The sequence below is a fragment of the Neolamprologus multifasciatus genome, chromosome 7 (assembly GCF_963576455.1).
Source record: "Neolamprologus multifasciatus chromosome 7, fNeoMul1.2, whole genome shotgun sequence".
NCBI lineage: Eukaryota > Metazoa > Chordata > Actinopteri > Cichliformes > Cichlidae > Neolamprologus > Neolamprologus multifasciatus.
The window spans coordinates 1,949,537-2,073,866 of NC_140445.1; the positions used below are offsets into that span (position 1 = coordinate 1,949,537).

General features: G+C 42.6%; 5 protein-coding genes and 4 long non-coding RNA genes across 19 annotated transcripts; 7 read left to right on the top strand and 2 right to left on the bottom strand.

Moving 5' to 3' along the window:
- The first annotated feature begins 768 nt into the window (after positions 1-768).
- On the top strand, positions 769-31,351 carry tdrd12 (tudor domain containing 12). 7 transcript variants are annotated; one of them, XM_085165397.1, is made up of 37 exons: positions 769-896; positions 1,007-1,152; positions 1,865-2,026; positions 2,109-2,245; positions 5,925-6,044; positions 6,122-6,177; positions 6,273-6,358; positions 6,445-6,607; positions 6,919-6,986; positions 7,072-7,181; positions 7,258-7,323; positions 7,406-7,457; positions 7,916-7,941; positions 8,034-8,102; positions 9,208-9,279; positions 10,759-10,819; positions 10,998-11,105; positions 13,130-13,312; positions 13,380-13,533; positions 13,637-13,764; positions 15,192-15,380; positions 18,164-18,292; positions 18,946-19,063; positions 19,180-19,319; positions 19,813-20,030; positions 20,291-20,372; positions 20,526-20,707; positions 20,804-21,011; positions 21,708-21,800; positions 21,974-22,140; positions 22,237-22,479; positions 23,016-23,080; positions 23,633-23,705; positions 23,800-23,913; positions 26,376-26,529; positions 26,641-26,704; positions 29,416-31,351. In XM_085165397.1, exons 2-37 carry the CDS (start codon positions 1,129-1,131, stop codon positions 29,496-29,498), a joined length of 4,167 nt encoding a protein of 1,388 aa, XP_085021523.1. In that variant the 5' UTR covers positions 769-896; positions 1,007-1,128; the 3' UTR covers positions 29,499-31,351. The 7 variants fall into 7 exon arrangements, with proteins under 7 accessions (XP_085021523.1, XP_085021529.1, XP_085021526.1 ...); XM_085165403.1 differs by having other exon boundaries at positions 13,136-13,312; XM_085165400.1 differs by having other exon boundaries at positions 9,211-9,279.
- A 116-nt stretch (positions 31,352-31,467) lies between these two features.
- On the top strand, positions 31,468-56,120 carry ankrd27 (ankyrin repeat domain 27 (VPS9 domain)). Of its 3 annotated transcripts, none has more exons than XM_085165406.1 (28): positions 31,468-32,947; positions 36,090-36,212; positions 38,465-38,575; positions 38,702-39,010; positions 39,620-39,679; positions 42,048-42,101; positions 42,246-42,311; positions 42,585-42,661; positions 43,170-43,291; positions 43,998-44,076; positions 45,187-45,313; positions 45,410-45,502; positions 47,003-47,124; positions 47,852-47,934; positions 48,064-48,179; positions 48,433-48,525; positions 48,659-48,856; positions 49,175-49,285; positions 49,576-49,692; positions 49,859-49,903; positions 49,981-50,097; positions 50,168-50,362; positions 51,278-51,397; positions 51,549-51,722; positions 52,245-52,338; positions 52,459-52,537; positions 53,074-53,137; positions 53,233-56,120. In XM_085165406.1, exons 2-28 carry the CDS (start codon positions 36,111-36,113, stop codon positions 53,761-53,763), a joined length of 3,459 nt encoding a protein of 1,152 aa, XP_085021532.1. In that variant the 5' UTR covers positions 31,468-32,947; positions 36,090-36,110; the 3' UTR covers positions 53,764-56,120. The 3 variants fall into 3 exon arrangements, with proteins under 3 accessions (XP_085021532.1, XP_085021531.1, XP_085021533.1); XM_085165405.1 differs by lacking the exon at positions 31,468-32,947 and adding an exon at positions 32,954-34,224; XM_085165407.1 differs by lacking the exon at positions 31,468-32,947 and adding an exon at positions 32,954-34,224 and having other exon boundaries at positions 49,175-49,234.
- Positions 53,698-62,728, bottom strand: LOC146513424 (mixed lineage kinase domain-like protein). Its single transcript, XM_085165429.1, has 12 exons — positions 62,651-62,728; positions 61,214-61,369; positions 60,612-60,897; positions 60,364-60,441; positions 60,058-60,235; positions 59,795-59,892; positions 59,183-59,318; positions 58,225-58,309; positions 58,003-58,145; positions 57,715-57,764; positions 57,478-57,618; positions 53,698-57,377 (listed from the first exon to the last, which is right to left on the bottom strand). The coding sequence occupies exons 2-12, from the start codon at positions 61,361-61,363 to the stop codon at positions 57,322-57,324; spliced, it is 1,401 nt and encodes a 466-aa protein (XP_085021555.1). The 5' UTR covers positions 61,364-61,369; positions 62,651-62,728; the 3' UTR covers positions 53,698-57,321.
- LOC146513425 (mixed lineage kinase domain-like protein) lies at positions 61,395-82,618 on the top strand. Of its 3 annotated transcripts, none has more exons than XM_085165419.1 (11): positions 61,395-62,177; positions 71,151-71,586; positions 71,757-71,834; positions 71,963-72,140; positions 72,306-72,403; positions 72,880-73,015; positions 73,889-73,973; positions 74,053-74,195; positions 77,954-78,003; positions 78,100-78,240; positions 78,341-82,618. In XM_085165419.1, exons 2-11 carry the CDS (start codon positions 71,157-71,159, stop codon positions 78,394-78,396), a joined length of 1,395 nt encoding a protein of 464 aa, XP_085021545.1. In that variant the 5' UTR covers positions 61,395-62,177; positions 71,151-71,156; the 3' UTR covers positions 78,397-82,618. The 3 variants fall into 3 exon arrangements, with proteins under 3 accessions (XP_085021545.1, XP_085021544.1, XP_085021543.1); XM_085165418.1 differs by lacking the exon at positions 61,395-62,177 and adding an exon at positions 66,281-67,499; XM_085165417.1 differs by lacking the exon at positions 61,395-62,177 and having other exon boundaries at positions 71,094-71,586.
- Positions 68,462-78,104, bottom strand: LOC146513426 (uncharacterized). Its single transcript, XR_014874933.1, has 3 exons — positions 77,751-78,104; positions 69,381-74,240; positions 68,462-68,496 (listed from the first exon to the last, which is right to left on the bottom strand). It is a non-coding gene; the product is annotated as an uncharacterized LOC146513426 (long non-coding RNA).
- Positions 82,619-86,831: 4,213 nt separating the features above from the next.
- LOC146513427 (uncharacterized) lies at positions 86,832-91,059 on the top strand. The gene is made up of 4 exons (XR_014874935.1): positions 86,832-88,107; positions 88,287-88,423; positions 88,510-88,732; positions 88,817-91,059. It is a non-coding gene; the product is annotated as an uncharacterized LOC146513427 (long non-coding RNA).
- Positions 91,060-92,205: 1,146 nt separating this feature from the next.
- LOC146513428 (uncharacterized) lies at positions 92,206-97,502 on the top strand. The gene is made up of 3 exons (XR_014874936.1): positions 92,206-94,932; positions 96,329-96,405; positions 96,820-97,502. It is a non-coding gene; the product is annotated as an uncharacterized LOC146513428 (long non-coding RNA).
- Positions 97,503-109,017: 11,515 nt separating this feature from the next.
- On the top strand, positions 109,018-109,922 carry LOC146513429 (uncharacterized). The gene is made up of 2 exons (XR_014874937.1): positions 109,018-109,137; positions 109,550-109,922. It is a non-coding gene; the product is annotated as an uncharacterized LOC146513429 (long non-coding RNA).
- Positions 109,923-114,479: 4,557 nt separating this feature from the next.
- Positions 114,480-118,062, top strand: tmed6 (transmembrane p24 trafficking protein 6). Its single transcript, XM_085165431.1, has 4 exons — positions 114,480-115,617; positions 115,838-115,964; positions 116,391-116,560; positions 117,814-118,062. Exons 1-4 carry the CDS (start codon positions 115,192-115,194, stop codon positions 118,045-118,047), a joined length of 957 nt encoding a protein of 318 aa, XP_085021557.1. The 5' UTR covers positions 114,480-115,191; the 3' UTR covers positions 118,048-118,062.
- The last annotated feature ends 6,268 nt before the right edge of the window (positions 118,063-124,330 follow it).

The window sequence follows — 124,330 nt, forward strand, 5'->3', positions numbered from 1 at the left end:
GTTTAACAATGTGAAATCTGCTACTGCATCAGGGAGCATCCATGGTGGTATTGTAGGCAACAGTGCTGTTTGACTTATGTTGATCTTGTCCAGATTAAGTTCAGCTGCTTTCTGTCCCACTGTCCACCCAAAGCTCTTCAATTCACCTTTCTCTTTATCCCAGCATGGTTGGAAAACAGTTTTTGTCGGATGATCTTGACCATGTCCTTGTAAACTTGCCCAGTAATTCAATGTCAGTTGCTCTCTTCTTATTTGTAATGGCATTTCCCCCATTTCTCTTCCTCCTTTCATGCCGTTGTTTAGATGACGGACATACACCTCCACGTCGCCCCCTGGAGGACAGGAGGAAGAGCGCACCTGCACGGCCTAAGATAAGATAATATAAGATAAGATAAGAACTTTATTTATCCCGAGGGAAGTTCTTTTTGTCATCGGACAGTGTAAAAATGACAAAATGCGTGCTAAAAATATTTGTGTTTTTTTTCTCTCCTAGATCCCTTCCGCCTCCCCCCTTTTTTAACGATTTTTTTCTAACATTTTTTGTGGGTTTTTCCTTTTTGTCGGGTTTTCTGGCGTTTTTTTCTTTTAAATGAAAATTATTTTATAGGAATTTCTTAATCTTTTTTTTTAAATTCATATTTATTAATTTTATTTTTTCTTGTAAATTATTAAGCTTTTTTCTTGGAATTTATTTAGTAAATTTACCAGCCTTTTCTTCAATCATATTTTATACACGAACATATTTTAATGGATAAAATTAATACAAAATAAAAAAATGTTTACAATAAGGAAAAGGCTGGCACCGTAGCGCTCTCTACCGGTCAGACTCGGAACTGACCCCGTCCGTCTGCTTTTCTTCGCGCCTTACACTCGCTGCTACTTTCTCCCACAAACAGGTAAGTTCGACTTGCGAATTCGACGCTAAACAGAAACAAGTTACAGGAAAAAAGTTTTAACCGAAGACTGAAAAAATGTTTGTTCTTCTTTTTATCATTTGAAATTTCAGTAAAACGGAGCGTAGCTGGCGAGCTAACGTTAGCTAACGGTTGACGTTCGAGAAACGGTAAATCTGTTGAATCCGACCGTTTTCTTCCAGTGTCGCTGCTGTGGGACTGACGAAATAAAGAAATGGTGAAAATATCTGTTCTGAAGGTACGTGAGCCTTTAATGGCTGTGTTACTGCTTTAATTAGCTAAACGTGGCTCACGGGTTCAGTTTTTATGCCCAGCAGATGTAGTTGGTGTATTTAACCCCTTCACGCATAGTGGTCACTACAGTGGACAGCTATTCAAAGGCTGTTTTCTTGTATTTGTGTCAGTGTTGATGGTATATTTGCACATAAAACATTACATTGGACACATATGTGTCCCTTCATACTCTGCCACCCACTGGTCAGCCCGTGGAGTGATAGCCACCCAAGTGGACATGTAAAAAAAAAAAAAAATCTTAGAAAAGTAAGTATGTTTAAAAAATAAATAAATTCAAAAACCGTCTTTTCATGCCTAAAGATGAATAAAAAAAATCCTGATTGTAGTTGTCATGATTCATGTGCTAAAGGGTTAAAATCCTTTAAAATATCACTTACCACGAAGGTGTTTCAGGTGTGATTACTTGTCACCTCCATAAGAGAAGATAGCCTTTATTAGTTCCCCACGTGGGAAATTTGTCACATGTCACTGGGAGAGGGTGAAACAAAATAAGTGTAATAATGAAATGCAAAGACTGAAGACTTTATTTTCCTTTAATTTGTCAAAATGTAAGTTAGGTATTTAAGTGAAGTTCAAGCTGAGCATCAAGAGGTGCAAAACATACCTTTCTATGCAGCACAGTGATGATGATGTGTACTTCAAACTGAACTCTGCAGGTGGAGAACCCATCGTGTCTCTGGGGTGCCATTGGGGGTCTCAGCGGCGATGTGGAGACTTCAGAACTTTACAAAAAGCTACATTTTCAGATGAACCTCTTCTACCGCGACACCACGCAGGACGTGTGCACGCTAAAGCCTACGTCGTTGGAGGAAGGACGGGTATCAAGACGTCAGAAACATTGTCGCTCCTGTGTTGGGCGAGGTGATAGAGTAAGGAGATTTGTGTGTGCTTTCCCGTCAGGTGTATGTGGTGTACTGGGCGGTAAAGAAGTCGTGGTTTCGGGCCGTGGTGGAGTCGATCTTCGTGGACTCTGTTTCCTGTCAAGCTTGTTGCTTTCTGGTCGACCACGGAGAGCGAGTCGTCGTCACCTCAGAGCAGTAAGACCAGAGCAGCTTCCACCTCATATCACACACACCACAGTCGGGTCAGAATAGTGTACACAATATATCTTTAGGCTTCATGCAAGAGCATTTTCAGCCTGTAATCTTAAACCTGTTGGGCCTTCAGTTAGACTTTGCAGCGCCTTTAAAGCTGGTTAGATTTAAGTGCTTCAGAATAAAATATAAGGTTTCAGGTTAAATCTAACTGATAATCCTCATATTTAACACATTTAACATAACTGATACTGCTAAAACATGGCTTCCCACACACAGACCTCAGAATCAGAGAGACTTTATTTATCCCCAAGGGGCAATTAAGATACAACAGAGCAGCATGACATTGAAGATAAGGACAGGCAAAAAGAGTGAGATAATAAATACACAGTATATACAGTTTTAAAATTACACAATTTCAAAATTAAAGAGACTGAAAGGTGAATAAATAACTGTAAGTGACTAAAATGGTGTAAAGTGTCGGCAGTATAAAAAGAGTGTAGAGTAGTTTATGTTTCTGGTGTTAAAAAGCAGAGGGGCTTTGGGGACAAAGGTGGCGCTCCTCCTCTCAGTCCTGCAGGAAATGCAGCGGAGGCGCCGCCCAGAGGGGATCATTGAAATTACAGGGTTCGTACGGGTGCTTGAAATCCTTGAAAATCCTTGAATTTTAATGTTGTCTTTTCAAGGTTTGAAAAGTGCCTGAATTTCAGATGTGGTGCTTAAAAGTGCTTGAAAGTGTAACTGGATTTCATTCACCACAAATAACTCTCTGATTGAATAGTTTTCTTGTCAGATAGAGAAATAAAATGAGTCGCAAAATGTAGGCAAATTTTCCCCGCCTGGCTGCCTTGTGTCTGTTTCAATATGTGACCCCGCCCCTCCCTCGGACAGTCGGGGATGAGTGCGCTAACATACCTGTAGGTCGCTGTTTTAATCAGTGTTTGATGGAACTAATGGCGGAGTTTGCGCTCTCCAGTCGCATGATAGGTGAGTGCTAGTAAATAATTTTCCAGTACGTGTACGTTACACACGCTATTTTTTAAAATTATGATTATTATTTTGTTATCAAACTCGCTGGAGAAATGATTGAAATGCACTGAGTGTGATGCAGTATGGCAGCGCTATTATGGGATATGCTGTGAACTTAGCTAACATTACTTAGCAGTGATATGAGTTAATTTACTCAAGTGAAAGCTTTAAATATTAGCCTGATACATAACTAGCCAACTTAGGCTTTCTGATTAACCCTCTGGGGTCGACGGGCTCAGAGTCTCCATTTCAACTTGGGTTGAACGTGCGGACTTCAAACTGTATAGCAGTGTTTAAATTGTGTTGATAGGCCACGTAAAACCGATGTTTTTTGTTTTTAATAAAACAGTGGCGTTCACTCCGGGAAGAAACTGTAAAAACTGCGTTTTCTAAGGAGAGCGCTAGCAAACACGCTTTGCTTGTGAGTGAAAAACAACAGTCATCGGTGAAAAAAGAAAAAACACTCCTTCCCTATTGGTGGAAAAATGTACCATGTCGACCAATCACAAAAATGATATGGCAACATGTGGCATCTGGTTGTTTGGGAAGAGAGGGAAGTTTTAGGAGTGAGCGAAAGAGAGAGAGAGACAGTTTTGATACGTGAGAAATTTGTGACGTTTACCGTGTTTGGTAAATATACCGTTTACTATGTGTGTATATATATTTATATTAGGGGTGCAACGATACTCGTATCGATATTGAACGTTCGATACAGTGCTTTCGGTTCGGTACGCATATGTATCAAACAATACAAAATTTTTAATTTATTTTGTCAACTTTCCTTCTGACGATGCTGTCTGTGTTGAGCGCTCAGTGGATCTGCGCTCGACAGTGCAGCCTAGGCGGAGTAGTCGAACGCAGATTCACTGAGCGCAGCGCAAGCTAGCAAGACAGAAGTTAAGCTCTCGTTGCAACATGGCAAATTGAACCTCCCCCACCCTCATTCAGATCTGGCGTTTGGAACTATTTTGGTTTTCATGTGACGTATGACCCTGAAGGTAAGCGAGTCATGGACCAAAGTAAAACAGTATGTCGGATGTGCCAGCAATGCTCAATTACATTGGTGGGAACTAGTGCGTTAGCGCAGTTAGCTCGTTAACGTGTTGGCCGTCTAGCCCCACGCACGTGGCGATCCGCGGTAGCTCGTTAACTGAGATTTGCCGTGTTGTGGCGTTAACGTCATTTCAGATTAACGCTGACAGCACTAGTGGGAACACAACGAATATGACTGCACATTTACGCCGACATCATCCTAGTGCAAAGACAAGTGGAAGCAGACAAAAACAACAAGCACGCATGCTACAAACTTTACCCGAGTCATTTAGACAGCCGTTAGCACATGATTCTCCTTATGGGGACCTGATATGTTTAATATGCTGCTGAGAATATAGCCCAGAAGAAGCGTATAGTAGAGCTTTTATTTTGGAAAGAGACATTTCTCCATAATAAACTCTCTTTTCCAAAGATGAGTGATTTCTCAATCAGATACAGGGCTCGCAAAATCGCTAGCCCGACGTCCCGGGGCTAGCGATTTTTCCAGTCGGGCTACCAAAATCTCTCTGCCCTGCCCATCAGCCTATCGTAGGAAGGAAAAATATATGTCAATGCTTTTGCATTCTTTCGGAAATGTAGCTGGGTAATTATGTCATTGGCATCGGTGAGCCACTGTCAATATGTGACATATTGAAATCGCGTTTGAATTTGCGCTTGTTTTTTTGCTTTCACTTTGCAATCGCGCGAACTGTGTATAGAGAGCGACAGCACTGATTGGTGAGTGATGATAATTTGCGCACCAATTCCTCTGACATCGTCTTATCAATCGTTAGCTTACTATGCAAACATGACAAGTGAAATCTCCCGCAGCTTAAACATGTGAGAGGTTGATCGTGCAGAGAATCGCTGAGCGTTACATGAGTGCGTGTGTAAAAGCAGCAGGATATATATTTTAGTTCTGCTGAGCCAAATAAGACAGGTCAGCGTGAAGAAGTGACAGCCAAAGAAAAGCTTACCACAAAACGGAAAAGTTATGACAAATCAGACTATAAGGCAAAAAGAAAGAGCAGCTTTATGGTTTCATGGACAAAAGAATTTCTGTGGCTCAATATGACGAGCTAAATAACCAGGGCTGCACATAAGTGGTCCGCAGGTGCGTATTCGCTGTCAAAATAAAAAACGCGCACAAGATACGAAGTTGCAACGTGTGGTTGCGTACATAAGATTTTCTGGAGGAGGACAGACATTTGTTTAGAACTCTTAAAGATGTCAAGAAGCTCCTTTAAGCAATTACTGTGATGTTCCTCCACCTCCAAAGAAATGTCAGGAGTCCGAACCACAAAAGAAGCGCGTATTCTCGGAAAAGTGGTTGCAGGAGGTGAGCTGGCTTCAAACAAATGATGAACGCACAGAGATGTGGTGCAGAGTATGCTGTGAAAATTTAATAAATGACAAATTAAAAAGGCATGAACATTTTTTTTTGTATCGAAAAAATATCGAACCGTGACACCAAAGTATCGAACCGAACCGTGAATTTTGTGTATCGTTGCACCCCTAAAATATATATATATATATATATATATATATATATATATATATATATATATATTTTTTTTTTGGCTTGCATGTGTTTGGTTTTTAACTCTATCCCCTCTGAAAGGATCCGGGTGGCGATGGAGAACTTCCTTCAGCTGCCTTTCGGGGTGCAAAGGTTCCACCTGGCGGGAATCAAACCAACAACCCTGCGAGTGTCTCTGCTTGAGGAGAAGGCAGAGCTGAAGTAAGGCGAGCTCATCTCACGTAGTTTACAGGCTGCAGCGGAGCACATTTGCAGATCTTTCTTGTGTTCTTCTGCAGACCGTCGGCTCGGTGGGACAGCTCTGCCACGCTCTTCCTGCACAAGCTGCTGCAAGGTGAGTGCTATCGCTGCTGCTCGAACGCCATTAACATTAGTTTTTATGTTTCGGTGCGACGCATCTCTGAGCTCGACTCGTCTTTCATCTCACAGCATCGACCCTAAAGGAGGCCGTGCTGCTTGAACCTGAGTCAGACTCTACCCCTATCAAGCTTTACGTGACTGTTGGTGACATCAAGGTGAAGTTTGACTAAAAAGCTTTTATTTTGCACGCAGACTTGTTTGGAGACATGTGATCACGTTTGTATTAACCTTTCTTAAACAGATCTGTGTGAATGACGACTTGGTGGCGAAGAGGTTTGCCTACTACAGCACAAAATCAGGTGACGGCCTGGAGGAGGGAGACCGACTTCCTGTGATGCTGTCCTACAGCATCTTAACCCAGAGCGTCTCCAACAAGCCGACAGCACAAACCCAACCTCCTCCCGGTAAACAGATACATGAACTCTGGCTCACCGCTCTCAGCACATGTTGGTTTGATCCATCTGCTGCGGGGGCCCCTCAGGAAACAAAGGAAATAAAATACCTGGTGGTTTGCATTCATGCTTAACACCTCCTGCTCTTAACAATTGGCTACTTCTCTACCATCATTTCTGCTCTTATGATGACGCTGCAGTGCCACGATTTGTTCTTTTTCAGTCATCCTGTTGCTGCCGAGCTTTATCTGTCGGGCTGATGGCCTGAAACATGAAGGAGAGTGCACCTTCTTATTCATGACTGTATTCGTTTCTGTGTCCAGATCAGCAGAGTCTGGTTGAAGCTGGGGGGGCAGCTGATTGGCTTACAGCTCCTTCCCTGCCTCCTCAGGTATGCAGCCCTGCTCGCTCACTCACTTTTATCTGTGTTCTAATGAAACAACCACATGTGCTGAACTCTCATGTCTCTGCTTTAGCTTGTACAACACAAGCTGGTGAAGGCTGGAGGTGAACATCGGTCAGCGGTCACAAAACAACAGCTGTCTCCAAACAGCCAGTCAGGGAGCGGCTCAGACGCAGCTGAGAGGTGAGCGCTCGTTCAGTTGTTCGGTTCAGCAGAGTTCCGATTAAAAGCAACCAAGTGGCCTCTGTTCACTTTTCAGCAGCTCGTCAGACGACGCAGACTCGTCTCTGGCTGCAGCCCTCGCTAAAAACCATCAGCTGTTCAGGTGAGTCGGCCACAGTCTCAGATCGCAGGCACCTGATGTTCTATATCATCGTGTGTGATGGGCTGTCGCCCCCTCCTCACAGGTTTCTACAGTTTATGAAGCCTGGCAGCAGTTCCGAGCTGGCAGCTCCCCAGGTGAGTGCATTTTCCAACATTGCAGGTGCAGGTTGGACCAACTAGGTCCTAACAGCTGAGCCCGCCGTCTACTCCAGCGGTGTCAGCAGGGGGCGCTCATTAATGTACACATGTCGTGCAGGCATGAATCCTCCTGAAGGTTTGAGTTGATACTTCGTGCAGGAGGAAGCATCTCAGTCAGCAGCTGGTTGTTGTAAACGTCCAGTCGGCTTGACGTGCTGCAGGTTTGCTGCACTCGTACAGAAAAAAGAGCAGCTTTTAGATGATGCGCCCACTCCTGACTGAGATTTGGATTTCCACCCGCTCATAGTAAGAACATTTGAGCCTGTGTGGTACGGCTGCTTTGAGGTCAGACTCAGGACAGACTTGGTGCTGTTAGTGACTAAACTCTGATGTTTCTGAACCTCCTAACGGTGAAACTAAAATCCAGAATCTTGTTTGGTTTGTTTTCCCTGCAGGAAGCTGAGGTGTTGCCTCTGATGAGGTAAAAGACAAAAATGAGCCCAGATAGTAGTCTTTATCTGAGCTGATTGCTTCATTTGTTGGGTTCCCCTCACTGACTGCAGTCTGTCCCAGCAGTGAGAAACCAGGAGCTGAGAATCTTCAGAGCTGTCAGGCTGAATCTTTGGTGGATGAAGAGGCGAGGTAGAGTACTCTGCATGAGGAAAAGCCAAACCAAATGGTCATACTAAATACTCTTAGGGGTACTTTGGAGTGCAACAACAGGACCTGCATTTTACATATATATTAGGGGTGCAACGATACTCGTATCGATATTGAACCGTTCGATACAGTGCTTTCGGTTCGGTACGCATATGTATGAACAATACAAAATTTTTAATTTATTTTATCAACTTTTCTTCTGACGATGCTGTCTGTGTTCAGAGCTCAGTAGATCTGTGCTCGACTACTCCGCCTAGGCTGCACTGTCGACGTGTTGACGCCGTCCAGCCCCACGCACGGGGCGATCCGCGGTAGCTCGTTAACGGAGATTTGCCGTGTTGTGGCGTTAACGTCATTTCAGATTAACGCTGACAGCACTAGTGGGAACACAACGAATATGACTGCACATTTACTCCGACATCATCCTCGTGCAAAGACAAGTGGAAGCAGACAAAAACAACAAGCACGCATGCTACAAACTTTACCCGAGTCATTTAGACAGCCGTTAGCACATGATTCTCCTTATGGGGACCTGATATGTTTAATATGCTGCTGAGAATATAGCCCAGAAGAAGCGTATAGTAGAGCTTTTATTTTGGAAAGAGACATTTCTCTGTAATAAACTCTCTTTTCCAAAGATGAGGGATTTCTCCATCAGATTTTTTTTTTTATTACTTTGTTGTTTCAGCAACATTCAATTTAAAAACTGTACTTTTATAACTTTAATAAATGACAAATTAAAAAGGCATGAACATTTTTTTTGTATCAAAATAAATATCGAACCGTGACACCAAAGTATTGAACCGAACCGTGAATTTTTGCACCCGTAATATATTCTTAGATTCTACCAGAGTTAAAAAATAGCATTTCTGTGATGCTCGGCATTTGTGCAGCTCCTTCTCTGTGTAGTTCTTCCATCTTTATCCTTCTATACCTAAACAGAATTCCATTAGACTGTTCCACATTCCCGGGAAAATCTGATGAGATTAATTAATATTAATAATAATGTGTGCTTTCTCCACATTCAGCATCTTTGTCTTCACTTTAATCGTGTTTCTGATTTTCTCCACTCTCTTCTTTTAATCAGCAGCTCCAGCACATCTGTCGCCTCGGCTCCAGCAGAGGAGACCCAGAGCAGTGAGGACTGGGCCTGTGCGCGGTGAGCTGCAGCTTTTCTCTCTCAGGAAGCAACGACACAGGTCAACCTGATAGAAACACGTAACAGGATAGAAGCTCCTGCACACTGTGTTTTAACCATACTGCTCCTGTCTTTGAGCTTTCCTCGATCCCCATAAGACATAAACACTGAGTAAAGACATGGAATGTTTTTCATTTAATTCAATTTTATTTATTTTTTAAATTGTGTTAACTGCACCTGATGAAAATACAATTACTGGCTTGGATAACAGGTGTGTTAATCATTTCTTTGAGTTTGCTTGTAAAATCCACTCACCGGCCACTGTATTAGACACACCTGTATCTAACTGCTAACAAATATCAGGCCCCGTGTGATTGGCTGATTAGTGAGCAGCAGTTCTCTGGGGAGAAAATGCCTCGTTTAAGGTCAGAGAAGGGCCAGACAGCTTCGAGTTGATAGGAAGGCCAATAGCAAGTCAACCAAGGTGTGCAGAAGAGCATCTGTGTCTTGAAGCAGAAGTGCTACACAGCAGAAAAAGGAGCTTGCAAAGAAAAGCGTCTGGACTTCTTTAAGTTACTTGAAGACGTTTCACCTTCATCCGAGAAGCTTCTTCAGTTCTAAGGTCAAATGGTGGAGAGTCCCAGATTTAAACCTGGTGGGAGTTTCCCTCCACAGAGGGACAAAAGGACCCCCTGATGATCCTCTAATCGCCTGAGCCAAGGTGTGGAACTGGGTGTGGGTCACAATCAGCCAGAGTTTCGGGTGAGAGGGGAGGGTGGAGGGACACTCCCACTAGGTTTAAATCTGGGACTCTCCACCATTTGACCTTAGAACTGAAGAAGCTTCTCGGATGAAGGTGAAACGTCTTCAAGTAACTTAAAGAAGTCCAGACGCTTTTCTTTGCAAGCTCCTTTGACTACGATGACCTGGATGACTGAGAACCTTCACAGACATATACAGCAGAAACTGAGGCTTCTGTTTACACAGACTCACCAAAACTGGACAATAAAAGATAGAAAAACACTGTACGACCTGATGAATCTTTATATCTGCTGCAATGGTTCAGGGTCAAAGTTTGGCATGAACAGCATAACAGCATGGATCCATCCTGCCTGTAACTCCACAGCCTACCTGAGTGTTGTTGCTGACCGTGTCCACCCCTTTATGACCACAGCGTAGCATCCTCTCAGCATCCTCTCAGCGGCCTCCACATTCACCAAATCTCACTCCAAAAGAGCATCTTTGACACGTGGTGAAGCGCAACAGCTGTGTGATGATGTCATGTTAACATGGACCAAAATCTCTGAGGAGTGTTTGCAGAAGCTTGTTGAATCTGAGCCATGTAAATGAAATCAGCTCTAAAGACAAAAGCAGCTCCAACCTGGCACTACCAAGGTGTACCTAATGAAGTGGCTGTGTAGTGTAGCACTATGTCAGGCAGTAATTTGTGTCCAGACTGTTCGACTGAAGTAGTTTCTTCATGTTCTGTCTGTGATGCAGCCTGCTGGAGATGTTGAATCCACAGGCTCTGAACCCCGATCTCGACGCCCAAGACGCTGTGGTACGTTTACGCAGACAACTCTGATTTAGTTATAGAGTGCAAATAAAATTTAAAAAAATATTTTACCTCTTAGAAAATATGAAAATGAAAGCCTGTAGATTTATTGGTTGTTACTCATGCAAACACTGCTCATGATGTTATTTAAAGCCTCCTTTGTCCTTTCACCTGGATGTCTCAGGTTTCTCCCCTCGACCCCTGCAGGAGTGGGATTCTGGTGCACGCTACCTTCCCAGCAGAGCCGTGGATCAGTGTGAATGACACCGCCATCGCAGACGCCCTCTGCTGGGTAAACAAGAATACGCCCTGAGTTTGTCATCAGGATCTTTAACGTGCTAGGAAACGAGTTTTAGTGACCTGAACATTCAGGTATAATTGTAAATGTTGTGAAAGTGGTTTCGTTATTAATAACACAGCATCAGATTCAATTTGAAATGTTCTCAGAAACGGTTCAGAAATACAAATAAAGTTGTTGTTGTTAATTTACTGATTATTTCCTTCATCTAGAGTATTTAAAAGATGGACAAACTGATGGCCGCACATTTTTTATTATTGGTTTTTTTTTTCAATGAAAGCGTTGAGCATGGGGTTGATTTGAAGTTGAATCTGAGGACGAGTGTGTGCTGACACTTGACTCTGATTGACATAAAGGACATTTTAAATTCAGTAAGATTTTAAACGATCATGTGAGACCATAAGATCACGAGTGCAGGTTTAAGGCACGTGAGCATCAGCTTCCCTTATAGGACACGGGAGTGCTGCTGTCGCCATAATTTTTAAAACTCCACGAGGTGCTGTCGCTGTCCATGAGGACCGAGCGATCAGACGGTGAGCGTAGCGATGCTGAGACTCGAGGCATCAGAGCCTGGCCGAAAAAAATCAGCACCTGGATTTAACTAAGCAAACAGGTAAGAGTGATTCGTAGGTTTCAACTGGCAACAGGTTATTTAACCCTGAAGCAGTAAGTAGCTTCTCATTTCTTAACCTACCGTGTTTGAAGACATGGTCCTGGAGAAGAGAAGGTTTTACTCGAATTGGGATCAAATTCTTGTCCTTCATCAAGCAAAGAAATAACGTGGGAGAAACTGAAAGTGCAAGTACAAAAACAGTCCAGCATATTAAAACCTAGGAGGACAGAGGTGAACCATCATCTTTGACGAAGAAACGTGGTCATCATCGTGATCTGACATAACAAATGTTGGTGAAATGTGTACAACGCGAAGAGGACTCAGAGGACTGAGACTAAACTGCTGTGTCATAGTAAGAAAAGCACGTGGTGGTTGGATGGTCTCATGAGTCCAGGTTTAACTGGGGTGGTGCTTCCAGCATTCGTACACACTGTGGAAGATGGTTCTGGAAGTCCAAAAAATGCATCCAACACCACAGAGGTCAGGAAGCCCCGGGAACGTGCCGAAGAAGACTTTACACAGGTCGACTCTTGAATCAAGTTCTTGGTGAAAAATTACTGCAACTCTGGACGGAAGTATATGTTTATGTGTATGTCAGCTTACCTAAAGGTTATTAGAGTGACAGGAATCTGCACTCATGCCTTTTGTCTCAACAGACTGTAATCCTTCAGTGTCTGGAGCTGAAATAGTAAAATTATAGCCATAAAAAAGAGCAGCTAGGAAGTAACTACTCTGCTCATTACTCATCCTCTGCTGAAGGCCCGGCAGAGGATGTACTTCCTGAGGCAGCTGAAGAAACTCAACCTGCCAACACAGACGATGATGCAATTCTACACTGTAATCATCGAGTCCATCTTCACCTCCTCCATCACCGTGTGGTACGTTGGAGCCACTATCAGGGACAAACAGACTGAGAAGATTGACTGCAGGACCTGTACACCTCCAGGACACTGGGGCGTGCAGCTCGCATCACAGCTGACGCTTCTGACCCTGGACACAGTCTGTTTAATCTGCTCCCCTCAGGCAGGAGGCTATATATATATATATATATATATATATATATATATGCTTAGCACTTTTAATTTAAGTGTGTCTTACAGTATGTTTTCCTAATGTTGTAAACCTGCGCAACATTTGGCAATAAAGCCGTTTCTGTATGATTGATCTTATTTGATAACTATCCCTTTCATCCACGCTCTCATGTGACTGCTCAGTCTTCTCTTGTCCCTCGCCGCTCTTTAACCTCCATCTGAGTTTCAAACAGTGAGTAGAAAAGGTGGACGTAGACACCACGGCTCAAAGCATCTGTGTTTTTTGAGTCGTAGTACTGAGACAGCATCTAGTGGGCATTAGAGGAACTGCGGTTTTTTGGTGGTTTCCTCTCACGGTGACGGTTTGTCTCCAGGTGCAGCGGGGGCAGTACAGCACCTTGTCTCCAGCTGACTGTTACAGCTGGCCAGCTGTGGCTCGAGGATGCCATACCCTTGTTATCTCCAGCAGCGCAGACCAGCCGCTCAGCTACCTTACCCCACTCCTTACCCACATCATCCTCAACTCCATCTTCACTTCCCACACCTCCAGCTCAGGGGTGAGTACAGGAGGCAGGAAGCATGGATGACTTCTGCTTTTGTCACTATCAATTCGTATGTTTGTAGCCCATAGCTGTGCTGCTGTGTCCCGGTTGGGAGAAGGTCCAAGCTGTTTATGACCTCCTGGGGGGGAGTAAGGTCTCCCAAAAGCTCTACCCCACAACTGTGCTGCTGGGCATCAGCAAGGACGAGGCTAAGAGTGTCAAGATCCCCAAAAACTGTGAGTTAAGCATAACCAGCATCATCGCAGTCTGCTAGGTGGTCGATAAATGATTGATTTACGTCAGTAACTATTCAGAATCTTCTAATCTGATTAACTCCAGGCCTGCTGTTGGTGACCACTCCTTTCAGTTTGGTCCGTCTGCTGTCCTGCCACTGCTTCCTCTTCCTGCGGCTGTGCCACCTGGTGCTGGACGAAGCTGACCAGCTCTTCAGTCTGGCTCCAGATGAGGTGATGACTTATGATGCACAACTGTAAATGTGCACACGTCGCGTCAGTTTTTAGTTCTGTTTTCGTTGACGGGCATCAGATAGGATCAATTCAAATAGTAACCTGTAATAAAAGTTCTTAGAGGGGTTAGAGAGAATTATTTCCAGAAAATGCAAAGCTTACAAACCTGAATCCAAAAGATACGCAGAGTACAATGTGCAGGGGTACAGAGGACGTGCAGACTGAGTGTGGGGGCAGAAGCCTCGGCAGAGAAGTCCAGGTCTCCAGCCTCCAGCTCGCTCAGTGTTCCCAGGACATCCTGGAGAGGCTCTCTAGCCCCCTCAGCTGGCTCCTTTCGATGTGGAATCATTGAACTCTTCATCCTGCCACTCTTAAAAGGAGCTCATTTCCACTGCTTGTATCCACCGTCTCCGAGAGCTTGTGACCATAAGCGAGGGTTGGAAAAAAACCAATGATTACATCACTAATGATTCTTCTGCTCCACTCTTGCCTCACTCCTGAACAAAACCCCAAGAGACTTAAACCATATGATTAGTCTGTGACCCGGAGGCCATGGTCCTGCTCCGGCCTCAGACTTTGAGGTGCTAATTCACACGCAGCTGTGAACTGCTCCAGTGTGAGCCTGAGGCTACCTGCTGATGAAGCCAACAGAACCATGTTATCTGTAAAACCCAGAAGCAGAAGCTTTCCACCCCCTGGATGTTCTATCCATGACAGCTATGAACAGAATCTCTGTCAAAGATCCAGGTTTGTGTGTCCTTCGAACAGAGAGTGTTTCAGAACAAGAGTCTTTTATTTTGAAAATAGGCTAGATTCTCCAGGCCCTTCCTGCCCAGCTCACCTGCTCTGTGCAGGTTGATGCAGTTTCTGTAAAATACTACATGTAGTGCTATTTTACGTGACAGTTAGCAGAGAAACTCTTCTGCGATCCTTCTGGTGAAATTAATATTGAAACTAGAATGTGCTGCAGTTACATCAATGTTATTGTCTGATAGCTGTGTTTGTTTCAAGGAAAAATATGATCTGCTGTTTTATTTGTGAAGTAGTATTTTGTAGTGACGGGAAGTGGTCAGTATTGATGGGAATGAGCAGAACGGACAGGATTAGAAGTCAGAGGGGCAGCTCAGCTTGAGCTGAGGTTAACAAGAGCAGGTGCAACCAGTCTGCACGGCCAGTCACACAGGTGGCAAAACAAATGTAGAAAGTACAACACAGCATGACACAAAAGTGGCTTTTGAAACTGGAAACGACAGATTTTCAGGCCTGATATTATTTAGCTACATTAAACCCCAAAAAAAGTATTTTTACCATTGATAATATTTTTAAGAGAGTAAACTGCTATTTTGTAGTTAGACGGTGTTTTTAGTTACAAAGAGTTTGATGATTGGATTTTACCAAACCTGAAATATTTCTGTTTCTTCTGTCAGATGACGACCATCTTGCAGCACTTCCAGGTCACCTCTGACAAGGAAAGTGATTCCTGTCCTCCACAGCTGATTGTTGTAGCCAAACGATGGACAAATCACATGGAGGGTTTGTTATCCACTTACATGCCGTGCCCCAGCATCGTCATAAGCGTTCCTGAGGAAGCCGCTCTCTATGGTAACGTTCAGCAGGTCAGTAAAAACCTTCCTGTTCAAATTAGGGTTAAACAGTCGTCTCAGTTACCTTTTTTTAAGTATCTGCATAAAATAGAGTGAAGGGGAAGGAGCTGGGTGCAGTGTAAAGCTGGGCACACACTGATTTTTGGCCCAGTTTAAGATGATTTTTCAGTTGTGTGACCGTTTTAGGGATCGGCCTGAGTTTCGCCTTAATCACGTGTCGTGCATCGTGTAGTATAGACGAGGTAATGAGAAGCAATTAACACCTCACGACCAGCTCCTGATAAGCAATAGTGTGGTTACAAGAAAATCAAACCTGTTTGAAATCCTGGTCGCCCCTCGTGAGGCTATCACACAGTCTGCCCCAGGGCAGCTGTGGCTACAACTGTAGCTGCCTCCACCAGTGTGTGAATGTGTGTGTGAATGGGTGGATGACTGGGTGTGTAAAGCGCTTTGGGGTCCCTAGGGGGGACTAGTAAAAGTGCTATACAAATACAGGCCATTTACCATTTTTAGCAGCGCCACGAGCCGATTTAGTGCAACCTCTCACACTGTGGATGCGCAAACACAGAAATGTCAGTGAAAAAGACGGAGCGACGCGGCAGTGCAGCGTGTGATCTGGACACAAGCGATGGAGCCACAACTTGTAGAACTTTGGCAAGCTCGTCCGACCTTTTCGATGTGGCCTCACAAAATTATCACGACCACAATAACCGTGAAAAGAGTTGGATCGTGTGTGGGTGTGGTGGTGTGTGTTGTATTGTTGATTTTGTGTTGTATATTAGCCATATAATATAAGCTTTGGTAACACTTCATGTTACCAAGCTAAAAGCTGGACACAGTGTGAGCACTCTGGTCACATCGAGCCGTATAGTGCGAGAACATGCATCGTGACCTACGAGCTTCTAACCCCTGCGAGTAGAGCAGGGCGATATGGCCAAAAATATTTATCACGATATATATTTGAAAATTTGCGATAACGATATAACTGATGTGAGACAAAATACAACTCCACAACTTTACTAGCGCAAAAAAAACCCCATCCATTTATTTTCACTTAAACAAGCAGCTGTTTTTTTTATGTGCATTAAAGCTATATAAACATTTAACAGTGCAAATGCAAATTCCTTGCTGACAGTTTAACCAAAAGGCATCTCCAGTAGAAATGTGCTGACATATCCTGAGCATAACCATGTATAATATCCACTGAAGTTAAAAAGAGGAGCTTTGCAACATTAAACTGCCATGTGCCAAATAAAAAAGTCAAATACGTATTTTTCGGACTGTAAGGTGCACGGGATTATAAGACACATTAAGCGAAACAAAGCAGTCAGATAAATCAAACTTTATTCAACTCATTCTTCTTGCTTCCTCCACTTCTGCACCATCGATTCATTAATGCTGTATTCTATCACAGCTGCTCTATTCCCATGTTATTGCAGTATATTAATGACTAACCTCGTATTGTGGATGGATTATCTCAGTTGTTCTCCTGACTGAAGTTTGGTCCTTTTACAGCATCCTGCCATGCGACTGTATTTGTCTCTAACCATCAGGAACCTTCATGTTAACTTTTATTGAGTGGAAAAAAGTTTCACTGTTTATGTTATGCTAGCATAGCTGTGTCGCTAGCGATCACATAGCACATCAATATATACCAGCTAGCCAAACTTCTGTAACCCTACAAACGTCGCTGCTGTTTAGTTTTCCGTCTTCATTTATGTTGGAAGTGATAGAAGAGCTGTACGTTTGAATGTTTTCAGAAATCTCTCAGTCAGAACATGCTATATCATGTTTAGCTAACTAGCGAGCTAACTTCCTGCTAACTTCTAACTCCGTTAAATGTAATAAATTATGTTTCCATGGATGCCTGGATGTTAAACTTCATAGTTACACCTGGTAAAGCAGCAACGCTGATCATTTTATTAAAGATGAAAGAATTTGGACAGTTTTTAACTCTCAGTGATGCCGCAGTGATTGTTTAACTTAGGGACCTTAAAGGACGGAGTTTAGGACCCAGATTACTCCCAGATTTACGAGCACCTTAGTCCGACAGATACGGCAATAACGTCGGCCCGCTTGCATGTTCTACAAAAAAAAGTGCTTTGGTGTGTATCTGACGGACAAACACCAAACCAGTTCCACATCACTGAAGTTGCAGCATTTTTACAAACCAATTCTGGTTCATCTGTTTCACTCAACAATCTGCCTTTCTCATTCTCCGTTACCGCCATGCTTTTTCTGCCATGTGCATATGAAAACAAAGGCACTGCGCATGTGCGTTTTACCCATATTCTATCACGAGATTTCATTTTCTTATCGTTGTCTAATAATAATAATAATAATAATAATGGATTGGATTTATATAGCGCTTTTCAAGGCACCCAAAGCGCTTTACAATGCCATTATTCATTCACTCTCACATTCACACACTGGTGGAGGCAAGCTACGGTTGTAGCCACAGCTGCCCTGGGGCAGACTGACAGAAGCGAGGCTGCCATATCGCGCCATCGGCCCCTCTGGCCAACACCAGTAGGCGGTAGGTGAAGTGTCTTGCCCAAGGACACAACGACCAGGACAGAGAGCCCGGGGATCGAACCGCCGACCTTCCGGTTACAGATACGCTTCCCAACCCCCTGAGCCACGGTCGCCCCACGTGTCTAGTATTACCGTGAACAGTATGATATGGCCTAGCCCTACCTACGATTCAGTCACACAGTTTGATCAGGAGCTGAATAACGCAACTGAAATAATTGTCTCTAAAGTCTCTACTGGCTTGTGTTTTGTTCCCCCTGCAGGTCATCCTCATGACTCTGGAGATCAGTAAGATCTCAGTCCTGTTGGGAACTCTTGGCTTCAGCCCCGACGTCGGCCAGAAGACGCTGATCGTAGCAAACTCCTTTCAGGAGGTCGAAGATGTGTTCAAGGTGACACACGGGCTGCTTTTTACATCCAAGTATATATTTTGTCATAAAGTCAGGACAGGAAGATATCGACTTCATCCTGTCTCTCAAACGACCAAACACAAACAATGATCTCATATAAATGTATGCAGTGAAACACAGATATGCAGTGCCGTAAAATAACAAGTCAATCCTCACTGCTTCAGTAATAATAATAATGGATTTATAAAGCGCTTTTCTAGGCCCTCAAAGCGCTTTACAATTCCACTATTCATTCACTCTCACATTCACACACTGGTGGAGGCAGCTACAGTTGTAGCCACCGCTGCCATATCGCGCCATCGGCCCCTCTGGCCAACACCAGTAGGCGGTAGGTGAAGTGTCTTGAAGGACACAACGACCAGGACAGAGATAGGGGATCGAACCGGCGACCTTCCGGTTACAGATGAGCTTCCCAACCCCCTGAACCACGGTCGCCCTGTAGTAATACAGTAATATACTCTACAAACAAAACGCTAGACACGTAAACCTGCTTCACTCACACAAACTGATGTTTTATAATCTTCACCTTTTAAAAACAGCTCCAGTTCTCTGTGGTTCTCAACTGTGTGCAATTGACTAAACTAAAAGTAATAATTGTAATTTAAATCTGCCCTCCTGACCTTTTCTTCCGTCAGGCTGTGAGCACCAGGTCAGTTTTCTGCCTCAAGATCCACGAAGGGTTAACTCATGACATGGACTTTGTGCTCGAGCAGTGGAAGAAGGACATCGGCCCCGGCACTCACGTTATTCTCGGTAACTGAAAATAGTTCTCAATTTGTTTTGACGGTGACCGTTAACCTGATTACATGAACCTGAACGTGAGCCGTGCAGTTGTCATTTCTTTTTCTTGTTTGACCTTTGACCTCTAGTAACCACCGACGATTGTCTCAAGGGTCTGGATCTCAGAGATGCGACCTGCGTCGTCCATTACAGTTTCCCCTCCTCTCCTAAGCTCTTTGGCAGCCGACTCTTCTGCATGGCTGAAAACTTCAGGAACTTCTCAAAACGAGTAAGAACGAGTGGCGGATGCACTTTATTAGGAACACCTGCTTATTCAGGTAACACCGGGTGTGAAGTCCTGCAGCGACAGAACAAGTGTATGCTCACACAAACATCCAAACAGAAAAACTGTGGTTGTCTATATTTCCTCTGCCGCTGTGCTCTGATCTGACGCAGAATTAAAAGTTTAGTGATCATCTCGTCTCTGCAAAAACTCAAGAGGAGCTTGACAATGAGCCCAGCCGTCAGCAAGGCCTCCAACATACTCATATTCCAAAGTGATCAGACTGTAAATGAAACAAACAGGAGATTAAGACCCTGAACACCACCCTACCATTCTCTGGGGCTGACAGTGGAGCTGTGTGGAAAATATGGCTTTCAGAGCAAAGGGAGGCCATATGTATCTTGGTGTTCTTAATAAAGTGCTCAGTATTAAGAAACGTAAGCAGACGTTAACCGTCAATGTTTGAGGTCCTGGATGACTTTTTAATTTTTCCCCTCAGGATCAAATGAGGAGCAGCTCAGCCGTCACCAGGTCGGTGCTGCTGATCTCAGAAAGGAACGCCCGCCACGTCATTGGGGTTCTGCGCTACCTGGAAAGGGCAAATGCCCTGCTGCCCCCCGAGCTGCTGACCTTCGCACAGGGGGTACAAATGGCACGCGAGGACCAGAAAACAGACCGCCCCCTCTGCAGCTACCTGAAGAGTTTTGGCGTGTGCAGGTCTCCAGATTATACACGACTCTGTGGTTTCAGTCTTGTTCACTGGTTCGAGCCTCATTCTTTAGTCTGCAGATAAGTTTGTCACGTGGATGACTTACTGGCAGCCATCTTTGTCATGCTGGGTTCTTTTGCCAATCAGATTTTTACCTACCCTTTTTTTTAAATTAGCCATATTGTTGCTTGCGTTGTCAATAACATCACGAGTTTCAGACAGTAAAGAGAAAATGACTTGTATGTTTTCTGTGTGCTTTCCCCTGCAGAAACAATGGCGTTTGTCCTGAACGCCACCGCTTCGTCTCACAGCTGGATCAGTCCGAACTGCCAACATCTGGAGTCGTAGAAGTGAGGATGATGCTTCTTTTGTAATTCATGGTGCAGCTGTGAGGATATTACATTGGTTCAGTAGTGGAGCTCTTGGATGAAACCCTGATATTTAACGATCACTGATTGTACTTAAAACAACACAAACAGTGGATGTGACTCTGTGTATCCGAGGTTGTACCGCTCCACATAAAGACGGCGTCAGTCTTCTACGGCCGTATCGTCGAGGAGGAGGACGGGGGCTTTGAGAAAATGGCCTCTGAGATGGCTTCGTACTACGCAGAGAAGAAGCTTGGAGCCAAGAAGCTGCTGGAAGGAGGACTGTACGCTGTGCAGGAGGACGATGTCTTCCACAGGTCTGACGAATCAAATCTAAACACCACCGTTGGGTGGCGATGATTTCAGCCTCGCACTCTGGGACTGTGAGTCGACTCCTGTCTGTTTTCTATCAGGGTGAAGCTCCTCTCTGTGCCCGACAGAGGCGGCCGGCTGTTTTTCAGCGTAGTCGCTTGCTTCATTGACATGGGAAAGGAGGAGGAGGTGAAATCCCATCAGATCCTCGAGCTGCCGGAGCAGTTTCACTCTCTGCCTGGACAGGCCGTAGAGATCGTTGTCTGCCGGGTCAAACCGATTGATTCTGAGACCAGCTGGCACCCCAAGGTTTCCCTTTCTCTCTTTGAAGTCATGTACACTCACAGCTACAGCCGCATTGTTATTTAACACAATCATTCATGAAGTTAGGATTAAAAGGATTACATCAGAGACAAAGTACGGGGCTGAGCAAGCTATCGAAAAGTGTCAACTATAATTAAGCTCCGATTTAAATTCCAATTAATTCCTCTGCTGCTTCCACCACTTCTCTCTCTCTCTCCTCTGATTTCTTCTTAGAGCTGATTGGTTGCAGAGTAGGCAGTCATTCATCAGCACTGGCATTATCTTTCTGTTGCTGTTGCATTTCTGTTTATTCATTATAAGTTGATCTGGGAGCTACTGACAGCCGTGAATCTTGCTTTGGGTACAAGAGGTTCATATCCTGGATGAGCCCCCAAACGTTTTACAGTCTCTATGTGCATGACGTAAGATGCCACCATGCTGTTTTAGGTCAACCAGATTTTTAATAATGAAAATATTGTTTTTTACAAAGAACAAACAGAAATAAGGGAGATGGCAGCCTTGACCAAAACAAACAGCTAAACTGCTAAATGTTCCTCTGAGATCTGGAGGCAATAACTCGTGCATTCTCTGACTTTTACTTCTGGTAGATAGATATTCTTCACCAGAGGTTCTCTTTCCATCTTAAGAACGGGACAAGGGAAAAAGAGTGTGTTTAATTTTCCATTTTTTTTGCGCCTGCAGGTTACCAGAGCCATCAGCCAGAAGATCCGCGGTCTTCAGCATCGAGCTCGAGTAGTTCTCAGCCTGGGAAACACAGTTTTTGTTGATCCAATGGTGATGTTTTACATTTTAAAACATCTCTACGTACAGCCATCTATACAAAGCTGTTAATATTTACGGTTTACAAAGCTTAAAAAGTCTGTTTTTAAGTGTGTCCTACCTGAGCTGGACTGGTTTTTAGCACCACCGGTTGTGTCGGGATTCCCTTTTTGTTTTCTTCCTTGAAGGTTCGGGTCACCCAGATTCCAGGAATGAAAACTGTCATCAATGAATACAACGTCCAGGCGGAGATCCTGAAGACCGGGATGGGAATCAGGAACCCGGAGCACGTGGACCTGCTGAGGGCGCTGTGTGAGGAGAACAGCAGCAGCGTGGATGAAGGTCACGTGTCCAGGTGAAGGGACAACCGACCAAAGTATTCACTCGAGGTTTGATCAGCCAATTCTCTTGAAAGAAGACTAAAGCAGCAGGTGTTTGTGGATTTTTTAAGGCTTGGAGATAATATTACATCTCTGAAGGATGTCAGGATCACAGCTGAGGAGGAAGTTCTGGCCAACAACTTCAAGGCTCCAGACCTTTCTCCACTAGAGCCAATGAGGTCAGGAAACCAGTCCCTGGTCCCAGCACCTACAGACCACCTGGTCCCAGTGTGTGATCAGAACTCCCAGTCAGAGAGTGAGGCTGGTTTTGGACAAAGAAACACTGATAAGAAGTCAGCTGAGCAGATGGAGAGGTTTGTATTCTTAAAGGACGAAAAAACAGATATTTTCCACCAAGCATCTGTCAGGTTTTAGACGACACAGCACAGGAAATGTTCTCGTATATACACAACCAAAAAAGACGTTTCTGTAGAGCTGCAGCTGTGTTTTTAACACTAAGCTGTGGAAACGGCGGTAGGTGCTGGACTGAATGTGAAACACTTGAAATAAAGACCTAATGAACGCAGGTAGTTTATTTGCAGTAGGATATACTTGTTGTCTCGGTTAAAAAAACATTTAGATAAGTAAGAAAAGAACTACAATCCAAGCTCTGTGCAAAGAAAGCTGTCATCACCTGAGAGCAGCTTACATGTGTAGATGAAAACGCATTAAACTCTCACAAAACAACAGAAATAGTCTCGGAGCACAAACCTCACTGTAAAGAGGGAAATTTCCTCTTAAATTCCATCCATGGACGAGGTCTTCCAGTTTTCTTTATTACTCTGGCTCGATGCTTATTATCCTTCAGGTGTTGTGTCTGACTTAATCTTTGTCATTCTCCTACACGCAGCACCAGAGATGGAGACGTTTTCCCATCAACCAGCTACACTGCTGCTCTGAACCTGCATGAAGAAGGTAAAAATATTACTTATTCAGTCCAAACTTCAGTAACAACAAAGACATCAAAGCTTTTCCAGGTTTTAGATGGGTGTGGCTGTTACCTTTGCCCATAAGAGACCGAAAATAATATATGAAATCCATCCTAAATTTTAAATACAGGTGTGTTAGTACAGTAACCTCACAGCAGCCATATTATTGGTCAGATAATCGCATTACAAAACTCCAACAGCATAAACACGGTGCAGAGGTCCAGTTCAGGTGAAGCCAAGCAGCAAGCTAGCTAGCAGCAAGCTAGCTAGCAGCAAGCTAGCTAGCAGCAAGCTAGCTAGCAGCAAGCTAGCTAGCAGCAAGCTAGCTAGCAGCAAGCTAGCTAGCAGCAAGCTAGCTAGCAGCAAGCTAGCTAGCAGCAAGCTAGCTAGCAGCAAGAGCCGCTCATGTTTCCATCCACCTGTCACTCAGGTCACGCCCCATAACAAATTACGTAAATGCAAAAAGGTTTTTTTTAATAATCTTTTGGCTACTCAGCATGTAGTTAAGTGTGTGTGTGGGGGGGGCACGTGTATACAGGTGTGCAGGAAGGTGCTGGTCAAAGCAGTAGGCAGCAGGTCATCAGCACAGGCTCTGATGACGCATCACGAAGGTAAAAGCTGGAAGAAGTCCCCACAGCAGCATCAGTACCTAAAGGTGTCGAGTGTCCAGAGCTTTGATTTTCGTGCATCTCCTGGTTGTTTCAGCTTCCACCCTCTGATTCGCTGGTTCCAGACGCCCGACTCTGCGATTGTCACCGTGAAGCTGGCAAACCCGGAGAACCAGCGCTGCGACTTCTGCTCGGACCGAGTCATTTATAGGTCTGTGAGATTCAGACCTTCAGTGAGCGCTTACCTATTTGGCATCACATCCAACATTCGGTGGAGCTTGTTATCTAGAGCACTTTACACGGGTGGGAGTGGGTACATGTTCACCATAACCAGCCTGCATGTGAATTACACTCGAGTTTAATCGTGAGCTGTGAAAACACTCAGTTCTGTTTGGTATCTGACGCAAAGTTAATCCGTTCTTTGGGTTAATGAAGTTATTTTGTAATCTATTCTGAATCATTCTCAGCCATTTAATTAAAAATCCATCATCTAGAGCAGATGTGCAAAATGTTTAGGCAGATACATTTGAAACGTTGGTACAAGGAAAAGTCCATCTCAGAGTTTATGTCCCATAATTGAGCAAATAGTTTCTGCTCCTGTTGTTTTGCACAGATTTAATTATTCCATCCTCCCAATAAAATGTTGTAATATCAGCGTTTAGTGTCACATTATTACAATTATAATTCTACAGTTAGCTTCCACGGTGCTACTTTTAAAAGGCATTCAAAGCTCATTCGTGACACTAGCAGGTCAAATATTCGTCTGCACTGCCTTCACTGTGTCATGGGGGATTTAGTCTAATCAGTCAAGTCCAGCCTGTCATCTTCATGGCCACAGATATCGCTCCAGCATGTCCTGGCTCTGCCCTGGGGGCTCCTTTCAGTTGAGCATTCCCAAAACACCTCACCTGGCAGGTGTACCGCTCCGATACTGAACCACCTCAGCTGTTTGTTTCGATGCAGCTCTACTCTAAATCCTCCAGAATGATTTCCATTCTCTGACCTTTCTGCAGCCTGTAGCCGAGATCTCATCTTTTCACTAACTTACCACAGCTCAACAAGTCCTGTTGTGGCTCCTTGAGCTTGTGCCTTTTGGCACAACCAGGTGAGCTTCTTGATCTTTATGGACCGGTTGCCACTTCCCCAGTGTTTCTGCGTCTGTGATGGTTTAAAGTCTACTCATTGTTTGTGGCCACAGGCGAGAGTAGGAATCTAAATTGTCCACTAAATGGACAACGTCACCGTCCACATCACTGCAGACACTGCACCAGTGTGTCATTTCTGCACTCATAAGACATAAACCTCTAAAAGTGCTGTGAACACTTCTGACTCCGTCTTCAGTTTGAAACCTTTCAGATTGTATTTTAGTCCATAAATGATGACACAGCCATCCTTTCTGGCTTTCTGATTGGGTATTTTCACATGACCTTTTTTTAAAAAAAAAGAAAACCAGCACATGAACCATAATGAATATTTAAAATTAAAAGTAAAAAGAAATAAATAGAAGATCGGCAGCCTTTGCAGATCTTACTCTGATTTTAAAAGTCAAGGTGCCAGACTGCTCTGTCATGTATAAAAGTCCTGTCACTCTCATCCCATCAGAAGTCAGCTGAGCAGATGGAGAGGTTTGTTTTCTTATGATTCAAAGGACGAAAAAAGAGACATTTTCCACCAAACATCTGTCAGGTTTTAGACGACAGCACAGGAAATGTTCTCGTATATACACAACCAAAAAAGACATTTCTGTAGAGCTGCAGCAGTGTTTTTAACACTAAGCTGTGGAAACAGCGGTAGGTGCTGGACTGAATGTGAAACACTTGAAATAAAGACCTAATGAACGCAGGTAGTTTATTTGCAGTAGGATATACTTGTTGTCTCGGTTAAAAAACATTTAGATAAGTAAGAAAAGAACTACAATCCAAGCTCTGTGCAAAGAAAGCTGTCATCAGGCTCTATGTTACAAAAAGCGCCTGAGAGCAGCTTACATGTGTAGATGAAAATGCATTAAACTCACAAAACAACAGAAAGTCCTGCCCACTCTCATCCCATCATCTCGAAGTTACTGAGCCGCTCCACCTTCCTCTGGATCACAGGCTGACCGCCTCGGTCAGGTCTTGCCCAGCCTGTGTCATCATGTTTCCATCATCAGTAAATGGCACTTCTCAAACAGCTGGACATGGCCCTCATAAATACAACAAATGACCTCACTGCTGCAGATCAGCATCCTCCTCCTCTGGGACCTTTCAGGAGTTTTTCAGTCTCCTTAGTCCGTCTTTAACTGCTTGTGTAACTGCTCTGGCCTCCCTGGTTGTGACTCCCAAGTCATTGACCCCAAAACATTAATGCGGATAGATGCTGTCTTCAGAGGTCCACAACATGGACTTCATCCACAACTCCACCCTCTCAGTCATCACACATTAAATCCTCTCTAAAACAGACTCCAGCCACTGAAGTTCAGTCCTGGACTGCTGTTTGCTCAGCCTGGACACGCTGCACCTCCTCTGGCTCCCAGTCAAGTCCTGCGTCTTCTGTAAAATCCTTCTCACTTTCATGGCCACGCCCCGTTTATCACCACCTCCCTATAAAATCAGACGTACTCTGTCTTACTGTATGTACTACAATAGATGACCACACAGAAGAACTGATTGCTCTCTCTTTGCTGATTGTGTTCAGTGGCAGCGTGAACGGTCGGCTCTACAGAGCTGACCTGGAGCTTCACTACGAAATCGCAGCTGACGTTTGCTGCTGGGAAATGAAATCCAATGAACCAGTTCTCAAACTGGTCAAGCAGCAGCCGGGAATCTGGGACAAACTCCTGAGAAACAAGGTACTGATTTAGTTTTCTTTGATTTACAGAAGAAATATAGGATCATCTTCACGTTAACTGTAAGCAAATATAGTAAAAGCAGCAATACTAATAGGATATTTCTTGTCCCAGAATATATTTGTGAGTTATGACATGGAGCACTTTGAGGGTGAGGAAGAGGACGGAGTGCCAAATGGTAAGATCCTGAAAGCCCAACGAAGTCTAAATGTGACTGTTATTGATGGAATCTGAGAACGTGAAACGCTGATGTTGGGGATTCTGGATAATGTGCACAAAAACAATGATTTGTAATCACGTAAGCCCAATATTTAAAACATTTCTTCTTTTTTTTCATATTTTTATTGAGAGACAAGTGTACATTAGTTTACAATGACAATACAAGTTTCAAGTTTTATTTGTCATATGCAAGTTAGCACAGGGTCAACATTGCAATGAAATGTGTTTGACGAGCAGCAGTCACTCAGCAGCATGATACAGTAGGAGAAAATATAATAAAATAAAATAAAATAAAATATAAAAATAGTAAGGAGCTAAATATTAGAGAGACATGGTAAAAGAGAAAAGATGACTAAATATATATGTATCTATAAATATAAATATATGTACACTAGTGATTAAATAAGAAAATCTTGAAAAGAAATATGACGGAAGGGCAGACGGGATATTGCACAGGAATGAGCAGCAGAAAATTACAGTATTGCACTTTAAATATAAATATCAATAACAATAAAGTGAAGTGACCAGTGCAGATTAAACAGAGTACTTGTGAAGCTGCAGCTTCTGAGTGCTGTGTTGTGTGTGTTTAAGTGTTGTGGTTGAGGTGTCGTATGGCTTGGTGGTAGAAACTGTTTTTAAGTCTTGTAGTCCGAGCAGACAGACTCCTGTAACGTCTGCCAGATGGTAACAAGAACAGCTGATGTGCTGCTGTGGTCCTTGATGATGCTGTGAGCTTTACGGAGGCATCGCTGGAGGTAAATGTCCTGAATGGCAGGAAGCCTCGTGCCAGTGATGTGCTCTGCTGCCTTCACCACCCTCTGTAGTGCTTTACGGCTGCTGGCAGAGCAGCTTCGTACCAAACTGTGATGCAGCTCGTCAGCAAGCTCTCGACTGCACACCTGTAAAAATTTGAGGTGATGTTGGCGTTCATGCTAAACTTCCTCAGCCTCCTCAGGAAGTAAAGCCGCTGGCGAGCTTTCCTGATAGCAGTGTCTGTGTGAAGGGTCCAGGAGAAGTCCTCGGTGATGTTGACTCCAAGGAACTTGAAGCTGCTGACCCTTTCGACCTTGACACCGCTGATGTGGATGGGCTGGTGTTCTCTGATTGGTCGTTTCCGGTAGTCCACTATCATCTCTCTAGTTTTGCTGATGTTGAGAGTCAGGTTATTTTCCAGGCACCACTCGTACAGCGCCATCACCTCCTCTCTATAGGCCGTCTCATCATTGCCTGTGATGAGGCCTATGATGGTTGTGTCATCAGCAAACTTGATGATGGTGTTGGACTCGTGTTTAGCAACACAGTCGTGTGTGAACAGGGAATATAGGAGGGGGCTAAGCACACAACCCTGTGGCGTACCTGTGTTTAGGATGAGTGATGAGGAGGTGTGCTTACCAACTCTCACCACCTGGGGCCTGTTTGTGAGGAAGTTTAGAATCCATCTGCAGATTGGTGTTCCCAGCCCGAGGTCGACGAGCTTCGTGGCAAGTTTTGAGGGGATGATGGTGTTAAATCTGTTCCCCTCACATATTTTGTAGTTTTTCTTACATGAACAGATACGATAATACACACACACAGGCTTAAATAAAATTGAAAAAACAAACAAACAAAACAAAACCTAAGAAGAAACCCAAAACAAACACAAACAACAAACCCCAAAACATACACACAAGAAAAAAAAAAAAGGGGGGGGGGGGGGAGAGATATATTAATCAGCTGATAGAGCGTTTAATGACTTGCAATAGTTTACGAAGGGGCCCCAGATACGATAAAATTCTCTGTATTTGCCCTTCGCCACAAGGCCTATCTTTTGCAATGTAAGAAATGACATCACATCTCTAAACCAAAAAGAAACTGAAGGTGGCTTTGAAGATTTCCAAAGGAGTAAGATGCAACGTCTAGCCAAAAGTGATGTAAAGGCTAATATTTTGAAGTGTGTAGGGTCGGTTAGACCAGTGTTGACTGGAAGCAAAGGGTCCATGCAGATTTGGGTCCCAAGAGCCTTGGAAAGAATAACTGAATACTGACTCCAGAAGCCGTGGAGTCTTGGGCAATTTAAAACATTTCTAAATAGTTTGGATGAGGACATCAGAGGTCTGGAGAAACGCAATGTTCAAAGCAGAAGCAGTGATGGTGGTAAAGTTGGTGGATTGGAAATGGAAAGCTTTGCCTTTGACCTCGGTGCTGCGCCCCCGCACTGCCACGACTCCCGGCTGTTTCGCCCTCGCAGACGAGAAGTCGAACAGTTTATGGAAACGTTGTCGGTGTCAAAATGCAAAAGATTATTGGTTTTTACAATAAAATGAAAATATTGATATAATGCAGAGAAACGTGTGCACAGGCCAGGCTGCAGACCTTAAATGTTCAGGAACGTTTCAGCTGCATGTTCAGACTGAGTGAAGCAAAGTCCATCGATCTTCCTTCACTGGTCCCAGTCAGGGTGACGGGTGTCTCGCTGTGTGCGGTGCTACTGTGATGCAACATTTAAAACAAACAGATATTTTCATATCATCCAGAGAATTTCTGCGTTTGTGATGTTTGATGTTGTCTTTGTACTGGTGTTGTTTTTTAACTGATTTTTGAATCATTGAATTGTGTTTTTATTTATTTCCCTTCAGTGTTGCAGCTCTTCAGCTTTAATGTTTTTACCCTGTTTTGTTTGTTGGTTGTCAGGTCAGTGGTTTGTGGAGAACACGGGTGAAGACGACTGGTATGGGAACTCGGAGAGCAGCAGTGAGAGCGACGACTTTATATAACATCCTCCAACCATCGTCATCCTCGGGGTCGTGGTGTCTGTTCTGTGACCTTTGACCTCAGTAATGTTTGAGGCTTCTGCCGTTTCAATGGGAGCAAATTAACTTGAGCACAGAGTCGGGGTTCCAGATTTACTGACACCAGAGTCCAGCTGCAGCGTTCCTCGCCGTCATGTCAGTGACAGGAAAAAAATTCTGTTTTCACTTTGATTTTTTTGCCCGTTGTTCTGAAACAGTCATGGTGTTCCCCCTCCGACGAGGTTTGTGTTCTCGAGCTGCTGTCACACTTCCTCTAAAGAAATGACACCCGTGCATCCTCCATTAGAGCTCCTGATGTTTTTGGTCATATTGTGAGGAAATACAGACGATCTGAAACCTTCATCCTTCAGCAAACAGAAAAAACATGGAACCAAAAGATTAACAAAACAGGAAGGGGTCGTGCTTTCAGGCTGTTGCTGCTGGTGTGACTCAGCGCAGCTTCTTGTACCAACAGACCGTGAAATGATTGGTTAGGATCGCTATCAAATGTCTGATTTAAGAAAGCTTGAAACACTTTTGCTTTAGTTTTTATGAGCAGTTTAAAAGGTCTTTTCTGTAAATTCATGTTTTTTATCGAGATAATTTCTGACTAAATGTTTGTGCTGACGAAACGTAACAGTAGAACGATTTGCAGGGATAACCAGCACCATGTGCAGAGATCTGTGGATCAACTGTCCCTTTAAATTGGTGAACGAACACTGGGGCTCCAAAGTACTTCCTGATGTCAGTCACATGACGGTGAGATGCTGATAACAGACTCTGGTGTGTGTGTGTGTCACAGGGAATATTGTAAGGTAAATGTAATATATGTAATGTATGTAATTAGATTTTTCTTTATTTCAAATTCTCGTCTGTAATTGGTCGCTTCGCCTCCATCGGAGCTTTTTATTGTGCAACAACAGCAAAGTCTTAAATATAAAGTTTACAATAAGAAGTGTACATGTATAAACTGACGGTGAGAATTTAAACTAGTCTAAGTTTTAGAGATTTGAGAGGGAGTTGTTTTACGTTTGAAATGAAAATGTTCCTTTTTAAGCTTAATTTTACAGATGATTAAAAATATTCAGTGAGCTGACAGTGCCGGCTGAGATTCGTCCCCCGTACGAGCGGCGCTTGTTCCATTTCAGATTCAGGTCGTGAGATTCTTATTTGTCGTGTTAAAGGGAGTCTTTACTGTTATTTAGTGCAGGTTGGTTTCATAGTGTTCACCCTGGGCTGAGGAGAAGATCACAGACGAGCAGCTGGAAGATGAAACTTTAACTTTTCCCATCGATTTTAATCAAACACTGGATGTGACTGAAGGGCCAACTTTGAGCTGATTCAGGTTTTCACACCAGTTCTGTGTTAACTGTTTATGAATTACACCCATTTTCTCCACAGTGGCCCACTCTGTAGATGATGATGATGATTCATCTGTAAACTGTTTCCATTTGTGAAGGCGTCGCGTGATCGTTGACCTTCACAGTTATACCTCTGCCTCCTCGTCGTGGAAATACCTCTGTGATCATCCACTGTGTTTGTCTCGCAGACACTCTGGTGCTGCTGACCTGCTCAGCGCTTTCCTTCTTTTTAAAGAAAGATCCAGATTGTTGATTTGATCCTAAAGGTTTATTTTTATTTATTTATTTTAGCCTCGCTCGCTTCCTTGATGGAGTAGTTCTGTGTATTTCATCTGCTCATGTTGTCATGGAAGGAGCCGTCTCATGGTGGTTGACTGTATGTAAATGGCTGTAATTCCTAAACAGTTGATGCAATACTTGAATCACTGAAAAGGAGGAGCTGGGACGGAGGCGGGTTGCAAAGTGGCCGTCAGTTAATTTTTTTCTGTTTCCTGTAAAAGTACTCAGCATTTAAGAATAGCTTTGTTAATTTTGGAAAGTTTCAAACTAAGACATTTGTAAAAACGACTCAACCCAGAAGATCTGCACTCAGCTTGTTTTACTTTCAGCGAATAAAAACATGTGAGACTGAACTGAGGTGACATGAGAGGAAACTAGGAGGAGAGGTTTAGGAAGGATTCTCGTGTATGAGGCACCAAACAGTAGCTGAAGCACCTGGAAAGCGGCTCCTCTCACTCAGCAAATCCCAGAATGAAATGATCAAAAGGGGGGAAGAGAAAATGCAGAGGAATGAATCACCACCACCTTCTTTTGCCCACCACAGCGACTCATCGGCCTCCATCTCCTCCTATCCCAGCGTCGCCCTCTGCATGTCCTCCTTCACTACATCCATGAATCTTCTCTGAGGTCTTCCTCTTTTCCTGCTGCCTGGCAGCTTCATCTTCATCATCCTTTGTCCAATAAGCGAGTCAATGAATGGATGATGATGATGCTGAACTTGCTCTCAAACTGTTCTCATTTCTTTCTTCAAGTTTCAGCTACATTAAACTTCCTGGGTAAATCTGCCTCCTGCTGGTGAAAGGTGTTTGCAGCAGGTCATTTGTTTCCAATTCTCTCTGTTGGTTTTACAAAGTGCTGCGTGAAACTTGTTCTTCAGTCTCCTGTACCTCCACCTGCACTAAAAACAGCAAAGTCAAAGAATCGCATGTAATCAAGCATAGGTGAAGTTTCTCAGGCTGGCGTTTGTTCCCAGTGGCTCCCGTGCACGCATAAATAAAATTCATTTTGCAATGTTTGAAGCTGTAACTGGGCTCGCTGTTTCTTTAAAGGTTCTGTAAAGATTTGATTCTCATCACTTTGAGTTAAAAAAAAAATGATTTGTTCACTGAAACTAACCGGCTCGTCTGTACATCCTGAGGGGTGACCATAAACTGCTTCTGTCACTACTATTTAAAATGTATATACATCCTGCAAACTTGGTATAGCATCTTACATGCAGGTTAGTGCATGGAAATAATGGAAATCATTAAATATGGAGATAGCGCTGGGGAAGTAAATAAAATTGAGAACAAGCACAAAATGGATAAAATAAAGTAGTGACATAAAAAATAATGCTTGATGAAATGTGTGGTCTTGAGCTCCGATCCTATCAGAGACCTGGAAGTGTGGCTGTAATGATGGTGACGGAGAGCTACAGAAGTTGAAAATGGTGCAGTACACCGCGCTGGCCTGTAGGAGTCGGTGTGAGCCAGTGTGTTTGTGTAGTACACGCACTGGCCAGTAGAGGGCAGTGTGACCCGGTGCGCTTCTCCCCTTTAATTTGTCCACATCAGATCCCATAAATGAAACGTTCGTGTACATGAACGCGTTTCTTCTTCTGTAAAAGTTTTACTTGGACAGAATCGGACTCTGGACGCTATAATCGGCGAATCGGCTCGTTTTAGCAGCTTATTTGTCGCAATTCGTCTCGCAGGGTTGATAAGCTCGTACGGCTCCTGGCAGGCTGCTGCTGCTGAGGCTGTTTGGCTTTGACATGCTAAACCCTGGATGACCGAAGGGACTCGTTAATAGCAGGTAAAATCAGTCTTCTTCCAAATCATCACATCTGTTGGCTCAATCCCGTGTTTGGAAACGCTAACGTGTCACTACGCTAAGGCAACAGTAAATCCCCAGGAACGCTAATGCTACAGGCTGTGTTTTTGGTTTTAGCTAGGAGGCTAATTTAAAAACTTAAAGTCCCCGTTTACTGACAGGCGCACAAAACCGAACAAACACATGTTAGATAACTATGGTTAACTTCAGATATTAATTTATCAGAGAGCAGCATAAAACTCCTCCTTGCACCTGTCATGTGAACGGTACCGTGACACAGTTTATTAGCTGCTTCCAGCGCCACGCCAGACTCCATTCAGAAAATGTCAAATTTAAGAGGTACGACTTTAGTTTCATTTTAAGTTACCTTCTTGTTTTATGGATATCTATACCACAAAACAGGAAAATACACATTAAATTGTATTTGTTTATCGAAGAAGAACATCTAGGTGTTTACTCGAAACAGATGGGTTGATAACCCAATATAACACAGTAAAAAAAAATCATAATAGAAAAGGAGAGTATGAGTGAACATATGAGATAATAGGACTTAAAAGAGTGGAAGAAAGCCCTCAGGCCACCTCTGTGAAGTGCAAGTGTGCCAGTTTAAAGCTGCATTTCGGAGAAACCTGGAATATAAAATCCTATATAAAGTCCTTAGAGATGCGAATCAGTTAAAAAGATAAAACACTCCCGATTTGTCTCCTTGTTTTGTGTTGAAATGATCCTACTTCCCCTTATATTCCTTCATGTCTCCTATTCCAGTGCTGAATATTCATACTAAACATGACAATAGTTTCACTAAGACCAGTGTGTGCGTAAACAATCCTACAGCTTGTGAGGGGCAGCCAACCAGAAGGTGGTTGACTTAGAGGGGGCGGAGCTAATACCGCTCATAGACGAAACAACTAAGCATCCACTCAGGAAAGTGAGTCTGTGAGTCATTGTGTCTTCAGATCAGAGGACTTTGGTGTGACTGGGGTTTATTATCCTGAGTTTGGACGGTGATCTCGGTATTTTGTGATTGTTGGTGATGCTGTTGTTCCCTTCAACCTGAGGCTGAGACATCAGCTGTGAATGTGGCTCAAGCCCTACATTCCTCTGTCTGCTGTTTTGCTTCCAGCCTGGGAGGTCACGAGGGTCACGTGATGTTTTTTCCCAGCATGGAGCTGCTGGGTGGGGGTTTACTGTTTATGATGTGCTGAACTGGTTTCCAGTGCGTGTGTGGGAGCTCAGGGAGGATGAAGCTGACCTCTGAGGTGAGTGGATCACCTGCGAGGTGTGAGCGGTCAGTGTAGAGATTTGTAAGAGATCAGAAAATGTTTAAAAACTGTGTTTTAATAGAAAAACCCTCGGACTCAGCAGCCAAACTTCTTAAAAGAACCAAGAAACGTGAGCACATTACAGCCCTTCTAACGGTTCTGCTGATTGGATTGATTTTTACAATTTTATTGTTATATTCTGAAGCCCTGCACGGCCCCTGTAAAGGTACTCGACCTGCTGTTCTTGTTCCAACTGGTGTGCGACTTCTGATGTTGGCGAGAAGACTTCGAGCTGTTAGGGCTTCTGGATTGTGGAACAACCTGCCTGAGGAAATCTGTCTTCTTTACAATCACTGCTAAAGACTCGGTTACGTCTTAAGACTTCATCTCTGACTGTACAGTTATCATTTTTAATGTTAAAGTTTACGGCAAATACAAACAGAGTGAGCAAGTATGGCTGTTTGGAAGGTCTGCAGGAGGAAGCCTCTTCTCTCTGAAATACAAACACAGCAGCACAGCGTAGCTCCACACTCCTGGAACAGACGAGACCACAGTGGAGATGTTCGTCCATCACGCACAGCAGCACGTCTGGAGGAAACAAACACCTCATCCAGCCGTCAGCACGGTGGAGGAGGGACGATGATCTGAGTGGACCATGAGCTCCTCTGTAGAGTCAGTGTGAGGCCGTGTGTCCCACAGCTGAAGCTCGGACCAAACCAGGTCATCAACAGGAGCTCAGAGAGCTGTGCATGAGTCTGAGACCCTTTTGCTTTTCTCTGGTGACGATCTGTGTGTACAGAAACTGTTCGATATCTGTATTCCATCCTAGCCAGGTCCCCAAACCAGCTCAGCGGACTCCTTTCAAGGTGGAGGAGTAGTGGCTCTGCTCCGAGCTCCTACTGAGTAACTGAACTTCTCGCCCAGGCTCTAAGGAAGAGGCCTCAGAGACTGGGTCAGAAGTGGATAACCTTTAAACTCTTTGAAGCTGGAAGACCGCTCCAGCTTTACAGAAGCTTAAAAGAAGTTAGCTTTGATAGCATGTTTTTTTTTTTCAAAATAAAAGCGCTGTCAAAAAAATCACACCCGGACTCAAAACGATGCGTCTTCTGTTGAAGGCATCTACAGTCCTGTAACACCTTCAGAGGACTCGCGGTTTACAGCTGCAGGTAAATGGAGTCAAAAGTTCAAACCACCTAACGGCTCACCTCTTTGGGCTCGGTGAATTGTAATTAGACATTAAAGCTCTTATTAGTATTAGTAGCTACACACTCTGGGAGATTTTTCCGAGGCCTCACATCCAGCCTGGCCAGGTTGGAGCCGGTGAAGCTTTGTCTGGATGGAGGATTATTAGATCAATCGTGCTGAAATAAACCAGTTCAATAAGAATTGGATCAGCTGAGAGAAGCAGCCCTGGTTTCCTCAGATCCATACGTGACCGTGAGCGACTTCTGGGGGGCCTGAACACTGCAGATTGACAGAACGAGATGGGAACATAAGCCACCCCCCCCCACCCACATTAGGCTGGAAACTTCTTGTCCGGTGGCCTCAAAGACCATAAATGAGCTTGTTTTCGGGTCTTGTCCTAAGATTCAAATTTGGAGGCATTAAGGAATCATGAGATCTTTTGTCGTTGTTGTTGTTGTTGCTAGGCTTTTCTCAAACATCAATGAGCAGTATTGGCACATGATTATTAACAGGAAACCAGCAGCTGCTCTCAGAGAGGCTGATGTGGACGATTTATTCTCTACAATTATTTATAATCCCCAGAAGACGAGTCCTGACAGGGCTGCACCCCCACAGTCCTCTCCCCTTGACACGTACTTGGTTGATAATTAATGTCTTTCCTCCCGTCCCGTCTGCAGGATCCAGACCTCCAGCTCCTTATGGCTGTATATGATGAGAACATCCTGAAGAATCCTTTCTACCTGGCCTTGGAGAAGCAGAGACCCGACCTTTGCAGCCAAGTGGCAGAGCTCCACGGCATCGTGAGTTTGACCTGTCATCTCATTTATGTCACCAGACGAGCCCACCAGCATGTATGTGAGGATCAGGTACCCGACCACGATATCAGACGGCGATTAATCAGAGAGCGCTCTGTCTGGGTGTCACGTAGCTGTGAATCTGTGGCGTCTATGTTCACTTAGATGATCAATGTTTTTTAAAAATGGGTAGAAATTAAATGTAATAGTAGGTAGGGCTGTTCGATATAACGATATGTATCGGATGACGATATAAAAACGTCTATCGTTTCATTTTACGCTATCGTTTGTTTCGTGGTGTCGCAAAATAAAATGTTTACGACAATATTTTCATGTTTTGATGTCACTGTAGTGGCTTAAAGTTCTCTCGTTCTCTTATATTTAATATAACCACACTACGGACGGACAAGCGACTGTTTTTATGCGTTGTCGTTAGCAACAACGACGGTAACAGCATCGTGTGTCCGCTTGTTTATGTTCCACATAAACCTTTCACAATAAAGCTCAAGATCCTGTTGAGACTTTTCAAAATAAACTGAATCACGTGAAAGATGCAGATTATTTACAGATGAGAAGTAAAAAAAGACGTCAGGTGCTAAAAATAAACCTTAGACTCAAACGTTAGAACAGGCTTTTCCCCGCAGCACGCCGTGTAAGAAATACTCACAAAGAAAACGGCGCCGTAACAACTTATGTCTAAAAATGTATCGTTTCATGCATCGGTTAAAACACTCGACTCCAGCTACACGACGCGCAGCTGGAAACACTTCACACAAGTCGAGCTGCCCGAGATTCACAGAATTTACAGAAAATGTTACATTTTTGTGATTTATATCGTTATCGGACGATAGATGTTTTATATCGGGAGATTTTGGTCATATCGCACAGCCCTAATAGTAGGAATTGTGAATGGAGGGAACAAGCAGAAGAGTTGAGCTTCGGTGACAGGGTGAGGAGCTCAGGTCCATGTGACCCGGCTGCCTCACGGAGGAAGGATGTCAGGCGTGAGGCAGATCCAGCACACGCCAGAGAGACGGCGCTGCTCGTCTGTGTTAGGAACACATCGGTGTGCAGCTGGAGACACTCAGATTGCATCGTCTGTAGGTGGCTGTGGGTCTGAGCGTCTCTGTCTGCTCAGGAAGGTTTGCATTAATAGAAAACAGGGGGGAGGTGAAAATGAGGAAAACGGCACAGAGCTCAAAATAACTGCAGCCTGAATAAGTCCAGGTGTGAGCCGCTGCAGAGCTGCAGTGTTGAAGGCTGCGCCTACAAACAGCTGAGAATCACACCAGCTCCTTCAAGCAGGTTAAAGGTCAGAGTCGGGGACATTATCCCTGTTAAAATGTTTAAATGAGGACGTAAAAGAAACACCTTTACACCACTTCCTGCCTCACGGTGGTCAGCGTGGGGGTTTCTGGGGGTTTCAGCGCGCTCTGCTGCCATCCCTTCACTCTCACTGAGTTAGAGCAGCGTTGTTTTGGGGTTGATTTCATTTGGATCTCAGTGAAGCGCAGAGATATCAGATGAGCTGACGACCTGCAAAGCGGCGCTCTAAACCGCGTTCGAGCTTGTTAAAGATGACGATCGGACGCCTGGAGCGGCAGATGAGAATCAGATGTCTGAACGCCGGCCAGTCGGGTCATCTGCACGCCGTCAAAACATCAGTGGGGGGAAAAAATGCAAGTAACTGCATTAAAGCTGTGGTTCGCAGCAGAGCCGGAGAAATCAGTTATTCATGGTGCAGCGTGCACATGCTGTGCATACGTCAGCTTCAGCAGCTGCTCCGGCTCGTGACTGCGTCTTCAGATCCTTAATCAGATGCTGCCGATCAGGTCATGTGCATTTATTGACTTCATGTGAACATCTTAAAAACAAATGACGCCTGTTTAATGTCAGTGTTTCTGCGCTATTTTCAGACCATCGGATACTCGAATGTGCAGAGAAACACTGTGGAGCCTCGGCTCTGTAATCTGTATTTTAATATTCCCAGCACACCGACGTGCAGAATACTTCACGATAAACATCTCCTATTATAAAAGCATAAGTGAGTTAGAGGCCAGGAGCCATTTCAGTGCTGTTCATCATCTAACCGCAGTTAATGCAGTGAAGACTCCACTCTTTGTACCATTTGATCCTATTTTCTGCTCCCTAACACAGATCAGACCTTATCTGATTGTCGTTAGCGTGGAAAGGTCGCTCTAAATCTGTGCTGAGTGGTTAATAAATTCAATACCCTGCGTGTTGCCTTGAACCTGCAGGTTCTGGTGCCGTGCTGTGGAAGTTTGACCCTCAGCAGCTACTCGGACTCTCACTTCGACAGCTATGTGCTGCAGCCCGCGGAGGACGGTTATAAGACTGCGGACGGGAAGGTTTGTCTTCAACACAAGCCAGTCTGTGCTGCTCATTGTTGCAGAGGCTGAGTTTAACTCACCGCTGTCCTACTTTTACAGTCCTAAAAATACAAAAAGAGGCTGTTTTTCCTCCGTGTGTTACAGGAGGTCCGGATCCAGGACAGGCAGGTCCTGCTGGGATCCGGGTTCCCGGCTCCAGTGTCGATCCCCATCCTGTTCGAGGAGACCTTCTACAACGACCGGGAGCAAAGCTACAGCATCCTGTGCGTCTCCAGGCCCATGGAGGTGGACCCGAGCCTGTCCGAGGTCAGCACGCCGTCTTCTTACAGCCTGAGGAGCCTGGAGGACGTCAGGGAGTTCCTGGGCCGCCACGCCCAGAAGATGGACAAGCACATCCAGAGCTTCTGTCAGGCCTTCAGGGAGCAGGAGAGGAAGGGACTCCGGCACCACATAGTAGGGACGACAGACACAAAACACAACCTGGTGATAAACGGACTAGAGTGACAAACGGGGCTGAAGGAAACAGCTCTGGGCGCGTCTGACCTAAAATAGCATAATCTGCACATAAAACGGCCTTACAGGTTTCGTCTTTTACCACAGACAGGTTTGCGCTCCCGTGACTCAGATAAGGCAGAAATACTGATGCAATCACAAGGTTTCCCAACCGGTTGGGTGTCTGGTGGTTACCAGGGTCACGACTGATTTGAGCGATGGTTTCCCAGCAGCTACCATCGGTCTCCAGCGTCACTCGCAGCTGGTTGCAGACTCGTCTCGAGGCCTGTTATTGGCAGACAAGTTGATGTCACATGTCTACAGAACTTGTCATTGTACAGCTGCAGCTATCGCCCCCCAGTGGGCATCAAAAAGAGTGCAGGTTTAAGGCTCCTCCACGCTAGCTTCACTTTTTTACTTTGAAAAGTGATTTAATTCATGACGACAATGATGAAAAGAGTGTTCATCTTTTTAGCGTTAATGTCTTTGAATGTTTTCGAGTCTTTAGAAGATTTTTACGTTCGATTTGTTTTTTCCTGCGGAGCTAACAGCTGTTCTGTTTCCTGTCAGGACTCGGTGAACGGTCTTTACACTAAATGTCTTCAGTGTCTGCTGAGAGACTCTCACCTGGTGAGTAGAAACAATCTTTATTTGTCACGTTAAAACTGGCTGAATGAAAATCCGCCTTTCTCTCCTTGATTTGGTGAATATTTATTTCTGGCTTCTTCACCTCAATATTCACTCTTGTATGTCTTTATTATTCGTGTGCTTCTCTGGTGTGCATGGTGGCTCGGTGCGTTCATAGTTATTCGTGTGATTGTCTGACTTTGTTTCATTTGTCCCTCGGCTGCACGATGACATCAAAGCCGCGAGAAACGTGGTCGAGCAACACGGCCGTGCTTTTTGAGCATGTGACTGTTGAAGTTCTCCGTTTCTTTTTAATCAAACTGTGAGCTTGTGTTTGAGCCGATTCTGCCTGAGGGACGAGCAGCTGATGGAAAGTGCTGATTACTCACAGAGAGGCTGCTGTTTTAGTTTAGCCTGAGCTGGATAAGAGATTGGATCTTTGCACCATACAAAGGACGAGCAGTCAGGATGTTGAATCTGTGGCACCAACTACAGAGGTTTTAGCAAAATCACCTGTATTAAAAGGATTCTTATTCAAATCTCTAAAATAACATAAAAAATGGGAGAAAATGCAGATTTCTGTCACTCATTGTTTCTGCTGTGTGCAAACTTCCCTCACAACGTCCTGTCTTAAGTAGGGATGGGTATCGTTTAGGTTTTTTCCGATACCGGTGCCAAACCGGTACTTTTGAAACGGTGCCGGTGCTTAAAGAATGGAAAACACAAAATTGGTCCAAAAACCTCTCATGTTCAGCTGTTTTTTTGTAAAAAGATAACAATGTTAGCCTTTTCTGCAGCTATGGAGCATATATGGTATCACTCTTGGCTGGAAGCAGCTTAAACAATGGAAAAAACACAAACTTTGTCCAAAAACCTCTCATGTTTAACTGTTTTCCACTTTTTCTTTGGTCATTTTAGCCTTTTTGTCCAGGGTGAAGGGAGTATCTGCCATCAAACAAGAAGACAGCCGCATGTAGCTATGATGATGTTTGCTAGTTCACCTTACATGCATTAATGTAATAACGTGGTTAGCCTACTCAACGTCAATTACACACGAACAACATTAAGCTACTCACGCAGAGAAGAACGGCTGCTGCTGCATCATCATCCTCATCATTTCTGCTACACTGGCAGGGCTAGGGGCCAGGACTCTCCTCTTCGGGTTTTGGGGGCTGTTGCTAACTCCGGGTCGATAACAGGCACCACACCCGCAGTAGATGTGCTCGGTGTGAGGTCTCGCAGCAAGCTATCAAATTCGGCGCATTTCTCGGCTTTTAAAAAAACGCTATACGTCTCCAGGTGTTTCATCAGATTTGAGGTGTTACCTCCTTTGACAGTATCACAGTATCACCTTAAAGCACTTGTTGCAGCTGCTGAGTTTGCATCTTTTGCTGTGAAGTACAGCCAGACTTTTGACTGCTTCGCCTTGGGCATTTTTAATCTGTAGCTCTGCTCTAAAAGAACGTACGTACCTGGACCCGCCTACTATCCTCGGGAACGTAAAATGATTGGCTAGAATCTAAAGTGTGTGACATCTCAGGGGAAATAAAGCACCGAAATGTGCGCTGCTTTTCGGTCTGGTTACTACCGATTATGTCAGAACCGTTGCCATGATGGCACCGGATACCGGTACCCATCCCTAGTCTTAAGGCAGGAAAACTTTGCTGGCGCTGTCGGAATAATCCCCCAGAACTGAACTTCCCATGACCTCAGACAAACAGCAGGTCTGAGGGTGCCTCCTGCACCACCTGGCACAGATGCTCAGCAGTGTGCTGTGAACAATCATCATGACAGTCTAACATCCTTTTTACTGCAGAAGAAGCTCGTGTGAGTGTTGCATATAAGCGGGGCCGTACTGAGTCGGCAGCTGTAGTTCAGAAAAGTCCTGCTTTTGTTAATTCAAGCATTTGTGACCTCGATGCAGTCTGCGCTTCCCTCTTTGTGGGAAATGAAACGAAACTGCACGTAAACAGAGGAAGCATTCTGGTGCAACATCATCGTTGGTTGTTAATGCTTCGTTAGATCAACCTCATTGTAAGATGTTGGGTTAATGCGGCCACGTTACGATCATCTGTTGGCTTTGCACACGTGAGCGTTACGCTGCTGTCATGTGGGGAGGAATCATTTCCTCCAGTTCAGAAAGGATCGAACCCCAAACAGTGTCATGTGACCGCCGTAACTAATGCTTCAAATCAGCTTCCTTTAATCAGCGTGACCTCTGACCTGACGCACAAGCAGGATGTGCTGTGAGTTCCTCTGGACTGGATGATTCGATGATATGTGGCCGCGGCGTCTGCGACTCAGCAGTTTTGGGCCTGGTCACATCCTCTAACGCCTTCCTCTTCCCGTGCATGCTTTGTGTTTTCTGCAGAAACTTCTGGCCAAGCAGGAGCTTCAGATGACGCTCCTCAAACAGGCTGTGGAGGTAACGTCTCTCTGGGTTCACACGTAGACGTTTAAGTTTGCAAAAAGTCAGATTTCATCAAACACATGCAGGAGCTCACACAGCTGTCACACATAACTTCCTGCTTTATGTATTAAAATATTGGTTTTCCTCTTCTTTTCCCAGATGTACGTTCATCATGGTATCCATGAATTAATCTTTAACTTTGTGGGAACGCTTGAGGCCAGCCAGGTAGGTCTGAGCTCAGATTTACTCATTAGACGTAACGAGGGAGCGAATAATCCGTCTGTTCGTCCGCTTTCTTCCACCAGATCCTGAGTGATCTGCTCACGTGCCTCCTGCATAAACACACACATCACTCTGGTGTTTTTGCTGCGTGCTGCTGCAGATATAACGTCAAACACACAGTCTGCAGGGATCTTAATATTTCTCCTTCATGCTCTTTATTGCTGTGATGACCCCAAAAAGAGGCTTTGACAGTTTCAAAAGTTCCTCTCCCGACAGGACGCTGCCTTCAACAAAACCACCAGGAGTCTGCAGGAGCTGCAGCAGAAAGAGCTGGGAGTCAAACCCGAGTTCAGGTCAGTTCCACACCGGAGCGGATTTGAGACCCAGACCTCTGTGCAGCGTCAAATCTGGTTCTGCTGACAGGTTTAAGCAGCGCTTGCTGTTCTGAACACGTTATAGACGATGTTTAAATGTGCAAACTGCCTTCAACGTTTACCCAGTTAAGGCGACCTGATCGTGTCAGCTTCCCAACAGCTTACATAGACAAAGACGATACGTGTTCGTGGTTTATGAAGTCAAATTTTATTTCAGACTTGTTTTTAAATACGTCCTGGTCAGTCTGACAGCTCAGGGTCCCAACAGTGGAGACCATCCAAGGGTTACTGGTGAAATAGAGCGATCATGAAGACTTCCGTCATGTTTCATTGCACCGTGTGATTGGTTCTGTCTCTGTTTTGTAAATTGAATCTGTTGTTTAGCTGTGTGCCTCCTTCCTTTAGCCCGAGCCTCTGAAGCTTTGTGAACGTGTCCGTTCGATGTCTCTGACCCATCGTCTGTCCCCCTGTTCTTCTGTCTCTGCAGCATAAACTTGTCTCGGGCTAAAAGAGAGCTGAGCCAGCTCAACCAGCAGACGTCCCCCCTCCTCAAACTGCTCTGCCTGCGTAGAGTCGCGCTGACCGCCACCCAGACCCCGAGACGCACCGGTACTTACTCTGTTGGTTTGTGTGTGCGGAGCTAAAATGAGTGTGTGAGCTCATCGTGTTCGATCAGACCTCTTTTGTAGGAGAAGCAGTTTAAATGTGTGTGTTGAGCTTCAGCGCTCGCTTTAATGGAAGTATGTCACAGCTCGCCGTGGGCGGGTCCCTTGCAGCCTTCGGTGACACCAGGGGCGACCCAGTGTTAGCCAGCTGATTTGAATGCGGTGCAGATCTAATCGAATTTAACGTCACATTAAACTTCAATTCATGTCGTTTGGACACGTTTGTAGAAAAAGTCCCAAACAGGACCAAAAAAACTGTAAATATCTAATAGTCTTCAATTGGATCACTCTGAGAAAAATCACATTAGATCCAGGAGTCTGACAAATGAGACGATTCCTTTATTTTCTCGTGGTGACATAAGAGAAACCACCTTATTAAACGTGTAATGTGGGGAAATGCGGGACTCATCAGAGAGCGGCTGTGCGACTCTTGTGTTTCCCTAAAGAAAAGGACAGTACCGACTCTGTGAGCTTCCATTTGTGCAGTTTGCTTTGGTAATCCAAGCTTATTGGATCACGGCAACAACCCCGCTGTCAGCCTGGAGCGCCGAGCTGACGAGAGGCCAGTTTACTCATTAGTGCTGAGCTGAGGGAGAGATGAAGAATGACTCTTCAGTTTCCACTCACTGACTGTGTGTCTCCCTCCACAGTGAGCATAGAAGCCGTGAGCGCCGACGACCTGCTGTCTGTCGTCCTCTATCTGCTGGTGAAGACGGAAATCCCCAACTGGTGAGCGAAAGGGGAACTGGCTGCGACCTTTGACCTTCTGTCGTGAATAAAATGCAGAGAAATGAGGAAAAAATGAGGCGGTTTTGGGTCACCTTGCTAACAGCAGCAAAAACACAACAGCTAACAGCAGCAAAAACACAACAGCTAACAGCAGCAAAAACACAACAGCTAACAGCAGCAAAAACACAACAGCTAACAGCAGCAAAAACACAACAGCTAACAGGGGCTAACAGCAGCAAAAACACAACAGCTAACAGGGGCTAACAAAGGGATGGTATCGCAGCCCTGCTCGGTGTGAAGATACACACAACCATCTAATCGATCTTAGGTGCTGTAATCATTTACAGAAAATAAATTGCCTTCTTGATCCCTGAAACCTGCGCCAAACTGTCACATTCTCCAGGTCTCACATGTGGGCGTGGCTAAACTATAACACTGGCTTCACCCACATTTGTGAAATTTGGAACCATTGGACCAAAAATTCAGTTTTTTAAATTTAACATCTCATTTTGGCAGCGTCTGTGTCTGTTTCATTTATTTTTTTAGGTTTTGTGGGTCACACTTTCCTCTTGGAGGTTAAATCAGATGCTTTCGATAACGGGCATGTCCACGATGCCACGGTACAGAAAGTTGCTATAATTGGAATTTATATTTTCTAATGTGCCGCAAACTTCACAACCTGGAGACATTTTAATATTAAAAACATCTCGAGCGGTTCCTGTGTTTGTTCTGCAGCAGAACCTGCTCAGTCTGAACTCTGCAGCGCCCCCTATGAGGCAGGAGGTGAAGTTTTTGCGTTTACTGCTCTGTGCAGCTGAGGACACGGACCGCTGGCCTCCAATAGTGACTTTAACAATCATTGTTAATGTTTTATGATCAAATGCATCATTTTTTATTGCAATATTTGATTACTTTATTGAATTTATAATGTTTGTTGACAGTAAACTGTCCACAGCGCGTGATTTTTTTTTTTCCCTCTATAAATAAGCACAATTAATCTTACAATGAAAGGAAGCCTAACTGGAGGCTGCTGAGGATGATCTATAGTTATGAAACATCATTTGGGTTAATACAGATGTAGCTGGGTGATCTAATTTGTCTTATCTTCAGGATGGCCAACCTGAGCTACATCAGGAACTTCTGCTTCAGCCACTCGAGTAAAGATGAGCTCAGCTACTGTCTGAGCACCTTCGAGGCGGCGGTGGAGTACATCAACCTGGGGAAGCTGCAGAACTCTGTGAGACACAAACACACCGCTGTCGTATCTCAGCAGCTGCTTCACTGTGCTGGAGATCATCCATGTGTTTTCTCCTGTTTTTGTCTCCTTCCTCAGGGCTCTGGTGAGCTCAGCGACAAGGCGCTGTTCAAGGAGAGGATGAGTCTGCTGACTCAGGGTGTAGCCACGCCCATTAATTGTCTGTTTGAGGTGAGCTGCAGCCCGAGACGTTAGCAGATGTCCCATAAAAGATCAGCATGATGTATAAAACTCCTCCCACACGATGTGTATTTGTTTTTTTTGTACAGTAGGATGTAAAAGCTTCTCCTGATGCTGTGAATGTTTTTACAGATCCTTCGAGGTCCAATTCAGTTTGAAGGAGAAGGAATTTAAGAGAGTGAAATAAAAACTGTTATTTGGCACTTACAATCTTCAGCTCTGTTCCCTCTGTTGGCATTTCTTGTGTTTATGTTCATTATGTTTCCTGGTGTTTTCCAGACCATGAAAGTGATTTAAATGTGTAGTAACTATTTTTGGGGGTTATTTTTATATTGTACATAGATCAGAGTAATTGCGTCTTCCAAGAAGCTGATACATTCAGATAAACTTAGAATTAATCTGTTAAAAATACATAGGAGTGGGTTTGTGGAAGCCGTCATATCCCCTCACCATATTTGAGTACAGTGGCCAGGAAGGACAACCCCCCCCTTCTAACACCTGAATACAAGCTAACGTATCAGATTGTTAGCTTGAGGGTCCTAAGAAAAACCCACTTTCCCTCAGATAAACAGTGTGATTACATTCTCACATGATATGAAAGTTTATTCACTAAGTGTCAGTTACATCCACTTTATAGAAACTTTCACTGACAGCAGCAAAAACACAACAGCTAACAGGGGCTAACAGTAGCAAAAATACAATAGCTAACAGCAGCGAAAACACAGCAGCTAACAGGCTGACAGCCGCTAACGGAGGCTAACAGCAGAAAACCGTAGCAGCTAACGGAGGCTAACAGCAGCAAAAACACAGCAGCTAACAGCAGCAAAAACACAGCAGCTAACAGCAGCAAAAACACAGCAGCTAACAGCAGCAAAAACACAGCAGCTAATGGAGGCTAACAGCAGCAAAAACACAATAGCTAACAGTAGCAAAAACACAGCAGCTAACAGAGGCTAACAGCAGCAAAAACACAATAGCTAATAGCAGCAAAAACACAATAGCTAACAGCAGAAAAACGTAGCAGCTAACGGAGGCTAACAGCAGAAAAACGTAGCAGCTAACGGAGGCTAACAGCAGAAAAAACGTAGCAGCTAACGGAGGCTAACAGCAGCTTACCAACAGAAAGGTTTACCTCAGTAACACTGTCAGCGGTCAAACGTGACTCCTGACTCCTCCAGAGTAAATAAAGGTGGACACTTCTCACCCAGCATTGACAGCTGAGGTAAACACCAGACAGATGTGGAAAACCCCTGGGTTGCATCTGGATGGATCCGCTCCCCAAACAGTGATAGCAACACGCTCGCTGGCTGCGGCTGTTATGGGGTGCGCTCTGAAAGTCTGAATTTAATGTTTTTGATCTCTCTTGGCTAACATGTTTATCCTATACCCTCCGCTATACCAAAGAACGCTCATTTGACTGCAATCTGCAGTCTTCTGACAGCTAGTGGCGAGATTTTGCTAATGCTCAGTTTGCTCCTGTGTGTTTTGTAGCACATAGCAAATGGAAATGAAGAGGAGGTTGAACGCCTGCTGAGTGATGGAGAGGCCGATGAAGATGTGAAGATGTGTCATCCTCTCTGCTCCTGTGACCTCTGTGACCTCCAGCTGTCCGGGTCAGTGTCCAAACTCACACAGACAAACACGCAGAGGTACAGAGAGTACGTCAAAGCATTCACATGAAAATAACGAAGAATAAAGAAGAGTAAAGGCTCCACGGTACAGATTTGATATGACCTGCCTGGAGTTTATGACACACTGATTATTGACTGTGAAGCTGGAAATTCACTCTAAGGCTGACTTTGCCTTTGCACATATGCAGAGAAAAGCTGATGTTATGTTTGATATTATTCTGTTTCTCACTGGAAAACTTCGACTTCTATTTTGATTGTTCTGATCATCACTTCCCCTTTTTTCCATTTTTTTTGTGCATCAGAGCTTCAAATCAGGAATAAAAACCATTTGTATTTTCACTTCCCACTGAAACCCCCAGACACACACACACACACACACACACACACACACACACACACTCTAAAAGTGCATTTCAGACCGTTATGCAATGGCCCATTAAAAACGAAAATACTCAAAAATGTAGCTGCACCACAAACGCTGTGCAGTCCTGTTAGCTAAAGTGAGGCCTAGCAGAAAGCGCCACCTGTCGGCCACGCCCACCTGTCGCAGCTGAAGCTCTGAAGTAAGAATCAGACCGCAGAGTCTGATTGAGCCTCACTGGTTACTTCCTGAAAGCTCCCTCTAACCTTTGACCAATAAGCTCCTTGTTTAATGCGTTCAGCCATTATTGACCGTAGACTGACTCTGAGTGTCGGCGCCATGTTTCAGGCGGCTCAACGACCCGTCCATCGTCACGCCGTTCTCCAGAGATGACCGGGGTTACACTCCTCTGCATGTCGCTGCTCACTGCGGTGAGTGGCTGCTAACGCGCAGTGACCCAACATGAGTTTGTTTAATACTGCGAGGCATAATTTATATATAAAAAGTATTAACTAACCTGTGTGTGTGTGTGTGTGTGTGTGTGTGTGTGTGTGTGGCAGGTCAGTCCCAGCTGATCGACATACTGGTGCATAAAGGAGCTCAGGTCAACGCCACAGACTACCACGCCCTCACACCGCTGCACCTGGCGTGTCAGCGCGGATACCAGGGAGTAACGGTGAGCACGCGCAGAAAACTAAAATCTGCACATTTAAATAAAAAAACTGAACTTAGACGGTCTGTTAGTGCAGTGACCTCACAGCAGCCTTATTATTGGTCAGATAAAAATGTCATTAAAATGCTCCATAAGGCTCCAGCAGCACAAACACGGCGCAGAGGTCCAGCTCAGGGACTCCAGGTAAAGGTAATAAACACTCCAGAGGAGGAGAACATTACAACAAATGATGTCCTTCTTTGTTTCTGTTGTCCAGCTGCTGCTGCTGCACTACAAGGCCAACACGGAGGCTCAGGACAACAACGGCAACACGCCGCTGCACCTCGCCTGCATGTACGGACACGAGGACGTACGTCGCCGCTCTCTTTGTTATGTCCTCACATTTCATCCTCCTAAATGCTCCAGTTGGTTTGAACCCACCGGGTTCGTCTGTTCCAGTAAATAACTCAGCATGTTCGTAAATAACAAATGCTGTGTGTCAGTGTGTGAAGGCCTTGGTGTACTATGATGTCCAAACGTGCCGTCTGGACCTGTTGAACGACAAAGGCGACACGGCGCTGCACATGGCGTCGCGCTGGGGCTACGAGGGCATCATCCAGGTGCTCCTGGAGAACGGAGCGAGCACCCACATCCTCAACAAGAGCAAGGAGTCGCCGCTGCAGTGCGCCCTGAACTCCAAGGTCAGCGACACTTGATTGTGCCAGAACATGCAGAGGACGCGTCCACACTGTGTGGGTGCTGGTTTGAGTCCCTTACCCCACAGCTGTGTTAGCATGATGAGGATAGCAGCTCCTGATGCAGGCACAGGTCTGCATCAGGCCCCAGGCTCTGGATTTTAGCCCTGCAGAGTCTCAGTCATGTTCACTCAGCCTTTCTTGCATGATAAAGGTTTTTCAAATGATGTAAACAGATGCTTCAGGCGCTCCCTGAAAAAGAAACATATTGGTTTCACGGTGCACATACTGTAAAATTAACGTGTTGTTCATGTCTTCCTGCAGATCCTCATGCAGCTGCAGTCCACTCAGAATGGCCGGAAGCGCTGCGGCAGCGGCGTCGACGTGAGTCTCATCTGCACTCGCGCTCGCATCGGACAGATCTCCAACATCACAGTGAATATTGTCAAAATCCACGTGACAAAAGTGTAAATAAATACAAAAAGGTTTCCTCGCGAGACAGAGCGGCTGCATGTTTAAGTAGTTCTAGTGAAACCTGGAACTACTTTTCACTGAGCGAATGTTCGCGGTCCTGCCTCTGCGTCCTCTCTGGTTTCACCGCGCATGTTTGAAACGTTCACCCTGGTGGTCACATTTGACCTGCATCCACACACTAAAGCTAAACTGTGTTAGCATTGGGAGTATTTGGAGGCTGGTTGTGTTTTCAGCTCTTTTCTGTCTCTCAGTCTCCCAGCCGCTCGCCTCTGGCCTCAGACTGCAGCAGCCGCCGCTCCTCCGTCTCCAGCACCTCCTCCCTGGGCTCGGAGGTCAAACCAGAGGGAGAACGGGTCCGACACAGAGAGGTGGGCGCTGATCTCGCCGCACAGGAAACACAACAACATTGCTCAGAACTTAGCTAGCACCAATCAAACTTTATTTCTGAGAAAGCGTTCATGTAGGTCGGTGCAGCTCCGAGTACCAAAGAAGAAGAAAACGTTGGTGTCTGACGCCTCTGTGTTTGACTGACAGGTGGAGAAGCTGCTGCGAGCCGTGGCAGACGCTGACGTGGAGATGGTGAGTCTTCTGCGTTTGTGCTGATCGCTGATCGCGTTCCCTCGATGGGAAACGTGACGACTCATCCTGTTTCTCAGGTGCGTTACCTGCTGGAGTGGATGGATGAGGAAGAGGAGGATGAGGGAGAAGTACGGCCGGAGGCTCCGCTTTGCCACCCTCTGTGTCAGTGCCCAAACTGCGCTCCCGCTCAGAAGGTACGCCGGCGGCCCGGGCAGCAGCGTGGATGCGACGCCATTTCCATTAAACTCTCTGATCTTCCCGCAGCTATCGGTGCAGCAGGCGGGAACTCTCGGCGTAAACAGCTGCAACGTCGACGGCTTCACGCCTCTCCACGTCGCCGCCCTCCACGGACACTTGCCGCTGGCCACCCTGCTGATCCGCCACGGGGCCAACGTGAACGCCCGCACCAACCAGAGCGCCACGCCGCTTCACCTGGCTTGCCAGAACAGCCACATCCCGGTATGCGATAAGGGAAAAGTGAAGGTGTGAGCTTTCCGTGCACAGGATGTAAACATGGAAAAATTGGCCACATTTTCAGGAAGTTTTGGCTGATGTTAGTTAGTTTTAAAAAAGTTACTCAAATTTTGATGAAAACGTCACATAAGGAGCAGAAAATCAGGATCTACAGCAGCAGATTTCCAGGTTACGCTGCTGTTAGGTAAAAACATGCTTCGATTAGCCTGATGTGCTGCAGATCTTCACTGTTTTCCAGAAACAAACTGGTGCCCGTCCTATAACTATCTTATAGCCAATATTAAAGAAAGACAGGCAACATCATCACTGAGGCTCTGAGGCAGTGACGTCAGAGACTTCAGGACACCAACAGCTGGCAGATGTTGCCTCAGATTCAGTAAACTGCAGGACACGTGTCCACCAGCAGAGCTTTAGTTCACAGCATGCTCATTGTTGGATGTTCTGGATATCACCCAGAGGAAATAGAAGTTATGCAATGGGCACAAAGACGGACTCAAACGTGAACAATCAGGAAGTCAGACTGCAGAGCAAAAAGCTTGAAGTTCATTTGTTGCACTCGGTCCTTCGCTCGTGTCGCCGAGCAGAGAAACGGCTCAGAAAGAGGAGTCTGACCGCAAGCGTCAGTTTCAGGTGCCGCTCAGAGGTTTTCTCCTCACTGAGGGGAAACGTGAGCTGTTTATTCTGCACGGTCACTTTCTCTAATTTCACCTTGCAGCCTGTTTCTGCAGGGGTTGTACTTTCTTAGACGCCAGTGTAGAGCTGAGCGGTGAAAACACAGTCGGTCTGTCTGCGACTGGGACCCGGCTAATTGCTGGTGACCACTGCAGTGGTGTGTGTGTGTGATTTTATTGTCGTCGTTGTGAAGGATGAAGTCATTCTGAGTGTCATGGTGATGTTTAGGTGGTGAGGTTCCTGCTGGAGTGCAACGCCAAGCTGAATAAAAAGGATCACTATGGCAACACGCCGCTGATCCACGCCTGCCTGCGTGGAAATCTGGACACAGCCACCGTCCTGTTACAGGTAAACACACACACACACACACACTCCTGGTGCCTATGGTACGACAACTTTTCTCCGTGCCCCTGGTACACTGCGCAGAAACACCTTGCCCTACACACACACACACACACACACACACTGACATTAACCCTGAAAGTGTGCGTGTTCACAGAGTAATGCGTTGGTGAACGTGGCGAACCTTCAGGGGAACACGGCGCTCCATGAGGCAGTGCGGGGCGGGCATCTGGCGCTGGTGGAGCTGTTGCTGAGGGGCGGAACCTCTCCTGGCATCAGGAACAAGAGGCAGAGGACGCCGCTGGACTGCGCCTACGAGCTGGGCGGAAAGGTCGTGGAGCGCCTCGCGCTGAATCCGAGGACCCACAGGGTCCTGATGTCAGCGTCGTGGCGTCGCGCCGACTCCACGGTGCTGACATCAGGGCTCCTTGCAGGTCCCACCTGCATGAATTTGAAACCACGCCGATGCTGATGTCTGATACATGATGTTAAAATCATAAATATGTGATGAGCATGAAACTGCACAGCTAGCTGCAGCTCCCAAAGGCTTCAGAGTTCATAAAAAGCATGAAAGTAAACCCGCTCGACTCCAAATGTATATCTGTGGACTGTGCTAGGGTAGCTTTGTATGATTCACAGCTCAAAATAATGCAAATGTGTGTAACTGGAGCTCAGTGCCAACACAGAGCTTAAACGCCTTGTTGACCTTGCAGTGGTGCACAATTCATGATCTGCTGAATATGAGAAGTATAAACTTTTACTTTGGAGTCGTTCCTGGGGGGTTCTCCTGGAGCTGTTCGCTCTTCATCGCTGCACCGTCGTGCAAGACTTATATTCCTGTTGTCTCGTGCAGAACACTGAAATCCTGCGAGCTCTGCAGAAAGCATCCGGACTCTCTCCTGATGATGAACCGATCAAACTCCTCTCCGTCCCCAAAGGAGCTCTGGGTAACTAACACCAGCAATAAGTCCTACAGAGCAGGCTTTACTTAAGTGTCATTCATTAGAGTGGGGACTGTGATCCACAGCCGTGTAATCAGGATCCTTTCTGTGCTTTTGCTCTTTCAGCTCATTCCTTCGTGCAGCGTCTGAGGCTGCAGGATAACTCCAACAACAGGAAGCAGAAGCTGGCTCAGTCCATCAGCAGGTACGCCGCGAACAAGCCACGAATCCTTTTTCACGATGTAGTCACAAGAAACCATCGCACTCATCGATGATTCACGATGCAAAATTCTTAGAAAGTATTTGAGAGTTTGTTTTTTTCCTCGTTTTAATCTCAGAGGATATTCAGGCTTATTTCTCAGGAATATTCTGAGATTAGAACAGAAGAACAAACTGAAGATGCTCAGGTCTTCGTTGGGAGGGAGGAGGATGGATCAGAGTCGGAGAGGCTGAGATGGTTTGAGCGTGTGCAGAGGAGGGAGGGTGGAGATGGAGCTCAGAGGGGCTTCATGGATGTAGTGAAGGAGGCAGATGATGCGCTGTGGCGCCCCCTGGAGGAAGCAGCTGCAGGATTAGATTAAAAGAAAGTTGTGATTTATTCCACTTTATTTCTGAGTGTATTTCACAGACGTTTGCAGCTTTAGTCTGAGAGAATTTATTTCTCATGAATTTATGACTTTAACCTTCCACCATCGACCCTCGGCCACATGTTTCTTTCCTTTTCCCCACCTGCACCTTCAGGATGCAGCAGATGAGGAAGGGTTCTTCAGGTTCTCCACCCAGGTGTTCTCCAAACCTCAGCCAGGTACTCGCGTCTTACTCTCTCATGTATTTTGGTTTTTCTCGGTGTTTCCGGTCTGGAGCAGGACGGACTTTAGTTCTGCTGCCGTTTCTTTGCAGGTGAATCCGGACAGGTGGAGGCTGAGGCGAGGAGAGACGGTGGCGGTCAGCAACCCCACGGGAAGCCTCAAAGAGCGGCGCCTGGCTCGCTCTCACACCCTGGACACCGGAGCGCACACGCCGGAGCGAACGCACGCGCTGACTGTGGCTGACCCGACAGACGTCGCGTGCGCTCCTGAACTACCCGACGGCGCCGAATCGCTCTCCACCGACGCCTCCAGCTGCAGCACGGGCAGCGAGACCTCGCCGTCCACGCCGTCAACTACATCATCGCAGGTCGACGGCTCGGCCGACGTCCCGCTCGCAAACATCCTGTCTGCTCAGTCGGACCCCGAAAGCCAGACCGACCGAGATTTACACGCAGACTCTTCTGACGGCCGCCGTCGGCCTGGCGAGGAAGCTGAAGGCTTACCGTCAGAGCACGGGGATGAAGACTCCACCCCTTCTCCCCTTAACCTGCCCTCCCCGACCCAGAGCGAAAGAGTCGAAGAGAGCAACGCCAATCAGCAGCCAGAAGCCAGCGCGCAGTGATGCAGGGAGCGTGACGTGCAGACGAGCAGCAAGAAGACCGAAAGAAAAGCACACGAGACTCGAATCCTCACCAACCAAACGTCCTCTCGCTGCAGCGCGTCGGGTTTTATTTGTCCCGCTCCGAGGTTTCTGCGTCCTCAGGCGAACTGAAAGGGCGTCGGGCGCCATCCATGTTTTGTTAGAGACGGCCCTGACTCAGAAACCTGGATCAGGTTTAACCCGCACAGGCTCGGCGGCGCTCGTCTCCCTTTTCACTCGTTAACATTAACTAGAAGCTGCGTTTTTTCCACCGACAGGTTTCCGAACTTTGTTTTTCAGATGTTTGAAAACTGCTCGGCCCTTTTGTGTGGAGGCGAGCGAGATCCGAACCATCCTCGCACAGGGAACTCTTTACATCATCAACACAAACGTCTCAGCTGAGTTTAAAGCACTTTCTACTTCCAGCCTTCAGAGAAAAAGGGATGCAAGCTGCTTTCATGCTGTTTGAATGTCCTCACTTTACTTTGTGCTGCTGCTCTGTGGCTCTGACTTTTTTACTTTGGTTTAATCAGGATGATCTTATTTTATTTCCTTGTCCGCTGCTGAACCTCGCTGCGAGCTTTTATCCAGCTTTTATCCAGCTTTTATCCGCCGGCTGTTTTCCAAATCGAGGTGTTTGAAGGATTTCCGTCTTTTTACCGGCGCTGATGATTTTTGAGCACCAACATTAAAACTGACCCCTCGAGTGGAGAGTGAGCCACGTTTATAGTTTGTATGGAGTGAATTCGTATGACACTGTAAGGCTTAACGCGATGGGCGTGGCTTCTTTTGCAGAGAAGGTCCCTGAACTGGACCTGTGGACTGTTTGTGCTCATCACAAACTCTCGTGTGACCATAAACTCATCAGGAAGTGTTACTGACTCTGTTTCCTGTACAGGAAGTCTTTTTGCGTCGCCCCCTGCTGGTCGTTAGAACGAATGCACCTTAACGCACTTCAGCGTTGACTTTCCTACGGCCATGTTTTTTTATGCTATGACGTCCGTGGTGATAATTTAGCGTTTCAGCCTCTCGGCCAAATCCGTGCACAAGGAAAACGTGACAGCGGCCACAAACGTGGCGTGCGAGCGTTTCTAAACGGTCTTTGGTCAGAAGTCAGAGCTCCATCAGCTCAGGTGGTTTATTAACCTTCAGTAAGGACGTCGAGAACCGAACCAAACTGTCGGAGCTTCCTCTTGATGCAAATGAAATCATGACATCATCAAACACAAACTGACTCAGACTGTTCGGCCTGATGAACGAAAACTACAACAAATCAGTCTGATTTTTATCCCTCTGTCAGATTAATTTACTTCATGAAACGGGTGTAGTTACCTGATGAAACGAGCGCGTCTGTCCTGCTGTTTAATGTTTCATATTTGTGGTTTTGACGGTTTTACTCGAGAGTCGATTTGATGGTCATGAGCAGAGTGCTCATCACTGACACTGTTTCCTGTCTCCCTCACACAGGAACCACCTTTATGTTTGAACTTCGTCTGAGCGGATGTCAAAGCCGAGTCTTAATGATGATGTGAATGTGCCTTATTTAATTTAAACCCAAATAAACAAGAATAAACCTGCGATTTAGACAAATGACAGCTGGTGTTGTTTTTGTTTCTCAGTGTTGAAGCCGGTCTGTGCTGCTTTTCTGTCACGTTCTCATTAAGATTAGCCGATAATCAAACCAGACGGGACTTCCTGGTCTGAGGGCCCCGGGGTCCAGTGTAATTATTAATAATAAAGAATATTATTTTGAATCATTCAGAGCTGCTTGAGCAGGTTTGGATGGTTGGCCTCAAATATTTAAGGTGGAAATGAGCAGAATAGATTTAATCTGCAGAGAAAGAGTTGCAGATGATTAATGTGAGACTGATGAATTGTTTGGTTAATGAATTTTAAAAAGCAGAGATGTTTTAAATGAAAGGTGGCAGCTGCACCTGTGTTTTTCATTTAGCAAATGGAACAAAGTTCAGCTTTTGGCGCTTTGCACCAAATCATTTTCCTGCAAATTGTTTCAACAGGTGTCGTTACAGCGGTGAAGGGAACAGCTTTGAGCGGGGAGGTCCTTCTTTGGTTTCACGTGAAATCTGAGCTGCGGTGTTCAGGACAGCTGTGAGAAGAGCTGGTGACGTTTAAGTCTGACTTCACACCTCCACAGGAGGTTGGACCGACTTGTTTCATGTGTTGTAACGCAGCATTGTGGGATCTTTGAGGTGTTTGTGAGATTCTGCCAGAAAAAGGTGGTTTGAGTGTTTTAACAAAGAACAAAATGCTTCCAAGACTGTAAAGCGTCCAGACTTCCACTCATTTATCTTTGAAACAGTGTTGGTCAAGTTACTTGAGTAATCAGTAACTAATTACTGATTACTTCCCCAAAAAAGTAATCCTGTTACTTGTTACTTATTTTCAAAAGTAATTAATTACTTAGTTACTTAGTTACTTTTTAAAAACACGATTTACAACCTGAATAGGTGATAAAGTGATAGATCTTTCAGCCCAATTCTACTTTTTCTACATAATCATCATACAAAATGTAATCAAATGGAAAAGTCTCTTTTTAAAACTTGTTTTATTAGTTTTAATCTTTTAACTTTATGCATCAAGCAAAAAATTAATTATCTGCAACATTCTCTGACTGGAAGAAATTAGTTTAACATTTAAACCTATTTTCTGCACATTCCAGCACATAAAATAAAATATTTTGTGTGTTTACACTCAGTCTTTCAAATAGATGCAAGTAAAACACAGCAGAAAATAAATAAAGTCAAAGACTAGCGGTCCTGTTGCTCTATTTTCACCTGTAAAGCAGGAGTGGGGTAGGCGGAGGTTTACCCTGGTGCAGGTGTGCCGCGGTCAGTGGAAGAATCCGCGAGTTTCTCTGTGAGTTTCCCATTACGTCGTAGCTACTCGGTGCTTGTTTGGAAGTTTAGGGGTTTTTTCGCTGTAAAAAGAAGTTTTCTTCCCACGCACAACGGACACTAATGTTTTTGTCACTTTTTATGGAATCAAACTCAAAGTAAGGTCAGTACTTCCACGCTTTAAACGCTGCACGCTCATACTCTCTCTGCACTCGATATATGATCCATTGTTGATCTGCACACAGCTGTTGTCACGAACGTCGCACTCGCTTACGTCACTGTCATGAGACATTCTCGCAAAAAAATCACGGTTTTAGTAACGCAGTAACGCAGCGTTCCTACGGGAAAGTAACAGTAATCTAATTACCGTTTTTGCAATAGTAATCCCTTACTTTACTCATTACTTGAAAAAAGTAATCGGATTACAGTAACGCGTTACTGCCCATCTCTGCTTTGAAACAGTTGAAATTCAGAGACACCTGCAGAACAAACGAAGCTAAATCTTCCAGCTGTTTGGGTTGATCACACACAGCACAGAGCGAAGGATGAGCCTTCGAGGCAGCGCTCTTTCATACAGGAAGTGCGGATTTTGTTAACTTCCTCTGATCCCTGAATTTGGTATTGATTAATGTTTGTTTAACAAAAGTTAAAATCAACATGTGTTTCCTCTTCAGGATGATTCTAATCAGTCTTGTTGTTCCTCCAGTTGTGTCACCACACTGCGCAGTTTATCCAGCAGCACTGCACAGGAGAAAATATCAAGACTGTAATAATGAACAGAAACTTCAGTCTCACCGTGACAGTAAACACATGTACTCAGTCACACAGTAACTGAACTCACCTCCAGCTGATGGCCTCTGGAAGCCGCTGTAGGCCCGGCACTCGTTGATCAGCTGTCCCAGTTCTTTAGGACAGTCATCAGGAAGCAGCTCTTGATACTTCTCTTCACACACCTTCTGATAAATGTCTTCATCTGAAAAACCTACGAGACATTTGAAGACACGTCAGGAGGAGAAGTCGATGGAGAGGGCTCCAAATCTTAGTTTAAATCTTCAGTGAGTGTCGTTTAGATACAAACCTTCAAAAGGATTCTTACAGGTTACAATTTCCCACAGGATGATTCCAAAACTGAAACAAGTTCAAAAGGAAATTTGATCATTTTACAAACCACAGCAGGTCTGAAATCAGTAAAGTGTTCTGAGGTCAGCCAGGAGCTGTTTTCACAAAACCCCCAACCAGAGGAGTCTCGCTCCGATGTAAGTCACTTCTACATCAGCTTCACTTTTCAGACCCACAAGCTAAGTTCATCTTTTAGAAAGTTTATGAATGAGCACACCTCTGTGGACCGACAGCCGTGGGGTCTCACCTGTACATCTCCCACTCTTTGCAGTAGATGAAGCTGATGTCACGGAGCTTCTCGGGACAGTGGTAGCACAGCGACCTCATGGCTCTGTCCTCCGTCTGCCTTTTCAGAGACGTCTCTGTTTTCGACAGCCTGAAACCTCCCAGCTGGAAACAACAACCAAACCGTCATATGAAGCAAATATGTTCAGCTGCAAGGAATCCCAGCATGCATTGCCTTCAGTACCTTGACGGTGTAGTCTTTAGTCACCAGGAGCTTGCTGCTGTCGATGGACCCGTGAACCCTCGATTTCTCCTCTGTGTTGTGCAGTCTAAGATACGACAGGTAAACTCATCATCACCAACATGAATCTATGAACGACACGGTCACTGTGAAGCTGCCCAACTCTAAAGAAGATGCAATGATTTGCAGACCTCATAAACTCAGACTTTACTCACAGAAACATATCAAAGGTTTCAGCGGAGAAACTTTACAATGCAAAGAAAAAGTATTGGCTCATTTTGAACTTGAGGGCAGGAACATATCTCCTAAAAGTCGGCCCATGTTTCCCGCTGTGTAGAGTTCCTCTTCTTTTAACAACAGCCTGTAACTTTGTGTGAACTGAGGACAGAAGCTGCCGTACTTCTGGGAGAGGAACACTCCCGGGTCTCCTTCGTTCTGTGTTTGGTTTCACGACGCTCCAGATGTTCTCAGCTGGTAGGCCGCTTCGCCACCTGCACTCGTCTACTGAGAAGCCGTGCTGTTGGAGCGGATGCAGTCTGTGGTTCAGCATCATCCTGCAGGAACAGAAAGGCCTTCCCTGGACGGAGCATTTGTTGCTCTAAAGCCTGTATATACCTTTCAGCATTGATGGAGCCTCTCCAGATGTGCCAGCTGCCAGTTTCGTTGATACGATCCCCAACCCATCAGAGACGCAGGCTTTGAACGAAGCACTGATAACGAGCGGGATGGTCCCTCGCCTCTTCATTAACCCGATTAGGTGCAAAATGTTCCTCCATCTTTTCCTCGTAGCACCACTTCCTGTTCCAGCCTCCAACTTTTTCTGTGTGCTATTGCAGATCAAATATCTCCGACCCTGATGAGATCTGCAGATCGTTGCCTTCTGTCTTCATTTACATTTTACACAACGTCCCAACTTGTTTGGAGTTTAGCTTAGAATCTGTAATAAAGCAGACACACTGACCGATAGAGTCCTCGTGCTGCATCCAAACACATGTGAGCTTTCCTGATCCAGGTCAGAGTGAGGTCAGAGTCCAGGACCTGGCGAAGACTTCCTTTCTCACAGTACTCCATGATGATGAAGAACTGAGGCTTGGGTCCTACAGGCAGACACGAGGACAACTTATTACAGGTTTGTCACTGAGTGTATTTATCTGTGATGTTTCCACGTATTTATATGTGGGGATAGCGTGTAACAGACACTCTGGTCCACCGTGAGGACCCCCCTGACGTGGACACGCATGCTTCAGTTGCAGTACCAGCAGGGGAGATAATATAGTTCAAGCCAAGAAATCACTGGTGACCAAGCAAGCGATGAAGTCCTTCTGTGCCATGTACGACTAAGCTGATGAAATGTGTCAGTATTGTCTGTCAGCTCCTGTTTTCATTTTAGGGTTTCTGTTTCCATCTGTCCTTCTTTCTTTTTTGAACTCTCCTTATCTACGTGTAAAGTGATGAACTGCATTTCCTGTGTTGGCTGACGCTCTCGTTTTCATGCGCTGCAGTTAACTTTTCAGGTTTGGCTCAAATACAAGCGCTCGTTCAAACAAATGCACCTCTGTGTTGACACGCTCACCGTTCTCATCCTGGATGCAGATCCCAAACATTCGCAGGATGTTGGGCGACTCAAACTGCTTCATGGTGTCGACTTCCTTGTTGAAAATAGACTTCACTCTGGATGTGGAGAAAATGTTTGATGGCAGTGAAAACAGCAGCACACAGAGAGCACTGGGAGCCTGAGCTGGAACAGCATATAAGTGAATGTGGGTGTTATTTTCTAATGGGAAGGACTATTTTCCTGTGTTTCTTCCCAGTATGGGGCTGAACTGTGGCACAGACCCTGCACTGGTGTTCATGGGGTCGATGTATCTCTTGATGGCCACTGGGAATCCCTGATATTCTCCTTTGTAGAGCTCGCAGCTCGCTGTTGTCTTGAAGGGCTTTTTGGGATGTTGATACTTCAGTTCATCTGGTTTAATCTGTCGCACAGCCACGCTGCTGAAACTGGGCTTATTCACTGAGAACAAAGAAGAGAAAGACTCCAATTATAAATCCCACTTTCTCAACACAAGATGTTTGTCAGTAAGTCACAGACTTGTTTACGACACAACTCTCCGCAGGGCCGCTCGGCGATGTCGTACTCACACATCTGCACCACTTTGTCCAGCTGTGTCAGTATGGTGTTGGTTTTCTCCTGCTGCTCTTTCATGTAGTCCATCAGCACTGAAGAACAGAGAGAAACACAAACTCTGAGTCTGGTCCAAACGCTTTAACAGGATTTCTTCTAAGTGTGGAAACACTGAGAGGAACAGAATCAGCTTTGGTGAACAAGGATCAAAACACTAAAGAGCTCTGCTTGAACGTCTCTAAAGACAAATTCAGTTTCTCCTCACATTTGGTCATCTCCGTGTCGTCCTCCTTCCCGTCCATTTCGTCTTCTCTCTCTCTCTGTCTAAACACCTCGTGCAGCATCTTGCTTTGCTCTGATTGCAGAGCTACACACAGGACCTGGTAAGCATCGTTGAGCCGCTCGCTCACCGTATCAAACTCTTCTCCGTGGCTGCCCGATTTCAGGATGCGCTCCACCAAGTTGGCTACAGTGTATTTTTCAATTAGCTTCTGTGTTGACTCCAGAGTTAGGTTCAGCTCCTCGAGGGCTTTCTTTACCTCTGGAGAGAACTCTGTGATGGTAAATGGTAAATGGTAAATGGACTGGTTCTTATATAGCGCTTTTCTACTCTTTCTGAGCACTCAAAGCGCTGTACACAACTTGTACATTCACCCATTCACACCCATTCACACAAGCACATTTTTCCTAAGTGCTTTCTAAGTAACATTCACACACACATTCATACTCCGATGGATGCATCGGAGAGCAATTTGGGGTTAGTATCTTGCCCAAGGATATTTGGCATGCAGACTGGGGAAGCCAGGGATCGAACCACCAACCTTCCGATCAGTAGATGACCTGCTCTACCACCTGAGCTACAGCCACCCCGCATGTGGTGATGGACTTCACCACATGCTCGAGGGCTTTGACTCGGACCGAAATCCGCCGGCAGCGCTTTTTGTTGGCCTTCACCTTTTTAGCCAGCTTGTAGATGTTTGTGGCAGCAGAAAAGATGGGCTTTATTACTGTTTCCATGATGAGCTGAAGAGACAGAGGACAGTTTATAACAGGAAATGCAACACATCCCTCCCTCACCTAGGAAGTCATCACTTGAATGTTTGGTTAAATCGTAAAAAGCAGCGGCAGAATTCAGGGTGATGTTCATCAAGGAAAGAGAGTTTTTTGTCCTGTTTCTCCCCCAACCAATCACAGCAGATGGCCCCGCCCCTCCCTCAGCCTGGTTCTGCTGGAGGTTTCTTCCTGTTAAAAGGGAGTTTTTCCTTCCTGCTGTTGCTAAATGGTCAAACAGCTGTGCAGATGTAAGAAAACCACTCATCAGTGAGACTAAAGATGAAAAATACGTCTTCTGTTTGACTCTGTGTGTGCATAGAAAATACTAGTAGCAAAAACCTTTTTTGTTCAGCACTAACAGCTTTTAATCAGTCAGTGTTTAACTGGTGATTCTCCACATTTAGTTTTAACTCTTGACGAACACTCGTGGCTCTCTTCTCATTCGCTGCGACACGGCTTCAGCGTCAGAGCCAGAGTTTCTCAACAGGAAGACAGTCTGCAAGCTAAACTACGAAACAGGATGTGAAGGAAACACAATTACCAACACGCACAATACAAGGAAACACAAAGAGAGGAGGACATCAGCCTCAAAAAGACCCACCGAGAAATGACACAAACCAGAAGAATCAAAGTCCACAGGAGCTCAAAACCAGGGACAAGGTTCACATGACGTAGACATCAGTAGTTTATACTTCCTGCCATGCTCTGTTTATCGGTTCTTTCTTTATGTTTGCCCGGCCTCCCCGTGCCCTGACAACGCTCCATCGGTTTTATTTTGGTAAGTGTTCAGTTTTACTTGTTCCCTGATGTTCCCTTTCTCCCCTGTTTGCTTGTTTGTGTTAATAGCTCGTTTCTCGTAGCTACCCTGTTACCAGCGTTGTCCCAGCCTTTGTTGTGTGTCTGCCTCAGCTTCAGTGATTCAGTGCCTAGAATAAAAAGCCATTTTCAGCTGATGCCTGCTCGCCCAGCAGTCTGCATTTGGGCTCCTCATCCACCATCTAACCTGACACCTTTCCTCTCAAAGTCTGAAATTAAAGTCTCAGCATCATAACCGCTCATGGATGTATCCTCTGCAGCTACCTGTCAAACACTCAGAAAACCTCCACAGGTGATCCACACACAAAAAAACCACCAAGCTCAAGAAATCAGGAAACTTTTTAGGTGAATTTTCAAACGAGTGTTTTAACTGAGTCATCAAATGAAAAAGAGCAGCCGTGAGCAAAGAGGAGAAACAGGAGAAAGACGCTTTACCTGTCAGGTAAAGTCTGCTCTTCTTCACACGGCAGTCTGCTGAGCCTGCTGCTCTTTGCTTCCTGTTCCTGTCAATCAGTTAAAGGCCACGCCCCCAACAGTTTTATCCAGGAAGCAGAAACTGTGCATAGCTGCACTTTATCCACACACTTCCTCAGTTTTCCATCATGGAAGTGTGTGCGTGACACAGGAGGAACATTTTTGACTCATTTATCAGACCTTCAGTGTGGCTGAATTCAAACAAAAGCTTCTTCCCCATCTGTCAGTGTGAACGAGTAGATCCACTTTCACTGAAACATTTCTGAACCAAATCTGAATCTGCAACAATGCAGGAGTGCTCTACACGTCCACGTGCATTCATAAATACATGTGTAGAGTATCTATGTGTAGTATTTTGCAAGGAAACAGTATTTTACTTCTAAAAAAACTCACTGCAAGTATAGACTGTATATAAAAGAAGTGAGGCAGATGCAGAAAGGCCTTAACACTCCTCCTGATTTCCATACAGCTGTGGTCCTCAGGGGTCAGAAATGTCCCCGCTTCATTTGAATGTTTTTTAAAGTATAAATTGTCAATCAATTCAGTGTTACATCTTAGTTTTAGGTCAAAGGTCACTCTTTGAGGATGCCAATGTTCACATTTTGGACAGAGAGGACAGATGGTTTGAAAGAGGAGTGAAAGAAGCATCTATGTCCACTGTGAGCGACCATCTTTGAACAGAGGCGGGGTTTACGACACCAACTCTCTGCCATCTATAATCCAGTTTTGAGTTCCCTCCCCAGACGCCTTAACGCCCACTCACATCCTGGATCATCTGACCTCAGGAAATCACATGATAAGGTGGGGCCAGGTTTCACAATGAGCTCACCTGAAACTCTGGCTGATTGGGACCCACACCCAGTTTCACACCTTGGCTCAGGCGATTAGAGGATCATCAGGGGGTCCTTTTGTTCCTCTGTGGGGGGAAACTCCCACTAGGTTTATATCTGGGACTCTCCACCATTTGACCTTAGAACTGAAGAAGCTTCTCGGATGAAGGTGAAACGTCTTCAAGCAACTTAAAGAAGCTTTTCTTTGCAAGCTCCTTTGACTACGATGACCTGGATGACTGAGAACCTTCACAGACATCTTAGTTTTACTTACGACCAACACACTAACACAAAATTTACCCAACATTATACATTTTAGGGCCACCAGACCTTGTTTGCATAAATAAAACGAGACAAAAAAATATTTAATTGTTTAGATAATTTTGACTATCTGACTAACTACAGAGTGCTGTATGTTGAACTTTAGTAAGAAAGGTTTTTTCAAGCGTTTATAAATTTTAAATGGCAGCACATAATCACAGCTGTGGTCCTCAGGGGTCAGAAGTGTCCCCATCTGGTTTGATTGATACTTAATTAATATGAAGTGGATTTTTCCTGCACTTTTAATTAAAACTTAATTCAAACATTTTGACACATTTTTTTTATTCCATTTCAAATGTAAGTCTGATAAAAACCTCATAAAAATGAATTTTTTCTTTTTTTTCGGGTTAAAAAATTAGTTATTGTGATTATCGTTTCACAGCCAGAGTCGGTCGCTTTAACAGATGATCACAGACGGGTTTATGTCAAAGTTAATTTAGGAAGCTGTTTTTAAACTACTTCAAGTTTTTTACTGGCAGCAAATAATCACATCTGTTGTCCTCTGGGCTCAAAAATGACCCCGTTTGTTTTGACTGTTTATAAAGCAACAAATATAAAATATCATCCATCTCTGTGTTTCAAGGTTTTATTCAACTTTATTCCAACTCGTAACCTGACAGTTTTCTATATTTTGGCATGACAGGACACCAGGGCATGAGTCTGAGTGAAGGCAAACTTTCATGAGGACAAAGATGTGTCCATATTTGACCCAAGTGCAGGAGGAAGCTCAGGTTTATTCCTCTGCACTGGTCCCATCAGGAGGAAGCTCAGGTTTATTCCCCTGCACTGGTCCTATCAGGAGGAAGCTCAGGTTTATTCCTCTGCACTGGTCCCATCAGGAGGAAGCTCAGGTTTATTCCCCTGCACTGGTCCCATCAGGAGGAAGCTCAGGTTTATTCCTCTGCACTGGTCCCATCAGGAGGAAGCTCAGGTTTATTCCTCTGCACTGGTCCCATCAGGAGGAAGCTCAGGTTCATTCCTCTGCACTGGTCCCATCATGGACAGCTTTCTTTCTGCAGTTGCAGGCCAAGAGTCATATACAGTAAACAAGTTGTTACAGGTGATTGTTTTCTTTTGGAAACCTTCTGCAATGTTAGGGACAACTCGCGTGTCCTGACTGCAGGAGACGGTTTGCCATCGTACACTAGCATGTGCCATGTACAGCTGGACCTGCATCACATGCTGCCCATGTTTTTATCTCATCCCTGGTTTACTTGGATGTTCTGTTGGTCCTCTGAAGGGGACTTGGTGCTCATACAGTCACATCAGTACCAGGATCTGACATCACAGCAGGAGACACGCCCACTTGTTCCATACACCTCAAATGGGAGCACGTTTGTGTCATGAACGATGATCATCTATTGTGTCTTTATCAAGAAATTATATCCTTTTTGTGCTTCTATGATTAATCTTGTGTCACCTTTAAAACTTCTCTACCAGACTCAGGATGTCATGAACTGGCCGTAGCGACTCTACTGGATGCTCGGCAGTAAGAATCAACACACCCACATACGCCTACAGCTGCATTCGGTCCATTTGTCTTCCTCTCTCGTTGTCCCTCCTTGTTCGTCATTGAGTTGGTTGCAGAGCAGCTCATCTGCTGATTGGATGGTTATTGGTTCAATCTCTGTGTGATCTAGTCTGGAGTTCTTACCAAGGTGTCCTTGGGCAAGTTACTGAACCCCAACTTGGTCTCTGATGCATCCATTGGCATGTGAATGTTAAAAAGCAGAATACAAGCAGAATACACTGTGTGTAATGCTTCAGTACTCGAGTAGAAAAGCCACTGAAGGAGTATGGGACCTGGCACATGTGCTTGGACTGTGGTAGATCGTCTTTCTCTGAGGCACATGAGAGAGTCATGCATCGTCTGACACTGGGAAGGATAGAAGACCAGATCAATGTTTCCTCACATTACTGCAAATATTCCTCTGTCTCAGCTGACTCCTCTTCCCTGCTTGATTCTTTGTCTTCATCATAATTGAAATAGAAGATGTGCAGTCCTCTGACACATCTTCTATTTCAGTTCAACAAACTTCAAGAAGCCCAGTCACTTTCTTTTCTCCTCAGACTACCATGTCCTGGAGGCCTGAGAACCTACTTGAACATAGTTCAGATTCTTCATCACTTTTCTTCACTTCATCGCCTTCTTCCACTTCTGCAGGTGGGTGATGTGCTTTTTCAGAGAAAGGGTAACATGTGCTCTAAATATTTGTAATATTTTCTATATCTTCTAACCCTGGATCTTCCTGAACATTGATTCTCCCTCCTCATTATACTAGAGGACAATATGTGCTTTGTCCTGCTGGTCATTGCTTTGCACAACATGGTAAAAAAAAGTATGCTCATCATATGCAAATCTCCAGTGCAATGGAGGCTTGTGAGCTACTTTCTGTGTATGTATTATTGTAGGGTCGACCTTACAATACGAAGCACCACAATCATGCATAGCATAGTGATGAATAACTTCTGTTATTTTCAGACCATTTGATGAATAAAAAACACATTTTTGATAGCAAAAGATTTCTTCAGAGGACAAAAATGACCCATTCAGAGTCAGGACGCCGTTTTCCAGCAGGACAGCCATAAGCTGTGTGCATATGACAGACTTATTGTTTAGTTGTTTATTTTTGCATAACTTGCTGCAGCGATCAGCTGATTTCATCATCATCATCATCAACTTTATTTATAAAGCACTTTAAAACAACCACAGCTGACACAAAGTGCTGTACATTGGAACTGTAAAATAAAATTACATAAGATATAAGTAAAAACCAAATAAAAGAAGAGTGAAATCATTAAATAACTACTTCAATTAAAAGAGAAACTAAGTCTCGCTGAGGTTAAAAGCCAAGGAATAAAAGTGGGTTTTAAGACGTGATTTAAAAGATTTCCCAAAATGAAAAACCATTTTCGGTCACACAGTGTTTGCACAGAGACGGACTGTAGACACAGTCCAGAGAATCCCGGTGCAGCCCACACTGATTGGTGAACATTTGCAAATCATTGCCATGTAATTTATAAATGCAGACAAACACGCTGCAATAAATGTGAGTGAGTCTGCTCCGACGAGCGCAGCTCATCAATACTCTGGTTAAAATCCCTCATAAAACCAATATTGCTGTGCTGTGCATCTTTTAGCAGCTGTACTGCAGCAACTACGTCACTATTTGTGAAGGAAGTAACAGACATTCCTCCTGACTGGACTGAGGACATGGTGATTTATCACACTTATTACCGTATTATCACAAAGAATTTCCAACTTGCCCCGATCCAGGATTCTTCTACTTATTACAGATGTTATTCAACCTTCCAGGTTTGTTCTGGGAGGCTCAGGAAAGCCAGCAGGCTGCCCTGAGTATCCTCTACTTAACTCAAGTGACTCCTGGAGGCAGGCTAGAAGTTTGCATGACATAAAAAGCTCATTTTGTTTAATAGTAACGATAGAAATCCCTCTGGTGTCTTTTCATGAAGACTTTTAAGTGCCGGGCTTGGGTGTGGCTGTGCAGTGTGCTGCTTCTGGGACGTAGTGACTCATGCAGGCGTGTTAAACACGGTCGCTTAGCTGGGAGACATAAACAGGAAGCAGGAGTTACTTTCGTTTTCTTGTGGTGCTCTGACAGCAAACTTCTGTGAAGAAGAGCAACTTTATCTCAGAGGTAAACGGTTTTTCTGCATTTTCTGCTCTTTGCTCACAGCTGGTCTGTTTTTGGACAGATTATGGCGGAGTTACTCTTTTGCTGTTTGTTTGTTTCAGCTTCTCTCAGTTAAACAGAGGAAAGATTTAGCACGAAGCCAGAAAGCACGTGTTTGGTGAAAAAGCGTTTGTCCGTATTTAAACCGCAGAAATGGCTTGTTGGCCTTTAATATGCGATGTATTCCGAGCTGAACTGGGACAAAATGTTTTTGCTCCAGGTGGCACACGGTGACGTAACAAACCAGCAGCTGGATCCTGACGTCTTAACGCTGCTCGCCTGTGGAGCTGAAAGTTGAGGGTTCGATTCCTGACTGTTTTACACACTTCATTCTGTTTGCTCACCACGTTACTTTCACCTTCCTCACTTCTCCACAGCTGGAGCAGCTTCAGCCTGCTGTGACTGGGAGGCCCGGTTACTGGTTGTTACCAGCTGTTACTGGTTGTTGCTTTTACTGCTGATAGCGGTGCAGCAGCTAACGGGCGCTAACCTGTCGTTCATTCCACACATTCTCAGCATCTATTTTGAGTTTCTATTGTTTTCTCTCAGATTATCAGCTCATGAATCTGAGCTCCAAACTAGTGATGAGATTTCTGGCTCTTTTTAGAGAACCGGCTCTTTCAGCTCCGAACCGGCTCTTCAGGTTGTTTTGTTGCTTTAATTAATTAATTATTAACAATAATATAAAATTATGCACAAAAGGAATTACTAATGTAAAAAAAAGTGGTTTTATTTATATATGTTTATATATAAATATATGCGGTGGCCCCTAGAGACAAAACACGTACAAACTCCAAAACACATTTCTAGCATGAACTGAACTTCCAAAACAGAGCTACCTAGATCACTTAAATTACACAATTGAAAGCATATGTGTATTGTTTGTGTATTTATACACGAGCATTCATATATAGTCAAATAATTAAAAACAAAAGTTCATTTACCTGTTACTACCACACACCTAATCCGGTCGTTGGTACTTGCTGGCTGGTGTAGCCACTAGGTAACAGTGGTTTATTTACAGGTAAATAAGTTTATTTACCTGTTACTACTGTCACTACCCGATCCGTACCCCGCATGCGCAAATCTTACGTCACTTCCTGTCTTTGCCAACATTGCGACATTCAATATATTTGAATGATACGGTTAGCGCCCAGTTAGCTCCTAGCATTTCTCAACAGCTCTGCCTCATTTTCGACTCCCGGGACATTTAAACAATGGATAATCCGTATACAAACAAATTCATGCTTTTCTCCTCAACAGAGAGCGTTCCCCGATTGAACAACAGCGCCGTAAAATAAGAAAAATGGCGCCTAATTACAGAGTTAATAATAGAGTGAAGATTCATCAGCCAGATGAAGTGTTTACTGACAACTGACAGTGATAGCGGACATCATCATCACTATTCCAACAATCCTCTCCACACAGACAAGCATAAACACACTCGACTATCACTAAATCAAATTTAACACACGTTTGTAATGACGCTAATTCAGTTTACAATAGGGTTCATTTGCTCGGTCAGCAGGTGGCAGTATCCTCGAACACTGGGGTGTAAACTGCCATTAAACGAACAGAAGAAGAAGAAAACCCCTGCACATGCGCGGTACGGATCGGGAGTTCTGATCTGTCACTATCTTTTTACTTTTTTGTTTTTGTCTACATTATATTAAATGTTTTATTATTGGAAACATTTTAAGATATACTTGTTATTCTTAACATCTTAACAGATACTCTGACCTGTAACTATCGTAAAATGCTTCGACCGGAAGTAGACACCTTTCGCGCATGCGGGGTAGCGATCGGGTTTCCGGTACGGATCGGGTAGTGACAACTACCACACACCAAATCCGGTCGTTGGTACTTGCTGGCTTGTGTAGCCACTAGGTAACAAAAGCTCAACACTGCCCCCTAGCATCCTGGAGCACTTCTGTTGTCTTTTGTACATGTTTTGAGTTTTTATGTGCTTCTGAGCTTTTACGTGTTTTGGAGTTTGTACGTGTTTTTACGTGTTTTGGAGTTTGTACATGCTTCGGAGTTTGTACGTGTTTTGGAGTTTTTACGTGTTTTGGAGTTTTTACGTGTTCTTACGTGTTTTGGAGTTTTTACGTGTTTTGGAGTTTGTACGTGTTTTTACGTGTTTTGGAGTTTTTACGTGTTTTGGAGTTTGTACGTGTTTTACGTGTTTTGGAGTTTGTACGTGTTTTTACGTGTTTTGGAGATTTTACGTGCTTCAGGGTTTGTACGTGTTTTGGAGTTTGTATGTGCTTTGTCTGTAGGGGCCACCGTAAATATACTTTTATTTATTCACTCCACATAAAATGTAATAAATAAATCATATAATACAAAAATCAACTATTAACATTTCAACTTGTAACTATTTAAATTTTCAGCTTTTTCCTTTTACAAATTTAAAGTGAAACAACACAAAACACTGCAAACCACAACACAAGTAAATATAAATTTAAAGAGCCATTTCGTTCGCGACCGACCCATCACTACTCCAAACTTTATTCCTGTGACCAGACGCTGCAATCAGTGTTTGGCAAAGTCACTTTTAAATGTGTTTATTTATCCAGTTAAAGTCTGTAAAGTCTCACTGACATTAAAAATATCTTTCTTAAGAGAGACCTGGCCAAGAGGGCCGCAGAAACTGCAGCAAGTCTAACAATAGTTCTGTAAAGATATTTTAATCTGCCAAAAAGAACCAAGGTGGTTATAATGTAGGTGAAATAACACAGTCATTGTAAAAAAGCAAAGGTCATTTCTTTATAACCCCTTTGTAAATCCTGTTCACTAAGCTCTACTTACCAAGTAAACACATTACAGATAAAACCTCTGGGACCCCGCGACAGGTGAAAACCCATCAAGTAGAAACCATATGTTTATTTTATTATTTGTAAGCCATAAAAACCCTCGCCACACTCTTATAAACCCTAATATGTCCCTGTTATTAGTTTTTTAGACTATAAAATGCTTATTTTATCACAAAAATGATTACATTTTAAAAAGGTAAAAATACCCAGGCCTCCGGGCCACAGAAACCTGGGATATAAGGACATTTCTCCAGTAGCCTATAAATTTACAGATAAATTCATGATGTAGCGAGTCCACAAAAGGCATATCTGTGTGGTTTTTGTGTGTGGATCAACACTGGAGAGTAAACCAAGGTCTTGATTTGTCTTTGAGAGGTAGCTGCAAAGACATGAAGGCGTGATGCCAAAGATGAAGGAGCAACAAACTAAGACTTACTGAGACATGAGAGGAAGGACTAAAAACCTAGTTTTTTACACACCATGTAATATTGTCATAGTTGCTGGCTTTGGTCCCAGGCTTTCAGCTACGTTGGAGTTTGACTCGAAATTATCTTTCCTATTCACAAATGAGGGGAGAGTGGAGCTGTAGACTGACAGATGGGTTGGTGAGGGGTCTGCAGGACTAAGTGGGTGAGCAGCTCTGTCATTAGTGAGCAGCTCAGAGCAGAGACACGACTCTTTCACATTAAAAGAAGCCAGTTGAGTTCAGTAGGACGCCTCCTGAGCATTGAAGCATTGATGGATGTGCTTTGATTTGTTGCATTTTTCCTGTTATAAACTGTCCTCTCTGTCTCTTCAGCTCATCATGGAAACAGTAATAAAGCCCATCTTTTCTGCTGCCACAAACATCTACAAGCTGGCTAAAAAGGTGAAGGCCAACAAAAAGCGCTGCCGGCGGATTTCGGTCCGAGTCAAAGCCCTCGAGAATGTGGTGAAGTCCATCACAGAGTTCTCTCCAGAGGTAAAGAAAGCCCTCGAGGAGCTGAACCTAACTCTGGAGTCAACACAGAAGCTAATTGAAAAATACACTGTAGCCAACTTGGTGGAGCGCATCCTGAAATCGGGCAGCCACGGAGAAGAGTTTGATACGGTGAGCGAGCGGCTCAACGATGCTTACCAGGTCCTGTGTGTAGCTCTGCAATCAGAGCAAAGCAAGATGCTGCACGAGGTGTTTAGACAGAGAGAGAGAGAAGACGAAATGGACGGGAAGGAGGACGACACGGAGATGACCAAATGTGAGGAGAAACTGAATTTGTCTTTAGAGATGTTCAAGCAGAGCTCTTTAGTGTTTTGATCCTTGTTCACCAAAGCTGATTCTGTTCCTCTCAGTGTTTCCACACTTAGAAGAAATCCTGTTAAAGCGTTTGGACCAGACTCAGAGTTTGTGTTTCTCTCTGTTCTTCAGTGCTGATGGACTACATGAAAGAGCAGCAGGAGAAAACCAACACCATACTGACACAGCTGGACAAAGTGGTGCAGATGTGTGAGTACGACATCGCCGAGCGGCCCTGCGGAGAGTTGTGTCGTAAACAAGTCTGTGACTTACTGACAAACATCTTGTGTTGAGAAAGTGGGATTTATAATTGGAGTCTTTCTCTTCTTTGTTCTCAGTGAATAAGCCCAGTTTCAGCAGCGTGGCTGTGCGACAGATTAAACCAGATGAACTGAAGTATCAACATCCCAAAAAGCCCTTCAAGACAACAGCGAGCTGCGAGCTCTACAAAGGAGAATATCAGGGATTCCCAGTGGCCATCAAGAGATACATCGACCCCATGAACACCAGTGCAGGGTCTGTGCCACAGTTCAGCCCCATACTGGGAAGAAACACAGGAAAATAGTCCTTCCCATTAGAAAATAACACACACATTCACTTATATGCTGTTCCAGCTCAGGCTCCCAGTGCTCTCTGTGTGCTGCTGTTTTCACTGCCATCAAACATTTTCTCCACATCCAGAGTGAAGTCTATTTTCAACAAGGAAGTCGACACCATGAAGCAGTTTGAGTCGCCCAACATCCTGCGAATGTTTGGGATCTGCATCCAGGATGAGAACGGTGAGCGTGTCAACACAGAGGTGCATTTGTTTGAACGAGCGCTTGTATTTGAGCCAAACCTGAAAAGTTAACTGCAGCGCATGAAAACGAGAGCGTCAGCCAACACAGGAAATGCAGTTCATCACTTTACACGTAGATAAGGAGAGTTCAAAAAAGAAAGAAGGACAGATGGAAACAGAAACCCTAAAATGAAAACAGGAGCTGACAGACAATACTGACACATTTCATCAGCTTAGTCGTACATGGCACAGAAGGACTTCATCGCTTGCTTGGTCACCAGTGATTTCTTGGCTTGAACTATATTATCTCCCCTGCTGGTACTGCAACTGAAGCATGCGTGTCCACGTCAGGGGGGTCCTCACGGTGGACCAGAGTGTCTGTTACACGCTATCCCCACATATAAATACGTGGAAACATCACAGATAAATACACTCAGTGACAAACCTGTAATAAGTTGTCCTTGTGTCTGCCTGTAGGACCCAAGCCTCAGTTCTTCATCATCATGGAGTACTGTGAGAAAGGAAGTCTTCGCCAGGTCCTGGACTCTGACCTCACTCTGACCTGGATCAGGAAAGCTCACATGTGTTTGGATGCAGCACGAGGACTCTATCGGTCAGTGTGTCTGCTTTATTACAGATTCTAAGCTAAACTCCAAACAAGTTGGGACGTTGTGTAAAATGTAAATGAAGACAGAAGGCAACGATCTGCAGATCTCATCAGGGTCGGAGATATTTGATCTGCAATAGCACACAGAAAAAGTTGGAGGCTGGAACAGTGAGTGGTGCTACGAGGAAAAGATGGAGGAACATTTTGCACCTAATCGGGTTAATGAAGAGGCGAGGGACCATCCCGCTCGTTATCAGTGCTTCGTTCGAAGCCTGCGTCTCTGATGGGTTGGGGATCGTATCAACGAAACTGGCAGCTGGCACATCTGGAGAGGCTCCATCAATGCTGAAAGGTATATACAGGCTTTAGAGCAACAAATGCTCCGTCCAGGGAAGGCCTTTCTGTTCCTGCAGGATGATGCTGAACCACAGACTGCATCCGCTCCAACAGCACGGCTTCTCAGTAGACGAGTGCAGGTGGCGAAGCGGCCTACCAGCTGAGAACATCTGGAGCGTCGTGAAACCAAACACAGAACGAAGGAGACCCGGGAGTGTTCCTCTCCCAGAAGTACGGCAGCTTCTGTCCTCAGTTCACACAAAGTTACAGGCTGTTGTTAAAAGAAGAGGAACTCTACACAGCGGGAAACATGGGCCGACTTTTAGGAGATATGTTCCTGCCCTCAAGTTCAAAATGAGCCAATACTTTTTCTTTGCATTGTAAAGTTTCTCCGCTGAAACCTTTGATATGTTTCTGTGAGTAAAGTCTGAGTTTATGAGGTCTGCAAATCATTGCATCTTCTTTAGAGTTGGGCAGCTTCACAGTGACCGTGTCGTTCATAGATTCATGTTGGTGATGATGAGTTTACCTGTCGTATCTTAGACTGCACAACACAGAGGAGAAATCGAGGGTTCACGGGTCCATCGACAGCAGCAAGCTCCTGGTGACTAAAGACTACACCGTCAAGGTACTGAAGGCAATGCATGCTGGGATTCCTTGCAGCTGAACATATTTGCTTCATATGACGGTTTGGTTGTTGTTTCCAGCTGGGAGGTTTCAGGCTGTCGAAAACAGAGACGTCTCTGAAAAGGCAGACGGAGGACAGAGCCATGAGGTCGCTGTGCTACCACTGTCCCGAGAAGCTCCGTGACATCAGCTTCATCTACTGCAAAGAGTGGGAGATGTACAGGTGAGACCCCACGGCTGTCGGTCCACAGAGCTGTGCTCAAAGGCCCTCATTCTAGTGATGGGTCGGTCGCGAACGAAGTGGCTCTTAGAGCCGGATCTTTGACGTGAACGACGCCAGCCGGCTCCTTATCGCGAGCCGTGTTTTTTTTTTTTCTTTCTCTCACCCTCTCTCTCGCACTTTTTTCCCGCTTCACTCAGCATGCGAGCATTGTGCTTTACGCTGGGCAGAGGGGGGAGGGGCGTTAGTTACACTCAGTAGTAGTGATGGTAAATTTGATTCTTTTTACTGAATCGAGTTTTAATGAGTCACTCACCAAAGTGAATCGGGTTTTTTGAGTCATTTGATTCACTGAGTCAGTTGACCAGAGAGTGCATATAATTTACATTTTCACTCAAACTTAATTTGTTTCTCTTTTCATGTAAATCCCACTGCTAAGATGAATGATTCTAAAAAAAACAACAACTATTTTATAGAGCAAAAAAGAGCAAAAACATTTCTAAAATTAAGCAATTTCCTATCAAAATTGCTTAATAAACATTTATTTTGTTTATTTGTATTTTATTAGTATTTTCCTTAAATGTGTTAAATATATATTTTCTCATCTAAATGTCCACTGAGTTGTGAGCCAGGGGGCGGTAATGCACCTTAACATTGGTTGCCAACCAAGAAGAAGAAGAAGCTGTGAGCCAGGAGGGAGGGGGTGAGTGAGTGATTCGTTCGTTCGCTCTATGATTCAGCACAGGAGGGAGGGGGTGAGCGAGTCCTGAGTGATTCGCTTACGCTTACGATTCAGCACAGGAGGAAGGGGGTTAGTGAGTCCTGAGTGATTCGTTCCTCTATGATTCAGCACAGGAGGTAGGGGGTGAGCGAGTCCTGAGTGATTCGCTTACGCTTACGATTCAGCACAGGAGGGAGGGGGTGAGTGAGTGAGTGATTCGTTCGCTCGCTCTATGATTCAGCACAGGAGGGAGGGGGTGAGCGAGTCCTGAGTGATTCGCTTACGCTTACGATTCAGCACAGGAGGGAGGGGGTTAGTGAGTCCTGAGTCCTGAGTGATTCGTTCGCTCTATGATTCAGCACAGGAGGTAGGGGGTTAGTGAGTCCTGAGTGATTCGTTCGCTCTATGATTCAGCACAGGAGGGAGGGGGTGAGCGAGTCCTGAGTGATTTGCTTACGCTTACGATTCAGCACAGGAAAGGAGGGGGTGAGTAGCTCAAATGTGCTGTTAGCATGTTAGCAGAGCGATGCTACTGTGAACCGAGGAGCTATTTTCTTGATGTGAGCTTCTACTCAGGGTTTTTTCTTCCAGTTCAGAGCAGAAATGCTTTTGTTAAGAAACTGGCTGTTGTCCCCCCCCCCCCCCCCCCCCCCAATTTTAATTATAAGCTAGATATATTTCTACTAAGCGAATTAGTTTGCTAACAGAAACAGGGATGAGTCAGTGAGTCAGTTGGGCTTGTGAATCATGATTCACGAGTCAGTAAAGTGATTCTCGAGTATTGAACGATTCGTTCACGAATCGAACATCACTACTCAGTAGCACAGGAACAGAGCCGGAGGGAGAGAGAGAGAGAGGCAGGGACAACAACGTCACATTAGAAAGGTATAGTAATCATCCACAACTATTTTCAGTTGCAGATGATAAAGGATTCAGAAAGTTTATTCATGCAGGTCCATATGACAGAGAATATGCATCTTCTTTTTGTTTTCATATTTTATTTATATTTAATTGTGTTGTGGTTTGCAGTGTTTTGTGTTGTTTCACTTTAAATTTGTAAAAGGAAAAAGCTGAAAATCTAAATAGTTAAAAGTTGAAATGTGAATAGTTGATTTTTGTATTATATGATTTATTTATTAGATTTTATGTGGAGTGAATAAATAAAAGTATATTTACGGTGGCCTCTAGAGACAAAGCACATACAAACTTCAAATCACATAAGAACTCAAAAACACGTAAAAACACGTACAAACTCCAAAACACGTACAAACTCCAAAACACGTACAAACTCCAAAACACGTAAAAACTAGGGGTGCAACGATACTCGTATCGATATTGAACCGTTCGATACAGTGCTTTCGGTTCGGTACGCATATGTATCGAACAATACAAAATTTTTAATTTATTTTATCAACTTTTCTTCTGACGATGCTGTCTGTGTTGAGCGCTCAGTGGATCTGCGCTCGACAGTGCAGCCTAGGCGGAGTAGTTGAACGCAGATTCACTGAGCGCAGGGCAAGCTAGCGAGACAGAAGTTAAGCTTTCGTTGCAACATGGCAAATTGAACCTCCCCCACCCTCATTCAGATCTGGCGTTTGGAACTATTTTGGTCTTCATGTGACGTATGACCCCTGAAGGTAAGCGCGTCGTGGACAAAACTAGTGCGTTAGCGCAGTTAGCTCGTTAACGTGTTGGCCGTCCAGCCCCACGCACGGGGCGATCCGCGGTAGCTCGTTAATAGAGATTTGCCGTGTTGTGGCGTTAACGTCATTTCAGATTAACGCTGACAGCACTAGTGGGAACACAACGAATATGACTGCACATTTACACCAACATCATCCTAGTGCAAAGACAAGTGGAAGAAGACAAAAACAACAAGCACGCATGCTACAAACTTTACCCGAGTCATTTAGACAGCCGTTAGCACATGATTCTCCTTATGGGGACCTGATATGTTTAATATGCTGCTGAGAATATAGCCCAGAAGAAGCGTATAGTACAACTTTTATTTTGGAAAGAGCCATTTCTCTGTAATAAACTCTCTTTTCCAAAGATGAGGGATTTCTCCATCCATATTTTTTTATTACTTTGCTGTTTCAGCAACATTAAATTTAAAAACTGTACTTTAGAGTTAAAATATATATTTATAATTTTAATAAATTACAAATTAAAAAGGCATGAACATTTTTTTGTATCGAAAAAATATCGAACCGTGAATTTTGTGTATCGTTGCACCCCTAGTAAAAACACGTAAAAACTCCAAAACACGTAAAAACTCAGAAGCACATAAAAACTCAAAACAGGTACAAAAGATAACAGAAGTGCTCCAGGATGCTAGGGGGCAGTATTGAGCTTTTGTTACCTTGTGGCTACACAAGCCAGCAAGTACCAACGACTGGATTTGGTGTGTGGTAGTAACAGGTAAATGAACATCAATTATTTGACTATATATGAATGCTTGTGTATAAATACACAAACAATACACATATGCTTTCATGCTTTCAATTGTGTAATTTAAGTGATCTAGGTAGCTCTGTTTTGGAAGTTCACAGCTACCTAGATCACTTATGCTAGAAATGTGTTTTGGAGTTTGTACGTGATTTGTCTCTAGGGGCCACCGCATATATTTATATATATAAATATATATAAATAAAACCACTTTTTTTTTACATTAGTAATTCCTTTTGTGCATAATTTTATATTATTGTTAATAATAAATTAATTAAAGCAACAAAACAACCTGAAGAGCCAGTTCGGAGCCGAAAGAGCCGGATCTTTTTAGTGAGCTGAACCGAAAGAGCCGGATCTCTAAAAAGAGCCGGAAATCCCATCACTACCTCATTCATAAACTTTCTAAAAGATGAACTTAGCTTGTGGGTCTGAAAAGTGAAGCTGATGTAGAAGTGACTTACATCGGAGCGAGACTCCTCTGGTTGGGGGTTTTGTGAAAACAGCTCCTGGCTGACCTCAGAACACTTTACTGATTTCAGACCTGCTGTGGTTTGTAAAATGATCAAATTTCCTTTTGAACTTGTTTCAGTTTTGGAATCATCCTGTGGGAAATTGTAACCTGTAAGAATCCTTTTGAAGGTTTGTATCTAAACGACACTCACTGAAGATTTAAACTAAGATTTGGAGCCCTCTCCATCGACTTCTCCTCCTGACGTGTCTTCAAATGTCTCGTAGGTTTTTCAGATGAAGACATTTATCAGAAGGTGTGTGAAGAGAAGTATCAAGAGCCGCTTCCTGATGACTGTCCTAAAGAACTGGGACAGCTGATCAACGAGTGCCGGGCCTACACAGGCTTCCAGAGGCCATCAGCTGGAGGTGAGTTCAGTTACTGTGTGACTGAGTACATGTGTTTACTGTCACGTTGAGACTGAAGTTTCTGTTCATTATTACAGTCTTGATATTTTCTCCTGTGCAGTACTGCTGGATAAACTGCGCAGTGTGGTGACACAACTGGAGGAACAACAAGACTGATTAGAATCATCCTGAAGAGGAAACACAACTCAGAATAAAACAGGAAGATAACTGTCAGGATCCGTGGGCCTTGACGTTAATATTTTACTTTTTTTCATTATTGTATTTTCTACATATTCTGTTCTTTATCTGGCTTCTTGCCTTCATTCCACTAATGAAGGCTTCATGTCCCCAATGTTTTATTAGCTCTAAACAGAGCGTCCAGGCTAAATCCCCGCCCCTCACTCACCCCACCTCCAATGTTATTTTCTTAAGGATGTGGAATTGTACATAAAATCAATATCAGACTCCACCAGCATATGATGCCAGTATTTTCCCATATTTTCTAGATACTGTATTAGTACTGTGTGTAAAATGCCATCAAAAACTCAATTAAGTCTTATTCTTATTCTTCTTTCTCACCTTTCTTTCTCTGTCTCCTTTCATATTTAAAGGTTGCTGTGTTAAAAAATATATATTGTGCTACCATGCTGTTTTGTATTGTTTTGGTAAATAAATAGTTTATGAAAATATCCCTAAATCTGTCATTTATTAATTTTAATATTAATTAATGATCATGTCTCAGCTCTAGTGTTCTTGGTCTTAATTTCAGGTTTCTACCATGTGTTGTAGATAGTTCAGGAGGTTAACTCTACCAAGCAGTCTTTTTGTTTCCGCTATGTACTGTTTAAAATCCAGAATAGGGAGAATGGTGTAGGTTTAAGTTTATTAGATTGATACATATATACCAACAAGGCAGTGTACATCAAAGCAGTTGTTTTCATGCAAAGGCTTTATGGTTTTTCCTATAGAGATTGACAGACCACGTGACTTTTGCGCATTGCATGCCGGGAACTCGTGGCAAAACAATCCAAGTACCGCAACAAATGCAAGCATTTGCTGCACCGCAAAACGTTCATTCTCCGGTTCCAATACCTTCTTGCTTTTTCTTTGCCCCCCAAAAAAGTTATGAACAAAACGAAGGAGAACAATGCCGGTCCGTACAAAGACAGACTTGATGAAAAGTCAAAGAAAAGATACGAGGAAAAAATCAAAGGAGTGAAAGGTTTAGACCTTTACGAGCACACAGAGTGGACAAAAGATGTTAGCGTGCTGCCCAACAATGTTAAGAAAAATGACGTATTAACTACTACAAAACACTGACCTTTGTGGGAATGCTTGGAGCAGACTAACATGTGAGCTGGAGTGTTCTGGGACGTTATATTTGGTATATCCAGGCCATCCGTCGGCTATTTGTTACTTCGGAAACATGGCTTAAACAATTTCTCTTCCACGACGTAATCCGATAACAACCGATCTCTTTTCCCGTGGCTGTCATGCAACAGGTGTTGTGCCAAAAAGTGATTGCCTGCCAAAAACTGATTTCCAATGTTTGCGTGTATTTTTTATGTGTAATATCTTTATCTTTATGTTGGTAAATAGACTTCGGTGAACAGCGTTTACAAAGGGGCTATATATGGAATTAAAAAATTATCTGTTTTTTCAAGTATCTTTACAACTCTGTGTTATTGTACTTACATTATAACCAATCTGGTCCTTTATCCCCACTTTAAATATTTTTACAGAACTATTGTAATATTTGAGCCATTTCTGCTGTCCAACTACTTCTTACAAAAGACATTTTTAATGTTAATTAGATTTTTTTAACGGCATAAATAAAGGTTATATAAAAGTCATTATAGCAATTTAAATACGAGCAATCAGTTTTTGGCAAATACCGGAAATCAGTTTTTGGCAGACAATCACTTTTTGGCACAACACCGGCTATTGCAGTTAATAATACAACAGCTTCTTGCCATTTTTTGTTTCTTTTTATCGCTGTGTAACTGAGTTCAATTGAAAGCTTGCCTGCGCTAGTACCTCTTGCCACAAGTTCCCAGAATCCTTTGCGGTTTTACCCCTGAATGACGTCGGATTTTTGGTGGGCCGGTCTCTAGTCAAAATGCCCGGGCCAATTTTTTGTCCCAGTCCAGCCCTGTCTGTGTGTATGTTGTAAACTCATTGTTTGTTCAATAAAGTTCTTGTTTAAAGAAAATGTATCCTGTATCGCAATATTTTGGAATAAAAGGTTTATAGGATGTACTTAAAATAGATAAGAACAATCGACTTTGACAGCAAAAACGAAATTGTGTTTTTGTTACTATTGATGCTGCTGAGAAATAAACATGGTTCTAATTAAATGTTTTTTGACCCTCTGGGTTTGTTCAAAAATCCCTTCAGCTTGTTCGTGGACAAAAGTGTCAGATTAGGTCTGTAATTTTTATTAGTTTTATGGGTTTTTTGATACTTTTTCTGCATAAAGTTTTTTTTCACAAATATAAAATAGTCATTACGTTTTACATTTTTAACCCTTAAAACAACATTTTTTTGGTACAATATGCTTGTTGGAAGAAAACCTCAAAACTCCCCATTTCATATATTAGCAGTGCTACTTGTGTTATTAATAGAGTCTGGGACATGTAATTGATTACCATCAACATTGATTATTATGTATTGTTATTTATGGGCAAGGAGAGCAAAAAAGATAAAACTCCCTCTCAGCTTGTTCATGACCACAAATGGCCACCTTTTGTTTACGTTCACAAAATGCTACAAGATTAATATTTATAAGTTGACTCTTTAAATTAGCACCAGTCCTTGTCATCAAAACCAAAACTTTATCTAAATTCATTTTTTTACCCTTTAAATGCCAGTTAGATTATATATTACCAGTAACTTTTCAGATGAAAAGGTGATAAAGTTCAAATGTTTTCACCATATCATTGATGAAACTAACTTTTTTTCATCTCAACATCGGGGAGAAGGCTGTTAATTGTTAAGGTCACTAGTGTGCGCCCCATTTCTTCCAGGATCACTCTTCAGTTGTAGGTTTTAGAGGACTCCTACTCCTGTGAAGTGGTTTTATGGGACAAAGGCATTGTTTTCCACATCATCCAGGAGATTGTAGAAAAGAGCAGTGATGCCCTTCTTGCCTTCTTGCCAGAAAATAAGTGATCTGAAAGCTGTTAGGCTTACTTACAGCAGCAGCCCTTTCTGCACCTGCATGAACTCCAGGACACATTTACGAACGGTGTTTGTGCTGCAGCTTTGATTCTTCTTTTTTCTTTTTTGAGAGTTAATATTTCAGCTATGGTATCTTGAAAAGTACAAGAGTAAAAGTGCTTTTAGCAGGTGCTTCAAAGCTAAGTTTGACTGGGAAACTCAAAGCTCAATAGTGCATCCACAGAAATTCACTGCAGCCTGTGTAGTATTTGATGTGTCATAATCTATTCCAGTCTATCTTGCAAATACATATTTGTGCTGCGATGTCATGCACAAACACAAACTATGAGATCCTTAAAATCAAACTTGCATGATTACATGAAATTGCTTGTTTGGCCAAAAATGTTTTTTTTTAAAAAAAAAACTAAAATTTTCATGTGCTGAGTTTACAATGAAAGTAATTTTACCTAAAGTGTCAATAACAGGGAATTTAAAAATGTTGTTATAATGGGTCAATTGGCCAAAAGTTGCCATGATAGAGCCAAGAGGAACAATAGGATGCTTAGTGTATATATTTTTTATGTATTTAAGAAGCTGAAGTTGAACATTATAAACGCTAAAAACAAAATCTAGACCGTTGGGAAGTTTAATTCCATTTGCATTAACACAGCAAAAATGGTCAAAAAAAGAAAAGTGAGGTGGCTACAAATGGCCAGCATAGAGTCCAGAGGGTTAATGTGTAAAATGTATAAAAATATTATTGATTACAAGGTAATACATTACTGTTAATAGCAACAAGCTTTTTATTTTGAAGTATGGACATAGAAACCAGTGAACAACATTTTGAAATAATTTTAATTGGATTTTGTACACAGAAAAAAAAAAACAAGACATAAAGAAACAAAACAGCCAGCGCCTTCATCTGTCCATTACATGTAGAGCTGGGCGATATGTATTGCGAAATAACTTTTTCTCGATAGAAAAATTAAACTATTGCGATAGACCTCATCTCTCTTGTCCTCTTAAAAAAAAAAAAGAAGAACAGCCAATCCAAATTAAGTAGCGCAGAGCCAAACCAATCACAGCCGCAGCGTCACGTCACGTGACTTGTTACGTACAGCACAAGTGCCAAGCCGCACATGTGTATTTGTTTGGGAAGCAGCCAGCCACCGTGCCGCCCGGGTAATGGAGGAAATGAGTGTGCCGACTAGAGAAAAACCAACCGAGAGCGTGACCGAAGGTTACCGAAGAGAAAACAGATGATGGTTCCAATGCCGGAGAGATTGTCGAACGGAAGAGCCACAGAAGTTCTGTAGTGTGAAGGTGTTTCTGCTATTTCAAGTCTGACAAAAACAGAGTAGCGCGCTGTAAATGTGCTGAAAGCAAGTCTGGAAATACAATAAAGCGGTGCATGCTCAATCTCTGACTGGAAGCACTAATTCGTCATTCGGCTTTTGTCAGACTAAAGTAACTGTTAAACTGTTTGAAAAGCTCAGCTATACAACAAGGAGAGATCGAGAATTTCCTTTTAGTTCTCAGTTTATTTGATATTGACAAAAGTTAGTTGATTTTGTCTGTTCTTCTGTAAAACAAACTAAGATTTATTTTAGAATTAATATTTTGTTTCTAAGTGGAATTGACAATTTAGTAGTTTTGTTTGTTCTGTTTTGAAACGTAAACGGGTTAGCGGCTGCCTTTTGTGTAGTTTGCGATATTTGCCTTTATTTATCTGAAAAAGTCTCATGTTCCTTAAGTACATCTACCCCGTTGAACTTCAAATCAAAACAAACTGCTGATTATTTCACATTTCACTTGTGAGCAACGGCACATTTAAATCTTACAAATATAGTTATTTGGCTTATATCGTGATATATATCGTTATCGCCTGAAATGGAAAAAAAACTAAAAACACATCGTGATATAAAAAAAATCTCATATCGCCCAGCTCTAATTACATGTCAAACATCGCATTGACCCGTAGTCAGCACATGCTTTTAAAAAGAGCTCCATGTCCTCTGCAAACTGAAAAACAAAGAGGAAGAGGTCCCTTGTTCCAGTGTCTCCTTCCTCCGACATGTCTCTTAAAGCATCCACACAATTACATGGTTACTGACACGTGACTCACTGTTAAAATAACTGTCCTGCATCAGAGAATAGCTAAGTTTTATTGTTGAAGATCTGCCTCCTGCTGTGCAGCGGGTTGTTCAAAATAAGGCACTTTTCTGTGGACACGTAACAATGCCAAAACATCTGTCCTTAAATAAAGAGGACCAGCAGAGGGTTAAGGCATCCACACTATTGTTTTCCTGTTTCTCTTTATTCTTTATACTTTATTATTATTCTAGTTGCCACTTTTTGTACGTTTTTTAGGACTTAACTACTTCCACAATTTTCAGCCGATTTTCACCGTTCAAAATTTAAACTATTCTGCTATTTCTGCTAATTCCGGCTATGACTTTTGCTATTTTTTGCTATTATACTTTTTAAAATATTAAGCTTTTTTCCTTTAATTTGTCCCATTGAAATGAATGGAAAACTTCCAAAATTCTGCTAAAACTTGCTTGTTTTTGAAACTCAACTACTTCCTCATACTTTCACCTAGAACAACCATTCAAACTTTAAAATGTTCACAAATTATTGGGCTATTCATGTATGATTCAGCTTTTTCATATCTGTTACTGTTTTCATCTTATCCCTCTTCAAGTTTTGAGTTTCATCTTTGTGATTTTTCACAAAATACATGGGTTGTTATGGTTGCTATGCAGTTGGTTCTAAGTGAGCCACTGTAAGTTTCACAGTCTTCTCTTCATGTCCGAACAACTTTGATTTGTTTTGAACAACTTCAAAACAAATCAAAGGCACTCAGAGACCCTTTGGTGGAATGTCAGTTTTAGCTGTTGGAGATTTTTACCAGCTGCCACCAGTGCGACAGTCTAAACCTCTGTATGTTTACGATCCAGAACAGATTGACCTATGGCAGGAACATTTTCAGATGATCACTCTAACCGAGATCATGCGTCAGAAAGATGATGTGGCCTTTGCAGAGATGTTGAACAGGATTAGAGTCAAAGAAAAGACAGATGAGCTTTCTCAGTGCGACAGAGATTTGTTGTCACAGGCTGTGACTGCACCAGAAGAATGTCCAACTGAGGTCTTACACATTTATGCCACCAACAAGAATGTGGAATCCCATAACACAGATACCCTGAAGAAGCTTCATTCAAACATCATAATCATCACTGCAGACGATTTCCAGAAGGATAAACGTACAGGCAGAATGGCACGAAGAGACAAACCATTTACAGGTGGGCGAAATGATTTACCCGACACTCTGAATGTTGCTGAAGGAGCTCGAGTGATGCTGACCAGAAACTTGGACACACTAAACGGTTTGGTCAACCGTGCTTTTGGTATACTGGTAAAGGTGGTGAGATCTGAAAATGATGGACAAATAATTAAACTGGGGCTCAGAATGGAGAACCGGCAGCCTATGAGACACAACCGCAGTTCTAATGCAGCATCTGATGATCTGGTTTACATTGAGAGAGCAGAGGAGAGTCTGAAGTTTAAAGGAGCGGTACGCAGACAGTTTCCTGTAAAGCTAGCATTCGCCTGCACAATTCACAAAACTCAGGGTCTTACAACACAGACAGCTGTAGTTTCAATGAAGAACATTTTTGAACCAGGTATGGCTTATGTTGCTCTCAGCAGGGTGACGTCTCTCAGTGGACTCTATTTACAGGACTTGGATGAGAAAAAGATTTACGCCAATCCCGAGGTAACTGCAGCGCTCCAAACCATGAGACAAGCCAGCGTTGAGGAAATGATGCCTCTTCTTCAGGTCAGAGAAACAGCCAGCAGACCTGACACTCTTACACTGATCCATCACAATACAGAGGGTTTGCCATCTCACATCAGTGACATCAAGAGTCATCATCAGCCTTCAGTTAATCCAAAATGCTGCAGCAAGAGTCCTGACAGGGACTAGAAGGAGAGAGCATATTTCTCCTGTTTTGGCTTCCCTTCATTGGCTTCCTGTTAAATCCAGAATTGAATTCAAAATCCTGCTCCTCACATACAAGGTCTTAAATAATCAGGCCCCATCTTATCTTAATGACCTTGTAGTACCATATCACCCTATTAGAGCACTTCGCTCCCGCTCTGCAGGCCTACTTGTTGTTCCTAGAGTATTTAAAAGTAGAATGGGAGGGAGAGCCTTCAGTTTTCAGGCCCCTCTTCTGTGGAACCAGCTTCCAGTTTGGATTCAGGAGACAGACACTATCTCTACTTTTAAGATTAGGCTTAAAACTTTCCTTTTTGCTAAAGCATATAGTTAGGGCTGGACCAGGTGACCCTGAATCCTCCCTTAGTTATGCTGCAATAGATGTAGGCTGCCGGGGGATTCCCATGATGCATTGAGTTTTTCCTTTCCAGTCACCTTTCTCACTCACTATGTATTAACAGACCTCTCTGTATTGAATCGTATCTGTTATTAATCTCTGTCTCTCTTCCACAGCATGTCTTTATCCTGTCTTCCTTCTCTCACCCCAACCGGTCGCAGCAGATGGCCGCCCCTCCCTGAGCCTGGTTCTGCCGGAGGTTTCTTCCTGTTAAAAGGGAGTTTTTCCTTCCCACTGTCGCCAAAGTGCTTGCTCATAGGGGGTCATATGATTGTTGGGCTTTTCTCTGTATCTATGAAGCGCCTTGAGGCGACATTTGTTGTGATTTGGCGCTATATAAATAAAATTGAATTGAATTGAATTGAATCATGAAATGTGTTTAGCAGATGTTTTGTGTCTCACTGAGTCTCACCTCCAAGGCTCCTTTGTTGCAGATAGTCTTCATTTGGACGGCTACACCATGTTCAAACGCAACAGACATGTGTCCTACACAAACTTTCCTCACATGGCCAGCAGAAGTGGTGGTGGAGTTGTTGTGTATGTGAGGAATCATTTTCAGGTTCAGGTAAAACAGTATCTGCATAATGTCACTGATCTTGAGTTTTTAGTGTTGAAGGTTCAGGCTCCATTCCCTGCGCTCATTGCAGTTGTGTACAGACCCCCTGACTACAGTTTGACACCGTTCATGCAAAACCTGGTAAGTCTTTTAGATTCACTTGAAATAATGGACTGTCACCCAATAATTGTGTGTGGAGATTTTAATGAGAACCAGTTGCAGAGTGGAAGAAAACAGATTCTGGAGCAGTTTCAGTCGAGAGGGTATTCACAGCTGATCACTTCTGCCACTACAGACAAGAACACCCTGCTTGACCTCATTTTTCTTTCTCAGCCACAGAAAAGCCTCCATTCAGGTGTCCTGAGAACATATTACAGTCACCACAACCCTGTGTTTTGTGTCCTGTCCTCAAGCCAATCATGAAGTTGTGTGGTGAGTTTTGAAACAATTACAGATCATGTTTGTTACAGAGTTTACTGATTGTAGAGCATGAAAAAGATTTTTCATTGAAAAAGATTTTTCATTGAAAAATCACATTTCTTCATATTGTCTTCCCTACTCTGTCTGTAAGAAGACCCTTTCTTATTGCAATGTTATTAATCATTTCACCAAATCATGGCTGAAATTCATGCAGAGCCGGGAGATCTGCTTTCTGTTATCATGCACCTCAGATCTGAAATATGCTGCAAAAAGTATTAAACTGACATCATTTATTTTTTATTCTCATGTCTTAAATGACTAAATCTACTAATGCATTTTTTCATGGATGTTAATTGTCATCTCCTTTTTTAATACTGTTTTTACTTTGACGTTTGTATCTCAACAAACAAGATCTTCTCCTCCAAGGGCTTTCAAATATGAAATAGTAAATAAATAAATCCCAGATAAATGCAGGTATTTATTATGGGTCACATGAATAAATACAGACAATTATATTTTCTTGATTATAGTAAATTTTGTAGAATCAAATGTTTTTGGGATGAATGAGGTTTTGCTTATCATGTTTTACAGGTAAAATTTTTTCTATCTCAAATCTTTAGGCTACCAGAAATGTCTATAATTATACATTATGTAGAGAAAAACATTTTTACAGCTTACAGAATATGTATAAAAACTGATTTAGAAGTACATGGAAAGTTTCTGCATCCATTTTCTGACTTGGCCTTTATCTGGGTGGGTTTGGGTTTGGGTGGATAAAGGCCAAGTCAGAATTCTCTGAGCAGCTGGAAAAAGCTGCTAATAAATGAAGACATCAGAAAGCGGGGGCTTTAGGTGTAGCCCCCGCTTTCTGACGCACTAATTAGATTTAGTAACTGACACCCCATACCAGCATTACATAGACACTTGGGGGCTGAGATGGGTGGGTGGGGAGGGTGGGTGGTGTTAAAAGCACTTTATGTTTTGTAGATGTATTTTTTTCAGACAGGACACACACAGTCCTGTTTCCTTTGTGGGAAAACCTTCAAACTTCACCATCCTCAGCTGAAACAACATCTTAACACCATCTTCATGAACTGCTGAGCCAAACCTGATCCATCAGTGCTGGACTGCACAGATAACTACATGCCACACAGAGTCTGCTGTTTTATGAACTGCCATACCAGTGTGTCTTCAATGGAGAAGATGACACACCCATCACCTGACCTCCTGCCTGATCTGGAGACCATCATCATGCTGCCACACTACACACCTCTGAGACCATCAATGATGACTCATACTGAGGAAACTGTATTTCCTGTCAGAGATGCTCAGTGATCCTCAGAGCAGAGAGAGGTATGATTCTTTATCTTTGATAAAATGTCAGTGTTTTTAATTCAAATAATTAATTTAAATCCTGTTTATTGCATAAATAATTTCACACTCAAATGATTATACTTGTTGACACTTTTTGAGTTTTAATTCACATTATGGATTACAAATCTATGCTTTTCCTACTCTGTCTCTCTGTGCAGGTATTGCTGTCTTCTGAGTTCTTCAGTGTCCCAACTGAGACATTCAAACCTCACTGCAGAGCTCATGTCTTTCCTCACCATCATGTGAGTGTGAGATTGCTCTGGATTGTGGTTATGTGGCCTGCAGCACCTATAAGGTATTTCAAAATTGTTCATTGTATAACTTATTTGTAGTTTTTAAGCCTTAACACAAATAAAATGTTCATTTTTGTGTATTTTTTAGAACAAGCTCGTCCTGCATGCCTGCATTCCAGCTTCTTAGACTTTACACAAGTGGACAGAGTATCAGTGTTTGACCGCTCTTACAGACACCGACTTCTGTCAACTCACTGCTACTGATCTGGCACATCATTCCAGGAAGACAGAGGGCTGCAAGCCTGTCATTGTTTCCAGTGTGGCTTTGTATTCTTGGGGTAGCATCAGATTTTTCCCACAAATATTCAAAGGTAACACTTATTTTGAGCTTATTTATTAAATCAAAAGTCTTCCATTGTGTAAATTATACTTGATATGTTTTTGTCTTCTTTTAGATTTAGATGCAGTGATCGGATGTGCTGCAGCTTTGTTAACTGTTTGGAAAACATCTGTTTGTGATGGTATTTAAAATTACGCTTTAAGGTGACAGTTTCCATGTAATTTCAGTCCTTTTTCTAAACAAAAACATTTTTTAATTAACATATTTTTTATTTGTTTTACCAGCACATCATTGGTCAAAGTTAAAAAGAGCCACATGTTACACCAACAATGAATTTTTGACTCGGTTTGTGTCTCCAGATTTAACAAACAATATCAGACCTATGAAATAAGTAATTGCACCATTTTTGGATAAATGTGCAATTATAATTATATGTTTTGTATTTTCAATTGTTGAATAATTATGTTGTAGAACAAACCCAATCTGTTTAACCAAACAACATAACTTGTTTGGTTAAATAGTGGATTTGTATAATTTTAGTCTATAAGTATAGCAAGCTGAATTCATACAAACACACAGTTCTAAATCTTGAATTGTAGGATGCACAATAATGATCATTTAATTATTATGGACATTTAAATCAGAATCTATTGAACCATTACACGTCTTCTTTATAGAGATTACACAACCTCAAAATGCGAAAAAACAAGAGTGTTTAAGAGGATAAATAAAGACAGCTCAAAGTGTGTTTGTATGAATACTGCCTTAGTATGGGGTGTCAGTAAGTACATGAGTATAGAATAGGTGTAACAGTGGTTTTCCACATCTGTGCTTAGACTGCTAATAATGGGTCAGACATATAGTTTGACCCATTAAGTCTATTTGAAAAGTTTATGAAGTTCATGAAGATCACATCCAGTCATATGTGTTTCTGTTTATCATTTTATGAGGTCACACAGCTGACATGAGTTTTGATCACAGTAGAACCATAACATTCATGTTAATGAGTCTACTGTTTACAGCTACTTTATGATAAATTTCATCCTTGTCACAGCACTGTGTGAAAAGCTGTAAGAGGTAAAGTTAACCCAATTAATACCTGATCATAAATCACTCTCTAACACAGGGCAGTGATTATTTTTCAATGTAATTTATTCCACAGCAATGTTCTTTATTTGATCCCTGTTTCTTTAAATATGTGCATCAATTGTTCAGCTGTGTGACTCTCCATACCTGAAATATATCACAATGTGAACTTCATTTCAACAATATTCTGTAGTTTATCATCAAATCAGGAAAGCTAAACTAAAACTAAACTAAATGAAAAAAAGAAGCTCTTGGGAGTTGTAATTAAGTAGTTGTAATGTTGTTTATCCTTGCAATACGGGATGTGCACAAAACTCCAGCAAATCAGAGAATATATTTTGTCTCTCATTTCCTGTTTATATATGTATATATTTTTGCAGTTAATAGCCTATCATGTGTCTGCGCATCTTAGGGCCATAAATGTAAACATGGCAAACAAGGATGTATTCACAATTCCAACGGATGCTTCAATTGTTTGTATAGATTTTAGATTAATTTGTAATGTAATTAATGTAAATTAATGTAACTATGTGAAAATCGTGTTTCTGTTCTGTGTCCTGTTCTGTTTGTATATGTGTGTGTGTGTGTGTGTGTTTTCTTTTTTTTGTGCTGCTGATACAACCAAATTTCCCCTTGTGGGACAATTAAAGGATTATTCTATTCTATTCTCATTGATATCATGTCCACCCAGAAATCTCAAGTTCATCATTTTGCTCTTCCACAATTATTTGAATAAAAAATTAAAAGAGCACTAATGTTAAAATGAATAATGAAAGGAATTTTTTGGGTTTTTTCAAAAGGTAAAAATCAAATATTGTTGATAGACCTGCCCCCTTTATTATGTACAAAATACAACATTAAGCCTTGATCTCTTCTGTTATTCTTCTTTAAAAAAACCCAAACATTTATAGCCTTCCCGTGTTCAAAACATTTTAAACACACACAAACACACACACACACATATATATATATATATTAGTAACAAGGGGGCAAGGGGGGGGGGGGAGTGAGTGTCCAGGGTGAGAGGGGTCCTTGATGATGATGCTGGCTTTTCGCTGAAGTCTGCCTGTATAAATTTCTCTGAGGGGAGTTAGTGAAGTGCCAATTGCCTGCTCTGCTGCCCTCACCACCTGCTGCAGTTTGCTTTTGTCTTCCACAGTACAGCAGTTGCACCAGTGTAGAGTAGTAGGTCAGAAGGCTGTCAATGGTGGAACGGTAGGTGTTAAGTAGAAGTATTTGAGTTATTTGGGCCTGACACAGCTTCCTGAGAAAATGCAACCTTTGTTGTGCTGGTACATTGCTAGATTCTAATGAACAGTCTCTACTTGATAATAATAAAAACAAACAGAATAATTATTTTATATACCTGTGTATATAAATTTACACAAAGGTCTTCATCTTAATATATACTTTATAATAAAAATAAAAGCAGATACAATGGAAACTGGCAAAATTACCCTGAATTGGGCATAATGAACACCAACTAGAATTTGTAAACTGGCAAACTTTTAATTTATGTTGCTGTCACTTAAGTATTTAACAATGTGTGATTAAAAGTTATAAATACATAGAAAAAATGAACTTCATTGTTTTTAATTTATAAAATATAACATTTTATATTTTTGAACAAACAAACAAGTAACAAACAAAGGAACTGTACATTTTTTAAACTATTCACAGTGATTTTTTTTTAATCTCCATAATTTGCTTCCCCTTAATTTGAACTTTTACCCTGACCGCTGCCTCCTCAAGTTCATTATCGAATGGTTTCCAGAGCTCACTGTCGATGAAGAGGCTCTACCCATCATCCAAAAGCACCTCAAGCTGGTTTGGCTTGTCACTCGTGGCCACACCAATGATGAGGACCTCTGCTGTGTCCTCTACTTTTGTCTGTTGACAAAGCATAAGCACATATTTAGCCCTGCAAACATTCCCTTTTTTTATCTAAAAAGAAAATCTATGGTCATCATGTGGTTTCAGTAAGTCACCAAGAAAAAAAACACATTGTGTTTATACGTTTATATGTATGTGTTACATTATGCATTATATGATGCATGATCAATCATGCAGGTAATTATATCCCGAAGACGTCTTGGGATTATGTTCATCTGGACATCTATATGTGTGTGTGTGTGTGTATAAGATAATATGATATATATATAATATTATTTCATATTTTGACCCAGACTGAAAGAATATGTAGTTACATTTCAAAACCTAGTTCTAAACATTTGTTGATAAGACAATGCTGTGAAATATTGGTACAAAGGTTTAGCTTCTTCATACCTCAATCTTTGTAAAAGTAGTGCTGTGCAGCTGTGGCCCATATGCGGTGTGGTTCAGCTTCATGTGGGAGAGGTTAATCTGAGAATCTAGCCCTTACAATACAAATGTATGTAGACACAATTGAAATTGGCTGCATAAATACCAGAAACGGTCTTAGGAAAATATTTGTAAAAAATTGTGCTTAACAATCTTAAGAGAATTTAGTCTCTGCTTGACAGCAAAAATTATTTTAAACTGTAAAAAATACACGCAATAATGGGTTATTTGGAAACCTAAAGCCATGTAAATTCTGATGGAACCACAAATACTTACCTCCACCACCTCCCCTTGGACTGTGATGAGCCCGCCATTTGTGGAGCTCATCTTCAGCGGTGTGAGTGGAACAGGAGGATGGAGAAGATGCTCTGCTTCTGTGAAACGATCTTCACTCACAGTTAGGGTGGGTGCCCTAAAAAATTGTGTTCGCGCAGTTATATTTATATTGTATGGTGGGGCCGTGCCCCTGAGTTCGTGCCCTCTCATTACGTAACACCCCCCCTGCTGGATTTTAGAGGAAAACTCCTCGAATATAGTGACCTTGGTCACTGTCTGGCCATCTGTGATGGCTGCCACTGTTCTTTTTGGTAATCAGGGGTTTAGCTGTCCCATTGTTGAAATCCCAGCTGGTGACCCTCAGCTGGTCGCATGATCTTAACACTTTAAAGTGCAGTGGGGGTGGCCGGAAATATGGCGTCTCAGGGCGAGTGTTAAGAAGCTTCATCAAAGCCATTCTGAAAAAAAGGCAACACAAAAAATATTAAAAAGTTAATACATTTCTGTTACAACCAAGGGTCATATAATATGGTAACACCTGTAGATTTTGTGCAGTCTCTTTGCTTTCTGATGTCAAACAAAACTCAAAAATACCTTTCTGAGGTTCCTGCTTAAAAATGACAGGCCAAAAAACCCAGGCCTGTCTAAAAGTATTTTTCTGATATTAAATACAATGTTGGTTTTAAAATAAAGCTAATAGTTCTAAGAGTTCATTGAATTAATGCAAATATTACAGCAAAGAGAGTTGGTCAAAGTAACTGAAGACTGAACGCATACTCATAGAACCAATGAGATGTTTTTTCTTACCAAATTTTTATTCATTTATTTTTTGTATTTTCTAGCATATAATGTCCTTTGAAAATATGCTGGCAATACACTCCAGAAAATAAGGAATCATCACATGAATATTATCTGTGCAAAGATTGATGCTACTGAAGTGAAACACAGTGAAACAACAGTTTTAGTGAAGACAAAGCTGGGTATTCATAATTTGTGAATACCTTCTTTGGCTCTAAATTTGTGAACAAGAAATTATTTAACTTTATTTAAATGCCTAAAATATTTGTTGTTTGTTGGAGATTCCCCCCCAACACACACACACGCGAATGTAATGCACTTGCATAGTTCCTGTGGCTGTGGCTCTTTCTATTGGTCCCCCTTGTTAATCATTTGAGCCAATAGAATGACAGTCAGTCAGTCACAACCTCTGTAACCGCGCAGATAATGGCCTTTTTTTGACGAGTAATGTCTCTGAGGCATTGTGGGAAATGAAGTTATTCAGAATATGGTTTCCATTAGGTTTTTGTTTAAGTCTTTTAGCTTAACTCCTAATGGTTATTCAGTTTTTGTATAGCTTAATTGAGAAAGTGCTAGAAAGTGCTGTTGCCAGGGCAGAGTGCCAGCCTTAAGCAAATTTAGAGACTCACAGCTCAAACTTAACATCTTAAAGTTTATAAAACTGTTATAGATCTTGAAGATTTGTCAAATTCGTTAAGATCTTAATATTTCATATAAAAAATTAGGACTGAAATTATTTTTCATTAATACATTTAGATCTTTTTTCAATTAAATACCCATGAGACAATAAGTTCATCAACTATGACACCCACTAATACATTACTGTCAATAGTAAATGTGAATTTATCGATAATGAATTTCTCTGCAATAGAAACGTAACATAGGAAAAAGAAAGAAAAGTCAGATTAAATTTTGGTACTTTGACAGTCTTTATATTGACAGCAAGTTAAATGGCAAGATCTTGTGTCTTGCCCTATATTGTATTATACATATTATAAAGGTAGTAAAAAAAAAAAAACACTCTCAAAATTCAATACTTACGTTTTATGAAGTTGTTAAGAACAGTAGTCCCTCGAAGTCTCTTAGAAAGATCAAGAAAGATCAAATAAGGTTCCCGCCGGTCTTTAAATTACAACTTGTGATGTAATCTGTTGTCACCCGCCCTGATTGGCTAACTACGATTGTGTTTCGTGATTGGACTGCCTTGTGTTGATTTTATGTTATCACTGTTTTGTTGGTTTTTTTTGTTATTGTTTAACTCGTCTAATTTTAATCATGGAATTATCATTACTATTTTATAAGTCTCAAACGTAAAATTTGAGATTTATAAAATCAGTTATAGGGCTTTGGAGTTGACGTCACGCCGCAATGCATTGTGGGAGCATGCCACCATTTTATCAGGCCAGGAATCAAAACAAACACACTCGTTTGGAAGGAAGATACAAACCGTACTTAAAAGCAGCTCAAAACAAAAAGAACTTTATAGACTCAGATTGTGTCGGATGCGAAGAGACGGTACCTGCAAAAAATAGCGTGCATTGGAAACGTGGACCCGTATGGAAAAACGGCAGTGGAGCAGAAACCCCGAAGCCTGATATATTTCCGTACCTGTGGAGTCAGCGCATACACAGCGAACCAGTTTTGCAATTATAAATGTCTGGAAGCGCATATCCGATTAACCAATGGTTGGTTACAAGATTTGGCTATTTTTAGACTCCACGTTGTGAATACGTCGTCATTCAAACAAAGGTAAGTCAGCTTGAGTACTGCCAGTAAAATGCGTTTGATTTCCCTCCGAACATTCAGATTAGTGCAGCATAAATTCATTCATGAGGGGAAATTACAGTGAGAACATGTTGAGGCTCTGTTAGAATAGAATAGAATAATCCTTTAATTGTCCCACAAGGGGGAAATTTGGTTGTAACAGCAGCCAAAAAGACAAATATACAAACAAACAGGACACGGAACAGAAACATACACAATGTTTCTTACATATTTACATTAAGGACAATGGTTACTATAAACAGAGAGTACTGTACAGTTATTATATTAAATAAAAATAATTACAGGTAAGAGGCAAACCAGGTTGTAGTGCGAATTGGTTAATTAACTAACTTATTGCAGTTACAGCATTGATGTAAACATCTATGTTTGTTGGGAGTTTGAGTGCCATCATCTAGCCCTCTTTGTACCTGGTGGATGTCACAGGCCTCTGCCTCTGAATTATTGTATAGCCATTGTGTGTAAGACTGCCTCTCTATGTGCTTTAGTGCAGACAGAGCAGAAGTTCGGGACCCTGTTGTCCTTATTTCTGATCGGTGTTGGTGTGTAGCTGGCAATGTGTTGTCTGGGCTTACACTGTGCGATTGGTTTTTTTTTTGCCCATTTTGAGCCAATTTTTGAGTCGTGCGACCGTTTTGGCGATGGCCCGATTTTGGCCTTCATCGTGCGTCGTGTAGTATACGTGGGGTAACGAGAAGTGATTAACCTCATGACCAGCTCCCGATCATCCATCGCTTGGTCCTGAGGATTTCAAACCTGTTTGTAAAACTTTGGAAAGCTCATCCGAGCCTTTTCGATGTGGCCTCACAAAATTATCACGACCACAACAACCGTGAAAATAGTTGGATAGACATTGCTGCTCAATCACAGCTGCATGATCAATGTTTTTCATTAGCAATTTAGCAAAGTTGATGGCGGTGGTGTGCGTGTCTGTGTGAGTGAAAGACAGAGAGGGAGAGCAAGCGACAGAATTTCTGTTATAACCTTCATGTTATGGACGCACAGTGTGAGCACTCAGGTCGCATCAGAGCATCGGGTCGTATAGTGTGAGACTTGCATCGTGACCTACGAACTTCTAACCCCTGCGAGTCAATCGTGCAGTTTGAGCAGGAGCTGAATCGCGCGACTGACAAAATCGCAGTGTGAGCCTTGCTCTTTCAATCAGAAATGAAGCTGCAGGTTGTCTCTTCACACCTACACCGAGACAGAGCAACAGTGGGACAAACCCAAACAGCACTGAGATTCATATTCAGGCCTGACCCTTTAATGTTCTTTTCTAACCTGCAATAAATAATATGTTATATGCTTGTTTGAGAAGTATTTAAAAAAAATAAAAATAAAAATTGTTATTGCTTTTTTTCAGGGGTTGGAACCCGGGCCAGCTATTAAAATGGTCATCACCAGACCAAGGCTCAATCGAGTCATGGAAGGAGGAATCAGGTGAGATAGTAAGCTGCTGTTATATATAATATTAGTGTACAACAGTCAGGTAACATGCTCCAAGCACAATAGAAAGTGCAATGTTTAAATATAATTAATATAATTATATATACATCCTATAGCAGCTATTCACAAAAGTAAAGACAAACAAACATAAACAGTAAAACTTGTAAACAGACCAAAAACTGTCAGACGTTGACAATCCAGTTAAAAGTGATTTAAGTGATGAATAAAGTGCTCTAACTTTAAGTGCTCAGGTGAAAAACTATTGTGTGTGGGGTAGTTTTTAAGTGTATATATTGTTGTTGTTGTTATTATTATTATTGATATTATTATTATTGTCATTATTGCACAGATGACTTTCACAGTGCCTCATTTTACCCTCATATTATTATGTGCTATGTGAAATTTCAGCTAACAGAAATAAACTGTACAACAACTTGGCTGGTGACCCACTTCACATCTCCTTGCTAAACACTGGAGAATCATGCAAAGACTTTGATGTAACAGATTGACCTCTAACAGCAACCATGGGCATTAGTGATGAGAAAACCTGTGTTGAGACAGCATTGGTGAGTGTGCTTTCTTACCAGCAGCCCAAATTAGCCACAACATCTGTAAACATTTCCCAAGATCCTCCTCTTTACCTGCCACTGCTACTCTACACTGTGAGTACAGGCTGGACCCCACAGAGTGTGTGCATGTCTGCAGTGAGGATGAACTCTTCCACCTTGAAAGCACAGACGACATGGCAAATAAGATTGAGACAGCAACAGGAGAACAGGCAGCTGACCAGGAGTGGCATCAGCTCCACAGGCCAAGATTACATCTTCATGTTTAAGAGGTTTGTTATATGAGGGGTGAAACTGTGCAGAGAGAATCCTCAAAGGAACGAGACAGACTGCAGACGTGAGCACATGGACAGACATGGAGTTTAACGCAGCTGGAGAAAACTGCAAATTGAAAAACTTTAACTATAGGCCTCATGGCCTCGTTGTCCACCCTGACACTCCCTGGCTTGGTTCCTCACCAGATGGGTTGATCTTTGATCCATCTGCACAGCCACCGTTTGGACTGCTTGAGACAAAGTGTCTTTATGTGAGGAATTATGTTCACTTCAGATACCTTCAACTAGGGATGGGTATCGTTTAGGTTTTATCTGATACCGGTGCCAAACCGGTACTTTTGAAACGGTGCCGGTGCTTAAACGGTGCTCAAACCGGTGCTTAAAGAATGGAAAACACAAAATTGGTCCAAAAACGTCTCATGTTCAGCTGTTTTTTTGTAAAAAGATAACAATGTTAGCCTTTTCTGCAGCTATAGGGCATATATGGTATCACTCTTGGCTGGAAGCAGCTTAAACAATGGAAAAAACACAAACTTTGTCCAAAATCCTCTTATGTTTAACTGTTTTCCACTTTTTCTTTGGTCATTTTAGCCTTTTTGGCCAGGGTGAAGGGAGTATCTGCCATCAAACAAGAAGACAGCTGCATGTAACTATGATGGTGTTTGCTAGTTCACCTTACATGCATTAATGTAATAACGTGGTTAGCCTACTCAACGTAATTACACACGAACAACATTAAGCTACTCACGCAGAGAAGAACGGCTGCTGCTGCATCATCATCCTCATCATTTCTGCTACACTGGCAGGGCTAGGGGCCAGGACTCTCCTCTTCGGGTTTTTGGGGGATGTTGCTAACTCCAGGTCCGATAACAGGCAACCCACAAGCAGTAGATGTGCACGGTGTGAGGTCTCGCAACAAGCTATCAAATACGGCGCATTTCTCGGCTTTAAAAAAGAACGCTATGCGGCGCCAGGTGTTTCATCAGATTTGAGGTGTTACCTCCTTTGACAGTATCACAGTATCAGCTTAAAGCACTTGTTGCAGCTGCTGAGTTTGCATCTTTTGCTGTGAAGTACAGCCAGACTTTGACCGCTTCGCCTTGGGCATTTTTAATCTGTAGCTTTGCTCTAAAAGAACGTACGTACCTGGACCCGCCTACTATCCTCGGAACGTAAAATGATTGGCTAGAATCTAAAGCGTATCATTCCATACCAGTTGGTGGCGCTAATGCACCTTTCAGTTGTTTGCCAACCGCCAATACAAATGTAAGGAAGAAGAAAGTGTATCACAGCTCAGGAAAAAAAGCACCGAAATAAAGCACCGAAATGTGCGCTGCTTTTCGGTCTGGTTACTACCGTTTATGTCAGAACCGGTGCCATCATGGCACCGGATACCGGTACCCATCCCTACCTTCAACTAAGAATGGCACCCTGTCTCTCTGTAAAAGTCACTTGTAACGACTATGTTGACACAAAGTTAACAGCAGCATCAGAGAGAGCGTGGACTGGTGTTACTTTCATGTTCACACACTGATGCACTTCTCTCTTAAAAATAATTTGATTTCTATTGTGTGGTCTTAAAAGAGTACAGGTGATTTAAAGATGCCAAGTTAAATGTTCAGTATGTTGGTCACACCACACACATGCACTCTACAGTTTCTTCTTCTCATCTAATGCAATCTTAATGGTAAATCAACAGGGTGCTTGGTTGCATAATTAGCTGTGCATATGTTGAAATAAATGTAGGTTTTCTTTATTCTTGGCAGGAAAAACATATATCCAAGTGTAAATCAGTGCAATTCATAAATGTGATTGTGTAAACATTACTAAAATAGCCAAAGCATAGTTCCAATATTTACATTTGAGAGGCTACAATCACTAAAATCTGAATTTTATTAAAACCATTTTTTACATTTACTTGTTAAAAATTGTTGTTTGTTATCAATAATTAGAGCTTTAATCATTTACATCATATATAATCTACCTGAACCAATATAAAACTATTTACTATAAAAATAGTGCAGTTACAAGCACTGGTCTGAGCGGTGCAGCTTTTTAAAACATTTTGTTGAATTCAATCAGTGGAATAAATACAAGACTACAGCTGCTGCAGAGGTCTCGTAGCTTTAGTATATGAGGTGCCCTATCTACCAGATGAGCAATCTAAATGCCAAGTGAACTGTGCAACTTCACTGACAGTGAAATCTTTAGCCAAAGTTTTAACCAGGGGTTTGTTTTGATAATACTTAGGAAGCAGACGTGTGCACTGCCAGCACCGTTCAGAGGGATAATGGTCCTGAGTCAAATATTTTGATCGCCTTGATGCTTCTAATTGCTCTCTCCACATGTATCATTAGACGTGAAATCTTCTAAGTGAATAGTGTGTGGTAATAAATCTTATCATTCGATTCAGGGTAGTGTGGGATTTGTACTGATGAAAACATTTTATCCCGGTATTCAGACATGGGTGTCAGAACACTGAAAATACACTTGGAATCATGGTTCCAATCATCTCAGGAGAAATGCATATCCCAATTGCATTGAGTAAGGTGCACCAATTTCATGATGATTTTTTTTTTTTAAGAAAATAAATGTGTTGACATGGTTTTTCTGCCAATTTTTAGTAATGTAGTATTTATGCTTAATCATACTATTTCTATATATTTCTGCCAGGTCCCCAGGCAGCCAATCCTCTGTGAGGACTGAGACATTCAAATTTATATATCAGGGCCTGCACAGCTTCCCAGCCAGCCAATCATATCTGAGGTCTGCCGTTTCTTCTCTCGTCATATCTCCGCGACGGTTGTACAAAGAGCAATGAAAATCGCAGTCAAAGTACACCACAGTCCGCTGACCCAGTACAAGAATTATGCTTCTAGTCCACCTAGTTTTTGAGTTACACGACGTTTTGTAACTCCAAAAAACGCAGTTTTTCACTTCTCACCGCGATCTAATTCTGACTGCTCATCAGCCTGTTTTCCAGGCACTCGCTCTCTTTCCCAGTGGCGCAGTTGGTAGTGACATGGGTCTGCAAGCCAAAGGTCGTTGGTTCGATTCCACCTTGGTCAACATGTTTTTTTCCCTACAAATTAATACACTATCACAGACCAGTAATTCATATTCATCATTTATTACAATTCTGAAAACTTTTATGATTTTACCAGCTTTTCTAATATGGACCTCGCATTCTTGTTAACACTCCATGGCACAAATACTGTTCCCTTTAGGCTCTGTGTATGTGTGTGTGTATCAATATTTCTCCCATTTTAAAGTATTACTCCTCCATAATTGTATTTCTGTTAAATCAAAGTACTTTTACTACATTTTAGTACTTCTGCTCAATCATAGTATTTCTGCTAAATCATAGTATTTTTGCCAAATCCTGGTTTTTGTGCCAAATCGTAACATTTGTGTTATGTTATAGTATTACTACTAAGTTGAGGAATTTCTGTCATGCTACAGTATATGTGCTGATTACAGTATTTCTGCTAAATCATAGTATTTCTACTATATTATATTTTCCTTTCTAAATATAGCATTTCTGCTATATAATTGTATTTCTGCTATGTTATAATATTTGTTCTAAACCAGAGTATTTGTGCTGAAACATAGTATTTCTGCCAAATGATAGTATTTCTGTCAAATTATAGTATTTCTGTCAAATTATAGTATTTGTGCTAAAACATGGTATTAATTTAAAATTACAATATTCATAGTTCATCACAGTGTCTCTGGTAAATCACAGTATTTCTGCTATGTTGTACTATTTTTCTAAATCATAGTGTTTCTGTAATGTTTAAGTATTTTTGGCTAAATATATTCTTTCTGTTATCTTATATTATTTCTCCTAAATTCTTGTATATTTGAGAAGTTATCATGTTTCTGGTAAGTTACAATATTTCTGCCAAGTTCTGCTATGCTATTGTATTTCTGCCAAGTATTATGTTTCCTCTAAGATATTGCAGTTCTGCTAAGTTATTACTTTTTAGCAAAGTTCCTTTGCTTCTGCAAAGTTTTTTACAATTTCTGCAACTTTTCAGCTTTTTCAGCTAGTTTTTGCAGACAGCTTCAGCTTTAAAGCATCCACACTGCATTTTCGCAGGAAATGCAAATTTTTCTAGTTACACTAGTGTTTAAAGTGAATACTGGCCTGACTGACTTCCTGGAACTTGTGCTTTTATAAGTCTGAAAATGGGCACATGTTGTCCTTGAAGCACAGCTCTGGCTTCCTCTCTGTGCAAAAAGCTTAACAGAAAATGTTGATATTGTTAATGTGTCTAAACCTTGACACAACATAGTGCAGAAGTCAAAATATAAATTCAATATGAAACAACTTTCAAAAGATTCAAGACTCCATTGCTCTAAAATGAAGTAGAATACTTACTACAGTATAATCAAATCCAAAATACAAATTTCATTGTTTTGAAGCTTAAATTAAGTTTTGTATGAATCTCAAGAAACAGAAGAGAAAAATAACAATTAGCATGAAGATCCCACAGTCAAAGACTCATTAATAAAATCCCTTTATTAATGCTGTTTTTACTGACCACTGCCCGGGAGAGAAGTTAACAGCCATCATCATGACGGGGGTCAAATGTTAATTGCTAATAGCACCAACTTTAAGCCTGAGGAACACGACCTCGACGCAAAATGAAAAAGTCACGTGCTCACAGTTGGTCAGTGTGTTACACACAACAGATTCAGCTTTATTTTCAGGTTGGCATAATTTATAAACCAACATTTAATGTTAGTGTTTTATGTTAAACTAGAACATTTTGAAGAACCTACTTCTGTCTGAAACAGCTAAGGACAGCATCACTGACTTGATCAGAGTGTGAAGATGAGACAAAGAATCAAATGGTGAAGCATCAGGCTGATATAGTTTATAAGCATGTGAATGTACTCTATGTGAACACTCGAGATCAACAGGACATGATGCACTTAACCTGGAACAAACCAAAAGTGCTTATAAACATGTGACCTCATGGCCACCAAATCCTGCCTTTGTGTTTATTGGGTCAAGACAGAGGATTTCTCTTTTACGTGGCTTCAGTACCTAAAAGACAGTTACTCATGACTTCAAACTTTGTCATTGCGAGTGATCATAAACAGACTTTTGAACATGTGTCACCAAAGTTTGAATACATCTCAGACACAGCAAATTTCTAACAGTTTGTATGTGTCAAAAAACTCTGGAAATGTTGCAGGCTTTGCACAAGTTTCTCATCGCTCCAAGCTGAAGTAATTAGGGAAAACTGTAAATGGAACGACCCCAGTCCCTGTCAGGACTCTTGCTGCAGCATTTTGGATTAGCTGAAGGCTTTTCAGGGAGTTTTTTGGACATCCTGATAATAATGAATTGCAGTCGTCCAGCCTGGAAGTAATAAATGCATGAACTAGTTTTTCAGCGTCACTCTGAGACAGGATATTTCTAACTTTAGAGATGTTGCACAAATGGAAGAACGCAGTCTTACATATTTGTTTAATATGTGCGTTGAAGGACATGTCCTGGTCAAAAATGACTCCAAGGTTCCTCACAGTGTTACTGGAGGCCAAGGTAATGCCATCCAGAGGAAGAATCTGGTTAGATGCCATATTTCTAAGATTTTCAGGGCCGAGTACAATGACCTCAGTTTGATCTGAGTTATGTCACGGGGTGGAAAGGGACAAGTTTCTAGGTTTCTTTTTACTATGCATGTTTTGCAGTGTTTTACCTTTTTTAATATTTTAATATTGTACATTGGTTTATATTTTATGAGTTTTACTGCATGTTTTTATGGTATTTATTTGGTGACTTGTCCTGGAAAGACTCCGCCCCTACCTGATTACAAACCTGAGCACACCTGGGAGGTCCCAGAGGCCAATAAGAGGGCCTGGCAGACCACACAAAAACAGGCTTGAGGAACACTGCTTGGAAAGAGGCTTGAGAGACGGGCAGGCGTGAGTGGTGTCAGGCGGCGGCGCCTGCAAGCCCGGGGGGCTGGTGGAGCTTGGCGTCAGAGAGGAGGATACAGCGCCGGCAACCAGAGACGCAGAGCGAGCGGTCCAATTGCTGCAGCAACAGGAGGCCAGAGTACGCGTCTGCAGAGAATTGGAGGCGACGAGACGGGCCGGTGCCGAGTGGCAGTTACAAAGAAGCGGCGGGCGGAGTTGAGAGCTCTGCCCACCCGGGCGCACCGGGGCACAGAACGTGGAGAGGAAGGCGAGGACGCCGCCGGGTTCCCCTCCTGCACCGCTTCGCTGGATTTTTAACTTTTAGTGACTCTTATATCGTGGCTGACGCCACCGGACTTTTAATGTTGTGTTTTATTGATTTTTATTGTGTTGTCCCCTGGCCAGGGTTGTCTTAGTTCATTTTACATTTTTAACTATTTAAATATAATAAATTATATTTTAATTTTACAGTTTTAAATTCGTGTGCTTTCCCTTGGCGGCTCCACTGCTCTGTCCGTTTTGGAGGAAGGTTTCCCCTCCTTTAAACGAACACTGTAAAAAAACATCACCTTCGCTCCGTTACAATTAAGAAGCAGAAAGTTAGCGGCCATCCAGGTCTTTATGTCTTTAAGACATTCTGTCTCATCCTGTCTCATTGGTTTGCAGGGCTGGCAAGACACAGAGTCTTTTTAAAGGCTGCTGGTGCAACTGACGGCTGCCATGTCAGCATCAAGCCTCCCAGCGGCCCTGATGATCAGTGCTACAGAAACAGGAAATTGTTCCCATCCATACTCCTGCAGGCAGTTTGTGACCATCAGGGCTGCTTCATTGACACATATGTGGGCTGGGCTGGGTCAGTCCATGACTACACAACAGCCCACTGTACCGGCAGGCCATGTACCCTCCTCCAGGGCATTTCATCCTAGCAGCTGGAGGGTACCCATGTCTCCAGCATCCACTTCCCCTCATCACTCTGTACAAGAGGCCAGTTCAAGGTGTGGGAGCCCAGCGCTTCAACTCTTATCATTCCAGGGCAGAGCGTGCTTTTGGAATGATGAAGACGACGTTCCAGGCCCTCTTCCTTCAAGCGCTGGAGGTGCACCACACCTTTGTACCACATGTAAGTCATTATAATTGAGTGCCATTCTTTTTTTGAATAATTATAATGACATAATGGGAACTTTAGTGTATGTACATGTATAAACACCTTATTTAAAAAAACAAAACATCTGTTTCAGGTCATAACAGCATGTGCTGTCCTACACAACATCCGCCTCGGTGCTGGTGACGCTATGGACCTGGAGGATGATGTGCAAGATGAGGGGGAGACTGGTTTTGGAGGCAGTCAGCGGTGCTCTCTGCCAGGACCAGCGATCTGCTGAGGTGTCTGCCCTGGAGGAGCTGCCCCAGGACCATGAATATTTTTAAACAGCCAAGTATTCTGTTAGTAGAGCATTTTTTTAGATATTACTTGTTAGATCTTTATTTAGAGGATTGTTTGCATCTTTCTGAATACATCTTAGTGACATGGCAGCCGTCAGTTACATCAGCCCTGCAAGTGACAGATGATGCGGTGGACAGTGGAAACGAGCATCCCTAGACTTTATGGAGATCACCCTGTATGATGCTCCACTTATTAGCTGTAAATACAAACCAAGGTCTTGCTTGTGGCACCTCCATCTCTCTGGTCCTGGTGCAGCACATTCAGCAGCACTGCCCGAGACTTCCTGCTCAGCCAAAGATCCTGGTTAAAAGCACCTGTGCTTACTGGGACACTCAGGTTAATCTTGTAATAAGAATTCATGCTTTTTGTTTTTTAATTTTTAATTAATGTTTTGATAAAATTTATGTTGTACATAGTTTCTTAAAAAAAGAAGAAAAACAATGCAAATAAAGGTGAAGCATTTACATTTTTATTTACATATTTCTCAAGCAAACCAAACAGTCTGTCCATCTCATGCCTCCTGTCCTCCGTTTCCGTCTGCAATCTCATGTCCTCTCTGATTAAATCCAACAACTCATCCCTGTGCTTTCTTTTTGCCTCTCTTTGCTCCACCTGGCCCTCATCTTCCTGCTCTTCCTCATCCAACACTTGGTTTCCCACTGCTGGAGTGTCCTCATGGATGGAGGCAATTAGCACTGGAGGCCTGGTAGAAGGCCTCTGTCCTAACACCTCATCTAAGTTTATAACTTGCTAAAAACCCATATTTGAAAACAGCTGTACATTTCTTTTTTAGATTGTCCCATTTTTTATTTTTTTTTGCCTGCAAAGGGGTGACTTTACCCTGCAGGCCCATCTTCTCAAAAATGGCCGAAACTGTCATGAATTGCTCTGAAGCAGGCAGGAGGTTTAAACACGAAGAACTCAGCTTTATTTGCTGGCAGGAGAAAGTCATACAAAAGCAAACTAAACTAAACTGGAAACTCACAAACTAAACTCACAGTGAGACACAGGGAGATCCACACAGCATATATATTGTTCTGGGTTTTTTTTGTTTGTTGTTGTTTGTTTTTGGCGAAGAAAAACACAAGCTCAAAGTGGTCTAACTCCAAAAAATGATCTTTAATTTTACATTTTCGGAAAATGGAGACTGAGCACAGAAACACCAGCTCAAGTCTGAAATGCAGTAGCTGCCAGTCTGGTTTATATTTCTGCAGTACGTCTCACACACACTCAGTTTACTCAGTTTCTCTTTGTGTCAAATTTCCAGTGCAGCTTTACACTAACTTCCTCTTTCTAAAGTCTGTTGCCAGGGCAACTCGTCACCCTTAACCTAGTTTTGTCTTGTCTGAGCTTAGTTTCACTTTCTGTCTGCACCTCATATGCTCTGCAAAAGCATGCAGTTTCCTGTCAGCCTGCGACCTAGTTTACACTCAAAGCTGGCCCTCTCTTATACATAAAACAACATAATCAGCAAATAAGCACTAAGATTATATAAATATATATTATATATATATTTAAATCCCAACAAAAGTCAGTTTAAATGGTTAGCTACTAGTATTTTAAAAAGCCTACTTCTCTGTCACCATTTTCTTTACCAAAGTACCCATAAAGGTATGTCTCAATAGCATATCGTTGTAATTCAAATGTTTAGTTGAACAAAGATTAGATTTTTGGAAATCTAAAACTAGTCAGACACTCATATGTTCATGCTTTTTATAGGAGGACAGAGCAAAACAGACATCGGCGCAGAGTGAAGAACTGCCCTTGATAAGGACACTATGAAGTGGACAGACTTTCCATCGAGGGAGAAAAAAAGAGGCAAAATTATGTGTAAAGTATGTCTGAATTAATATCTGTATCTATATAAACAGAAATATCTGGTTGCTAAGATAAATCATATTTGTATTTTAACTCTGATAAAAGTAATAGAACTGTGACTTTTGTTTGTTACAGTGGCGGTAAGGTGTCCCGGTGTGTCCAGAGGGGCTGTGGGGATCGCAGTGAATTTGAAGCTGGGGGAACTGAGACTGCTGGAAAAGAAATTACATTTTAAGTATGTTGGTTTATGTTCATACACACACACACATTTAGATATATATAAATGTGTGTATGTGTTTCTTTTAGAATGTTTAATGTTTAAGAATAAAATTATAAAATGTTTCTTGCTTGATTGATATGCTATATGTATGTTTTAGACATCAAATAAAGATTTTTGAGCTGTTACATGTGAATGTGTTTTCTTAGATTGAAATATATGAAGGGTAATATATATATATTTTTTAAATGATTTAAAATAATTTTAATTTGTATTTTTCGTATATTTTTGTATATTAAAATATACGAAAAATGGCCTAAAAATATATGTAGTAAAATACATTTCAAAATATATTATAAATATATTTTAATTGGAGCATTTTCAGAAACAGCCAGTTGTTTTAGACAAAGCTAATACTTTTAGATTTAAATAATTCAGAGAACATATTTAACTTGTGACACCGTGCTTTAAACCTTTAAAAAAATGTCACAGGAATCATTAAATAAGGAACCTTCTGGAAGCGAAAGTAGAGAGGAATCACTAAGACTGCAGCTTGAGTGAGATGGGACTGTCCCTGTCATGATCTGTGACTCCGTGTTTGTGTTTTACTTTATTATTATTCTGTGGTTTTGGTTACCTGGGGTGTTTGTACTCTTCTGTTTCATGGTTCATGTTCCTATGTTCTGTGTCCCCCAGTCTGTGTTAAGGTTGTGGGTTATGTCATTACGTGTATGTTACTGTTTTACTTTGAAGATCCGTGTCTGATCTCAGTATGTTCTGTTTTCTTTTCCCCTGTCTCGTCAGGTCAGATTACTCCCAGCTGTGCCCTCATTCCCTCGTTATCCTTCTGTGTATTCAAACCTCGTGTCTGCCTCTGTTAAGTGCTGGTTCGTCTGTGTTGTTCCCCTCGGTCTCCCTGCGTCTCGCCGTGTATGTCCTCGTACCTCCCTGCATCTTGGTTTCTGGTTAGTTCTGTTAGTTTTTTTCTATTTGATTAATTTTATTATTAATTATTATTTATTATAATTATTTATTTATTAATTTCTGTTTGTATCCACCTTTTCACCTGCACCAGAGCTGCCCTCCAACACCACACGGCTCGCCTCGGCAGCCGTGACGGTCTCAGCTTCACAAAGACGTAGGACTTAAAATTGAGCACAACTGTGGAATAACTGCAGATCTCAGGGAAGAGCTCGAAAATAGTAAGAAAGACAACACAGAACTCATGAAAACTATGGAAAATAATCAGCGCCTACTTAAAGTAGGTTCGGATCTTGCCACAGCGGCCATTGTTGTTCCTGCAGCTTGCTTTTCGGACGAGGTAAATGATCCCACAGAGCGGGGATCACTCCTCAACAATTGTGGATTGTGGTAATTGTAGATGTGGGCCAGTTACCCTTTAAAAACAGAAATGTTTTCGGACCACAGTCCACCTTCATCCTGGTGTTGAAGGAAAAGTTTTTCCTTTCCGTTGTTGCCAGAGTGCTTGCTCACAGGGGATCATTTGACTGTTGGGGTTAAATTTTTGGATTTCATGTAATTGGCTTGAACTGAAAAACCTAAAAATTCAGGTGAGGGTTTTACATAGTGGAGAGCAATATGAGCATCTAATCACATTCTCTGCCACACCAACCAAGACCTTAAATAGAGGAGCACGTTTAACAGTTTAATCAGAAAGTGCCAGTTGTTTTAGACAAAGCTAACCTTTGCATTTAAATCATTCAGAGATTTAACTTTTTGACACTTTTGAGCTTTAAACCTTTAAAGAAATGTCACAGGGAAGCGGAGATCAGGCAGACCCACTGCAGCGTACGACAGATGAACTCAGGCATGAAATCGCACAACTCAGTCAAAACTACATAGAACTCAGTCAAAACGACATAGAACTCAGTCGAGAAAACAGACAATTGAGCAAAGAGATGGAAGAACTCAAACTGTGGGACGTGTACAGCAGACAACAGAAAGAGAATCCTTTGGTTCGTGGTGTCTAAACCTACTTGAAGAAGGTTTAACTGTTGTCGCATTTGTCTTTGCTCTTCCTGCAGCTGCTTTCTGGGTCGCCTCTAAGATTTTCGGTTGAAGCGAATGTCCCGCTCTGTGAGGTCATGGAGCGGGGATCGCTTGCGTGTGTTTGCATGCACACGTCCCATCGACAATTGTGGATTGTTTATGTTTATGGAGATATTTACGCTGTGTCACATGAAAATATTCCTTTGCAGCATTTGATTGGAAATAATTACTTTGATTCCATCACATCTTAAATGAATAGTGTTTAATGTCATTACTGTTTTTAAAGGGTAACTGGTCCACATCCACAATTACAGCTCTGATGATCTACATGATGTTTTCCAGCCACAGTCCACCTTCATCCTGGCGTTGTTCCCGCTGGTGCAGGGTCCGCTCCTCAGCAAAGGTTTCTCCGTTTGGTTCTGTCCAAGGCGTCCTCAGGTCATCAGTCAGACCCACTGCAGCGTACGTGGTGTTATTAGACAAACCGCAGACCTCGTTGAATTTAACACACAACTCGGTCATGAAAACACACCAGTCTGTCAGGGTCCTGAGTCGGAGCGACCCAGAGTCCCCGAGCAGTTATGAACTATATTGTGTTATGTATATGTATTTGTTATTCTATGCTTCTGTTCGGTGTTCCCCTTATTGTGTGTGTAGGCAGGGTGTCTGTATGTGTGCGTATATGTGTGTGGCTGTCAAGCACCTGCAGGCTTAATGGGTGTGGTCCTGCTAGAGGATTGGCCACGCATGAAGCCCCACACACACCTGCTGCTGATCAGGCTCGTCGGGGGAGCTATTTAAGAAACCGATTGAGCTCCCACCAACGCGGGATCATTGTAATTGAGGTTGCTAACGACTGCCTCTGTTTTCCCAGGAGGATTGCCGGACGAGAGGGCAGCAGGCATAGAGTACACGGGCACGAGGGAGCGGACACACGGAGCACAAACACTAGGAGAAGACACGGAGTGGAAGTTGGGAACACACGGGAATGTATTGTTGTGTATCAGTTTCGTCACTCTAAATAAACGCACTGTTTGCACACAGAGCTCCGCACCTGGGTTCTCATTCCCCTTCATCCCCACGGTCTGCCGGCCAGACCGTGACAAAGTCAGGCATGAAAACACACAATTCAGGCAAGAGAACGCAGGACTCAGACAAACTGGAAAATCTTCGGCACCCAATGGTGCATGTACAATCTACAACAGAAACAGAATCCCTTGGTTCGTGGTGTCGAAACCTACTTGAAGAAGGTTTAACTGTTGTCGCATATGTCATTGTTCTTCCTCCAGCTGCTTTCTGGGTCGCCTCTGAGATTTTCAGCTGAAGCAAATGTCCCACTCTGTGGGGTCATGATTATCATCATGACGCTCGGTGGGGTCATGATAAGCTTTTTATGCAATTTTGTCCCATTTAAATGAAGGGGAAATTTTAAAAGTTCTGCAAAAACTTGCTGGTTTTTGAAACTTAACTACTTCCTCATACTTTCACGTAAAAACTCCAAACTTTAAAATGTTCTCAAATTATTGGGCTATTCATGTATGATTCAGCTTTTTCATATCTTTTACCATTTTCATGTAATGTTGTTGAACAACAAATAGTTTTGAGGGAACTTAACCATGTTCACTTTTTTTCAGCTGTCCATTTTGCTTTTCCAATATTTCCACTTAAGTTATCACTATTCTTTTTAATATTTGTGCTAAATACCATATTTCTACCAAATCAAACTGTTTCTACCAAATCATACTGTTTCTGCTTAATTATACTATTTCTGTTACTTTATAGGATTTGTGTTAAATATAGTATTTCTGCTAAATTAAAGTATTTCTACAAAATCATAGTATTTCTGCTTAATTATAGTGTTTTTGTTAAATTATTCTATTTCTGTTACCTCATAGTATTTTTTGCTAAATTAAAGCATTTCTACAAAATCATAGTATTTCTGCTAAATCATAGCATTTCTGCTATTTTTTAAATTTTTGTGCTAAGTACCGTATTTCTGCTAAATCATACTATTTCTGCTTAATTATAGTGTTTCTGTTAAATTATACTATTTCCATTACTTTATAGGATTTGTGCTAAATATAGTATTTCTGCTTAATTATGTTTCTGCTAAATCATAGTATTTCTGCTACTTTAAAGGATTTGTGCTAAATACCGTATTTCTGCTAAATCATAGTATTTCTACCAAATCATAGTATTTCTGCTAAGTTATTACGTTTGTCTTAAGTCACAAAATTTTTCCTAACGTGTTATGTTAACGCTCCATGTCAGAAACACTTTGCAGACAGCCTGTGTCTCTTTCTGTGTGAGCAAGGGATGCAGCTGCATTGACAGGAACAACTACACTGCCTGATGAAGCAGACAGAAGCAGCAGCTCTGATTGGTGGATTCAAATTGAGCAGATCCAGGCTGTTTGACTGCCATAGATACAGCTGAAAACATAAAGCTGAAAATAGCTGAAGAAGCTGAAGTCAGTATTGGAAAAAGTTTTTGTACTTCTAATAACTTTACAGAAGCACCTCTTGTGCTTCTGTAAAGTTCTCTTGTGTGTGTGTTTATAATTTTGTGTTTCTGCCGGGTGTTCTTTCTTGTTTTTCTAAAGTTTGTGCCAATTTGCCTTAGTAGCACAACAAGTAATTTTGAGTGAATTTTACCTTTGGTTAGCTTTTCCAGCTGGCAATATTGATTTTTCCAATATTCCTACTAAGTTACTTCTTTCCTACTCTGAGGACTGCCACATTCAAATAGACATCTCAGGGCCTGCACGGCTTCCCAGGAGCCAATCGTTTGTGGGGGCAGTATTGTGGAAATGACACAGTCTTCACCAGTGGGGATAGTTACAAAGCTTTCTTCGTTATGAATTAGTGATACATGTTTTTATTGAACAATTGAAGATAAAAAAACAAACTCTTGTAGAGGACATGAAGTCAGAGATAGAAACGACAAGGAGCAGGTGCATCTAGTACAGATAGAGCTGCTGCAAAAACCCACGGAGTTTAGCAGCCAGCAACAAATTCTGGATCTTTGGCTTTTAGTTAGCAGTTAGCATTAGCAGCACATGCTGCGCACTGTGACTCACAGACGTGAAAGTTAGGGGATCTAGTGTTGCAGCCCCTGGCCAGTGTTGCCATCTCCTCGGTTAGGAAAATCGCTATTGGCTTTCCTAAAAGTCTCTAGAAGTTGCTAAAAGACACCATCGCCTAATTTTTCCACGTTGTAGGTGAGGAAAAAAAAAAGAAGAGACATAAAGTGAGTAAAAAATGCCCTAAATGCATTTAGAAGTGATTTAGAACTACAAATTAAATTTCTTTTAGTGATTTTTTTTTTTTTTGTTTTATGTCACAATTCCATCCCTACTCCTTCATCTGGGTTGGACCGGCAAATGTGTCCCGAAATCGGCACTCTGGTGGAGTTACTTTGTGTGTGTAAGTATTTTTAAACCTTGTGATCCACAAAACAACATAACAGTAAAAGAAGAATTGACTGTGTTACAGTCAGTGTGGGAGCAGCGGCTTCGCTCATGCGCGGTTCATTTGCAGTTTGGACACATAGGTGGGAACTAGTGATGGGATTTCCGGCTCTTTTTAGAGAACTGGCTCTTTCGGCTCCGAACCGGCTCTTCAGGTTGTTTTATTGCTTTAAATAATTTATTATTAACAATAATATAAAATTATGCACAAAAGGAATTACTAATGTAAACAAAAAAGTGGCTTTATTTATATATGTTTATATATAAATATATGTGGTGGCCCCTAGAGACAAAACACGTACAAACTCCAAAACACATTTCTAGCATGAACTGAACTTCCAAAACAGAGCTACTAGATCACTTAAATTACACAATTGAAAGCATATGTGTATTGTTTGTGTATTTATACACAAGCACTCATATATATTCAAATAATTTAAAACAAAATTTCATTTACCTGTTACTACCACACACCAAATCCGGTCGTTGGTACTTGCTGGCTGGTGTAGCCACTAGGTAACAAAAGCTCAACACTGCGCCCTCACATCCTGGAGCACTTCTGTTGTCTTTTGTACGTGTTTTCAGTTTTTACGTGTTTTGGGGTTTGTACGTGCTTCTGAGTCTTTATGTGTTTTGGAGTTTGTACGTGCTTCTGAGTTTTTACATGTTTTGGGGTTTGTATGTGCTTCTGAGTCTTTACGTGTTTTGGGGTTTGTACGTGCTTCTGAGTCTTTACGTGTTTTGGGGTTTGTACGTGCTTTGTCTCTAGGGGCCACCGTAAATATACTTTTATTTATTCACTCCACATAAAATGTAATAAATAAATCATATAATACAAAAACCAACTATTAACATTTCAACTTTTAACTATTTAAATTTTCAGCTTTTTCCTTTACAAATTTAAAGTGAAACAACACAAAACACTGCAAACCACAACACAATTAAATATAAATTAAAATATGAAAACAAAAAGAAGATGCACATTCTCTGTCATATGGGCCTGCATGAATAAGCTTTCTGAATCCTTTATCATCTGCAACTGAAAATAGTTGTTGATAATTACTATACCTTTCTAATCCCTGGCTCTCTTTCTCTCTCTCTCCCTCCCGCTCTGTTCCTGTGCTACTGCGAGTGTAACTACCGCCCCTCCCCCCTCTGCCCAGCGCAAAGCACAAGGCTGCAGAGTGAAGCGGGAAAAAAGTGCGAGAGAGAGTGAGAGAAAGAAAAAAAAAAAAAGAGAACCCCACAGCTCGCGATAAGGAGCTGGCTCGCGCCATCCACGTCTTTGACGTGCGCGTCTTTGACAGCTTTCGTTCACAACCGACACATAGCAATTTCTACAATACTATTACTGTTACTTCTCTGCAGTGTTTAAATGCTTACATATACACACACAGTTACTGCCCCTCCACACATACCACTCGGTTCTGCTTCTATGCCCCAGCTTTGTTTACTTTTTCCCGCCGAGGCTTCTAGACTTCTGATTGGCCAACATTTCTGCACGGTTAGGAATATAGCGCCACCTGTTGCTTTGGCATGTTCCTAGCAGCGTTTTCCTTCATTTCTGCCTTTACGTGTGGACGGGATTATTTTTTTAAAACGAAAACGGAAAATCTCCGTTCTCAAAAATACCCGTGTACGTGTGGACGTAGCCTGAGTTACTGAGTGTGTTTCCATATTTGTAAACATTGTTAGGTATGTCAGTTTTGCCTTACCCTTGTGTGTTTGCTGGCTTTTTCTTCTGGCTTTTCTAATGTTTCTGCTAATTTTTCACAGTTGAAAAACAAGTAGTTTTGAGAAAACTTTTTTCAGCTGGCCATTTTGCTTTTCTGAAATGTCTGCTTAACTTATTACTTTTCTGCTAAATCATAGTATTTCTGCTACTATATTACATTTCTACTAAGTTCTACTAAGAGTTTCTATTTATAAATTATACTATTATACTACTGTATACTAAGTTCTACTGTTACACCATTTCTTCCAAGTTTTCATGTTTGTGCTAAATATGAAAATTTCTGCTGAATTACAATACTTCTGCTATGTTGTTGTGTTTCTGCTAAGTTATTACCTTTTTTCTAAGTTGTTATGCTTCTGTAAAATTATTAAAAGTTCAACTACTTTTCAAATAATGACTTTAGCTTCTTCAGGAATAAGTTTAAGCTGTTTGATAGATCAGAAAATATAATATAGACGGGCTTCACACAGTGTGTGTGTCTGTGTGTGTGTACCAGCTCCAATTACAGAGCCAGCATTCCTCACTAGTTTGTCTCCTCTCCTTGCATCCTTGTGCCTGATGATGCCCCCCCCCCCCCCCCCCCCCCCCCCCCCCCCCCCCAACAGACTGCAGCAGACTGAGTGCTGCAGATGTCAAGTGACATTTCTGAAAGAGAGGCTCTGACCCTTTTGAATTCCACTGACAGTCCTGAATGTCTGAACATCAGTTTGTGCCCTGAAGCACAAAAGCACTCCAGTTAGGCAGCAGCACCATGATCAGCAGCAAGTCCACCTCTCAATGAGTCCAAAAACAGATGAAGTGGCCAAGTCAAAGTCTGGACTGAAATCAGACTGAGGTGCGTCAGCGTTACCTTAAATATGTGTCTGAAGTCCAACAATCCTCCAAATAAGAGTGGACCAAGATTCCTCCACAGTGACTCACTGCAGGACCACAAACACGTGACTGCACTTCCTGCTGCAGAGGGTGGAACAACCAGGTATTAGGTTTAGGGGGCAGTTACTTTTGCACACAGGGCAGGTTTGGGGAGAGTTTTTCGCTTTATAAATGAAACCATCATTTAAACAATACTGTTTGTATTATCTTTATGATCTTTGTCTAGAATGGAAACAAGTTCATCATGTAAAACATCAAACAGACCTTCTTCTCAACACACCCACTCTCCTGTTGGCATATCTCTGCTGTTCCCTCTTCACCAGTGGATCAATGGATTCATGTAAATGTTGAAATGTGAATGACAGCCATGAGAATAATCTAAATGTACATCCACCACATGGTCAAATATTACTGAACCAGTGGTCCAAACCTCCACAGGATGTCGGGATCTGTCTGTGGAAGTTTCCAGGTTCATTTGTTTGGATCACCTGGAGAGTTTCCCTCCTGCAGGGTTTTCCTCTCTATCAGCAGTGCTCACATCTGTGCAGCCCGTCCAGTTTTCCCAGCAGAGGAGGAGACATTTCAGGGCTGGTTAATAATTTTTGATCTAACTGCAGCACAGACTCGACTCTCACCCTTCCATGTTTTAGACATGCTGTGCTGGATTGCCTGCTTCTTTCTGGGCTTTTTATTTTGGGGCTCAGCTCATGGGGTTCCCCAGACAAACGCCCGGCCCGACGTCACAGACCAGGAGCTGTTCTGGGGTTCGGACCAGTACGACTTTGCTATAGTGCTTCCTGCTGCTGGGTTGGAGTGTTTCTGGCACTTTGCTCACCGTGGAGAGAGATTTTACTTGAACTTCATGGTAAGAAGAAAACTCTGTGTCAAGCTAAGTGAAGCCACCTGACATGTAGTCTGTTTTCCCACAAATGTCAGATTAGCATGGGCACCAGCATCGGTACCATCTGTTGAAAAGAGCTCACGGTGGTAACATCAAACAGGATATTTTACACTGACAGAGCTGCTCGTGATCCTGCAGTGTGTGGACGCTCTGTATGGTTTTTAACTCTGTATTGGTTTTGTAGGTCCAGTGGGTGATGGGAGTCGGCCATGACAGACACCTGTCTGTCACCGTCAACACTCCGAGTGATGTGCTGCTGTCTACTGTTGACGATGCAAAAGGCCAGATCAACTTTGAGGCTGCAGAATCAGGTAGCTGTGTGTCTGCTGGGTAGCTCTTCCATGCTGTTATTTCACTTCAGCTGAATGCAATGAACAGATTGTAGGAAATTATGTCTAGTAATTCACTTTAACATTAAATGTTGATACAACACAAACTCTCGTAGAGGATATAAAGTCAGAGATATACATGTTTTAAAGGTGAGCAGCCAAATCATTATTAAAACACAAAAACACCTTGTTAGCGTTAGCTGGTAGATTAGCATTTGAGATTTCCAAATTTTTATTCTCATGATACAGGTCGTCCCACTGCATCTCACCCTGCAGGAGTTTTACAGAAATGTTCAATAAAATCTTCTAATTTTCATCATGTTTTTCTGTAATGGTGCCTGGGTGGTTACTTTAACTCTGCTATATGGAAAAAAAAAAAGAAAAACATCTTGACTTGTCTACTTCCAGGTTTCTATCAGATGTGCTTCAGCAACTTCCACAACCGTTTCGGCTCGATGCAGATTTCCCTCAGCTTTGGTGTTTACTATGACACCTACCAAGATCCCTCAAAGAGCAAGGAGGAGGAGGAGAAGAAGGAGATCAGCAAAGAGCTGAACAACACACTGAGCGTCATCGAGGTACACATAGCTACCTGCTCTTATAGTTGTTATAGTGTTGTGGTATCTGTGGCAGTACTGACAGCAGTTGGTGAGCCAAAACAAGTCAAATGTATTTAAACTTCACACTTAAGTTCAAAGTGTTTCACAATAGGGCTGCCACAAACGATTATTTTGATAGTCGACTAGTCACCGATTATTTTTGCGATTAGTCGACTAATCAGATCATCATCCATTGGACGTAAAACGTACAGCTTATTGCACCAGCAGCATCTGCTTTTATATAACTATCATTAGCTTACAGCTTTAAGTGTTTAAGGTGCTAACTAAAAATAAAGACAAGATGATAGTTTATTAAATTTTAATGAAATTTTCAGATTGTTTCGGTGAAGTTTAATAAACTCCTTGCTATCTAAAATATAACAGGACACCGGAGTAAATTCTCCAGCAGCTCACACTTCTGATAATCAGCTGTCTGCTTGATGTTTATTCAGCTGTGTAAAAACTATAACTTTAATCTCAGCCAAACAGATTTACTCAGGAACAAATGAAATACTAAAAAAAGCCAAACAATAACATTTTTAAGTTATCTAAGTGACTTATATATCATGTTTAACCTGAGTAGCGAAAGACGGCGGTGGGTTTGAAAACGATTTGCCGGGAGTCCGGTGTTCTCACGGCTCTAGTTAGCCTAGCCCCCGGCTAGCTATCGAGCTAGTGGCTAACAGACGTCTCCGAAAACGTCGGAGCGCTTTTGAAAATATGTGGTGTCTTGATAAACTGAGCAGATATTTGAGGTTTACACAGCTACATTCTCGCCTGAAAATATGTTAAACGTTTATTTTGTGACCCAGAAAGAATAATAAGAGTAATATTAAAACTAACTAGCTGCCGCCATTGTTGGAAACTGAGCTGGGCTGCGCTATGAATTCTGGGACAGCTTCTTCTTCTTCGGGGTTTAACGGCAGCTGGCATCCTTGTACATGCAGTGCTGCCATCTTCTGTTTCAGTCCGTTATTACACTCTTAAATCCTACTACTTATTCCTGCGGCTTTTGTGATCTTACAAAGCTTCAAACGACGCGTCGACTATTAACTCAGTCGTCGACGATTTTGACAGTCGACGTAATCGTGACTAGTCGACTAATCGTGGCAGCCCTATTTCACAAAATGAATTAAAAACAGTAACTGGTAGCCGAGGCGGGATTGTTGGAGTTTGACACATCAAAAGTGAATAAACAGATTTTTATACCTGCGTCTGTTCCGCTGTGTCAGACTACGACCCACAAAGTGGAGACCTACGTCTTTCACATGTTCCGGCACTACAGCTTCAGTCGGATGAGAAATAGCGCAGACTACTTCCTGCTGCAGTCCAACTCAAAGTACATCACCTGGTGGTCGATGGCCCTCAGCCTCCTCATCGTCACCTCTGGGTACCTGCAGCTACTCTTCCTCAAAAGCCTCTTTGTCAACAATACCGGCACAGAGGGCGAGAAGCCTCGATGCTGATGGACTCAAACGAAAGCCAAAAGAAAAAAGAATAAAAAAAAATAAAAATGTCTGGATTTTTTGTGGAGGAAAGGCAGACACGAACAAATTCAAAAGCAGTGATGGTTCTTTCTCCTTGAATGAATAAATATTAGAAATAATCATGTTAAGACTTTGTGATGCTTTTCCAAACAGACTCGATCAGTTATCTTTTTCACAATATACTGCATTGATACAGTTTGATAACAAATAAAAACAATAACATATATGTGATGGTGATTTTAAAAATATGTAAACATATTATACTGATAGCTACCAGTACTCTCCAGAAACCATTCATCAGCTGTTTGCAGAATCTACAGGTTGGCATAGCAATGGGCGGTTGCCGAGGGGTTAATGACCGGTCTCTAGGCCAGCATGACGGGGCAATAGCAGCTAATCACCGAACACTTACAACGGGTTGGGAATGATTGGAGGTTCAATGGTTTCCTACAGGTCTCTGGGCCTTTGTGACACAATATGAGTAGATTGTGTTGCAAGTTATGGGGCTTCTGTGTTCACATCTGCTCTGTATGACATTAAACTCCAAGGACAAAAAAAACTGCAAATTTGAGTGTTTCGAGCAGTCTGAAGCCTGAGCTTTTAGCTTACATGCACTGACATTATTATTAAAAATGTAAAATAAAAGATGTTAAACCATGTTTCATATGAACATCCAGAACACAAAATATATGATGGGAAAGACAGAGGAGCAGAACAAGTTCATCTAAAGGCAGATGTTGCTTAAGGAAGTGGATGAGAAGCCAAGTATAATAAAACGGACCGCATGTTTTAAAAATGTGTTTTGTTTAAATGTTAACAAAACAGAATTTCAAGGTTGAGGTTTGAAAAACTGTAAAGTCCAGAAATCAGTGGTTAATGTCACTTTGTTGATAAAGTGTGCTGGTAGAAACTGGAATTGTGGTTTCCTGTTAAAATGTTACCAGATCCAGCATTTATGTGTGACTTCAGACTTTATACATAATAATGACCCAGACTGAACACTGCAGTTATAATTGATCTGAATTTCAGGGGTGGCACCACACCTCCATACACGTCACTTGCTCTCCTATGTCTATATATGACACCCTCGCCTGCCGGCACTATAACCTGTTCGTTATTGTTTCCATGCCTCACCCATCTCCCCTTTCACTTCTCATTAGTATCTGCACAGCCTGGGACCTGCCTCCAGTCCCCTCTGAGGATAGTATTTTGCAGGCATCTGTATTCAATTCAATCTTATTTATATAGCACCAAATCACAACAACAGTCACCTCAAGGTGCTTTATATTGTAAATAGTAAATGGCATTTGAGCGCATTTAGGGAACCTTTTTTTCTGTTCCAGTAAAGGAAGCGCCACCCATGCGGCCCGCGCAGTGATATGAACAGAGCCAGATCAGGTGACGTGACTCATTTTTACCGAAGCGTAGAGCTGCCACCCAGGCAAAAGAAAAATACAAGTGTATCACGTTATACCGTGAAAAGTTTATTGTTCTAACAAGATACTTTTCATGTTTGAACAACATAATATCACGTTCGTACAATATAATTATCACGTTCATACAATATAATTATCACGTTCGTACAATATAAATATTATATTGTATGAACGTGATAATTATGTATATTGTAATAACGTGATATTATGTTGTTCAAACATGAAAAGTATCTTGTTAGAACAATAAACATTTCACGTTATAACTTGATACACTTGTATTTTTCTTTTGCCTGGGTGGCAGCTCTACGCTTCCTTACGTTTTGCTTTTCTGCTCTCTGCTGCTCTGTCAAAATAAAGCCCCCCGAAGAACACAGCAGAAAACAGAAAGCATATGTCAGTTAAACGCTGATGAATCCCTCTTGTCTAGTTTACATAATACTTATTAAACAATGACAATAGCAATGCTAACAGAACTGGTATATGCGAACAATTAATAACCAATCAGAGAGATTCATCAAGTAACATGTGAACATTCACTGCCTGGAACAGCGTATGGATGCTAGGGCCTCAGAATCTCCAGCTACTGGCTGCTGTGCTACTGTAGACTGAGGGCAACCAGCTATGTGATGTAATTCACTTATTCACCACAAGGTGTCACTGCTGTTCCCAACAACACTCACGCTACAAGGTAAGAGTCCTCTTTGTTGTGTCAGGTAGTGATGGAGACATATACAGCTACATTCCTGTTCATCAAAACATCATTGCAGACAAATAAGGTCTAAATTTACCTGACCTGAGTGCATCTCTTAGAAACAAAATATCACCTCTCATTCTATTGGCTTCATGATGTAAACAATGACGTGCATGCAGCGCAGGTACCACCTCCAACTGTGCAGCCTTACTGGGTTTGCTGTGAAATATTTAAAGAGATCAAATATTTGCCCCTCACATCAAACTGGACTCTATGAACTAGAATTAGTTAAAAAACAATTGGTTAACATTTCTGTTTTTACATTTACGATTTCACATGCAACGTCTTTTCACAGAGGGCCACTTCCTGTGTGGATGAAGCAAACCGACAGCAGGCAGTTGTGATTCGCTGGCTGTGACTCACCTGAAGCGTTACAGGCCTCTCTGCTTGGACTGTTGGGCTGAGGCTCACCTGGGTCAGGATTGGACCGATAACTTTGTACTTTTACTCTACATTTTAACACCATCTCGCTGTATTTTACACGCTTGTTACTTTAAGACATTTGAGGGCAGTCAGTATTTCACTTCCTGCCTCCAAACATCAAACGGATCTGAACCAACATGGAGGAAACAATAACACATATGTTAATAATAATAATAATACAGTGCAAACAATGACGGAGCCAAAAACAAATAACTGGACAATGATGTAGCTGAGCTTGCGTGCTGCTTTGGCGGTGAGTATTTACTGGGTTTGCTGTCGTCACTGCGGATGCTGAACACCAGTTTACACCTCGTTGGTTTTAGATAAACGAGGCTAACGCAGATCGTTGTGTCTGCTGCTATACGTCAGCACAGAGATGTTTCAGATAAATCACCTAAAAAACAAGAATGAAATTGACATTCATTGTCCTCCTGAGCAGCAACACTTGTGACCTCCACTGAGATTTTACCCTGGAGTCATTTTTGTTAAAACCAGCAGCAGTTTAATATTTTTAACTATGCTTTGAAAGTGTTTTCTTCAAATGGGAATTTAGAGTTGAAACGTGTTGTATTCAGCAGCCACAGGCTAAATCCTGCCCTTCACTAACTTTAATACATTTTGAACTGCCGGGTTGTAGCTGTGGACACAGAAGAGTGCACCTCTGCTGCATTTGCAATAAAAAGCTGACCAACGCAGAATGAAACTTAAAGGGAAGTTGGTGCCGGAGACAAAGAGAAACCCGTGCATGGATCTTCTCTGTGGACACAGAAGAGTGCACCACTTTTAAGATTAAATTAAATTTGCTAAAGCATATAGTTAAGGCTGGACCAGGTGACCCTGAATCCTCCCTTAGTTATGCTGCAATAGACGTAGGCTGCCGGGGGATTCCCATGATGCATTGAGTTTTTCCTTTCCAGTCACCTTTCTCACTCACTATGTATTAACAGACCTCTCTGTGTTGAATCATATCTGTTATTAACCTCTGTCTCTCTTCCACAGCATGTCTTTATCCTGTCTTCCTTCTCTCACCCCAACCAATCACAGCAGATGGCCCCGCCCCTCCCTGAGCCTGGTTCTGCTGGAGGTTTCTTCCTGTTAAAAGGGAGTTTTTCCTTCCCACTGTCACCAAAGTGCTGCTCATAGGGGGTCATATGATTGTTGGGCTTTTCTCTGTATCTATGAAGCGCCTTGAGGCGACATTTGTTGTGATTTGGCGCTATATAAATATATATATAAATAAAATTGAATTGAATTGAATTGAATTGAATTGAATTGCGCTCATTTATGAGAAACAGGTGGAGTTTCTACGCCCAAAGATAAAGATCATTCCTCAAATGCATTCTTTTGTAAAAACAAACTTACAGTGAATGTGCAGGTGAACACGTATCAGTGCCGCTCTGTTATCCTGCTTAACCTGCAGTAACCGATTCAAGAGATTCCCCACCCTACCCCCCGATGCACAGACCGAGTGGAGAGCTCACAAATGTGTCTTTTTTCACAACAAATTCTCTCTTAATGAAAGAACTAGAACAGCTGATCACGTCCTTGACTGTTAACGTGAGCGTGTCCATTGCTCAAATGAGCTGAGCTTTAAATAAGCAGAAGTGTTTCTTTAATACAGCAGTTAAACGTGGACCCAGCTGCTGCCACTGGGTCCAGTTTTACACGTTTGTATGAAAGTATATTTAAAGTTTCATTTACCCCTAAAGATGCAAAATGCTCTTCATGCTTAGTTAGAAACTGCATTATTTATAAATGTGGAAATTATTTATTTATTATTATTTATTTTAAAAAAGGAGAACACTGAGGTCGATTAGCTCAGAACTTTGTTTTATATCTTCTCTTTGAACAAGATAGAAATTTAGGAGTAACATGGCCTTATTACAAACAGCCTATTTATAGGCTGTGTCTATGAACTAAAATTAGTTTAAACAATTGGTTAACATTTCTGTTTTTACGTTTGGCTACGCACGTTTAGCTTCATTTCTGCAGTTCCACAATAGTATGTGTGTTTTATCCCTGGTATGATGTTCAGCTGCTGACGGGACAGAGATCTTTGGCGTCATGATGCAAAAACAACCTTTATCTTCACGGCGATGTCACACAGACTTTTACACAGACAACTTTTCGGCCTCTGCCCAACCATCATCGAGATGTATGACAACATGAAGGACAACGACGAACGCTGCAGGCGGATTGCTGACAGGGTCAGAGATTTGGAGGGGCTGGTTTTAACCGTCAAAGAAAGGGGATCAGGCAGAAACTCTGGCGCTGTGGAGAAAGCGCTGAAGGAACTCCACACCATCTTGAAACATGCTGAGAAACTGGTGTCAAAATTCATGACATCATGAACTTAAGCAGTTCATGATGTCAGGCAGCATTGGAGCAAAGTTCAGCGAGGTGAACCAAAGACTCAATGAGAACTTCCAGATGCTTTCTGGAGCTCTGCAGGTTGAGCAGAGCGACATACTGCACAAGGTGTATGAAACTGTTTTAGGGCGCCCCTACACACCGCTGCCTAACCCCCAGCAGCACCGCCTATCCCCTCTCCTCCCGTGCCTGCCGCCTACATCATGGCACCCATGCGGGCTTCGACGCCTGTTCTTGCCCAGCCTTTCTGCAAAACGACAACAGCTCGCATTCTTGTCTCCAATAACATCCCCCCGAAGCCCGTCATTAGAGTCGCCAGAACTGTTTCACCGATGGGTTTTCAGCTCTACTAGTTTGGCCAGTCACTTTGCATGATTTGTGATCAATAATAATTCCTATTTAATCCTCATGGGCCTTCATTCCTCCTGGAAGGTCTTCTTGACTGGGAAGCTGTGAAGGTAACTTTCATTCTTTTTTTTTGTAATTGAAGTCTTTATTTGTTTTTAACATTTAACCACATGAAAACATAAACAAAACAACAACAGAAAAGAAAAAAGAAAAGACAGCTTCCAATCCCATGGTTAATTCACCTTTGTATTTTGGGTCTATTTTCAATACTTACTAACTATCGGTACACCCGCAAAAAAAAAAAGGACAATAAAATCAAATTCTTAAGTTATTCCATTACTGAGTGCCTGAACAAACAAACAAACAACACAGCAAGCATAAAGTTTAACTAAAGATAATTGCCCTGACCAAATAAATTCCAACCATCTCAGCCAAAAACACGCCCCATGATTTGTCAAAACCTTCCCTATCATCATTAATCCTCGCCAAGAATTTTTCATACGACACCATTTTCAGCATATTTTCCTTCCACCTATTATATTCTGGAGGAGATGGTTCCTTCCATACACTGAGAATAACTCGAGCCGCTGCGATCACCCCCACCTTTATAACCACAAAGTCATATTTTGAAACCCCAGGTAACACCGACCGATCCCCTAATAAGCACAGTCTTGGTGACAAGGGTATTATCAAACCAATCCACCTTCCTATTTTGCCCAATACTTTTTGCCAAAAGGGATAAACTTTCCCACATTCCCAAATAGCATGCATGAATGTTACTGGATCTGAACTACATTTCCAGCATATATTACTGGGACTGATTCCCATTCTGTAAAGTTTGGACAGAGTAAAGTACCATCTGTGTATTAATTTATACTGAGTAAATTTACCCCTGGCCTCTCTTATATATTTATCAGAGAATGACTATATTCTG

Coding starts and splice junctions, on each gene's coding strand:
- LOC146513424 (XM_085165429.1), bottom strand. CDS start 61,363: ATGGAAACAGTAATAAAGCCCATCTTTTCTGCTGCCACAAACATCTAC. Junction 59,893..60,057: donor CCCATGAACACCAGTGCAGG/GTCTGTGCCACA, acceptor CTCCACATCCAG/AGTGAAGTCTATTTTCAACA. Junction 57,765..58,002: donor AAAGAGTGGGAGATGTACAG/GTGAGACCCCAC, acceptor AACTTGTTTCAG/TTTTGGAATCATCCTGTGGG.
- tmed6 (XM_085165431.1), top strand. CDS start 115,192: ATGTCGGGATCTGTCTGTGGAAGTTTCCAGGTTCATTTGTTTGGATCA. Junction 115,618..115,837: donor GATTTTACTTGAACTTCATG/GTAAGAAGAAAA, acceptor TTGGTTTTGTAG/GTCCAGTGGGTGATGGGAGT. Junction 115,965..116,390: donor CTTTGAGGCTGCAGAATCAG/GTAGCTGTGTGT, acceptor GTCTACTTCCAG/GTTTCTATCAGATGTGCTTC.
- tdrd12 (XM_085165397.1), top strand. CDS start 1,129: ATGGTGAAAATATCTGTTCTGAAG. Junction 15,381..18,163: donor TCTATGGTAACGTTCAGCAG/GTCAGTAAAAAC, acceptor TTCCCCCTGCAG/GTCATCCTCATGACTCTGGA. Junction 20,373..20,525: donor CAACATCTGGAGTCGTAGAA/GTGAGGATGATG, acceptor TGTGTATCCGAG/GTTGTACCGCTCCACATAAA.
- LOC146513425 (XM_085165417.1), top strand. CDS start 71,094: ATGTGCTTTGATTTGTTGCATTTTTCCTGTTATAAACTGTCCTCTCTG. Junction 74,196..77,953: donor AAAGAGTGGGAGATGTACAG/GTGAGACCCCAC, acceptor AACTTGTTTCAG/TTTTGGAATCATCCTGTGGG. Junction 78,241..78,340: donor CCAGAGGCCATCAGCTGGAG/GTGAGTTCAGTT, acceptor TCTCCTGTGCAG/TACTGCTGGATAAACTGCGC.
- ankrd27 (XM_085165405.1), top strand. Junction 42,312..42,584: donor GAACGCTTGAGGCCAGCCAG/GTAGGTCTGAGC, acceptor CTCTCCCGACAG/GACGCTGCCTTCAACAAAAC. Junction 52,339..52,458: donor CGTCCCCAAAGGAGCTCTGG/GTAACTAACACC, acceptor TTGCTCTTTCAG/CTCATTCCTTCGTGCAGCGT.